Source organism: Scyliorhinus canicula, chromosome 19, assembly GCF_902713615.1.
Source record: "Scyliorhinus canicula chromosome 19, sScyCan1.1, whole genome shotgun sequence".
Taxonomy (NCBI): Eukaryota; Metazoa; Chordata; class Chondrichthyes; order Carcharhiniformes; family Scyliorhinidae; genus Scyliorhinus; species Scyliorhinus canicula.
Genome location: NC_052164.1, coordinates 29,170,390 through 29,292,285, shown reverse-complemented (window position 1 = coordinate 29,292,285; position 121,896 = coordinate 29,170,390). Strand labels below are relative to the sequence as shown.

The following is a 121,896-nucleotide window of genomic DNA, read 5'->3' as shown; positions in this document are numbered from 1 at the left end:
GTAATTGACTTCTTGCTCTACGGACATTGATTACCTGCCAGTAACTGGAACCCCATGGCAATTACACATTTTTCAGCCTTGACAATTGATTCTCAACAGGCTATTTGATCACACTCAAACACAAGCCTATCCTCAGCCCAATATCGCCATACACCCACTGCAGTCCATGGCTAGCTACATGGTCAATTGCTCTCTTCCTAATGCAGCAGTGCTGAGGGCAATTTTACCATCCCTACCACCGGCTGTGATCAGCTGAATCAGCACATGGTTTGTTTCAATAATTTTTCCAGTTAGGTATGCTCAACCACTCGCTCAGATATGTTCATGCGACTATTAGAGAAGCACAGTTACTGCCACATCTTTAAGAGAATAGCAGTGGGAGGAATGTCAAGCCCTATTTTTGAATAATAGTGTAGATTTTCAATTGTAAGATGTTCTATTGCTTGTTCTTTTCACAAAATCCCACTGGTGCGGCGTTAAAAAGAGAACAGTACAAACCCTGGTTAACACTTTACAGATGCGTAGTTTATTGATCCATTAGAACAGACACATAACTAAATCATCAATTTAAATCAGACACAGAAAATAAATGTTCTGTTAATAATCTGGATAGTTGCTGCCCTTGCAGTTAAAAAATTTTGTTGGTCACACACCATAAAACTGTGGACAAGAAAAATGAATCAATGCATTATTTTCTCTTTTGTGTAACATAGCCAACTGAATGAAATAGCAAACGTTAAGTGCTTGGATCTTGTGATATGATTGATGCAGCATCCACTTTCATTTGATGTGTGGATTTTTAAAGTGATATTATTTTAAAACTGAATTTACATTTGCGCATTGAATTTTCACCCCCTCAGACTGCAGTGGTATTTGCAGCTGGCTATAGATAGCTGCATAAATATTGGCAAAGCACATGTCGAATTTAAATGAGGTCCTATTTTAGCACTTTAAGTTTTAAAATTAAATTGATACGAACCAAATGAATAAAATTAACAGTACACTTCATATCACAGATCCCCAATTCATTGCCAGCAATTATGACTTTCCAGGTTTTTTCGATGCACCAAATTTCCAATGTACATTTATCATCCAATGCTATTCTTGATTACATGGACATAGTACCTATGCGTCATCCGAGGCATTATAGATTACTGGCATTTTTAATCACTTTCCATTTGGATTTTCCTGTCATTGTGAACCTTAACTGAAAAGATTCTGCATGAAGAGATTAAAATACTGAACAGCTTTGACAAATTATACAAGATATTTTTTAAAGTGAGTGTCTCGCATCAGTGTTTATGGTTGGTCAATTCCAAGGAATTTTGATTTACTGGTTATTTAGCAAAAAAAAAAAATCTCCTTCCTAATGGAAGGGTGTAGGGGACATTCAGATGGTTTTGCTCTATTTATTTGCGCCTTCGACCGTAGTATTGGATTCTTTCCCATTCAGGTGGTGCCTCTGGAAAAAAAAAGGGTAAAAAATTCAATATATCTCCAGACTTTGCTGCATCTCATCCTTAATCAGAAATAAACAATTAACGTTTGTACTTTTTTCCAAAAATTATTTTCTTTTTCCTCTCCTCCAGCACATCATTGTAGCAGCTTACACCCATGCCATTTTCCATAGAATCCATAGAAACCGTACAGCGCGAAGGAGGTCATTTGGCCCATCGGGTCTTCACTGACCCTCTGAAAGAGCACCCTATCTGGACTCACTCCCCCATCCTATCCCTGTAACCCCACCTAACCTGCACATATTTGGATGCTAAGGGCAATTTAGAATGGCAAATCCACCTAACCTGCACATCTTTAGACTGTGGGAAGGAACCTGAGCACCCGGAGGAACCGTACGCAGACATGGGGAGAACGTGCAAACTCCACACAAGGTTTCAGAATTGAACCCGGGTCCCTGGTGCTGTGAGGCAGCAGTGCTAACCACAGTGCCACCATGCCACTCTTCCTTCAGCAAACAGATTGGGTCAAGGACCCTTAAAGATTCTGAAGTGAACTTTTCTTGTAAGTATTGGCAAAATGGAGGTGCCGTCAAATGAGATGGCCGCTTCATTGGTTTTCTCTGCAATACAATCGCTGCTGGAGAATTGGACAGCACAATGGATTAGCCATTGGCCTTTCATCTGTGTAATTTGGCCTCAAATCTGGACCGCAGATACTTCCACTATCTGAAATAAGTGGACAATCTGTTTCTAATTGGCAACAGCCTAAGTAACCATGAATAGCTCAGAGGCAGAATATTTAATGTGGTATTAGTGCAGAAGCAAGAGCTCCTCAGCTTGTGTTGGGGTACAGGATACTTATGCCCAGTGGAGGCATACCCTATTCATAACCTTAAACATGGATGGTATACAACATATAATTCTCTGTAACTTCTCTCTTATTTAAAGTGGTGACTAGCACGGTGGTTAAAATGGAAAGTTCACTATTGAATAAACATGGGTGGGGACCTCCCCCTTGAATGGGAATATCTAGGTGGAACCTAGTTGTGCAATTTAAACCTACTATTGTTTATGGTTTACCCAAAAGTCAAAAACATTGAAGTTCTCGACTTCACGTTTCCAAGTGTTGAATGTAACAAAGAAAGCCCCAGTGACCGTGCCACCCTAAAATCTATTCTCCATTCTTTTCCAAAAGTGCACCAAAACAGAAACTTGACTTCCTGGTAAAAATACAAAGGGAATCAATTCATGATTCAGGCAGAGAAATTTCACATTCCATGTAGAGACATGTGAGGTAATGCATTTTGGGAGAAGAAACATGGGGGACAATACAGGCTCAATGATACAACCTTGAAGGGAGTACAGGAGCAGAGGGATCTTGGAGTTCAAGTGCATAATTCTCTGAAGGTGGTCAGGCAAGTTGAAACAGTGTCAAGAAGGCTTATAGGACCTTTGGTTTATAAATGGAGGCCTAGAGTATCAAAGTAAGGAAGCGATTATACACCTCTACAAATCATTGGTCAGACCTAATTTGGAATGTTGTGTTCAGTTCTGGGCACCTTATTTAAGGAAGGACGTTAAAACCCTAGAGAGAGTGTAGAGGAGATTTACTAGAATATCAGGAATGAGGAATTACGGACACAAGGAAAAATTGAGAAACTGGGTTTGTTCATAGGATCCCTACAGTGCAGAAGGAAGCCATTTGGCCTATCAAGTCTGCACTGACCCAAGCCACCTCCCCACCTCCTATAACCCTTCAACATAGCCTGCACATCCATGGACACTAAGGGACAATTTAACATGGCCAATCCACCTAACATGCACATCTTTGGGTTGTGGGAGGAAACCGAAGCACCCAGAGGAAACCCACACAGACACAGAAAGTGCAAACTCCACACAGACAGTCACCCGAGGCCGGAATTGAACCCGGGTCCCTCACGCTGTGAGGCAGAAGTGCTAACCACTTCTGCTTAGAACAGAGAAGATTAAGAGGTGACCTTATTGAAGTGTTCAAAATTATGAATAACTTTGACAGGTAAAGAAGGATATTCTGCTTCCACTAGTTGGTAAGTCAGTGAGTAGGGCTAACAATTTCAAGATGGTCAGTAAGCAAGCTAGGAATGAGGTGAGGAGAAACGTCTTTACCCAAAGTGGGGAGTTGGAATGCATTGCCTGGGAGTGTGGTGGAGGCAGATTCCATAAGAGGTTTCAAAGAGAGAAGGATATATATTTGATTAATTTAAAGGGCTACAGAAATAGGGCTGGGGAATATGGTTACCTCGGTAGCTCTTTTGGGAGCTGGCACAGACACGGTGGGCTGAATGGCCTCCTGTGGTGTAAAATTCTATGAGTCTATGAAAAAGGTAATCTTTTCAAGAGAATCCAACAGCAATGCTGATAACGATGCCAGCTACTAAAACCACCTCGACTAACCTTTAGGAACAAACCACTTCCTTCAGCAGGCCCACAATAGCTGCTTCTCCCATAATGAGCTAAAGACATGAACTATGAACTACAACGCATAAAAGTGCATAGTCCTCTTGAACCATAACTTTCTTAAGTATGTGTGTGTTTGAGAGTGATTAATGTACCATTTAGACTCGCAGAGTGAGTGAATAAATAATCCTCTTTATTTAAACCCACCAAAGCTTGCTTCTGCTTATTTAAACTTGAACCCATACTCAGGGGTTGAGAAACACAAGAGGATAAGAAATAGGAACAGCAGTAGGCTATTCAGTCCCTCAGGCCTTCTCCACCATTCAATAGGATCATGGCTGATCCTGGCATTTCTCATGTCCACATTGCTGTCATTTCCCCATACCCTTGATTTCCTTACTGATCGAGAATCTATCTATATCCAATGTAAATGTGCACAAAGACTCTTCCCCCACAGCATTCTGTGGCAAGAAGTTCCAAAGACACTCAACCCCCTTAGAGAAAAAAAATCCTCATCTCAATCTTAAATTGGCACCCTTCTGTCTGAGACTCTGCCCCCTGGTCCTAGATTCACCCATGAGGGGAATATTCATTCAGCATTTACTCTGTTAAGCCCCTTAAGAATTCTAAATGTTTCAATGAGATCACCGCTCATTCATCTAAATTCCAATTAATAGAATCCCAACCTGTTTAACCTTTGCTCATAAGGTAATCCTTCCATACTGGGAATCATCCTATTAAACCTTCTCTGAACCACCTCCAATCTTTCCTTAAATAAGGGGACCAAAGCTGCTCACAGTACTCCAGATGTGATTTCACCAGGACCAGCACCTTGTACAGTTGTAGCAAGACTTCCCAACACTTAAACTCCAACCCCGTTGAAATGAGGGCCAACATTCCATTAGCCTTCCTGTTACCTGCTGCACCTATATGCTAGCACAAAGCCCCTTTGTGTTGCAACTTGCTGCAGTTTTTCACAATTTAAATAATATTCTGTTCTTTTGCGCTCCCTTCCAAAACATACTACTTCACATTTTCCCATATTATATTCCATTTGCCAACTTTTTGCCCACTTACGTAACCTATCAATATCACTTTGCCAAACTGTTTGCATCCCTCTCGTAGCTTGCCTTTTCACATGCAGTTGTCTGCAAATTTGGCTACAGTACATTTGCTTCTTTCCTCATTAATATATATTGTAAACAGTTACAGTCCCAGCACTGATACCTGTGGAACTCCACTGGTCGTCAACCTGAATAAGAATTCCTTATCCCCACTCGCAATTTCCTGTCCGTCAACCAATTCTCTATCCATGCCAATATACCACCCCCAACACTACGGGCTCTTATCTTATGAATTAATCTTTTGTGATGTATCTTGGCGAATGCCTTCTGAAGTCCAAATACAACACATCTACTGGTTCCCCTCTATCCGTCCTCAAAAAACTCTTGGATGCTAGGATGCAAGTCATCAGGAATTATCTGCTTTTAGCCCCATTAGTTTGTCTAATAGTATTTCTTTAGTAATGGTGATTGTATTTAATTCCTCCCCTGTATTTTTTAGTATTAATGTCATGTTCGAATTATCTTCCACTGTAAGACTGATGCAAAATATCCTTTTAACTCTGCTGCAATTTCCCTGTTCCCCATAACTATCTCCCCAGATTTGTTTTCTAAGGGGCCTATGTTCACTTTGACCTCTCTTCCTTTTTACATATTTTTAAAAGTTCTTATTGTCAGTTTCTATATTCCTTGCCCTCATTTAAGTTTTTTCTTTCTTTCAACTGAACACTCTCCTTAACTTCCTTGCTTAGCTATGCTTGGTTTATCCCTCTGTTAGAATCTTTCCTCCTTACTGGAATATATTTTTGCTGAGAGTCTCCCCCACCCTCACCCCCATCTTTCCAGCCACATGTTCATCCGATATATCCTGTTATTTCTACTCTGACTAGCACGTGGCATTGGTAGTAATCCTGAGATCACTACCTTTGAGGTCCTACTTTTCAACTTTCTTCGTCACTCCCCATATTCAGCTTTTAGGGCCTCATCCCTATTTTTTTTAAACCTATGCCATTGGTACCCATGTGTATCATGACCACTGGCTGTTCACCCTTCCCGTCAAGAATGTCCTGTTGCCGCTCAAAGACATTCTTGACCCGGCAACATACCATCCTGGAGTCTCATTTGCAGCCACAGGAATGCCTATCTATTTCCCTTATAATTGACTCCCCTACAACTTTTGCATTTCTGCAGTTTTTGCTCCTCCCCTGTGCCACCCCAACCATGGTGCAGTTAAATTGTCTGTCACTGCATTTTACTGAGAGGACATTCCCCTCAACAGTAACCAAAGTGTTACATCTGTTTTGCAGAGGAATAGCCACAGGAGATTTCTGCACTGCCTTCCTCGTCCTCTTGCTCTGCCTGGTGGCCACCCATTCCATTCCTGCCTGGGGCCACTTCGCCTGGGGTGTGACCACCTCCCAAACGTGCTGTACTTTATACAATACTCTCTGCTTCGCGGATTCTCCACAGTGTCCCAGCTACTGCTCCAGCTCCAAAACTATGGCTTCCAGGAACTGCAGCAGGTGACCTGCACACATGCTAGCTCAGGGGATTGGAAAAGTACCCAGCTTCTCTCAAAGAATAGGGGGAGTAAACCATGGCTTTGAGCTCTCCTACCATGACTTGCCCCTTTGGATTAAATCTTTAAAGGACTCTGAAAGTTGAATAGTATCAATTACTTTTGGGCCCTTCTTCCCTTCACCCTGTTAAAACAGAATATAGCCCTTCCAAAGTAGAAACCACAGAATAAAGACGTTACAAAATATAAGCGATGATAGGAGTATAAATACTCACCATCTGTACTCACCCATTCAATAGTTTCCACTTGCCCTGCATCACCTTTGAATCCCAGCATTACGTCAGGAGCTCCACCTCTGGATCGAGTGGAGAAACACTGGGCTGCTCCTTTTAATGTTTTCCTGCAGCTCTTCTCAGCTGCCCCTCCCCAGATTCACTCTTTCTCTGACCTCTGGTGTTCTGTACTGGAAAAGTTACTGAAAGTCTCTCTTTCCCCTTGTGCTCTAAATTCCTGAAGATTTTTTATTTTAAAGAGCAGAAGTACTCACAAATCCCTCTCACCAATCAGGGAAAAGAGACGGATCACCTGCTCCCTTTTTCACCTAACTCTGTGTTTCACCAAAGTCCAGCTGCACTCTAATGCAACATAGCTGCACCCAGTGCCAACCTTTATTTTCAAAGGCACACTGAATAGGGACTATAAGGGAACGGAGATAAGGTTTTCAGCTCTCTCCCATCCCTGTCTGTAACCGTCACAACTGGCTGTGCTATACTTGATCTTTGTGAAATATTTCTCTTCTATGTAACCAAGCATTTGAGTATGAAATTACCGAAATCAGTTTTTTCCTATTTATCTAATAAAAGGAAGCTACTTCAGGGACACATTCATTTTCTTTCACAATCCAAATGCAGTAGTGCACCAGCATCCTTTTGACAATTATCTTGTGTTTGACAGCTCTAAATGCTGCAAGTAAAATTAATTTGGATTGCCTCGATCCAGTTCATTGTTGGCGAGACTATGATAACACAGTCACATTGTGGTATGATTGATAATATCATTCATAGTGGTGAACAAAATGGAAAGAGACAACTGGTTGTGGGGAAGGAAAGCTGTGTTCTTTTCAGTTTAAGGCAGATGTGGGAAATGGACTAAAAAGGGCTATACTGTCCACCACATAGACTCCCGACAGTTTAAGGCGGGTTGGTTTAGCACAGTGGACTAAATAGCTGCCTTGTAAAGCAGACCAAGGCCAGCAGCGCGGGTTCAATTCCCGTACCATCCTCCCCGAACAGGTGCTGAAATGTGGCGACTAGGGGCTTTTCACAGTAACTTCATTTGAAGCCTACTTGTGACAATAAGCGATTTTCATTTTTTTCAGTGCCGAAGGAGGCAGTTTGATCCATCGAGTTTCCACCTTTGAATAAGCACTCTAACCATTTACACTTCACTGTCTACCCTGCCCTATCCCTGTAATCCAGAACCTAACCTACACATTCCTGGACATTAAGGGGCAATTTAACATGGCCAATCCACCTAACTTGCACATCTTTGGACGTTGGGAGGAAACCGGAGCACCCAGAGGAAACCCATGCAGACATAGGAAGAAGATACAAATTCCCCACAGACAGAGGTCAGAATTGAACCCAGGTCCCTGGCACTCTGAGGCAGCAGTGCTAACCAATGTACCAACATGCTGCCCCTCAGTTCTTTACCTGCATCTGGTGAGTGTGGCCTGGCAATCAATCATAGAACCCCTACAGTGAAGAAAGAGTCCCATCGAGTCTGCACCAACACTCGGAAGGAGCACCCCACCCTGGCACATGCCCCTGCCCTTTTCCATAACCCCACGTAACCTTTTTGGAAACTAATGGACAATTTAGCATAGCCAATCCACCTAACCTGCACATCTTTGGACTGTGGAAGGAAACCGGAGCACCCGGAGGAAACCCACGCAGACACAGGGAGAACGTGCAAACTCCACCCAGACAGTCGCCCAAGACCGGAATTGAACACTGGTACCTGACTGTGAGGCAGCAGTGTTAACCATTGTGCAATCCTGTCGTCCCTAATCTACTAAGTGGAAGCTTTCTCCCTGAATGATCAATTAAAATGAGCCAAAAATTATTAAAATACTTCAAAGAATGATAATGCAGATTTTAAAAAATTAATTCAAGGAATGTGGACTTCTCTGACTGGGTCAACATTTATTCCCTTTCTCTCAAACTAATTTATTGAAAAATGTTTGGAGCTGAAAAGCTGCACAAATAATTCATGTCGGAAAATAATAAATCCAAAGTTGATTTGATTGACTATGGCCTGCTACGTACCCACACTATTAAGAGTGGAGAAAGGAGGAACAGACCAAGATCAGAAATTGTGTGTCATACCAGCACTTGAAGACCGTCGTCCCATAAGGCCAACGAACATTTCTCCCTTTTGTCCTTTGCAAAAAAACGGAAAAGAAAATCATGAGTGTGAATTGAAGCCATGTCTACATATCTATGTTGCTGCTCTTCAAATATTATATGTCACTTTCTTTTCGGGTTGATCAAAGTTAGTGATGTTTCTGTGACAACAATGTTTCTTCATCCAATTTCAGAAATGCAGTCCCCCCCCCCCCCCCCTCCCACCATCCATTTTACCTTTTATGAATTTGCTGCCCCACTTTTTTATCCTGTGAAATATCCTGTGTAATGTTCGGTCCTGTTACATAACATGACAAAGTCTGCTTCACAACATTCATTAAAATTTACTCATTTCATTTTTGTTGTTGTCGGAACTCCCTCCAGACAATCACCAACCCCATAAGTTCCAGTTTATATGCCATAGTGAACCAATTAGAAAAGATCCCAAGATACCTATGATGGAATTCACTCTCTTTAAAGATTTCCTGATATGCATTTGCATTGCATTAACACTTGATTTTAAATTATAAATTTGTAATTTACAGGAATTTAGTATTGACTGAACTCCTTTCTAATAGGGATGCTTTTGTTGTTACTGGGACACACAAATGGTGCATACAATAGGACTGACAAGAACACCACTTATTTAATGACAGATTCATAATATGTTAATGTCAGATGGAGGCGCACATTCCCATTTCAAGCACACTGTGCCAGCATCAGGTTCTTCCAGGGCAAGCATATGTAAATGAGAAGAATAGGTCAGATTGCTCTTTCCTCACAATGCCTTTATTTCCATAAACCTTCTTCAAATGCAATTGGCAATTAATGCTAACTTTATTTTTTAGAACAAACAATACTTTTACTTTATTGCTTGCTGACTTTCAACGGTCTTTAAAATACTGCAAGGAACATTTAATATGTAATGGAAAATTCAGGCTTGTTATAACTTAAAAGCAAGGACTAATTTCACAGAAGTCCCTCATTTAATTCCTGAACACTGAAACATAATATTTTTGGAATAAAGATGGCAGTGATAAATGCTAACTTATGTGCTGTGGGCCTAAAGATGTGACATACAATTACACTACTTGAGCACAAATCAATTGGAATCCTGAAAGTTTACAGCAATAAGTAACCTTTATTCAATTGAATTGGGGATTGGGTTCAAACCCTCGTCTCACAGGTGAAAGGACAAAGTGACAACAGCTGGAATTATCCAGCCATCCGGATTCTCTTTTCCCATTGGCAGTGCACCCCTGCCCACGGGCATCACAGTGGTGTGGGGTGGTTTAAATGGGGATTCCACTGACAAGCGACAAGAGGATAGAATCCCGCTGCTAGCAGACGGCGTGCGGCCGAGAAACACGCCGGGGTGGGGGGGGGTGGAGAATCCCGCCCAACATCGTTCTCCCAATGTCGTTCGTCATTCAAATATCAAAAGGTTTTAGATCAAATTTGAATCACTGGTATTTCCTCTATTGAATATTAAGAACTCACCAAGTGGGAAACTATAACTGTGTACCCTTGTCTTGCTATTGCTATACAGCACATGACATCACAACTTCAATGTGTTGAGGCACAGTGCCATGTTCCAAAACAATATTTTCTTCAAATAAATACCCACACGTTGCTTAAATTATTGCAAAATGAGGAATCGTTCAGTCTACCATTTTCATTCCTTCCACGGGCAGTGGCAACTGACTCTTGCATGGACCTTATCAAATGTGCTTTTTCTCTTGCAGTGTATGTTAAACGGTTTGCTTCTATGTCAAATGCACATTTTAACATTTATTAATCATCTCTGTACGAAAAATGAACAATCTGTGTGTGCCTTTCATTTCTAATTCCTAGACCATTAATTTACCTTTAATTTGCTTATATGCAGGTTTTTCCCAATGGCTCACCTGAGCGAGTCTGCCACCTTTACCATGGGATCTCTAATAGCACTTTCTGTTTGGGAGTCACTGGCACTGACACCCCATTGACGCCTTTAATTAGCTTTAGTAAGAGCTAGTAAGTTCTTACTTAGAGAATCTCTACTGCGCAGAAGGAGGCCAATCGGCCCATCAAGTCTTCAGCAACCCCCTGAAAGAGCACACCATTCAGGCCCATTTCCCCCCACTCTATCCCCATAACTCCCATCTAACCTGTACATCCCTTGACACTAAGGGGCATTTTTTTTAAATCATGGCTAATTCACCTAACCTGCACACCTTTGGACTGTGAGAGGAAACCGAAGCAGCCGGAGGAAACCCAAGCAGACAGGGGGAGAATGTGCAAACTCTACACAGACAGTCCACCCGAGGTTGGAATTGAACGTGCGTCCATGGCGCTGTGAGGCAGCAATGCTAACCACACTGTCACCTTGCAACCCCAAATACTGGGCACAAATGGGAAAATTATTCAATTTTGCAATATTGTGCACTGAATGCCATCTATTCAAATTCAGAAGATTTGATTCAGAAGGAATGATAGCATTGTACATAGAATCCCGATAGTGCAGAAGGAGGCCATTCAACCATCGAGTCTGCACCGACCCTCCGAAAGAACACTTCACTCCTCTGTCCTATCCCCGTAACCCTGTGTATTGATCATGGACAATCCACCTAATCTGCACATCTTTGGACTGTGGGAGGAAACTGGAGCACCCGGAGGAAGCCTACATGTTGTGTAAAATCACACAACCATACTCAAGTTTCCTTTATATTGGATTAGTGAACGGTTCCTTCTCAGGTACAATTGTGTGTAGTTTTGGTGTTCTTATCTGAGGAAGGATGTTCTTGCTATCAAGAGAATGCGAATGTTTACCAGATTGATTCCTGGGATGGTGGTACTGCCTATGAAGAGAGACTAAGTTGGTTAGGATTAAATTCATTGGAGTTTAGAAGAGTGTGAGGGGATCTCTTAGTATAAAATTCTATCAGGATTAGACAGGGTAGATTCAGAAAGAATGTTCCTGATGGTGGGGGGAGTCCAGAAACTAGGGGTCATAGTTTGAGGATAAACGATAAACCTTTTAGAACTGAGGTGAGGCGAAATTTCTTCACCCAGAGAGTGGTGAATCTGTCGAATTCACTACCACAGAAAGTAATTGAGGCCAAAACATTGTGCAATTTCAAGAAGGAATTAGATGTAGCTCTTGAGGATAAAGGGATCAAGGGGTATGGGAGGAAGGTGGGATCAGCGTATTGAACTTGATGGTGGAGAAGGTTTGATGGGCTGAATGTCCTCCTTTTCTATTTTCTATGTATGGTTCTATGTATCTCCTGTTCTTTCATAACTGCCATGATCAACCCCACCTCATTCAAAATAAATATTAATTTTTCAAACTACCACTCAATCTCCAAACTCCCTTCCGCCTCGAAAGCCACGCATCAAATTCATACCTATCTTTCTGCAACACCCTATATTATTCCATCCAATTAAGTATACACCCTATCCACAGCTTGGCAATGGCTCTTATTAAAGTTCATTCTTACTGTAAATGTGGTGCATTATTCCACCTTGTGCTCTTGAACTTCGCTGAGACATTTGACATGATCAAGCACGTTCTTCTCTTTTAACATCATTCCTCGTTGTTCACCTTAGTGCGACTGCCTTTGTTTGATATCTCTAACTTATCTGATTGTAGCCAGAACATTTCTTTTTTTTTTTTGTGGCAATTGTTAACTTTTTTTTATAAATGTTTTTTATTCAGTTTTCATGTTTTATATTGAACAAATTACAAATTGTTAGAGAGAGAAAAAAACACGCAAAAATTAACATATATATTTACAGGTGAGCATCTTCGTAGTAATAACTGTGGCCTCCCCCTCTTTGTCGGCATACTTATTTTACATTCCCCAACATGTTTATTGGCGTTTATTTAGTTTGGTTTTGGGCCTTAGCTAGCCATCAAACCCCCGTAACGAGCCCGTAGCCCCCCGCCCCCCCCCCCCCCCCCTCCCCGCCGGCTACCTTCCCCCGACTATTCTTCCTCTTGTACGTTGGCCACAAACAGGTCCCGGAACAATTGCATGAATGGCTCCCACGTTCTGTGGAAGCCGTCGTCCGACCCTCGGATGGCGAATTTGATTTTCTCCATTTGGAGAGAATCCGAGAGGTCGGACAGCCAGTCTGCAGCTCTGGGCGGTGCTGCTGACCGCCAGCCAAACAGGATTCTACGGCGGGCGATCAGGGAGGCAAAGGCAAGGGCGTCCGCCCTCCTCCCCAGGAATAGATCTGGCTGGTCTGAAACCCCGAAGACCGCCACTATCGGGCATGGCTCCACCCTCACCCCCACCACTTTGGACATAGCCTCGAAGAAGGCTGTCCAGTACTCCACAAGTCTGGGGCAAGACCAGAACATGTGGGCATGGTTGGCCGGGCCTCTTTGGCACCGCTCACATCTGTCCTCCACCTCCGGGAAGAACCTACTCATACGGTTTCTCGTTAAGTGGGCTCTATGTACCACTTTTAGTTGAGTCAGGCTGAGCCTTGCGCACGTGGAGGTGGAGTTGACCCTATGCAGTGCTTCGCTCCAGAGTCCCCACCCTATCTCCATCCCCAGGTCGTCCTCCCATTTCCTTCTTGTTGCGTCCAGTACGGTGTCGTCCCTATCTACCAGTCGGCCATACATGTCACTACAGTTCCCTTTCTCTAGGATACTTGCGTCCAGTAGGTCTTCCAGTAGTGAGCCAGAACATTTCTAACCATGGTTTATCTTCCTGTTATCAAAAGAATTACTTCCGAAGTTGCTCAAGCTCCTTCTTCCTACTTAAGAGCTGTCCCTTGACAAATCACCTACAAGATATGGGATCTGCTCCTTTTCCTATGCCATTGACACCCAGCTATTCCTCTTTTGGTCCTCTCCTGAACCTCTGTTGTTAGAATGCTTGTCGGATATCTAGTCTTCCACAACGCACAATTTCCTATTAGACCTGGAGCTTAGCTACCATATCCATATTTGTAATGCAGAACAAGGCCAGCAGCGCGGGTTCAATTCCTGTACTGTCCTCCCCGAACAGGCGCCGGAATGTGGCCACTAGGGGCTTTTCACAGTAACCTCATTGAAGCTTACATGTGACAATAAGCAACTATTATTATTATTATAACCATCACACACATTTCCCACCTGCCATTTAAACCTACATTCATGCTTATGTTCACTCCCAAATGAACACTTCTAATCGTTTCAAATCCTTAACATTCGTAAACTATAAATCAGCCAAAATCCTGCTCCCCTTATCCAATCTTGCACCATGTGCCACTTGTCTATCACCCCTGACTTCACAGATGTACATTGATTCCAAAGCCCCAATGCCTCAAATCTAAACTTCTCATGATCATGTTTACTTCCCATTGTGTTTTTTGCCCTTTTCCCTTTTCCCCCCCTGCAATCTCCTCCAAATCTCCAAACCATTATTCAAAAATGCATTTCTAAAATGCTGTAGAGTAAACCTAATGATCATAGGAATGGAAGCTGGTATTAAGAAACGACAAGTATTTTGTTGAGGAATATATTGGTACTCGTGGATTTCAAAAAAAGTATGGTAGCACAAGTACAAACAGCAGACAGCATCTATACAACACATACTGGGCACTTATTCCTGTATCCAATCTGAAATGATTTGTATTAAATTATGCAGAGCTGCTCCAAACTGGAAATGTTTGATATTTAATTAATGATCTGAATTGAGATTTGAAATTCCAATGCGGCATTTTCTATTTCCTACTAACGGACCTTAAATGAAAGAGCAAACACATAGACACATGAATGTGATCATTCAGATAGACTTACTTTTACGACCAATGATACCTGCTTGTGTTGGACCTGGAAAATGATAAAAAGAAAATCCAAATGAATACCAATCTTAATTGCTTATGTTCTGTGTTTTTTCATTCCTTGCCTGTCCTTTCTTAAGGGTAATAACATTTACATGATAGATTCATGGGTGCAGGTGGCTTCCTGGTAACTCATCCAACTGTTTATTCCTCAGGTATGAGCTTGGACAGTAAGTGGCAGTGGGATGTTCAGCAATGATGATAATCAAAGCTAAGACTCATCTAATTCTAGCCATTCATCCACAAGAAAAGTTTACATTGACGTGTTTGAACAGTTTACAATCACGGATGAGGAATTGAACCTAAGACCTTTCTGGACCAAATGTATCAGGTACTCTCACAGGAATCATTAGAAACAACATAGAACAGAGAACATACAGTGCTGAAGGAGGCCATTTGGCCCATTAAGTCTGCACCGACCCAGTTAAGCCCTCACTTCCACCCTATCCCCGTAACCCAATAACCCCTCCAAACCTTTTTGGACACTCAGGGCAATTTATCATGGCCAATCAACCTAACCTGCACGTCTTTGGACTGTGGGAGGAAACCAGAGCACCCGGAGGAAACCCATGCAGACAGGAGGAAAACGTGCAGACTCCCCACAGACAGTGTCCCAGCGGGGAATCGAACCTGGGACCCTGGCAATGTGAAGCCACAATGCTAGCTACTTATGCTACCGTGCTGCCCATGTTACTCTATTTGTTTCCATTCACTTTCCTATTAATCTCTTAATCAGTGCAAATAAAAATAGATATATATTTTTTCTTTTACTTAAAATTTTATTTTTTGAGTGGAAAGAGCACTGATAAGCTTTCACTTCAATTTTGTTTAAATGAAATCCTTTTATTCCAATTTAAAATTCCTAATAATGTATCAGAGAATCAGTATTGAGATGAGCTTATGTATTACCATTGTTAATGCATTTAACTGGACAAAGTCTCCAACATGATAGTTTCTTAAAATGAATGTTCAAATTTCTTTGAAAAACATTTATAAAAATAGCAAGAAGTTCAAAACAGCGTCGAGTTAATGCATCTTTGAAAAGAAAACAATTTGACGATAGAAAAAATGAGCACTGCATGCTAATGAATTAAAACTAGTTTTACAATTTTCTGTCGACAAAATATATAATGTATCAGCAATACATTAATATTATAGATATCATATATTAGATTAATGTATTGTTAGATGTTGTTGATAACACAACATATTGAACAATTACCACTTGGCATATTGTTCATCAGAACCTTATGCCAAATTCTCCATTTACTAACTAGAATACATTTTCAGACTTTGCACTACATAGCAACATTGTAGAAGATTTGATTTAGTGTGAAATAAATCTAAAACACATATACTGAATTCTATCATCTGTATATCCAAATAGGCTAGAAGGGAAAAGAGAAATATTAAAAATAACACTTCAGATAGAGATTAAATCTGCAATAACTTTTTAAAAATACATTTAGAGCACCCAATTATTTGTTTCCAATTAAGGGGCAATTTAGCGTGGCCAATCCACCTAACCTGCACATCTTTGGATTGTGGGGGTGAAACCCACACAGGCACAGGGAGAATGTGCAAGTACACACGGACAGTGACCCGGGGCCGAACCTGGGTCCTCAATGCTGTAGGCAGCAGTGCCAACCACAGCTCCACCGTGCCGCCCTATATCTGCACTAAAAACTAATGGAAAACAATTGAGAAAGACAGTAAATTAATTGCTGTCAGTACATGATATTATAAATGAACAGGCTCAGGGAGATTCATGTCCAAATGTGAAGGTAGGTTTGAAATCAATTTTGGTCTGGTGGGGCATATATTATAGTGTAAACAAAAGATAGAAATAATAAATGTTCAGACATAATCATTGACTGCGGTGATTATGCAGAGCCCAAACCAGAATACGTATTGGACGTATTGGCCAAATGGCGATTAATTTCTTAATCTAAATGTCGAAGACCTGAGAGAAATCAATCACATTTCCCAAGGAATGAATATATTAATGCTGTGATTAGGAACACAGGAATTACGAGCAGAAGGAGGCAATTTAGCCCTTCTAGCCTGCTCTGCCATTTAATCAGATCATGGCTGATCTCTTCCTGGTCTCAAATCCATCTCCCACCTGTTCCCCCTATCCTGTTAACCCGTTGTTTAATCAGTCAAACAAATCATGAGCAAGCTTAACTACGTATTGGAATAGATATATGGAATAATTTGTCAGTCAAAATAAGTTGCATCAAAAGAATTAAAGTGTGAGGGAAAATCTGCGTATAAGGGGTAGCACAGCGGCACAGTGGTTAGCACTGTTGCCTCACAATGCCAGGGACCCGGCTTCAATTCCGGCTTCGGGTGACTGACTGCATGGCGTTTGTACTTTCTCCTCGTGCCTGCTTGAGTTTCCTCCCGGTGCTCCAGTTTCCTCCTACAGTCCAAAGATGTGCAGATTAGGTGAATTGGCCATGCTAAATTGTCCCTCAGTATCCAAAAGGTTAGGTGTGGTTACTCTGTTATGGGGCTAGGGTGGGTGCGTGAGCCGAGATAGGGTGCTGTTTCCAAGGGGCAGTGCAGACTCGATGGGCCGAATGGCCTCCTTCTGCACGAGGGATTCTATGCAATCCAGTCAAGCAAGCATTAACAAAAAATGTTTGGTTTTAGACAGTGGTGTAAGTTATAAACACAGACTTTTCACAATCTTACATTCTAAAAGCTGGGGTAAATAGAACAGATATTATGAAGATTGCATTCAATTTGAAAAACAGATTGTATTGCCGCTTCGTAGAGGACAAAACTATGCAAGGTTCAACAAATCTCTGACAAAATGATGGAGATAACGTTTAAGGGACATTATCACGTCAATGGGTGACTGCAAGAACAGGTAGACACATGACAGAAGGTGCAGTCACCAATCAAACAGGACACACAGTATCTATGATAAATGAAACCCCTTACAAAAGGGCAAGGACATACATTATGATAGGTACAATCTCTTACCAGATGCACGTTTACCCATTAAACCATAGAACTTATCAAATTTTGCTCTTTTTACAAGGCGGGCAAACTGCTGCATGATTTTGTTGTCTTCAGGCAAATCATCCTAAAGATAGAGAAAGAAAGGTAAATGCTGTTTCTTTTCTCAATATTTTAAATAAAGAAGAGCTTTCTTGACAGATCTCATTTGGATGAGCGTTTGAGTGCAGTGGAGGAGTAAGTGGTTCGAAGTGTACGATGGAAGCAAAAAAAAACTTGATGGATTGACAATTGAATATCTGGTGAATCAGGAATGTGAGAAAAGCAAATAAATTATATTATATATATATATATATAGCAGTTTAATCGTTTCACATGATTTTAATAGAGAATAGTTGGTTAAAATACAATTTAGTAAATCACTGCTACATATTGTAGCTTTATGTATTAAATAGACTGTCACCTAATCCTAGAGTAGTAAAAGGGAGCCCGCCCATTGAAATCATGTTTAGATTCCTGACAAAACTGGGAGAGACATGGGCTTGAGGGGGAGGAAATACATGCTGAGTGGCTTCAGAAACCAAAGAGGAGATGTTGGAAAATCTCAGCAGGTCTGGCAGCATCTGGAGGGAGAGAAAAGAGCTAACGTTTGGAGTCCGGTGACTCTTTGTCGAAGCTGAGTGGCTTCAGCCTGGGCTCAGACTGAATGCCACTGTCATTGGCATCGGAGGTGAGGCTAAAGGCGAGGTGACAGCGTTTATGAAGATTATAGATAGATAGCCTTTGTGTTTTGGTCTAACGTCTCTTCCCTCTTCCAAAGTCAATCACGACAGGCGCCTTCCTACCCAAACTGTTGGGTTTGCCCGTTTAATTCACTGAATCGGGTGATATCAACAGCCTCAAGGGTCATTCTATTTCCTTTTCAAACACTACTCTTCGAGGAAGCTGAAAATTAAGGCGACGCCGGATTTTACTTACCAACGTGTCACCTCGGTTCACTGTGAAATGTTATTTTGGAGCGAGTGAGGTGGAAGTGGATCAAAGGGGGAAAGTATCACACACAGGGCGACCTGGCAGCATCCACAGGCGGATATTAACTGGGATGTCTTCACACGAGGCTTGTAACACTCCAGATAAATGTCCGGGATGGGAGCTGCTGAGGTTGGAAGGTGGGAATTCGGCTGGTTTGAAATTGGGACGTCGATTCTCTCCCCCAATCCACACTGTTTTCGTGTATTCTTAACATTATTGTAATCCCTTGCCCAGCTTCAACCTGCTTCTCACTTGATCTCACTCCATCCGTGTCCCCCTGCTAATCTCACCTTCCCTTTCACCACTGCAACATGCACAGGCTTTCCTGACATCCTCCTTTTTCCAACTATCTTTTCCCTCTCCCTCTCTCTCTTTACCTTGATGGGGGTTTGGCAAGTTCCAGACGCAGGCTGCCGGAAGGAAAGATTTCCAAACAAAACCCAAAGCTGTTGAGAATATTGGACCGAGTTAAAAGGTCTTTTTACCTGCCAGTTCTCGCTGTCCATGTTCCAGGAGCCTCCCTCTAGAGCTGGCGACGGCTCCTCCGCACAGCAAACATGTACAAGCACTAGGCTGAGCAGGAGGACCACTTTAAGGCTTTCCATTGTAGAGAGGCGAGCGGACAACTTCGGAGTTCCGATTTCCTATTGGCAGTGGAGGGGAAGAAGTGTGACACAGGAGCAATCGCGGAATCTATGGTATTAATTCGTCTTGTAAAATTAACAGACAGGCTTAACTCAACGGAAACGACAGAGAGAGACAGAGAGAGAGAGAGAGAGAAACAGAGCAGATCCCTTATCCCATAGAACAGAACTCAAAAAGTTACTCCCACAACCTTTCAGTCAGTTTCACTCGGCTCTTTGGATTCCTTCTGACGTCTCTGAACGCCCGGGACTCATTTATACCCAATCCCAACGTGATCTGCCGGGCTAAAGCCCTCCTTCTGCCTCCATCAGAAGCGAATGAATCACCCGCCTGTCCTTTGCAAATCCCACTGATTCGGTGTGGGAGATGTCTCCGGGCGTGTGTTATTTAATGAGGAGCGGACCCTGTGCACACCCTCCCTCCGAACAGGCTCAATGGGATGGATGGAGCCCTGACGGCAAGAGGGGCACAAAGGAAAAGGATAAGAGAATAGAGGGAAAGAATGGCAGAAATCACAGACCCCCCCCCTCTCCAGGGTCACAACACAGACCATTAAAGACTCGCTCCTTCCCCGCTCTTCATCCCATTTCAGGACAAGCTATAAGCCTTTTGGGAAACCACTTGTATGTTTCAAGTCCCCCTATTTAAGGGGTGAAAGTAACTAACTTCTCTTTGTAAAATACCCCCCCCCCCCCCCCCCACACACACACTCCCTATCGAGATTGTAGAGTATTGGCTGCGGGGAGTCAATAAGGACTAGATTAGGGGACAAGTATTTTTCTTCAGAGATTCCAATATTTGGATATTTGCCTCAGATGTACTGATTCATTTAATCAATTTCCAAAACTACAAAGGCAACGATATTGTTGCTTTATTATTGGGGCGGAGGGTGGGGTGGGGGGAGCAACATGTTCCTTTTCCTCCTCATCTTCATAGCACGCACACATATCGTTGTTTTTTTTCCACCTGTTAAAATCGAATGTGGAATTCACCGACTGGTGGAAACAGGACTTCGGGATTTCGGACCGAGTTTGCTCCCAATTATTCAGAGTGGAGTGGATCAAATCCGAATAACCACTTGTATAATCTCACTGGAATAGTACTGTGTCAGGTTCTGGATATCTCCTGATTAAAATGTACATCACGAATATTACAGGTGGCACTAAAGTTAACCGATGTGTCGGAGACAGTAGTGTATCGGGCATGTTGAAGGAACCCTAGCCCCGATTTGGATATAGGAGAAAGTTTAAGGAGCTGTAATCCAGATTTCGTTGTAGGAGGAGCGAGTTTAAGGAATTCCAGTCCAGATTTGGATATCGGGATTAGTTAAAGGAGCTTTAGTCCAGATTTGGACTTGGGGGTGAGTTGAAATAGGTCTTGTACAGATTTGGATATCGAAGTGGGCTGAATGAACTCTAGTCCAAATTTGGGCTTGGGGTGAGTCGCCCAGATATGGGGTGCTTCGAATGAACTCCAGATTTAGATACGGGGTGAGTTGAATGACGTCTAGTCCAGATTTGTACTTGGACTGAGTTGAAGGAACTGTAGCCCTGATTTCGATATAGGAGTGAGTTGGTGAGGTTCTAGTCTAGATTTCTGTTATGTATCAGAGAATAGGAGCAACATCTCTTAATAGACCTCTCCTCGTGTTTTACAAGAACCCAGAGTGTGGGCACCACCATATCCTTTTTCTTTGCAGCAACAAAGAAATATAACAGAGGAGAACACTGGCGATGAGGACTGAGGCAGAAAAATCACTGGAATAAATTAGTGGACTATATCGTGGAGATGGCATCGGGTGCAATGAAAGATTCTTGGCTCCGGACTCACACATGCACACACAGACGGTGGGTGAAGCACTGCCGTTGCTGAAGGTTTTTTTTTAAATGACTGCAACTGCATGTAACAAGACTGACAGGGAAAACCTTCTTGCATTGAAAACTGAATGGGCTGCACAGGAGACGGGGATTTTGAAGTCTGCCAACTCTACATTGGGCACTACTCAATGGGGGGGGGGGGGGGGGGGATGTCAAATTACGGGCATGCAAAACAGAGAATAATTTCAAGTTGCTTGCAAAAGAGTATTGTTTTTGTGATACCTTCCATAAAAATTGGATCGGAAGAAATTAGTTGAAGTGTAAGCCCTAGGAGCTGGGATCCAAAAATGGTGGGAAAAACAGGCACCATAGACGGATTTGATGTGGATTGTTATGCTTGAATCTCATGTAAGGAACAATTTTAATTATTTCTTTGAGAAAATCAGATGCTGACGTACCTAAAGGTCACAACATTTCTCATCTCAGTATGGTGTAAAACGTTTATGCTGCTACAGAATTTAGTTCACTGAGCAAAACCAAGAGATATGTCCTGCATTGAATTAATGAAAATCTTAGATGGCTATTTCTTTCCTAGACTGTTACTGATTGCAAAATGATTTCTGTTTCACTGGCATTGTTAGGAAGAAGGGGAAAGCATTTTGCTGTTCATAGCAACTTTAAGAAGATTAGCTAAATATTGTACATTTGGTGCAACACTTGATGATACTCTGTGAGAGAGTTGGTTTCTGGGTCTGCAGTGAATCTATTCTGTTGAAGCTGCTTACTTGCAAGAGATTTAACTCTTAAAGCTGTTGCGGAAGTTCCACATCCATGGAGCTAGCAACAAGAGAAGATTCACAGATAGGGACTTGAACAAAGATCCACAAAATGGATATCTCAAGGAACAAGGTTGCGAAGGTGCATCATGTCACCGTTGGACGCAGGTTGGACACTCAATGCGGGAATGCTGGAGTGAAATGAATACATGCAAGAACTATTGGAAGAGGGCCACATTACCATGGCATGTTGGGCTCAGAAAACCTCTACACCAAGGAGGTGCAAAAAAGAAAAATACAGTGAAACAATGTATTTGTGTTTGTCAATTAGTGGCTGTAGCTCAAGATCACTCAAAAGCCAATAGGCGGGATTCTCCATCCCGCCAAACTTGTTTTCTGGCATGGTGTGCCCCCGCTGGCAGCGAGATCCTTTGTCCTGGCAACCGGCCAATGGGGCATTGTGGCCACCCCATTGCTGTTGGGAAATCCGTGGGCGTGAGTGCACTGCAGGCAAAGCGGAGGATCCCACCAATGGAGAATCCCGCCCAGCGCAACTAAGTTACTGCAGGAGTTAAAGCTAGGGGTTTTGTGAATGCCAGGTAATTAACAACATATTTGGGCATTTCCTAAACTTGAAGGTCACGAATTTGAAATGGGAGTGAATACGGGTGCAGCAGTATCATTGATATAGAACATAGAACATAGAACAGTACAGCACAGAACAGGCCCTTCGGCCCTCGATGTTGTGCGGAGCAATGATCACCCTACTCAAACCCACGTATCCACCCTATACCCGCAACCCAACAACACCCCCCTTAACCTTACTTTTTAGAACACTACGGCAAATTTAGCATGGCCAATCCACCTAACCCGCACATCTTTGGACTGTGGGAGGAAACCGGAGCACCCGGAGGAAACCCACGCACACACGGGGAGGACGTGCAGACTCCGCACAGACAGTGACCCAGCCGGGAATCGAACCTGGGACCCTGGAGCTGTGAAGCATTCATGCTAACCACCATGCTACCGTGCTGCCCCTTATCTGAGACAATTCATCATCAAAAGCTGAAGTATCTGCCTTTGAAACCATCAAATGCGAACCTAAGGATGTACATTAAAAAGGTTCTACCCTTAAAAGAATGCATCGTTGTGACAGTAGGAGCAAATGGATAGGCAGCAAAGTTGCATTTTCATGTTGTCTGTGGAAATGTCTCTGCTCTATTTGGCAAAGCATGGTTGACTAAAATTAGGCTTAACTGGGAAGCAGTTAATCAACTGGTGGATTCAAAGAGCAACTTGCAACACCTTCGGAACAAAGATGAGAAGGTATTCAAAGAGTCACTGGGCTCTATAGCTGGAGTTGAGATATACCTAAAAATAAAGCCAGACAGCACAATCAAATGTCTCAAAGCTAGAACTGTACCATACTCCATCAGGCGAAAAGTTGAAGAAGAACTAGACAGACTAGTACAAACGGGAGTTATTGAACCTGTTGCCACAAGTGATTGGGCATGACCAATAGTTTCTGTATTAAAATGCAATGGCTCAGTTTGAATTTGCGGAGATTATAAAACCACTATTAACACAGTATTGTGCGCAGATCATTATCCGCTGCTGATGATTGAAGACTTGTTTGCTGGACTTTCTAGAGGGCAGAAATTCAGTAAAATTGATCTTTCACAGGCATATCTGTAGTTGAATAAGGCTGCCAAATCAGTCACGACTTACCACTGTGATGCACAAATCATAGAATAGATTACCTACAGGCAGAAGAAGGCCATTCAGCCCATCGAGTCTGCACCGACCATCTGAAAGAGCATCCTAACCTAGGCTCACTCACCCGCCCCCATCCTTGTAGCTCCACCTAACCTTTGGAAACTAAGGGGCAATTTAGCATGGCCAATCCACCTAACCTGCACATCTTTGGACTGTGGGAGGAAACCGGAGCACCTGAAGGAAACCCACGCAGACACAGGGAGAACGTGCAGACTCCACATAGACAGTCACCCAAGGCCAGAAGTGAACCCTTGTCTCTGGTGCTGTGAGGCAGTAGTGCTAGCCACTGTGCCACAAAGGTGTGTTTCATTTCGGAAGATTTGCTTTTAGAATAACATCTGCACTTGCTCTTTTTCAAAGATCAATGGGTCAAATTCTCAGTGGGTTGAATTCTCATCACTGGTTCAAGTGAACAGGAACACTTGGAGAATTTGGAACTTACCCCAAAGTGTTTAAAGAGTTAAAAAGGAAGGAGTTAAAAAGGAAAAGTGTAACTTTTATAAGTCATCTATACATTACCTTGGTCATATCATCGACAAAGATAGTTTACACAAAATGTGACACATTTAAGGTTGTTTTTAAGATCGATCACTTATTATGGTTAATTTGTGCTGAATTTAAGAACACGAATGAAGTCTTTGCATGTTTCGCTATGTGTCAAACAATCATGGCACTGTCAGAAGAATGTGAAAATGCATACAATGAAGAGAAAGAAGCTTTACAGAAGTCCGAGCTGTTGGTTCATTTTAACCGAAAGCAATTTGCTTGCTCTGCCTCAGCCAATGGGGTTGGTGCAGTTGTCTCACACATTATGTCTTCAGGAAAAGAACAACAGCATTTCCTTCACAAACTCTTACTGGCACAGAAATGAATTAAACTCTGCTAGAAAAAGCAATTTTGAGCATCATTTCAGTGTAAGAAGGTTCCACCATTACCTTTATGAGTGTAATTTAGGGCAGCACGGTGGCCTAGTGGTTAGCACAACCGCCTCACGGCGCTAAGGTCCCAGGTTCGATCCCGGCTCTGGGTCACTGTCTGTGTGGAGTTTGCACATTCTCCCCGTGTCTGCATGGGTTTTGCCCCCACAACCCAAAAACAAATGTGCAGAGTAGGTGGATTGGCCACGCTAAATTACCCCTTAATTGGAAAATATAATTGGGTAATCTAAATTTATAAAAAAAAATGAGTGTAATTTTACTCTTTTGACAGATTATCAACCCTTGACAACATCTTTGGGCTGTAAAAAGGTATACTTTCTTTGGCAGCTAGTACTTTGCAAAAAGGGTCATTGATAATATTGGCACACACTTTGGATATCCAATATCGCAGGTCAGGGCAGCAGGCAAATGCTGACGCTTTGTCACGATTGCTGTTACAAGCCAAGCATGACCCTGAAGGAGATTTCGTCAATATATTTGTATTTCTCTCTCATGGATAATGTATCTCTGACTTCATCTCAAGTTCAAAGATATACAAGAATCGATCCAGTTATGAGGAAGGTGATGCATTTGGACCAAAAAGAAAAGCTGTCAGTCATCCATAGGAGAAATGTAGATCTTAAATCTTACATCACGTGAAGACTAGAGGACAGATTGTGTTTCTGAGGACTTTTCAATGCCTACAGTGACAGACACTGGAATAATTATTCAAGAAGTTCCTTCTATAGAAATGAATGAGGACAATTTCGAGGTCTCAAGAGACAAGAGACAGAATGCCAAATTCTACCAAAATGGAATAGATATCTACCACAGATACTATCTGATTGAATTGTATCTATGTATAGAAATAATTCATAAGTTGATCTGTTGTGTAGATGTTAATCATTGTTGTTACACTAATGAAGTAAAGCGGGAGAAGTATTGCTGCTGGTTATGCATCATGTGATGTGTAGTGATGTCAGCAGAGTTTGCACGGGCTTCGGGCAGTACACAATCTTTGATTGCATGAGCAACACCGTTAATAAACCTCCCATTATGTTTTACAAGAATCCAGAGTGTGGGCTCGTCCATACCATTTTACTTTGTGGCAGCAAAGAAATATAACATTTGAGATTCTCCTTGGCAGAATCCTCCGCTTCGCCGGCAGTGCACCCATGCCCGCGGTTTTCCGGCATGGGATGGCCACAATGGGAAACACCATTGGCCGGCTGCCGGAATGGAGGATCCCCCTGCCAGCGGGAGTGCACTGCGCCGGAAAACGGGGCTGGCGGGACGGAGAAACCTGCCCAACAATTTTGATATAGGGGTGAGTGTAATGAACTCTCATCCAGATTTGGACTTGGGGTGATTTGAAGGGACTCTAGTCCAGATTTCACAATAGGAGTGAGTTGGAGGAACTCTAGTCCAGATTTTGAAATAGGAGTGAGTTGAATGAAGTAGAATCATCGAATGAACTCTAGTCCAGATTTGGATTTGGGATTAGTTGAAGGAACTCCAGTCCAGAATTTGACATAGTGTGAGTTGAATGAATTCTAGTCTGGATTTGAATTTGTAGTGAGCTGAAGGAACTCTAGTCCAGATTTCGATCTGAGTTATGTTGAATTAACTCCTGTCTAAATTTGGACTTAGGATAATTGAAGGAACTCTCGTCTAAATTTAGATATTGGGTTGAATTGAAGGAACACTAATCCAGATTTAGATTATTTGACTGAAATTTAGAGTTAACAGATCTGACTTCAAACCAAGTAAGTGCAGGAGTTTTCCAGCTCGCAGTGCGGAATTGCCTACTTCTGCTCCTAATTCCTATCTATAATTCTTGAATTGAGATACTTGACATACAGGAAACGAAAAATCAGTTGAAGATCAGGAACTGATGGACAGAATTTCAGTCTGGTGTAGAAGTAGTTTATCATGTTACAGGTTTCACAACATGATTTCATGGAAGACTAAAGGACCACCTGATTAAACATTTTTAAATGTGCTAAACATATCTATAGAAAATGCTTCTTGCGTGTCCCTGGATAATTCTCCAGCTCCAGTCACTCCTGCACAATACATTGAAAGGGTGAATCCTGCCAACAAAATTATAAATTATTTAAAGATTTTTTCTGCCAATGATACCTCTAGGAGACTTTCCAGTACTGCATTAAGTAACAGGCACCAGTATCTATACCCCTATCTATTAATTAGATCTATAGTCATCTAAATTCACTTCAAATCCCATCACTAGAGCTCTATAAGCCACAAGTGCTGCCCTTTTGTCACTAACCGCAAAATCCGGGCCTTAAAATGTAGCATTGCTTTGGAAATAGTCCTTATGGAGGTTTACGTACTGTAACGTCTTTGCAATGAGCAAAGATATGGGTCACAGGAACGATTGTTACTAGATGTTTGCTGGTATCTGGACTTTACTTGCCAGAATCATCATGATGTTCATCCGTTTGTTATCTATCTGCAAAACCAAAATGTTATCATAATTCATACACCGTAAGGGTACAGGCCTGATATCATTAGCAACTGTTATCAACATCATTACCAGACTGTTTTACTTCTGAGCTAGAGCCAAACATCACCGACGTATTCAATTCACATTAAGATGTCATTCCTTTCCGTCTCGTTATCTTGTAATTGCTGCAGAGTGCAGGAGCTGCTTTGCCTGTACACTTACAGATAGATCTGAAAGATTGTTGTTTGCCAGGAGTTCAGAATTTAACACCCCTCCCAAAATGAAAGCATTATTTTCCATCTTTTTTTAAACAAAACTTTATTTGCTATTTATAAATTGATTAGAATATAAGTATGTATATTGTTCAGCTTTCAACTCCAAAAGGAAATAAGCAAAATTATCTAAAGTGAGTGCAATCTGGTACAAAGGTTCACTCAGGTGCATTGATTCATCTGGGACTGGTGCTCTTGCAATGTTCCATATTGGACATTCAATCTGTGTCAGTTCTGGTACCACATTGAAAAGGAAGTCTGGGTAATGGACACAAGGGGCATGGACAGTGTGGATAGTCAGAAGCTATTTCCCAGGGTGGAAGAGTAAATTACTAGGGGTATAGGTTTAAGGTGCGAGGAGCAAGGTTTAAAGGAGATGTACGAGGCAAGTGTTTTACACAGAGAGTGGTGGGAGCCTGGAATTTGCTGCCGGGGGAGGGAGTGAAAGCAGGTAAGATAGTGACTTTTAACGGGCATCTTGACAAATACATGAATAGGATTGGAATAGAGGGATATGGTCCTGGAGTATTAGTTAAGATGGCCAGCATGGTTGGCGCAGGCTTGGAGGGCCGAAGGGCCTGTCGCTGTGCTGTAATTTTCTTTGTTCTTTGTTCTAATCTACTTATTTTGAAACTCCCCCCACCCCAACTCCTTGTAGGTAGACCAATGTCAGTAAGGATTTACTTGGCTGTGCACATTAGCCAAATGATTTGATACATATATAAAGTAACAAGTAGCTTAGCCCTTCAGCCTGTTCTGCCGTTCAATTAGATTATGCACATCAACTTCATTTACCTGCCTTCCTTCACGCCATATTGTTCTGCACCTTCAGCTAACGAAAAATCAATTCCTTTCATCCTTAAAAGCCCTATTGTCACTGCATCCTAAGCATTTTCAGGCAGAAAGTTTCAGATTTCTACTCATCCATAAACCTCAGACTGGCTCTGAGCATGAAGAAGCACTTCAGCTGACAGAATATGCAGTGCTATGTCGAATCTCAGACAAAGTAGCAACATTGAGAATGTCTAAATTAGCAAATTTCAGTGAACTAGCATTGGCTCTATCATGGTACTATTATGTTTTAATTAATACCAGTGTCAGAATCCTACAAGACTGTTTCTCACCTTTCTTGAAACTGATCAGAAGTTGATGGCAGACAGGGCAGAAGATCAGTTTCAGTGAAGCGAGAAGACAAGAATTATGAATGAGAGCAAAATTAGTGAAACAATTAACGAGTGACAGGTACAAACAGGCACAAAACAGCCAGTAGATGGACAAAGCACAGGGAACGTTGCATTACAATATTATGATACATTCTCCCTGTGTCTGCATGCGTCTCACCCCCACAACCCAAAGATTTTTAGAACTTTAGAACAGTACAGCACAGAACAGGCCCTTCAGCCCTCGATGTTGTGCCGAGCAATGATCACCCTGCTCAAACTCACGTATCTACCCTATACCCGTAACCCAACAACTCCCCCTTAACCTTACTTTTTAGGACACTACGGGCAATTTAGCATGGCCAATCCACCTAACCCCGCACATCTTTGGACTGTGGGAGGAAACCGGAGCACCCGGAGGAAACCCACGCACACACGGGGAGGACGTGCAGACTCCACACAGACAGTGACCCAGCCGGGAATCAAACCTGGGACCCTGGAGCTGTGAAGCATTGATGCTAACCACTATGCTACCATGCTGCCCCACATGCAGGTATGCAGGATTGACCACGCTAAACTGCCCCTTGATTGCAAAACATTTAAAAAATATGCTCTGATGAAGCTGTGGCACAGGGGTTAGCACTGCTGCCTCACAGCACCAGAGACCCGGGTTCAATTCAGACTTTAGGTAGACTGTCTGTGTGGATGCTCTCCCGGTGTCTGCGTGGGTTTCCTCCGGGTGCTCCAGTTTCCACCCTCAGTCCAAAGATGTGCAGGTCAGATGGATTTGTCATTCTAAATTGCCCCTTAGCATCCAAAGGTTAGGTGGGGTTATGGGGTTACAGAGATAGGGGGAGTGGGCCTAGGTAGTGCGCTCTTTCAGATGGTGGGTGTAGACCCGGTGGGCCAAAAGGCTCCTTCTGCACTGTAGGGATTCTATGATTCTAATATCTCAGGGAGGTTTTAAACTAATGTGGCAGGGGGATGGGAACCAGATTAGGAAGTTAGAGGTCAGTAAAGAGGCAGCAACTAAAGCCAGTAAGGTACTAGATAATAAACTTAATGTGACTAAGGGGAAGAGTAGACAGGGAAGAGATGATGAACGCAAAGGGACAGATGGTCTGAGGTGCATTTTTTAAATGCGAGAAGTGTAGCAGGTAAGGCAGATGAATTTAGGGCTTGGATTAGTATCTGGGAATATGATGTTATTGGTATTACTGAGACTTGGTTGAGGGAAGGGCAAGACTGGCAACTAAATATCCCCGGGTATAGATAGAACATAGAACATAGAACATAGAACAGTACAGCACAGAACAGGCCCTTCGGCCCTCGATGTTGTGCCGAGCAATGATCACCCTACTCAAGTCAACGTATCCACCCTATACCAGTAACCCAACAACCTCCCCCCCCCATTAACCTTATTTTTTAGGACACTAAGGGCAATTTAGCATAGCCAATCCACCTAACCCGCACATCTTTGGACTGTGGGAAGAAACCGGAGCACCCGGAGGAAACCCACGCACACACGGGGAGGACGTGCAGACTCCGCACAGACAGTGACCCAGCCGGGAATCGAACCTGGGACCCTGGAGCTGTCAAGCATTTATAATAACCACCATGCTACCGTGCTGCCCCTGATGCTTCAGGAGGGATAGAGAGGGAGGCAAAAGGGGTGGAGGAGTTGGATTACTGGTCAGAGATGATATCACAACTGTGATTAAGGAGGGCACGATGGAGGATTCGAGCACTGAGGCAATATGGGTAGAGTTAAGAAATAGGAAGGGTGCAGTAACATTGTTGCGACTTTACTACAGACCTCCCAAAAGCGAGCGTGAAGTAGAGGTACAAATATGTAGACAGATTATAGAAAAATGTAGGAGCAATAGGGTGGTCGTGATGGGAGATTTTAACTTCCCCAACATTGAATGGGACTCATGTAGTGTTGGAGGCGTAGATGGAGCAGAATTTGTAAGGAGCATCCAGGAGAGATTTTTAGAGCAGTATGTAAATAGTCCAACTCGGGAAGGGGCCATACTGGACCTGGTATTAGGGAATGATCCTGGCCAGGTGGTTGAAGTTTCAGTCGGTGATTACTTTGCGAATAGCGATCACAATTCCGTAAGTTTTAGAATATTCATGGACAAAGACGAGAGTGGTCCGAAAGGAAGAGTGCGAAATTGGAGAAAGGCCACGTATAACAAAATTCGGCAGGAGCTAGGGAATGTGGATTGGGAGCAGCTGTTTAAGGGTAAATCCACATTTGAAATGTGGGAGTCTTTTAAGGAAAGGTTAATTAGAGTGCAGGACAGACATGTCCCTGTGAAAATGAGGGATAGAAATGGCAAGATTAGGGAACCATGGATGACGGGTTGAATTGTGAGACTAGTTAAGATGAAAAAGGAAGCATACATAAGATCTAGGCGACTTAAAACTGATGAAGCTTTGGAGGAATATCGGGAAAGTAGGACAAATCTCAAATGCGCAATAAAGAGGGCTAAAAGGGGTCATGAAATATCTTTGGCTAACAGGGTTAAGGAAAATCCCAAAACCTTTTATTCGTATATAAGGAGCAATTGGGTAACTAGAGAAAGAATTGGCCCACTCAAAGACAAAAGAGGGAATTTATGCGTGGAGTCAGAGGAAATGGATGAGATTCTTAATGAGTACTTTGCATCGGTATTCACCAAGGAGAGGGACATGACGGATGTTGAGGTTTGGGATGGATGTTTAAATACTCTAGGTCAAGTCGGCATAAGGAAGGGGGAAGTTGTGGGTATTCTAAAAGGCATTAAGGTGGACAAGTCCCCAGGTCCGGATGGGATCTATCCCAGGTTACTGAGAGAAGCGAGGGACGAAATAGCTGGGGCCCTAACAGATATCTTTGCAGCATCCTTGAGCACGGGTGAGGTCCCGGAGGACTGGAGAATTGCTAATGTTGTCCCTTTGTTTAAGAAGGGTAGCAGGGATAATCCAGGGAATCATAGACCTGTGAGCTTGACGTCAGTGGTAGGCAAACTGTTGGTGAAGATACTGAGGGAAAGGATCTATTCACATTTGGAAGAAAATAGACTTATCAGTGATAGGCAGCGTGGTTTTGTGCAGGGAAGGTCATGTCTTACAAACCTAATAGAATTCTTTGAGGAAGTGACAAAGTTAATTGATGAGGGAAGGGCTGTAGATGTCATATACATGGACTTCAGTAAGGCGTTTGATAAAGTTTCCCATGGCAGGTTGATGGAAAAAGTGAAGTCGTATGGGGTTCAGGGTGTACTAGCTAGATGGATAAAGAACTGGCTTGGCAACAGGAAGAAGTCTTACAACACTAGGTTAAAGTCCAACAGGTTTGTTTCAAACACGAGCTTTCGGAGCACTGCTCCTTCCTCAGGTGAATGGAGAGGTATGTTCCAGAAACATTTATATAGACAAAGTCAGAGATGCCAGACAATGCTTGGAATGCGAGCATTTACAGGATATTTGCAGGTCCAACGCCGGCATCTCCACATCTTGGCAACAGGAGACAGAGAGTAGTGGTGGAAGGGAGTGTCTCAAAATGGAGAAAGGTGACTAGTGGTGTTCCACAGGGATCCGTGCTCGGACCACTGTTATTTGTGATATACATAAATGAACTGGATGAAGGTATAGGTGGTCTGATTAGCAAGTTTTCAGATGATACTAAGATTGGTGGAGGAGGAGGACTGACAGAGAATACAGCAAAATATAGATAGATTGGAGAGTTGGGCAGAGAAATGGCAGATGGAGTTCAATCCAGGCAAATGTGAGGTGATGCATTTTGGAAGATCAAATTCAAGAGCAGATAATATGGTCAATGGAATAGTCCTGAGGAAAATGACGTACAGAGAGATCTGGGAGTTCAGGTCCATTGTACCCGAAAGTGGCAACGCAGGTCGATAGAGTGGTCAAGAAGGCATACAGCATGCTTGCCTTCATTGGACGGGGTATTGAGTACAAGAGCCGGCAGGTCATGTTACAGTTGTATAGGACTTTGGTTAGGCCACATTTGGAATACTGCGTGCAGTTCTGGTCGTCACATTACCAGAAGGATGTGGATGCTTTTTAGAGGGTGCAGGGCAGGTTCACCAGCATGTTGCCTGGTATGGAGGGTGCTGGCTATGAAGAAAGGTTGAGTAGATTAGGATTGTTTTAATTGGAAAGACGGAGGTTGAGGGGGGACTTGATTGATGTCTACAAAAGTATGAGAGGTATGGACAGGGTGGATAGCAACAAGCTTTTTCCAAGAGTGGGGGTGTCAATTACAAGGGGTCATGATTTCAAGGCGAGAGGGGGAAGTTTAAGGGAGATGTGCGTGGGAGGTTTTTTACACAGAGGGTGGTGGGTGCCTGGAACGCTGTGCCAGCGGAGGTGGTAGAGGCGGGCACGATAGCATCATTTAAGATGCATCTAGACAGATATATGAATGGGCGGGGAACAGAGGGAAGTAGATCCTTGGAAAATAGGCGACAGGTTTAGATAAAGGATCTGGATCGGCGCAGGCTGGGAGGGCCGAAGGGCCTGTTCCTGTGCTGTAATTTTCTTTGTTCCTTGTTCTTTGGTTTGGTATGATATAGTGTTGATCTTTTTTTAGATTAGCCTCATGCTAGTCTGAAAATTATCATGCCTTTGGTGTGCCATGATTACCAGATAATGGAAGACTTCCGGTGGCGGCGATGACATAAGAAGCCGCACATTTGGGAGCTCCCATTTTAAACGGACTTTTCGGCTCTTTTTAGAGCCCAAAACGGAAATTTTTCGACGTCTCCCGGTGGGAGAAGGTGTGCTGGTCGACTTTCCCCGCAGTCCATGACTCGAACTCGGAGTTTAAAGGGGGAAAAAACGGCAGCAGCTCCCCAGAAAAAACGGGGGAAGGAATCCAAGATGGCGGCCGGCGGAGCTCCAGAGGAGTGGAAGCAGTGGGCCCTGGAGCAACAAGCTGCTCTCCTGCGCTGTTTTTCAGACTTCAAGGCTGAGGTACTGAGCTCTCTGCAGGAAACAAACAGAAGGCTCTCGGAGATTCAGATGACCCAGGGTGCTGCCATCAAGGAGTTGCAGACGCAGGCCACTGAATGAGAGGAGGAGGCCAGGATCCTCGTGAGTAAGGTGGAGGGACACGAGGCACTCCACAAGAAGTGGCAGGAACGCTTCGAGGAGCTTGATCACCGCATGAGGCGGAAAAATCTGCGGATCTTGGGCCTTGCGGAGGGGCTGGAGGGGTCGGACCTGACAACCTACGTGGCTATGATGCTGAATTCGCTAGTGGGGGCCGGGTCATTCCATCTGCCCTTGGAGCTGGAGGGAGCACACAGAGTACTGGCCAGGAGGCCTAAGGAGAATGAACCCCCGCGTGCGGTGCTGGTGAGGTTCCACCGGTTCAGTGATCGGGAGTATGTGCTGCGCTGGGCCAAGAAGGTGAAGAGCAGCAATTGAGAGAATGGGGTAGTACGGATCTACCAGGATTGGAGTGCGGAGGTGGCTAAGCGGCGGTCCGGGTTTAATCGGACGAAAGAGGTGCTTTACAAGAAAAAGATAAAGTTCGGAATGTTGCAGCCTGCGCGCCTGTGGGTAACTTATTCGGACCGGCATTATTATTTCGATTCCCCGGAGGAGGCGTGGGCCTTCGTGCGGACGGAGAAACTGGACTTGAACTAGGGGTTGGGGGTTGCGGGGTCGGTTGTAATACTTTATTGCTGGATTCTGCTGTTGCTGTGTTCTCTTTTTTTTGTACTTTTGCAATTTTGATATGGTTATTTATGGGGGAGTTCTGTTATGTTTTTGTTGCTGTGGGGCATTGTTTGAGTTTTGTATCTTGCGGGGAGGGTTGGGGGGGTTTGTTGTATTCTATGTCGGGTTGGGGGTATGGAGTATGGCTGGTATTTGGGCGCTGCGTCAGAAGGGTGTGGTGGGGCAGTGCGAAAGCGTGGGCTTTCCTCTGGTTTCCCGCGCTGCGGGGCTGGGAGGTGGAGACGATGACGGGGGGAGGCGGGGCCTTAACTGGTTCTTCCCCGCGCTGGAGCGGTGCCTGGAGGAGGGATAGATTGGGGGATGATCCCACTTTGGGAGGGGTCGGGTTATTGGCGGGAGTTTCCAGGGTCAGCAGAAGTTAGCTGACCCACGGAAGTACAATGGAGGACGATTCGCGGCTAGGAGGGTTCCTAGCCTGGGGGGGAAGGGAGCGGGGGAAGGGGAATACCGGGTTGCTGCTGGTAGGGTCAGGAAGGAGCTGGTGGAGGCTGGGGGGACAGAGGTGAGGTGTTGTCACTGTGGGGACTGGGTCGGGCAGGGGGTGCTGGCCTGGGGCGGGCAGTCGACGGGCTATGACGGGCCCGTTGTGGCAGTTGCATGTGGGGTTGTTGGCGGAGGAGGAGGTGTGTAGGAGGGTCCGGGCAAGTATTGAGGGGTACCTCGAGGTGAATGATATGGGGGAGGTTCAGGTGGGGGTGGTCTGGGAAGCCCTAAAGGCAGTGATTCGTGGGGAGCTGATATCCATCCGGGCACACAGGGAGAGGAGCGAGAGGAGTGAGAGGGATAGACTGGTGGGAAAGATGCTGGAGGTGGACAGGAGGTACGCAGATGCACCAGCGGAGGGACTGTTGGGGGAGAAGCGCAGCCTTCAGGCTAAATTTGATTTGCTGACCACTAGAAAGGCGGAGGTACAGTGGAGGAAGGCACAAGGGGCAGTGTACGAACATGGTGAAAAGGCGAGTAGGATGCTGGCTCATCAGCTCCGCAAGCGGGATGTGGCTAAGGAAATTGCTGGAGTGAGAGACAAGAGTGGGAATGTGGTGCGGAAAGGGATAGAGGTGAATGAGGTCTTCAAGGACTTTTACGGGGAACTGTACCGGTCGGAGCCAACGGGGGAGAGGAGGGGAATGGAGAGGTTCCTCGACGGGCTTTCTTTCCCGAAGGTGTAGGAGGAGCAGGTGGAGGGGTTGGGTGCGCCGATTGAGCTGGAGGAGCTAGTTAAGGGGATCGGGCAGATGCAGTCAGGGAAGGCACAGGGGCCGGATGGGTTCCCGGTGGAATTTTATAAAAAGTTTGTGGACCTAGTGGGCCCCTTGCTGGTGCGGACACTTAATGAAGCGGGAAGGGGGGACTTTGCCCCCGACGATGTCGCGGGCGCTGATCTCATTAATTTTAAAGAGGGACAAGGACCCCCAGCAGTGTGGTTCATGCAGGCCCATATCTCTCCTCAACGTAGATGCCAAGGTGCTGGCAAAAATCCTGGCCACCAGGATAGAGGACTGTGTGCCAGGGGTTGTACATGAGGACCAGACAGGTTTTGTGAAGGGAAGGCAGCTGAACACGAATGTGCGGAGATTGTTGAATGTCATCATGATGCCGGCGATTGAGGGGGAGGCAGAGATAGTGGTGGCGCTGGATGCGGAGAAGGCCTTCGATAGAGTGGAGTGGGGGTACGTATGGGAGGTGTTGGGGAGGTTTGGATTTGGTGAAGGGTTTATTAGATGGGTAAGGCTGCCATATGAGGCCCCGATGGTGTGCGTGGCCACGAATGGGAGGAGATCGGAGTACTTCCGGCTTTACTGAGGGACCAGGCAGGGTTGCCCCCTGTCCCCCTTGTTGTTTGCACTGGCAATCGAGCCGCTGGCGATGGCGTTGAGGGATTCAGAGAAGTGGAGAGGTTTGGTGCGAGGTGGGGAGGAACATAGGGTGTCATTGTATGCCGATGACCTGTTACTGTATATGGCGGACCCGGTGGGAGGGATGCCGGGGGTGATGGAGCTGCTAGCTGAGTTTGGGACCTTTTCAAGTTATAAACTAAATTTAGGCAAGAGTGAGGTGTTTGTGGTGCACCCTGGAGACCAGGAGGAAGGAATTGGTAGGCTCCCGCTTAGGCGGGCAGGGGAGAGCTTTAGGTACCTGGGGGTGCAGGTGGCCAGGGACTGGGGGACTCTCCACAAACATAATTTAACCAGACTTGTAGATCAGATGGAGGAGGAGTTCAAGAGGTGGGACATGCTGCTATTGTCGTTGGCGGGGAGGGTACAGTCCGTCAAAATTACGGTGCTTCCGAGGTTCTTGTTTCTCTTTCAGTGCCTGCCCATCTTTATCCCCAGGGTCTTCTTTAGGAGAGTGACTAGTAGTATTCTGAGCTTTGTGTGGGCACATGGGACTCCGAGAGTGAAGAGGGTGTTCCTGGAGCGAGGGAGGGATAGAGGCGGGCTGGCGCTGCCCAACCTTTTGGGGTACTATTGGGCGGCTAATGTGTCAATGGTGCGTAAATGGGTGATGGAGGGGGGAGGGGCGGCGTGGAAAAGAATGGAGATGGCGTCATGTAGAGGTACGAGCCTGGGTGCCATGGCAACGGCGCCGTTGCCGCTCTCCCCTAAGAGGTTTACCACGAACCCGGTGGTGGCGGTGACCCTAAGAATCTGGGGACAGTGGAGACGGCATAGGGGGGAAACAGGGGGCTCGATGGAGACTCCATTGGGTGGCAATCATCGGTTCATCCCAGGGAACAGGGATGGGGGATTTAGGGGGTGGCAAAGGATGGGCATCAGTAAATTGAGGGACCTGTTTATTGGCAGGAGGTTTGCGGGCCTGGGGGAACTGGAAGATAAATTTGGGCTTCCCCAAGGGAACATGTTCAGATACTTGCAGGTAAAGGCGTTTGCTAGGCGACAGGTAGAGGGATTCCCTTTGCTGCCCTCGCGGGGGGTCGATAGACAGAGTGCATTCGGGGGTGTGGGTCGGAGAGGGGAAGGTGTCTGACATCTATAAGGTAATGCAGGAGGTGGAGGAGTCGTCAGTGGAAGAGCTGAATGCTAAATGGGAGGAGGAACTCGGGGAGCAGATAGAGGACGGGACTTGGGCGGATGCCTTGGAGAGTCAATTCTTCCTCCTCCTGTGCGAGGCTTAGTCTCATCCAATTTAAGGTTCTGCACCGGGCCCACATGTCCGGGACTAGGATGAGTAGGTTCTTTGGGGGTGAGGACAGGTGCACCAGATGTTCGGGGAGTCCAGCGAACCACGCCCATATGTTCTGGGAATGCCCAGCACTGGAAGAATTCTGGAAGGGGGTGGCGGGGACGGTGTCGAGGGTGGTTGGATCCAGGGTCAAACCAGGGTGGGGACTCGCGATTTTTGGAGTTGCGGTAGAGCCGGGAGTGCAGGAGGCGAAAGAGGCCGGTGTGCTGGCCTTTGCGTCCCTAGTAATCCGACGAAGGATCTTGCTGCAGTGGAAGGATGCGAGGCCCCCAAGTGTGGAGACCTGGATCAGTGACATGGCGGGATTTATAAAATTGGAAAGGGTCAAATTTGCCCTGAGTGGATCAATACAAGGGTTCTATAAACGATGGCAGCCTTTTCTGGACTTCCTGGCTCAAAGATAGGTATCTTGGTCAATAGCAGCAGCAACCCGGGGAGGGGGGGGGCGGGGGGGATAAAGGGGGGTGTTCCTTATTGTAGTTTCTATGATGTAACTTAATATTGTGTTAATTTGCGTTGTTGTTAAAATGCTGTGTTGTTCATGGAGGTGGGGCGAATGTTTATGATTGCTAATATTATTGTTATTTTTGGAATTTTATCATGGTTCGTTGTTGTTGTATAAATTTAAAATTTTCCAATAAAAATTATTTTAAAAAAAAATGATTAACAGATAATGCTAGAAGAATCTAGTATTACTATTGGGTTTAAACCCTTTTGTACCACATTATATTCACTCCTACATCATTCGTTATCGCCAATTTAGTATATGCCAAGATCCTCTACCATTTTATCTAACTGTAGCACACCATTCTGTGATGTTCCTTCAAAGTTATTATTATCATCCAATGCAATTGATGACAATTAACTATTTGATCCACCCAATTTGCTGTGATCCCGACTGTCGAGAGCCTGCCCTGCTGTACCAGTACAACTTTTAATAACTGCAAATCATTCTTGCTAAGGTTTCTTTGAATGTGGTGAGCATTTTAGTACCAACATATGTTACGTTATAAGCAGTTCTGCAGTGCCAGCTAAGTCTAACATAAGTTGAGTCCATTAAAACTGAAAAACTGAAGAAATTGGACGGCAGAGTGACACAGTGGTTAGCACTGCTGCCTCCCAGCGCCAGGGACTGGGGTCTAATTCCGGCCTTGGAAGACTTTGCAATTTGCACGTTCTCCCCGTGTCACATGGGTTTCTTCCGGGTACTCCGGTTTTCTCCCACAGTCTAAAGATGTGTAGGTTACATGGAATGGCCATGCTAAATTGCCACTTTGTGTCCAAAGGGGTTAAGGGGTTATGAGGATAGGGTGAGATAGTGTGCCTAGGTATGGTGCTCTTTCAGAGGGCTGGTTCAGACATGATGGGCCAAATGGCCTCCTTCTACACTGTAGGGATTCTATGATTCAATGATTTTAATACCCATAGGCTAGATTCAACCCAAGATTTTAGAGGTAAAAGGTTAATGTATTAATCTTTATGGTGCACTTCATTTTCAAATACTATTCACTCATAAATTTATTTTAATGATCATAGTTACAATATTTTGAATTTTAGCTTATCATAAATTAAACCTCACTTTGATGTATATTTAATGTCCAGTTATATTTGAGAATAAGAGATGCTGATTGCTGTGACTAGAAGGTGTTGAATCCTGCAGACTCTCTTGTAGAAATGCTTCCTTTTGCGCAAGACGAACCAGTGCGGAAATTAATCAAGAAAGCTAATGGAATGTTGGCCTTTACATCTCGAGTACCGGAATATAAGGATGTAGAATTTAAGCTGCAGCTTTACAAAACCCTGATTCTTATTTTTTCCAATTTAAGGGGCAATTTAGCATGGCCAATCCACCTACCCTGCACATCTTTGGGTTGTGAGCGTGAGACCAATGCAGATAAAACCCTGGTTAGACCCCACTTGGAGTACTGTGAGCAGATCTGGGCACCAAACCTTAGGGAGGATATTTTGCCTTTGGAGGGAGTGCAATGTAGGTTTACATCAAGAATGATACCCGGAGGTTACATTATGAGGAGAGATTATACAAATTGGGCCTGTTTTCTCTAGAAATTAGATGGTGAGGGGGTGATTTGATTGAAGTCTTCCAGATACTAACAGAAAAAGACAGAGTAGATAAAGATAAACTGTTTCCACCCATCCTAGAACTAGAGGGTATAGTTTAAATAATAGGGCTAGGGGACTTCCGGTGTGCAGTATGAAGTGAGTGAGCACACAGTGGCAGCTCCTGCCCAAGGTTACAGAAAAGAGCTCTTTTTTGGGCGGCACGGGTTGGAATTTCGATGAAAAGCCATTGGTGAATGTTCAAGGAGTACTTTCCCCCAGGAATAGTATGTTTCTGGGTTATCAGACCCTCAGAAACAGTGCAAGATCGGGCGGAAGCAGCAGCAAACAAGAGCCTCTACAAGCAGGCAGGCGGGGGAAGGGCCAGCTCAGATTTCTCAAGCTGACTTGAGGGCCTTTATGAAAGCTGAATTCTAGCAGCAGTCGACGCTGTCCCGACGAATCCCAGTGGGGGAAGGTGTCTTGAGGAGCATTCCCCATAATTTATGGTGCTCACCCGGAGTGGGGCAAAGGAAAAAGCTGCAGCAGCTCCCCAAGAAAAGCAGGGGAAGAAAGACAAAATGGCGGCCGGCGGAACACCCGAGGACTGGTGGAAGTGGGTGCAGGAGCAGCAGGCCTCTCTTCTGCGCTGTTTTGCGGAGCTGAAAGCTGAGTTGCTGGACTCCCTGAATGCAACTACAAACAAGCTGCTTGGGACCCAGGCGGCACAGGAGGTGTCGATTCGGGAGTTGCAGCAGCAGGCCGCTGAGCGGGAGGAGGAGGCCGTGGTCCTCGTGGGGAAAGTGGAGTTGCACGAGGCACTTCACAAAAAGTGGCAAGACCGCTTGGAGGAGCTGGACGTTCGCACGAGGCGAAAGAATTTGAGGATCCTGGGCCTGGCGGAGAGGCTGGAGGGGTCGGATCTCTCGGCGTATGTGACCACAATGTTGAGCTCGTTGATGGGAGCGGGGTCCTTCCATTTGCCCCTGGAGCTTGAGGGAGCTCATTGAGTGATGGCCAGGAGGCCTAAGGCAAATGAACCCCCGCGGGCGGTGCTGGTGCGGTTCCATCAGTTTAGTGACCGGGAGTGTGTGCTGCGCTGGGCCAAGAAAGAGAGGAGCAGCAAGTGGGAGAATTCGGTGGTGCGAATCTACCAGGACTGGGGTGCGGAGGTGGCAAAGCGGCGGGCCGGGTTCAACCGGACGAAGGCGGTGCTGCATGCCAAGCAGGTCAGATTTGGAATGCTGCAGCCTGCGCGTCTGTGGGTGACATATAAGGACCAGCACCACTACTTCGAGTCCCCGGAGGAGGCGTGGGCCTTTGTACAGGCGGAGAAGCTGGACTCAAGCTAGGGTCTGGGGACACACTATGGCCGTTGCTGTTTTTGCTGTTGCTGTTCTTCAATTTTGACAGGTGTTATTCTTATGCTGGTTTTCTTTTTGCTCTGTTTCCGGGTGGGTTTGTCTGTTGGGTATGGGTGTGGGGTATGTGGGGAACGTTGGGGGTTTGTGTTTTATATGTTCTCTTCTGTACGGGGCTGGGGGTTGGGGTGAAACTGGATTTTGAGGAGCTGTGTCAGAAGGGTGGGGTGTGGCAGTGTGAAAGCGCGGGCTTTCCTCTGGATGTCCGCGCTGCGGGGCGGGGGGGGCGGAGCTGGAGGTGGGGGCGTGGCCTTCACTGGTTTTCTTTCCCCCGCTGAAGTGGTGCCAAGGAGGTGTGGCAAGAGGGGGATGACCCCATGCCGGGAGGAGATGGGTTTTGGCGGGAGCTGCCGGGTCAGCAGAAGTCAGCTGACTCACGGAAGTACCATGGAGGGTGCGTCGCGGCTAGGAGGGGTCATAGCCTGGGGGGGGGTGGGGGGGGTGGGGGGGGATACCGGGTTGCTGCTGGAATGGCCAGGAAGGAGCTGGTGTGGGCTGGGGGGGTAGAGGAGAGGCGTTATCGCCATGGGGAACGGGTCAGGCGGGGCGAGCTGGCCTGGGGCGAGCAGTCGATAAGCTATGGCTAGCCGGCAGGGGAGAGGGGCAGGTTGCCCTCTGATCCGGCTGATTACCTGGAACGTGAGGGGACTGAATGGGCCGGTTAAGAGAACTAGGGTATTTTCTCATCTGAAGGGGCTGAAGGTGGACGTGGCTATGCTCCAGGAGACCCACTTGAAGGTGGCGGACCAGGTTCGTCTGAGGAAGGGGTGGGTGGGGCAGGTTTTTCACTCAGGATTGGATGCGAAGAACCGGGGGGTGGTGATTCTGGTGGGGAAGAGGGTGGCGTTCGAGGCGGCTGAGGTGGGCAGATATATTATGGTGAAGGGTAGGCTGCAAGGAGAGAAGGTGGTGCTGGTAAATGTATATGCCCCTAATTGGGATGATGCCGGCTTCATGAGGCGCTTGTTGGGCCGCATTCCGGACCTGGAGGCGGGGGGCCTGATCATGGGGGGAGACTTTAACACAGTGCTGGATCCCACACTGGACCGGTCCAGTTCAAGGACGGGTAGGAGACCGGCGGCGGCCAAAGTGCTGAGGGGGTTTATGAACCAGATGGGAGGGGTGGATCCCTGGAGGTTTGGGAGGCCGAGAGCGCAGGAGTATTCCTTTTTCTCCCATGTCCATAGGGTTTATTCCCGAATAGATTTTTTCGTCCTGAGCAGGGGATTGATCCCGAAGGTGCAGGATGCAGAGTATTCGGCCATAGCGATTTCAGACCATGCTCCGCACTGGGTTGATCTGGAGATGGGGGAGGCGCGGGACCAGCGCCCGCTCTGGCGCCTGGATGTGGGGATGCTGGCTGATGAGGAGGTGTGTAGGAGGGTCCGGGGAAGTATCCGGGTGGGGATGGTCTGGGAGGCTCTGAAAGCAGTGATCCGGGGGGAGCTGATCTCCATCCGGGCCCATAGGGAAAGGAGGGAGAGGAAGGAGAGGGAGAGACTGGTGAGGGAGCTCCTGGATGTGGACAGGAGATACGCGGAGGCACCGGAGGAGGGGTTGCTGGTGGAACGGCGTAGTTTGCAGGCCAAATTTGACTTGTTGACAACCAGAAAGGCGGAGGCACAGTGGAGGAGGTCACAGGGCGTGATATATGAGTATGGGGAGAAGGCGAGCAGGATGTTGGCGCATCAGCTCCGCAGGCGAGATGCGGCTAGGGAAATTGGTGGAGTGACGGATAGGGGTGGGAATGTAGTGCAGAAGGGGACAGAAGTAAATGGGGTCTTTAGGGACTTCTACGAGGAACTGTACCGGTCAGAACCTCCGATGGGGAGAGGGGGGATGGAGAGCTTCATGAACAGGCTATGTTTCCCAAGGGTTCAAGAGGAGCTGGTAGAGGGGCTGGGGGCGCCGATAGAGTTGGAGGAGCTAGTCAGGGGGATTGGACAAATGCAGTCAGGTAAGGCGCCGGGGCCGGATGGGTTCCCGGTGGAATTTTATAAAATGTATGCGGATCTGATGGGCCCCGTGTTGGTGTGAGCCTTCAATGAGGCATGGGAGGGGGGGGCTTTGCCCCCGACGATGTCGCGGGCACTGATCTATCTGATCCTAAAGCGGGATAAGGACCCCTTGCAGTGTGGATCATACAGGCCTATCTCGCTCCTCAATGTTGACGCTAAGTTGCTGGCGAAGATCCTGGCCACCAGGATAGAGGACTGTGTGCCAGGGGTGATACACGAGGATCAGACAGGATTTGTCAAGGGACGGCAGCTCAACACGAATGTGCGGAGACTGCTAAACGTTATTATGATGCCGGCAGTGGAGGGGGAGGCGGAGATAGTGGTGGCGCTGGATGCAGAGAAAGCGTTTGATAGAGTTGAGTGGGGGTACCTGTGGGAGGTGCTGGAGCGGTTTGGATTTGGGGAGGGATTCATCAAATGGGTAAGGCTGCTCTACGCGGCTCCGATGGCAAGTGTAGTTACCAATGGAAGGAGATCGGAGTACTTTAGGCTCTACCGTGGGACCAGGCAGGGGTGCCCCCTGTCCCCCTTGCTCTTTGCACTGGCGATTGAACCTTTGGCTATGGCGTTGAGGGAGTCAGGGAGATGGAGGGGTCTGGTGCGGGGTGGGGAGGAACATCGTGTATCACTGTATGCGGACGACCTGCTGTTGTATGTGGCGGATCCAGAAGGGGGAATGCCGGGGGTGATGGAGCTGTTAGCGGAATTTGGGGGCTTCTCGGGCTATAAGTTAAATTTAGGCAAGAGTGAGGTATTTGTAGTACACCCGGGTGATCAGGAGGAGGGAATTGGGAGACTCCCATTTAAGAGGGCAGTGAAGAGTTTCAGATACCTGGGGGTGCAGGTGGCCAGGAGTTGGGGGACTCTCCATAGGCTTAATTTTACCAGGCTGGTGGAGCAGATGGAGGAGGAATTTAAAAGGTGGGACATGGTACCGCTATCGTTGGCGGGTAGAGTGCAGTGCGTCAAAATGACGGTTCTCCCGAGGTTCTTGTTCCTTTTTCAGTGTTTGCCCATCTTTATTCCTAGGGCCTTTTTTAGAAGGGTGACTAGCAGCATCATGAGCTTTGTTTGGGCGCATGGGACCCCGAGGGTGAAGAGGGTCTTCTTGGAGCGGGGTAGAGATGGGGGGGGGGGGGCTGGCATTACCCAATCTCTCGGGGTATTATTGGGCGACCAATGTGTCGATGGTGCGCAAGTGGATAATGGAGGGGGAGGGGGCAGCATGGAAACGGATGGAGAGGGCGTCCTGTGGAGATACAAGCCTGGGGGCCCTGGTAACGGCGCCGTGGCCGCTCCCTCCTACGAGGTATACCATGAGTCCGGTGGTGGCGGCTACCCTCAAGATTTGGGGGCAGTGGAGGCGACATAGGGGAGAAGTGGGGGGCTCGATGGAGGCTCCGTTAAGGGGGAACCATAGGTTCGTCCCGGGGAACATTGATGGGGGATTTCAGAGTTGGCACAGAGCGGGCATCAGACAGCTGAGGGACCTGTTTATTGATGGGAGGTTTGCGAGCCTGGGGGAGTTGGAGGAGAAATTTGGGCTCCCCCCGGGGAACATGTTCAGGTATCTGCAGGTAAAGGCATTTGCTAGGCGGCAGGTGGAGGGATTCCCTTCGCTTCCTGCGAGGGGGGTGAGCGACAGGGTGCTTTCGGGGGTCTGGGTCGGAGAGGGGAAGATATCTGATATCTACAAGGTTATGCAGGAGGCGGAGGAGGCATCAGTAGAGGAGCTGAAAGCTAAGTGGGAGGGGGAACTGGGGGAACAGATCGAAGATGGGACATGGGCTGATGCTCTGGAGAGGGTTAATTCTTCCTCCTCGTGTGCGCGGCTTAGCCTCATCCAATTCAAGGTGCTGCACCGGGCCCACATGACTGGGACGAGGATGAGTAGGTTCTTTGGGGGTGAAGACAGGTGTGTCAGTTGCTCGGGGAGTCCAGCGAACCATGCCCATATGTTCTGGGCATGCCCGGCACTGGAGGAGTTCTGGAAGGGGGTGGCGAGGACGGTGTCGAGGGTGGTGGGATCCAGGGTCAAGCCAGGATGGGGACTCGCGATTTTTGGGGTTGGGGTGGAGCCGGGAGTGCAGGAGGCGAAAGAGGCCGGTGTGCTGGCCTTTGCGTCCCTAGTAGCCCGGCGAAGGATCTTGCTACAATGGAAGGGTGTGAGGCCCCCAAGAGTGGAGACCTGGATCAATGACATGGCGGGTTTCATTAAGCTCGAGAAGGTCAAATTCGCCCTGAGAGGGTCGGTACAAGGGTTCTTTAGGCGGTGGCAACCTTTTCTCGACTTTCTGGCTCAACGATAGGGTACAGGGACAGTAGCAGCAGCAACCCGGGGGGGAGCGGGGGAAGGGGGAGGGAAAAGGGGTGGGGGGGAGGGAAAAGGGGTGGGGGGGCGGACAATGACTATGTTTGTTTATTTAATTTTAATTTATTTTTAAGTTCTTTTGTTGTTCATTGGGGTTGGGGGGTGGGGGGATGGGATACATATGGTCTGGGGGTGTTACAGTTATTATGGGTTATTTTGTTGCATTTCATTGTTTGTCGTTATGTTTTATATTTTCTGTAAAAAATTTCAATAAAAATTATATTTAAAAAAAAAAATAGGGCTAGAGCATTCAGGAGAGACGTTAGGAAGTGATTTGGAACTCTCTTCCATGAATGGCAAATGATGCTCGATCAGTTGTTAATTTTAAATCTGAGATAGATCATTTTTTTGTTAGGCGAAGGTATCAAGGGATAAGGGCCAAATGCCCATATGGAGTTAGGTGACGTGATCTTATTGAATGGGTCCACACAAAAAGGGTCCCTGGATTTGAGGGGTGTGAGGCAGGCTGCCAAACAAGAAAATATATTTGTCAGTGAGTCAGGGTAAAGTGTTGATTTGACAAGCAATCCTGATACGAGCATTCTTCTCTTCATTGTGTTAGTATTAATCCATGTATAGCTCCTAGTGTTTATTTTTGATAAGATAATAAGGTAAGTAATAGGTTGTTATCTGAATAATTTGGTTGGCCAATGTTGCTCACCTGGAATCTTTTTCTTGATGGGGTATTGAAGGATTTTTCATTACAGCATCTATTATGGCCATCAGCCTGGCAATGTTTCTCACTGGATAATCATTAATATTGTATGCAAGATTTGGGTTCCGGCCAATGGAGCCGAGTTCATTGCTAAATTAGAAATATTAAAACCCAACAGTTGAAAAGAGACAAACAAGTGAAAGGGGAAAATCAAACGAGATGTGATTAGAAAACAGATAATACGGTTTCCATAGCACCTAAGAATAGAAATTTGACTGAAAGAAGCCTAGTTTTGACATGAAATTATATTTTGAATTTGGTGAAAGTGGAAGATTCGCTTTTTGGATCTATGGTTTTGAAGCCAAATGCTGTGGAAAGTTATGCAATAAAACTGAGACTACATGCATTCAAGCCATACCAGGGCAAGGGAATATTCACCAAAATCCAAGCAGCATTATAGCTCTGGAGTAGGCTCCAAACCTAGAGTTCTGCACAATCCATTGTGTAGAATAACTTGTTTGTCAGTAAATATTGAAAAATGCCCTGGGATGTATCGAACTCCATTTTGGACAGACTTATGCTGACCTTTCAATTGAACTTTGCTTATAATTTTAGAATTCAGGGAAGAAAATACTTTTTATCTTTATCACTCTGTGGCCCTTGGTGTTGCACATGGGCAAAATGATCACTAAGCTATCGTGCCGCCCGTGACCTTGTCCTTCTAGATGGGGTAGAGGTTACAGGTTTAGTAGATGCTATCAAACGTGTCTTTGCAAATTGATGCAGTGCACTTTGTAGATGGGACACACTGCTGCCACTGCACACTGGTGTTTGAGGAAGTGACAGGGGGTGGTGGATAGGGTGCTGATCAAGTGGATTATGTGAAGAAATTACTCCTGATTTGAACCCTAAATGGCCTGGTCCTTCATTTTAAGAAAATGCCTTTTTGTTCCAGATTTTCCCAATAGAGAATCCCCTTAGATCCATTCGATTACCCCATAATCCTCTAAATGCAAAACGATACAAGGCAGGTTTATGCAAACTATCCTCCTACTTTTATCCTCTAAACACTGGTATCTTTCTGATAAATCTGCTCTGTAATCCCTCCAAGACTAATGCAACTTCCTGAGGTGTGATGTCCAAAACTATATACAATAATCCAGTTGGAAGTTCACACATTCTTGAAGAATCTTGAAGTATCACTTTCTCACTTTCTGAATTTCAACCCAATGATAAAAAGACCAAATTCCATTAACCTTTTTGATTACCTTTTGTACCAATGCATTAGCTTTTAGTGATTTATATACATGGGCACCTAAAGCCCTTTGCCTCTCCACAGTTTTTAAATTCTCAGCACGGAGGACATTGTCTGATTTGTCTTTCTGGAATCCAAAGTGGATGACCTCGCACCTCTCCACATTGAACTCCATTTGCCATCATTTTGCCATTTCAGTTAGTATGTCCATGTCCTTTTGTAACTTCCTAATCTGGTCTTCATAACTTATTGTGCCTCCTCTGGGGCAATTTAGCATGCCCAATCCATCTACCCTGCACATATTTGGGTTGTGGGTGTGAGACCCACGCAGACATGGGAAGAATGTGTGAACTCCACATGGACAGTGACCCGGGGCTGGGATTGAACCCGGATCCTTGCCGCCGTGAGACAACTGTGCTAACCACTGCACCACCATGCTGCCTCTCCACAATTACAATCATCCAAAAGCCTGCATATATAACTTAATACTCCTTCATCCAAGTCATTATTATATATAGTGAAGCTGAGGCTTATGTACAAATCTCTAGGGAACATCACTGACATCGAAAATAGATGGAATCCCTCAGGCCCACTCCCCCGCCCTCTCCCGTAACCCAGAGCATGGCCAATCCAGCTACCTGCACATCTTTGAACTGTGAGATGATTCTCCAACGACCCGGCCGGGGGGGGGGGGATGGGGGAGGGGGGGGGGGGGGGGGGGGGAGGGGGGGGGGGGGTTGGAGAATCCCGCCCTAAGTATTTCTTTTTTAAATCTAAAAAATGGCATTTAGGTTATTGAAAACCTTTTTTCCTATTCCTATTGTTCTCTTTGAATTAGTTACTTGACTGAGATAAAATATGCCTTTAAAGACCCTGCTAGGTTATCGCATTATTATTATATTAAACTAGCATCAAGTTTCCCATCATTATATTTTGCATACGCCACTCAATTCTTAATTCTCCCTGCACTGCCTATAGATAGTTCACTCTCTGACTGTTGTGATTAATGCAAACCTATAACCCTTACTGTACTCTACGCAAGTTGTTGCCTTGCACTGGGGTATAGTTCCACGGACATTGGGCAGATCTTTGAGTCTATGTTTAGTCAGTTTTTTTTTTTTTTTTTTTTTTTTAAATTTAGATTAGCCAATTATTTTTTCCAATTAAGGGGCAATTTAGCGCGGCCAATCCACCTACTCTGCACATTTTTGGGTTGTGGGGGCGAAACCCACGCAGACACGGGGAGAACGTGCAAACTCCACACGGACAGTGACCCAGAGCCGGGATCGAACCTGGGACCTCAGCGCCGTGAGGCGGTTATGCTAACCACTAGGCCACCGTGCTGCCCTTATGTTTAGTCAGTTAATGTTAACAGGGTATTTGGTCATAGAATACATCATTGGCAAGTCTTAACGTCATTGACTGCCCACTTGTGAGTTTTCCAGAACATGGTGGTGAAATATAAATAGCAATTATGAGCAGGAACCAGATGGGTTTTTAATGTTCCTATTTCTGTGGGAGCGAGATCAATGTTGTTCATGCAGCCATCCTGGCCAAAGCTAGGGTGCTGAAACCTTTAATACTGTATTGCCTTGTCCCACAACAGATTGTGCTTTGATCAACTAGAAACCCCTCCCCACTCCAAAATGTTTTTCATTGTTTGGACACCATATTCCCCTTAAGAAAGTTTGTTCTGTTTGAATAAGAACATTTTAGTTAAATTGGTCTGAAACTGAAACTGTCTGCCTACTGGAGTGTAAGTCTCACTTTGTTTTTGTTTCATGAAGTAGTATTTGGAATCAAATGTTGCAAAATAGAACATAGAACAGTACAGCACAGAACAGGCCCTTCGGCCCTCAATGTTGTGCCGAGCCATGATCACCCCTACTCAAACCCACGTATCCACCCTATACCCATAACCCAACAACCCCCCCCCCCTTAACCTTACTTTTATTAGGACACTACGGGCAATTTAGCATGGCCAATCCACCTAACCCGCACATCTTTGGACTGTGGGAGGAAACCGGAGCACCCGGAGGAAACCCACGCACACAGGGGGAGGATGTGCAGACTCCACACAGACAGTGACCCAGCCGGGAATCGAACCTGGGACCCTGGAGCTGTGAAGCATTTATGCTAACCACCATGCTACCCTGCTGCCCTTAAAAGATTCAGAATTATGGAAGGCTCTGATAAGTGTAAATAAGGAGAAACTGTTTCCATTGTCCAATAGGTTGGTGACCAAAGACAGAGATTTACAATAATTGTCCAAAAAAGCAGAGGGCCCATGAGTTTTTAACACATTAATTTATCATCTGCAATGATCTGCCTAAAGGGGTGATGGGAAAAGATTCAAATGATAATTGGATATATATACATGTAAAGGAAATAAATGGGAGGACTATGGGGGCAGAACAGAGCAGTAGGATTAATTGTATGGCTCTCTCAATGGTCTAGCACAAATGCCGTGGGCCAAATAGCCTCTTTCCGTGTTGTAAGATTCTGTGAGGGTAGGGTCCCATCATTCTCCTCACCTACCTGCTGGATAATCAAAATTGTTTGATGTTAGAGAGTGTCCAGATTTCAGTGTTCCTCAGATACAGAAATGACGACAAGCAAATTTAAAATCTCTTTGTAACCAGCTGCGGGAAACACATGCAAAGAGGTTGATTAATGTCAGGCAGTGGGAGTTTGACCAGCCCATTAACACAAGCAAGGCAGCACCTTGTGTATGGCTTTGTCCTGCAAAAGGCCTAGTTAAACATTGTGAAAAGACAATAATTGAAGTCCTATTATACGTAGATAATGACATCAACTGAGACATAATATCTGACAACAGAATAGACTGAATAAATAATTTAGGCATCTCTACACCTAGGGAAATAGTTTTCACTCACCAGTGTTAATGTTTCATTTGAGTTGTTTCGGGAGGAGCAATGATGAGAGAATATAATTTTAATGCGTTTGTGTTGGAACTCTTTTGCAGGTGATAAACAGCGTTCCCGATGTTTCGTTAGTTAGGTATAAGATTTTGTAAATTTTAAATTTTTCTGTAAATGCTAAAGATTAAAAGCAGATGTATAAATAGAGGAACACAATTACATGCAAAATATAAAAGGTCATTATTTGCCTGAACAGGATATCGTTTATATTTCACAATAATTTATGGGACCCTAATTACTGGTTCAATATTTGATCTAATCTGATACTTAATTTTGGCAAGTATTAATAGAAAATATCAAAAAATCACATTGGAACAGACAGTTCAATTTTGCATTGCACTTTTTATGGTAAATTTATAGTCAGAGAAAGTGATTAACACTTGATCTGTGCAGATTATTTTTGCCCGTCATGCCAATATGAAGACCCACTGCAGAAACATGCACATGTAATCCAGATTGGCACCGCTATGCAGTACTGAGAAAGCGCTGCATTGCCAGAGATATTGCCAGTCAGTTGAAAAGCTAAACTGAGGTCCTATCTGTCATAGAACATATAGTGCAGAAGGAGGCCATTCGGCCCATCGAGTCTGCACCGACCCATTGAAGCCCTCACCTCCACTCTATCCCCGTGACCCAATAACTCCTCCAAACCTTTTTGGACACTAAGGGCAATTTAGCATGGCCAATCCACCTAAACTGCACGTCTTTGGACTGTGGGAGGAAACCGGAACACCCAGAGGAAACCCACGCAGGCACGGGGAGAACGTGCAGTCTCCACACAGACAGTGACCCAGCGGGGAATCGAACCTGGGACCCTGGCACTGTGAAGCCGCAGTGCTAGCCACTGTGCTACCGTGCTGCTCCCAATCTTTGATGGATGCAAAACAAACACTGCTGTACTTGAAGGAAAGTAGGGCGTTTATCCTGATGTCCTCGACATTAATTTCTAAATCAGCACCCAACATTATTAAAACAGTTAATCTGGATATTATCATGTTGCTGATTTTGGGACCACATTGCACGCAACACAGCTCTGCGTTTCCTAGAGCAGTGACAACGCTTCAAAAAAACTTGACTAACTGTAAAGTGCTTTGAGATGTCCTTTGGCCATCGCATGCTGCATAAATGCAAGTTCTCTGTCTCTCCCTAACATACAACCATACCCTGCATTGCACCTTCATGTATTAGCCTCCCGTAACAGCCTCCCCGAACAGGCGCTGGAATGTGGCGACTAGGGGCTTTTCACAGTAACTTCATTTGAAGGCTACTTGTGACAATAAGCGATTTTCATTTTTCATTTTCATATTAGGAAGCTAAACTCATTTTTATATTGAAAAGCCAAAATGCATTTGTTTTATTAATTTCACCTATTTCTACTTGACTCCTTTCCCTGCTATTGTTGCGCCTTCCTTGACCCACTCTTTCCTACCTGTCTAACCCTGTGTCAAAAGACTATTTTCTCCATGGAGCCTTCCTCAGCTGAGAAGTTGACTGACAGGAATTCTGTATAAATACAATGTTAATGGCATTTTCTTTGCCTGTTTGATTGGCAGAGATGATGCACATCACGAAAGTAATCACTGAGCATTTATGTTGCTTATTGAAAGTGACGATGGAACCTACATAATAGATTGCTTCAGCAGAATGTGCACCACTGTGGCCCTCTCACATTTCACTCTCTGCCAACTAGTAAACAATAACATGACACATTGTGATAATGATGGACTACCTTCCAGTTACGTAGTTTTGAAACCTAAGGGAAGAATCCGTCTTTGTTTTGGTTAACATGCATCTGTTCAGTCTTATTGAAGTTGCTTGAACCTTAAAATTACAAAACTGTTGCATTTTGATCCCTATATATCCACATCATAGAGCTTGTTTGTAGTATTGTCTCTAAATACATACCCACTCAAAGCACTTTTTGATAAGGATCTTCCTTTTGGGGGATGGAGGTTGGAAAGAGAGAATCCCTGCACACTAATTTGGGAAGGATGGGGAGGGAAATGGAGAAAAGGTATTCTCCAACACGGTGTGGCAATTATGGCTAGATTGGATTCTCTGCATTGATTTTATGCTTGGGAGTGATTAATTTGCCACTAATGTTCTGCCACAAGTCATTGCAAGTCGCATGGGATTCCATTAAGTGATTCAAAACCTTCCTCCATGTGATGTTAGAATGATGAGATCAGCATTGCTTACTCCATAGCAGCAGGAGTAGGCCATTCAGCCCGTCAAGCCTGTTTCACCATTTAATACATCATGGCCAATTGGATACATCAATGCCTTTTACACCCACTATCCCCATAACACATTACATTATAGTTTATCATAAATCTATCAATCTCTACCTTAAAAATAGTTAATGACTGAGCTTCCACAGCACTCGGGCAGAGAACTCCAAAGATTCACCACCCTCTACGTAAAGAAATTTCTCCTCATCTCGGTCCTAAGTAGCATCCCCTTTATTATTAAATGGTCCCCCCAGTTCAAGACTCCCCATCTACCCAGTCTATTCCTTTATGTCTTTTGTAGGTTTCAATGAGATCACCTCTCATCCTTTTAAACTCTAGAGAATATAGGCCCAGTTTGGCAATCTCTCTTTATAAGACAGTCCCGCCATGAACAGAACACGTCTGATCAACCTTCGTTGCACTCCCCCTATGGCAATAATATCCTTTTCTGAGGGAAGGGGAGCAAAACTTCACACAGTACTCCAGGTGCGGTCTATCCAAGTTTCTATACAATTGAAGCAAGAAGAAAGAACAATACAGCACAGGAACAGGCCCTTCGGCCCTCCAACCCTGTACTGGTCATGATACAAACCTTTGCCAAAACCTCAGCACTTCAAAGAGCAAGGCCTCACTACTCCTGTACTCAAATCTTCTTGCAATAAATGTTAACATTCCATTAGCCTTCCTAATAGCTTGCTGCATCTGCATGCTAGCCTTCAGCGACTTATGGACAAGGACACCCAAGTCCCTTTGTGCAGCTACACTTTCTAATTTCTTACCATTCTACCTGCTCATATCTGTTCATTCTACCAAAGAAGATTACCTCACATTTCTCCACATTATGTTCCATCTGCTATGTTCTTGCCCACTCAGTAAGTCTGTCCAAATCCTTCTGTAGTTGAGTTACATTTTCCTCACAACACACATTCCCGTCTAGCTTTGTATCATCAGCAAACTTGGAAATATTACATTGATTCCCACATCTGAATTATTGATATATATATTGTGAACAGCTGGGGTTCAAGTACTGATCCTTGCAGTGCTCCACGAGCCACAGGCTGCCAGCTCTAGAATTACCCGTTTATTCCTACTCTCTGTTTTCTGCCTGTCAGCCAATCCTCAATCCATGACAGTATGTTGCCTCCTATCCCATGTCCTTTTATTTTGCAAATTGACCTCCAGTGAGGGACTTTATCAAAAGCTTTCTGGAAACATACAACAACCACCGATTTTCCTTTATCAATTTTGTTGATGCCATCCTCAAAAGATTCCAAAATGTTCGTCAACCATGATTTCCCATTTGCAAATCAATGCTGACTATGCCCAATCAGATCATGATTGTCCAAGTATCTGTTTATCACATCCTTCATAACACACTCCAGCATTTACCCTACCACTGAGGCTCAGCTAATAGGTCTGTATTTTGCTGTATTCTCTCTCCCTCCCTTCCAAAATAGTGGGGTGGCATTTGCTCCCTCCCAACCTTCAAGAACCATTCAAGAATCTGTTGAATTTTGAAGATAATCATCAATGCATTCACTATCTCTATAGCAGCCTCTTTTACTACTCTGAGATGCATAATAATAATAATTGCTCATTGTTACAAGTAGGCTTCAATGTAGTTACTACATTCCGGCACCTGTTCGGGGAAGCCGGTACGGGAATTGAACCTTTGCTGCTGCCTTGTTCTGCATTACAAACCAGCTGTTTAGCCCACTGTACTAAACCAGACCCATATTGGGTCCCATTAAGTTCTCTATTACAGTCTTCTTATTTATACTAACTTCCTTCAACTCCACAATCTCCCAAGTCCCTTGGATCTCTACATCTGGGAGATTTGCTATACATCCCTTATTTAAAACAGACACAAAAGGCGGGATTCTCCGACCCCCTGCAAGGTCGGAGAATCACCGAGGGGCGGCGTGAACCCTGCACAGCTGCTTTCTCGCCAGCTGCCGAATTCCCTGGCCCTGTTTTTTTGGCGGGGGCGGGGATCGCGCCGCGCCGGTTGTCTGGTCCCCGATGAACCGAGCGGCCAGTCCCGCCGGCATGAATTACACACGGTCTGTATCTGCTGGACCTGGCTCTGAGTGAGGTCTGCGGAGTCCTCGGGAGGGGGGGGGGGGGGGGGGGGGCTCTGCGGGAGCCGATCCCGGGTGGGGGGGGAGCCATGGTGGCCTGGCCCGCAATCGGAGTCCACCGATCTGCGGGCGGGCCTGTGCCGTGGGGGCACTCTTTCCCTCCAGGCCGGCCTGTGTAAAGCATGGCCAGCGCAGAGACAAAACCCCCTGCGCATGCGCAGGAATCACGCCAGTGGTTCTGGGAACATGCTGGCATGCACCAACTTGCACCGGCAGGCGGAGGCCCTTCGGCATCGGTTGGCGCGGCGCCAATCACTCCAGAGGCGGCCAAGCACCCGAAGGTGCGGAGGATTCCCCACCTTCAAGGCAGCCCGATGCCGGAGTGGTTCACGCCACTCTTTGGCGCTGGTACGGCCCGCCCACCAGATACCGGAGAATCCTGCCCAAAGTAATCATTTAGCTATTCTGCCATTTCTTTCTTCCCCATGTGACGAATGGAGGATTTTAGGGAAATGTGATTAAAAATGTATTGAGCAATTTCAGGATTAAAATCCTGGGGCCAAAGTGTGATTGAATGCAGTGGTCCTATTTTTTTTTTTAAAAAAGGATTCTGTAGTGCAGGTCCTTGGAGCTTTTAGCAGCCAGAAGGTGAAATTGCAGAGGAATGTATTTTTCAGTCTGGCCAAGGCACTATGGTTTGGCTGAGGACAGTCCCTGGGGAGTTAATATGATTTCAGTCTGTGGAAAGCTTGGGGAGATGCTGTCAGTGCTGGGTGGAGCTAAGGGAGAGAGAAATTGTTTGAGAAAGCTTTTGAAGAGGTCACATCTGGCTACCAGAGTCCACAAGTAAAGACAGTTTACTTTCTCAGTAAGGTGGTTTAAAAAAAAGAGGAAGAATATTTTTTAAAGCAGAGCAGTCTTATCTGAAGACAAGGAAGAGGCTGAAATAACATAATTGAAACAACTATTTGAAGATATTCAGGCAGAGTGTGCAGGGGTTCTAACAGGGGCCGAAATCAGTCCTGCAGAACAAGTATTAATCTACGCCTTAGTGATTTGAAGATGGATTGAGAGTTGTTTGTGCCTTTTCTTGTTGTTTAATGGGTAATTGAGTGCGAGTATTAAGGGATAATTGTAAGTTGTACTTTTTGGGGTGTGATGTTTCACATTGTAATAGTTTAATATTGTATTCATAATAAAGTTAAAATACCAAAGCCCTATTTTTGCAGGCAATTGCTCATAGAGTGGATCATTCTATCCTCACAGTCTTACAAAATAAGTTAAAATATTGGGGTATTGATCCAATATCCTAGCTACTGTTGGGGTCTATCTGGGACCGTACTAGCCATTATGAATTCTCCTGACTCTGCTTGCAATGGACCCACATTTGTCTTAGCCAAACACTTCATTTTTGTACATTGTAAGGGACCTTCCTGTTTATTCCCTTATTTCCCCTTTCTTTTATTTTGCTGTTATCACTTTTTTGAGCCACGGATGATTAATGGACATGTATCCTTACATCAAGCAGCGGAGAGAATGAGGAATTACGAGCTTACAGGAGAGAACATTCTGCTCTGCTAGTTTGAACATGTGCTGCACCTTTTCAGCACCAGTGAGAGCGATGGTGTGGGACTCGATTTGATTAATTGGCTGGTGGCCAATGAAGTGGCCCAAAAGGCTGTACTCTGTCTGGTAACAGGTGGTGATTGGATCCTATCGAAGTGGAATGATTTTCAAGAGTCCCAAGAAGCTCACCTTGATTCCTGGAGGCACAGGGAGAAGGGCCTACATTCACTCCTCTGTGTTTTCTCCAGAAAGGCTGAGTGCTGTATCCCTGTAGCTGCAGAGAATTTGAATAAATGAATCTACAAGAAAATCATTACATGCTGCAAACAAAGACAAGAGCCTTTTCCCCTTTTCTCTGGAAAGACTGTGGGCGGAATTCTTCGCAAGGCCCGACGCCGTCGTGAAACCCGGAGAGGTTCACAATGGCGTCGGAGGCCTCTCCTGGCACCCTATTCCCCCCCCCGGGGGGCTAGGAGGGCCGTGCCGTGAATCTCGGCCACGGGGCCTTGTCGCTGGTGTCAAGGCCCGGTGCACCGAGAATGACACGGCCAGTATGTCTAATGACGTCAGCCGCGCATGCGCAGGTTGGCTGGCTCCAACCCGCGCATGCGCGGCAGACGTCATGATGGCTGATGGCTCAAACCCGTGCATGCGCGGTTGCTGTCTTCCCCTCCACTGCCCCACAAGACGTGGCGGCTTGATCTTGCCGGGCGGTGGAGGGGAAAGAGTGCGTCCCGTTGAGATGGTGGCCCGACGATCGGTGGGTACCAATCGCGGGCCAATCCCCTCCCGAGCACGGTCATGGTGCTCACTCCCCTCTCCGTCCCCCACAAGCCACAAAACAGCTGCTGGAACCATGTTCACGCCGGCAGCGACCAGGTGTGGTTGCCGCCTGCGTGAACCGGTCGGGAACGGCCGGCCGCTCGGCCCATCCGGGTCAGAGAATCGCGGGTCGCCATGAAAAACGGCAGCCCGTGATTCTCCGAGCGGCGTGTCGCAAAATGCGACACGCCATTTTGGGGGGGCTGGGAGAATTGTGGGGGTTGCCAGAGCGGCCCTCCCGCGATTCTCCCACCCGCGTTGCAGCGGAGAATCGCGCCCTGTGAGTGCTGTAATTCTGAAACTACAGAGACCTGAATGAATCTACAGTAAAAACCCTCAAAACTAAAGCAAAGTTTAAGGAGGAGCTAGAAACCACCAACAGAAACAAATACTTGTTTTGCCTTTTACTTATGATTTATTTTACCCCTCTCCTTCCCTCTAAGTTTGTCTGTCTTGTGTTTGTGTGTGTGTGTCGAGGATGATGACAAATTAAAGAGGGGAATTAGGAATTAGATGGTAGTAACTGGTTGTATTTGCTGCATATTTCACTACAGTTATTGTTATTAATAAAAATAAACACTGTTTACATTTACCTGGTGACTGCAATCATTGGGCAGCTAACGGCCAAAGACTTTGATTATTTTTCGAAGAATTATTGGTTAATTGACTTGTGTTGTGACTGCAGGTCAGGTGGGACTGGAATTGAACATGCACTAACCCAGGATGTCGTGACAATACATATAATACATATTTCCAGTCTGTTTTGATGTCATTTGCTACATTGAAGTCACATTCTCTTCTCCCTTTCCTAAACGTTTCTTGGCGTTCCTTTGCTGCATTTTAAAATGCAGCAAAATGCCCTGCCCTTATGACATGGAGTGCAGGGGTGCCCTGCCCTTATGACATGGAGTGCGGGGGTGGCCTGCCCTTATGACATGGAGTGCGGGGGTGGCCTGCCCTTATGACATGGAGTGCGGGGGGCCTGCCCTTATGACATGGAGTGCGCGGGTGGCCTGAGGACTTCCCAACAAGTAAGTTGGGGCAATGTTGGGGTGGGGGAAGGGGGGCGCGGTGGTCTGGAGGTCGCGCTGGAGGTTCGAGAGATAATGGTGCCCTGATCTCTTCCTGCAATGGTGAGCTGAGCTCGTTAGTGCAGGAAATTAGTCTAAGTGCAGCCTCGATGGGGTGTTTCCCTGAGACCCAGAAAAGAAGCAGAGTGCCATTTAATAGTGGGGTCATTCTCTGCGCTGCAAGTGCCAGGAAACACCCCGCTAAACTCGCCCAAAACGGGATTCTGCTTCTTTTCCATGAAATCGCGCTCATTATTAGTGGAGCAAAATTGGAATACCACCAGTTTCATTGCTTTCGTTAGTCATTAGGCAAAGTGCCACTGGGAGCATCAAACCAGGGACCTTTATGGCAGTCCCTCCATACCCTCTGATGGGTTTTTAATGACAGTCATTTCATCATTAGATTTAAATTTTTATTGCATTTAAATTCCGCCATCAGCCCTGATGGGATCTGAACCCAGATCCCCAGAGCATTATCTTGAGTCTCTGCATTACTAGTTCAGTTACAGTACCACTGTGCTCTGCCTCTCTACAGTGCATACTAGGTGAATGGGTATGGAGGATGTAGGGGAAAGCATGGAAGGGATTTGGGGTCATGGAAATGCCATGGGCACATGGAAGCACAGAGGTGGCATGGGAAGTAGGTGGGTGGTGAGAGGTGTGAGGCGATGAGGGCAAGAGAGCCTAACAACCTTAAATATAATGGCTGCATCTGAACTGCTTCTGGAGTTGGCAGGCCTGACCTGATTCTGCCCTGCCTCCCCAGAATGAAAATAATGCATGTGGGAACCATTTATATGGATTTTCTATATTATATAGTTGATATAATTTTACATAATTATTTATACATTAAAGGAAAGGAAGAAAGACAACTCTACATACATCTATATCTGATACAGATATATACTATATTACAAATGTTAACCCTTAATTAGTCTGTTCCCCTACCAGTTCACGCATCACCAAGTTTCTGAATAACCTTATAATGGGTGGTCATAACACTCAGTAGTTTCCAATGGTTGACCATTCTGACTGCAGCACCAAATCCTGGAAGCACGTCCCTTTATGCCAAAAATTCTGTCTCCATTCTAGCCTTTTTGAGGATTTCTCAAAACAAAAGTTTGGTAAACATACATCGTTATCAATTCGCCTCACAGGCACTGCAAAGGTTTGCAGACTTCACATCCAAGTTGTTTTCACATCTTTTGTCGGTGTCTTCCCAACAGCTATCAATCAAACTCCACCTCCTGATGACCATGTCATAGTTGACCACCCTACAAAAGACCATTCATTTTTCTGGCTTGTAGTCCAAGGGTCATAAAGTGGAGTATGGAAAAGGACTTTTGAATAAAAAAACAACTCTTACTTTAGTAGTCCAGCTTAGAAAGGGAAAACAGAGATGGTATCAAACATATGATGGAAAACAAAGTTTTTGGGAGAACACACCAGTGCTGATTTAAAAAAAAATTTAGAGTACCCAATTCAATTTTCCCAATTTTGGGGAAACTTAGCGTGGCCAATCCACCTAGCCTGCACATCTTTTGGGTTGTGGGGGCGAAACCCATGCAAACACGGGGAGAATATGCAAACTCCACACGGACAGTGACCCAGAGCTGGGATAAAAAAGAAAGAATCCCTGCAATGCAGAAGGAGGCCTTTTGGCCCATCGAGTCTGCACTGACCCTCTGAAAGAGCACCCTACCTATGCCAAATGCCCCACGCTAGCTCCATAATACCACCTAACCTTTGGATATTCAGGGGCAATTTAGAATGGCAAATCTGTCTAATCTACACATTTTGGGACTTTGGGAGGAAATCAGTGTAGCCACAGGAAACGCACACAGACGCGGAAAGTGTAAACTTCATACAGGCAGTCACTTGAGGTTAAAATCAAACCTGGGTCCCTGGCCCTGTGAGGAAGCAGTGCTAACGACTGTGCCTACGTGCCCGCCCCCTCCCACCCCCCCTCCTTGTGCCGCTGTGCCGTGAAGAAGAGTCACATGGATTATCCGGCCTCCCAGCCATGTGTTTCTCGGTGGCCCAACGTTCGCTGGCGATGGGATTCTCTGCTCCTGCCGTGGTCAATGGGATTTCCCATTGATGCCATTCCACACCATTGGGAAATCGGCGGGCAAGGCTGCGCTGCCAACGGGACCAGAAAATCCCGCCGGCAGCGGACGACCGGAGAATTCTGGACTCTCTTATTCCTCCACAGATGCTGCCAGACCTGCTGCATTTTCCAGCATTTTCTGTTTTTATTTTCTATTATATGCCATCCATTGAGCCTTGCTTGGTGGCACTTTACAATCTCAGACAATCCCTTCACAGGCCCAAAGACATTCTTTGATATATAATGGACAATATACTCTTCCATTTTGTTGAGATCTTAAGATAGAGAAGTGTATTTTCAAATGAGAACAGCCTTTTTAAAAATGTGAAGTACTAAAGGCAATGCTTTTTTTGAATCAAAAATATTTGATTAAAATAGTATTTCCAGATCAGCACAATGATGCTTGGGCATTTAATAAGGCTGCTCCATTATGTCTGTTTTAAGCATTAATTTTGCCAGCATTAAAGCTGGGCTGTGTGCATTCCATTGTAGGTTTTTAGAACCATAACAATTTGCTGTTAGTTTAAGTTTATGTAATAATAATAATGATAATCACATGTAGGCTTACATTAGCACTGTTAATCACAATTAACAATGAAGTACTGTGAAAATCCCCTAATCGCCACACTCCGGCACCTGTTTGCATACACTGAGGGAGAATTCAGAATGTCCAATTCATCTAACAAGCACATCTTTGGGACTTGTGGGAGGAAACCGGAGCACACGAAGGAAACCCACGCAGACACAACGGGAATGTGCAGATTCCGCACAGTGACCCAAGCCGGGAATCGAACCTGGGACCCTGACGCTGTGAAGCAACAGTGCTAACTACTGTACTACTGTGCTGCCCAGTACAATATAAAGTTCAGTGTGCCTCTCATTGCCCAGTTTGGTTGCTTTATGTATGGAAAGCAATTACTTAAAAGTAATTTACACAGTAATCATCAGTGCCATTATTAAGAATTAATGTCAGAACTGTAGCACAGTGGTATTCATTAATCACCCTTCAATTGTTGCACAGGTTGTAAGTCCCGTCGTGTTTCCGTTCAATGACAAATATATGTCCTTAATGTAAATGTTGTCTTTCTTGCCAACTGAGATAATTTATAAATGAGTGTTTCTAATGAGCTACTATCTGTTCTCCTAAAGTCAGCTACTTGGATTGATCAGCTCATCAGTTGCTAGATTTGATGCTCTGTTTAACAATTCGTGAGAACATTGCAGCTGGCTAATTAGTGATCTTTGAAGTCCAGTTCAATTCTGTGTCCCGATTTCAAGTGAATTGCCTGAATTTTCCACAAAAGATTTGCTATTATTGCATTTCTCGTGCAAGGTTAGGCCCAGGACCTCGACGGTGGTATTTAAGGATTTATTGGCTACTCGTCTCTTCATGGTCCGCTCCTGGCCTGATTGAGTCGGGTATTAAGAAGCCCATGCTGGATTCGGCCAATGGGGATGTTTGCCCCAGCTGCCTGCCTCACGTCAGCAACTATGTCTGCACCCAGGTGACCCTGGAGAGGGAGCACACAGTATCTGTCAATATGACTGAGCCTTTCCAATAAGTGATGGCTCTGGAGTGCTTTGAAGGCACCAGGAAGGACAACATTCTTTTCATTTAATTTTCCTTTATATTTATTGTTTGTGATCTCGGTTAAACAGGAGGTGACTTTGATTTGTGCCATGTGGGTCAACTTCACTGACTGTTACAACCCGCATGAGACCTACGGGGGTGAACCATTTGGCCTCCCCGTGAGACTCGCAGAATATGAGCTGCCCCGCCAGGGGCGCGGGCCCATCAGCGGACTAATGGACTCTAGCATAAAACCCAGATGGGAACTGAGCATGGCTAGTCCCGGCTGGGGCCTGGAGTGTATTGTGTAAATGGTTTACGTTGTAAATAAATACGTTTCTGAACACTCCTTGGTTTGGATTCCTCTGTGGCCACGAAACTGACCAATTAGAAAAACATAATATGATAACTGAGGTGTTTCTCTCATCCAAATTAATGTTAATGATATTCCACTCCGAGCTCCATGAGACCATAAGACTTGTTTTGTAGAAATGATGAGGCTGTCAAGCCAGACACTAACGCTACAAATGACTTTACAGTAACTCTAGCCTGATTGTTCTTAAACGAAGTAATGAGCAATGGTCCAAATGTAAAGTATGAAGATTTTAAATGTCATGCTTTCAAATTCTAGAATTAGCAAGTTGAAATCTGTAATATCCCACACGGGACTTTGGGTGGGAATGATTATCTTTCCCGTGGTTCTCGCGGAGTACGAGCTGAGGGGCGAGGGAATTCCATTGAACTATGTATAAAAGGTCAGCCAGCAAGGCATCGATCGAGGAGGGACCCGGTAGGGATCTGGGGGGGAGTGTATATAATGTAACTGTGTTTAGGGGGGAGTGTATATAATGTAACTGTGTTTATTTTATTGGTGTGGACTCCCCGTGTCCTCATTAAAAAATCATTGCCTGGATCAACTTGCTGTGTCGGTTCAGGATTAATTTCCTTGCCTTAGAGCCTTTTAGTCAGAAGGTTTAAGCCCAATTCCAGAGATTTATAATCAATGTGAATCTAAGATGACACTTCAGCATCGGGTGAGTGCTGCACCACCAGTGGTGCCATCTTTTAGATGAGGTGTTAATCTGAAACTCTATGAACCCTCTTAGGTGAACGTAAAATATTCCGCGGCACCAACTGAAGTGAAGTCAACGGGAGCCAGAGTTCAAAAGATATGTATGTGCACGATTTAATCACTGCATTATACCTGGTGCGGAACTGGACAGGCTAGGTAAATTGCGGGAAAGGTCAAAATCTAGATTTGCACCGGGTGTGAACCAGCTTGCAATTAACCCGGTCGAGGAGGGACCCGGTAGGGATCCGGGGGGAAGTGTATATGGCGAGTTCCAGATCTCGCCCAAAGATGGCAAGAATATCATTAACCCTCATTTGCATTCATTTCAATCTCACTTGCAAAATTGAGTAAAATGCAGCAGCCTCCTGGGAATTACCCAACTTCCCAGCGAGAAACCATGCAAGCATTGTTGAGTACTCCTTTTCAAAAAGGTGATCCTGATGCAATAGCTACCGAGGGGAAGCTGCCCCAATGCTTTGAGGGTGGGTGGGAGACCCCCTCCACTTGGTCAGGGAGCTGAGGTGTTCCAGGTCGTGGGTCGCCCCTTGACCAGGAGGGTGAGGGGTTTTGCGTCTGTGAGGCCTTCAAGCCATCTTTAAATATTTTGGAGACTCATAACAGGGGTAACCACAGCTGTTGCCTGTCTGTCCTGCCAAACTCTTCCAGGACAGAGATCTGCTGCTGCTTCTATCCTGAAATTCAAAGTCACTCCCTTTGACAAGGAGCAGCCTCTAGCTTCACAGCTGAAGACTATTTTAACTGAGGAATTAGCCTTGTTAGTTGTGTTAGTACTTTACCCTCGTCAACTCTTAAGTACCTCCTCGAGGGCACACATGCCATGTCTCAGAGGATGATTAATCCACTGCATGTCAAGCAAACATTGATGCCTGAATGTTGTGCATGAACTCAAGGAGCATCAGCGCCATAGAGGCAGCTGCCAACAATCAAACAATAAAGAGTAGGCCTTCAGCACTGGGGGTCCTTTCACAACCAAAGGTTGCGTGTGTGGATGGGCGGTGAGCAGCTGAGCATGATCTGCTTAATGTTCCCAGCAGAGGTCTGGGTTTAGGGGCTCCTGATGTGGCTGACGATGAATGTGCAGAGCAAGGTTTGCCAACACAATTGGCTCACTGGATGGCACTCTGAGAGAGGGCAGGACACGTAATGGTGGGGAAGCGTGGGACATTTAAGGTCCTGGGATGAAAGCCCTAACTAATCATCGATCTATCTCCTTGTCCAATTCCTTACAGATACCAAAATGGTTGCTGGTGTTTTCCTGCAGAGGCTGCCCTCACATTGCTGGTGGTAGCCGAGGTGGCCAGACACGAGAGAAGGCAGTAGGGATGACGCAGGCTGGAGGTGGTGTCCCATGTGCAGGGGGCCGCTGTGCACCCTGAAGACCCAGCTGCCCATCAGGCTGAGGAAGGACGCAGAAGGGGAGGCCAGCGACGGCCCAAGGTGTGCGGGCGTCGTTGGCCATTCAATGAGATGGCAGACATGTGCCGCAGAAGACTCCGTCTTCGGAGAGACAGTGCGGCACCTGTGCCACATCCTCACGAACATGGCACCCCATGAAGGAAGGCACATCCCGCTCTCGGTGGCCATAAATGTCATTGCTGCCCTCAGCTTTAATGCCGCAGGTTCATTCCAGGCCTCGAGTGGGGACCTGGGAGGCATTTCTCAATGCATCTGAGAGGTCACGGATGCCCTGTATGTCCGGGCATCAGACTTTATCACCTTTGAGCTGGAACAGGCCTACCAAAGTTCCTGGACTGTAGGATTTGTTGCCATCGCCTGGATACCCCTTATCCGGGGGCAAATGATGGCACGTGTGTTGCCCTGTGTGGAAATCAGGGAGTGCCCTTTGTTAACAGGAAGCGATTCACTCCCTGAATGTTCAGGATGGGCGCGATCACCACCTCCATATCAATCACCTGCCTGCCCGCTACCACGTAACGTGCATAACAGTTACATCCAGGGGCACTCCGAAATTTCCAAAAGGAGTCTCTGAAGACCACCCCAGGATGACGGGTTGGTCTGGGGGAAATGGATAACCGTTGAGGACATGGCTAATGACACCAGTGCCGAGGCATGAGGCAGAGACAGAGGCCCAATACAATGAGTACTAGGTTGCCACCTGTGCTGTTGACTGGTGCATTGGGCTTGAAAATGCGGTTCCAATGCCTGGATTGCTCTGGTGGTGCCCTACAGTACACTCCCCAAATGGTCTCCCACTTTATAGTGGTCTGCTGTGCCTTCCACAACCTGACATAGCAGCAGGGAAATATCCTGGAGGAGGAGGGACATGCAGCCTTGTCTGAGGATAAGGCAGTCCATGAGGGGCTAGAGGATGAGCCCGAGGAGGAGCTGGACGATGGAGGACAGGCAGCAACAAGGGTCCAGCATGTCTGGAGGTCCAGGTGCCCCCCATCATCACCAGAGTCCCATAGGGCAAGTCTGCAACCTCCCCAGCCCTCCATTTGCCTCCTTCCTCCAAAACCCCTCCCGCATTTCCCTCCCTCCATTTACCTCCTTCCCCCAATCGCCCTCAAAGCCCCTCCTCCCATTCCCCGCCCACCCTTCACATCGCCTCCCCAACCACCATGTTTCACCCACCAAGGGTCAGTGTAACACCAGTCCAGGGTGATGGGCCAGTTTTGGCACTGGCAGATGGTCAACATCTACAGCAGCAGAGTGATGATAACCCACTGTGAGGAAAGCTCTGGTGCTCCTCAGTTTCTGCAAAAGTCTGACTCCTGTCTTTCTGCTGACAGCGTGCTCACACCTAAATTCTGAACTGGATCTCCACCAGGGCTTTTGATCATGGACAACTGTGCTGGGGTGGGGGGGGGGGGGGGGTGGGGGGGGGGGGGGGGGGTTGGGGGATGAGGGAGGGTGGGGGTGGAGGGCATCAGGGGTTGGGGGTGCAGGCAGGTCCGCTGTGAAGATTAACTTGACAGAGGTTTCATATGTATCAGGTGTTACATGTTTTAATAGTGAACGTTTCCATTCCCCCTAGCTACTGATTGTGAAATTCCAGTGCCCACTCAGTGCTCTTCACACTTCTTGCTCTTCACTCTTCATGATCTTTTGAGGTCTAGTCTTACATCTAGGAGTGTCCACATGATGCACATCAGAGTTGGAGGCAGCCTGCTGCTTGCTACGCCATGTGGCCTGTGATGCCCTTGGCAGATGTCTTCTGGAAGGCCTGGAGCCGGAGGGCCCCGGCTGACTTACCGGTATCGCTAGTGTAACTGTGCCACCCTATTCTTTCCGCTGCCCTTGAGATGCGCCAGTATCAGGAGAGGGAAATTCGGAAGAATTGGAGCCTGCCATCATCTCCGGGGTGATTGGCCCAAAGTCGGCCTTCAGCGCTCTGTCATCCTCGATGATGCCCGAGGGCCTTGGGGGATTCCATGGGATAGAGGAGCAGCTGGAGTGAACTCCAGAGGCCTGTGAGTCAACTGGCTCTGCCGGTCCTGGCGATTCCCCATTGTCTGCACCATGGTGTTGACGCTCTCAGCAATGGTCCTCCGTGACTGGGCCATGCTCTAGAGTGCCTTGGCAATGTCCATCTGCATCTGGGACATGTCCTTCTGCAGCTGGGACATGATGTCGAGGCCCTCAGCTATGGTTGTCACAGACTGAGCCATGCCCTGAACACCACCACTTAAGACGTGGACGACATGCTCCAGGCTTTCCACTGCGGTCAACGCCCCAGCAGTGTTGGCCTTGGTGTCACGTATTTTCAGCATCCATCTCCTGTATCCGTAGTCTTTGGAACTCCTGCAGTCGCTGGAATGTCGCTGACATCCCCTCCTGAATCTCGCAGCTCTGGCCTATCAGCTACGTCAACTCTGGGAAAACCTTGTCACGAGGCTTAGCATCTGACTGGGACGCAGCTGATTCCTGGATCCAGCAGCCCACCGACAGCTGTCTCTTTTGGATGTACCTGCCTCCACCTGATGCCCGTAAGCAATAGTATGGTGCTCACCAGATAGCGCCCCAGAAGCCTGTCAACTAATGTCACACACTGAGGTGTATGTCTCTGCACTGGTGGAAGGTGGGGGCGATAGCTATGATGTCTCGATGGTGGTCTCCTCGGAGTTCTCCCCTGAGGTGGTCTCTTGGATGGTGAAGGGGGGCGGGGGACAGCTCTGGATGGCCTGACCCGGAAGATGGTGATCCTGCGAGTCAGTAGACATGTGGTCAGAGAGGGAAGGATCATTTTCTCTGACATGAACAACTCACTTGAGACAGTTGAATCTCAGGCACCTCCCCCACCCCCCTCATCTTGGCATTTTCCCACTTATTATGAGCCATCTTCTCCTGCAGGAACAGAGAAAAGGTATTGTCAGCCGCCTGCTTGATGGATCTCTAGCAGTTGGCGTGTGTGGGCACCGCACCTGTTCATGAAGGCGTTGTGCTGGTTGGTGGCAGGGGGTTCTGAGGATCAAGCATGAAGATCAGATATGGGAGGGTGCGAGGTGTCAGCCAGGTTGAACTGACGCCAGGAGAGATGTGTTAACTTACCCTTGCAGCTCGGTGGATGTCGTTGGTCTTCTTCTGACATTGGACCCCAGTCCTCCTGGCCATGCTGCCCGCACTGGCAGCCATTGCCACTGCCGCCCAGGAGGCATTGCTGAACATGTTGCTGGTCCTCTGACCCCCTCAGGGGAACAGGGTGGCTTGTCTCACATCGACCTCGAGAAGCCTTACGCAGTTTGCATCCCCAAAGCGAGACTCAGGTCTATATGCTACGATGCTTGTGTGTTGACTGGGAGTGAGTGCTGACGGAATGTTTAAAAGCATTCGTCTTGTTAGCAGTGAGAAGCTGAGGGGCGACTCTGGCGAATCAGACGACGAGGGAGCCAGTAATGGCGGAAATCTCATGGGGGTTTATTTTTGGCACTAAGTGCCTTTGAATACAGGCCACAATCTCGCCAATCTGGCCATCGAGAAACTACCCTACCAATTTAACTAAGATGACACTCAGAAATTTTTTTTTGGAATCATTCCCTATATAATGGGAACTGACCAGAGGTTAAAGGAGGAGTAGAATAATTGAGCAAAATTCTGGGAATAAAGCACATTTAATGAAATTTGAAAAAAAATTAATTCATGCGATGTGGTTATCACAGGCTATGCCAGCAATTATTGCCCATCCCTAACTGCCCTTGAGAAGGTGGTGATGAGCTGATGTCTTGAACTGCTGCAGTCCATGTGTGTAAGTACATTCACAGTCCTGTTAGGGATGGCGTCCGAGGATTTTGACACAGCGACATTAAAGAAACGATTGTACATTTCCAAGTCAGGAGGGTGAGTGCTTGGAGGGGACCTTCCAGGTGGTTGTGTTCCTGTGTATGTCCAGTCATGTGGGACAGGACGTACCCAGGAATGGCCCTGGAGACATCTGGGGCATTGTCTGTTATATATGATTCCGTGTGTATGACTGTCAGGCTTTTACTTAATTAGTCTGTGAGACAGCTCTCCCAATTTTGGCACAATGCCCTAGTTGTTAGTAAGGAGGATTTTGTAGGGTCTACAGGGCTGAGTTTGTTGTTTCTTGGAAGAGGTAATGAAAGATTCCGGAGAGTAGTCAGTCATCCTGGTCCATATGAAAACCAACAATATTGGAATGGAAAGGCCTCAAATCCCTCAAAAAGAATTTAAGGCTAGGAGCAAGACCTCAAGTGAAATTGATTTGGACATTCATCCTCGAGGCGGGTGGTGGGGGAGGATTTATTTTTCTGCAGATCGGGATTCCCTTTGAAGATGGCGCCCTCACCTCTGTGGAGCCACTTTGCTGGCTCTATCCGACCCTTTCCCACCAGAGTGACGGCGAAAACCACACTCCCAGATTTTCTGTGTACTGAGTGCCAGACATGTGGAGTGAAAACCCAGCTGTGCACAGTGGTTTTCAGCCTGAACCAAACACTGAGGTACATTTGGGGAAAATTCCGCCCACTGTTTCAGAACATGCAATTGCATTTTGATTTCCCATCTCAGATACATTTGAAATGTCTCAGGTTGTTTGAGGCCAACAGGGGGTGGGGTCTTTCATGCTCCCCAAGGGGTCGGTTGTATTCATCCCACATGGTGGAATGGAAAATTGTGTGTACCACAGCAATCTGGGCAGTTTCCCTATTGATGTCCCATTGTTTTAAAATTCAGCCATAAGATGAAAAATTTGAAATTGTATTTTCAAAAAGCACATCCTCAACATTTTTTTTGAAGGTCCCCTCATGCTGACTGGGGTTCACAGCTCCTCTGAGGGGGCGTGACCCATGACTCTTTAAAAACCTGGCCCTAGTCCAGCAATATCGCAGCAGAGTAGACCTGTAACCCCACAATGTAACAGCCAAGGTCAAGAGTTCCGGTTGTGATCTTTTGGCAGGAATCAACCCACACCCTTTGGAGACACTCCCAAAAATCAGGCAGCTCAGGAATGGGATTGGGAATCCTAGAATCGGGACCCAGGACCCACCATTTTCAAAGGGCTCCTGAGTCATCCCGACCCGGTGTAAATACAAGCCATTATCTCCGGATTGTTCCCCAAATTTGCACAAGAATACAAAGGAAAGGAAGATTAGTGAAGTCACTACATTGATAAGGAGGTGGGTTTCCACTTTATGGGGCATTGGTACCAGTTGTCAGGAAGCTGCGAGCTATTTTGCAAAAACGGGTTTATGAAGTTAACGAATTGGAAAACTTGGAAAAGTTGAGAAGTCCTTTCAAATTTGACTGCCAATGAGAGCGAGCAGAGAAAATTAAAAAAAACAAGCAGACCAAGAACAGGATATGGAAGTAGCTGAGATTAATTCATAAAAATTAGAAGAATTTAACAAGAAGGATATTATTTATTAATAGTGAATTTTTAAGGGAAAATGGTTGTTCATGGGGAGTTGACCAATACTTCTGATGAGACCATCAATTCATGAGACACCTGCTTTAAGATATGAACAGTGGTTTTAATCTACTTACAACAGAGCCAGCCTGTAACACGATGAACCCTGGATGAACTGGTCGGCTGGCTCTGTGCATCGATCTTTATACAGCAGTCCAGGGGGAGGAGCCGTGGGCGGAGCCAAGGGTGGTGCCCTGTACAAACTCCTATGCATTTCCAGTGCTACTCCCCCTAGTGGTCGGGCAACGCAACTGCGCTTACAATAATATGGTATCATATATATTACAGTGTGAATTACATTCACCACAACTTCATTTAGTGTTTTAACAAAGATGGATACAGAGGTCAGTCCTGAATTGGTTAGAAGTGAGATGAAAGATATTGGCCGCGATTCTCTGACCCGGTGCCGGGTCGGAAAATCCCTAGGGGGGGGCGCGAGAATCGCGCCCCGCTGCCCCGACGCCCCGATGCTGGCTTCCCCATTCTCCGCTGCTGATTCTCAGATGCCCGCGGGATTCCCGCCGCGCTGGTCGGGAGCCGTTAACAGAGCCCCACCCCCACCCAGCGATTCCCTGGGCCCCGATGGGCGGAGTGGCTGACGGGTTTGGCTGAGTCCCGCCGGCATGGGTTACTCAGATCCCTAAGGTGAGTCTGCGGGCGCCATCCTCGAAGAGGGGGGGGGGGAGGATCCGACCCCGGGAGGGAGGCCTACCGATCGGCGGGTGGACTGCTCCTATTTTACTCCATGCTGGGCCCCTGTAGGGCTCCGCCATATTACCCTGGGGCCGGTGCGGAGAAGGGAACCCCTGTACATGCACAGAAATACGCCGGCCGTAGCGCGCATGCGCGAAAATAACACGGCGGCCGTTCCACGCATGCGTGAACTCGCGCCGGCCATTCTGCGCTGGCTGGAGCTGTGGGGACCACTCCGGCACCAACCTCGCCCCCTCGGAAGGGGAGCATTCCCCATTATCGTGGACTGTTGATGCCAGAGTGGTTGGTATCGCTTTTCACGCCGGCGTGGGGACATAGCCCCATTATTGGAGAATCCCGCCTGGGATATCAATAAAAGTATCTCAATTAAGTGTCTAGACCTGACAGAACACATCTCAGATCACTGCAAATGGGAAAAGCAAGGGATCTAAAAATAACATAGAACATAGAACAGTACAGCACAGAACAGGCCCTTCGGCCCTCGATGTTGTGCCGAGCAATGATCACCCCACTCAAACCCACGTATCCACCCTATACCCGTAACCCAACAACTCCCCCCCCTTAACCTTACTATTAGGACACTACGGGCAATTTAGCATGGCCAATCCACCTAACCCGCACATCTTTGGACTGTGGGAGGAAACCGGAGCACCCGGAGGAAACCCACGCACACACGGGGAGGACGTGCAGACTCCACACAGACAGTGACCCAGCCGGGAATCGAACCTGGGAACGAGCCTGTGCTGGAGACATTTCCAAAATGTTTCAGAATTGGAGATGGCAGTTAACTGGATAATTACAGGCTAGTTAATTTGACAACTATGGTAATAAATTTTAATGAGATTAAATTGCTTTTTATATCTTGTTGAGGAGAAAAGAATTAGAAGCAGCAATATGGGTTGTAGGATAGAATTTAAAGCTTGACAAAACTTTTTGAGGTGATAGATTCAGTGAATGGGGTATAGTTGGATTGTTATAAAGCTTGGGCAAAGAGCTGCACAAAGGATAACGGAAAAGATTTGAGGGCTACGGAATAAAAGGGAGAAGGCAGTGATATAATGGTACTGTCACTGGACTAGTAATCCAGAGACTCAGGATAATGCTCTGGGGACATGGATTTGAATCACACGAAGGCAGATGGTGGAATTTCAATTAAATTTAAAAATTTGGAATTAAAAATCTAATGATGACCATGAAACCATTGTCGATTGTTGTAAAAACCCATCTGGTTCACTAATGTCCTTCAGAGAAGGAAATCTTCCATCCTTACCCGGTCTGGCCTACATGTGACTCAAGGCCCACAGCAATGTGGTTGACTCTTGAATGCCCTCAGGGATGGGCAACAAATGCTGGCCCAGCCAGCGACGCCCCCATCCCATGAATGAATAAAAGAAATTTAAAAACTGACTGGAAGAGAGGAAACAGCGGGAGTTGAGGACAATTTCTCCGTGGTTTGAATGGATAGCACCGTCTGATTGAGCTCTCTTCTGTTGAGTTCTTCGGTTCACTGTTCACAATGTTGATTTAGGCCCAGGGTTCGAGGTGGTGATGTCAAGTCTGTTGCTGTTACCAATATAGGATGCAGAATAATTCTAGGCACTAACAAAGCTTCAAGGGATATTGATGAGACAATTTTCAGTGTTGATAAATGTAAGATGGTATTTGTTACTTTTTGTTTAATGAAAATAAATAATTATAGATTGTAGAGAAGCAGATGGATCTGAGGGATCAGCCTCAAAATACATTAAAAAGCAGATGCAAATAGATGAGGCCATAAAAGCAAGCTAATGGCCTCCTGGTTTTATGGCAACAAATAAAATATAAAAGTCACAAGGCAATAGTGAATCTGTGTATAACTTTAATACGGCTAAAGTTGAAGTATTGTATGTCATTTTGGACTCTACACTAGAGGTAGAATTTTTATTTTATTCATTCATGGGATGTGAGTGTTGTTGGCAAACCCAGCCTGTATTGTCCAACATTAATTGTCCTTTGAGAAAGTAGTGAGCCACCCTAGTTTCTTTATCGGCCATTTCATATGGCGGTAAAGACACAGATATGGGCCTGGAGTTATATATCGGTTGAATTCCTTCCCCAAAGGGTGTTACTGAACTAGTTCAGTTTTTATATAGAACAAGAATTTGATAGGTTGAAGGGTGATACCAAATGCTTGGCCTGAAACGGGACTTGAACATGGAGCTTCTGATTCAGACAGGGATACTACCCACTGACCTATGTTAATTCACAGTGCTGCAATGCCATAAATTTAAAATTCTAATTATTATATTGAATATCCTCACTATATCTCTTCCTCTAGCTGACCTTAATATCTTAATACTCTTAACCGCATGCATTCTTTCCCCCAACCTTTGTTCAACCTTTGGTTGCACCATTTTCTTATTCTTTCCTGGGATTTGGGTATTGCCGGAATGGCTAACATCATTACCTATCCCTAATTGCCCTTGAGAAAATGTTGGTGAGCCATTGTCTTGAACTGCTCCATGAAGTACATGTACACCCGCAGTCACGTAAGGAAGAGAGTTTCAGGCTTTTGACCCAGCGATAGCGATGTTGTTCCGAGTCGGGAGGGAAACTTGCAGGTGGCGTTGTTCTCATGTGGCTCTTGTACCTCTGGGGGTAGATGTTGCTTTGGGTGCCTCTCGGCACCGCTCTCTGGAATCCCCTTCATTAAACACTTCTTTCTTAACTCACCTCACTGCCCCCAACATCTCTTCCTTTGTTTTTTTCATGGGATGTGTGTGGTGCTGGCAAGGACACAACATTTGTTACCCATTCCTAATTGCCCTTGGAACTGAGTGTCTTGCTTGGCAATTTCAGAGGGAAGCTATTTGCTAACCCCTTTTTTCTGGATCTGGAGTCACATGTAGGCCAGGGCGGATTAAAAATGGCAGGGGTCTTCCTTAAAATAGGTCAGATGACTGGAAGGACGTATTTCTCTGTGAGGCACCTTGGCATTCTTTTCTTTCTGAAAACTGCAAGTCATTGTCATTTGACTGGAAAAAACATGATAGTTAAACCTAACCTGAACTGAGAATCCTGAGACCAAAACTTTGCCCTACAGCTATGATCAGTTAGCTACACAGATTGAGGATTGCATTTCATTGGTTGGCGTTGTAAGATAGTCATCTGGACAGTGCAGGCAAGGGCTCATATCCCAAACCTTCCATTGAGACAATGACAGCTATTAGCGCTGCATAAATAGCCATATCCTGACAATTTGCTACTCCGAAGAATAACGCCTTCATGCCATGAGGCATATGTTACAAATACCTGGGGTGGGATTCTCCCTACCCGGCGGGGCGGGGGGTCCCGGCGGGATGGAGTGGAGTGAACCACTCCGGCGTTGGGCCGCCCCAGAAGGTGCGGAATCCTCCGCACCTTCAGGGGCTAGGTCCGCCCCGGAGTGGTTTGCGCCCCACCGGCCGGCGGGAATGGGGCTTGGCGCCACACCAACCGGCGCTGAAGGGTCTCCGCCAGTTGGCGTCGTGCTGGCGCCATCCCCGCGCATGCGCAGAGGGCTTCGTTTCCGCACCAGGAATGGTGGACCGGTAAAGCCTCCGGTGCGGAAGGATAGAGTGCCCCCACGGCACATGCCCGCCCGTGTATTGGTGTGCCCCAATCACGGGCCAGACCATCTTGGGCCACCTCCCGGGGCCAGATTCCCCCGCGTCCCCACAAGAACCCCGGAGCCCGCCCGTGCCGCCAGGTCCCACCGGTAAGGGACTTACTCCAATGTATGATGGTAGGACCTGCAAACGATGGGCGGGACTTAGGCCCATCGTGGGTCAGAGAATTCGGGCAGCCCCGGCGCCCATTCAGTCGTGCCGGACCCTGCCATTCTCCGAGGTGGGCGGCGCGACTTACGACGGGCCGATTTTTGGGGGGCCGGAGAAATAGGAGGACGGTGGGGGCAAGATTCATGCCTACCCGGCGATTCTCCGACGCGGCGGGAGGGTCGGAGAATCCCGCCCCCTGATAATAAAATGGATTTCCCAACACATGGATTGCACCTGGAGCCTATTTCAACATGTTCAGCATTGTAGTTAGGCATAACATGAAATGAAATGAAAATCGCTTATTGTCACAAGCAGACTTCAAATGAAGTTACTGTGAAAAGCCCTTAGTTGCCACATTCCAGCGCCTGTTCGGGTAATCTCCTACAATCCTCTGTGATCTCTGCTGTCCTTCAATACTGGCCTTTTATGCATCACCAACTTTCACTGCTCTACATTCTGGAATTCCCTCGTTCCACCTCTCTGTCTCTTTGCCTCTCTTTCTCCCTTTAAGTCATTCCTTCAAGCCTTTAGTATTGACCAAGCTTCAGGTCATCTGTTCTAATACCCCTTGTGTTATGGTGCCAAATATTGTCTGACAGTGCTGCTGTGAAATGCATTGGATTGTTTCTCCTGTGGTTCATAGCTGTACTCTATTAAATTTACTTTAAATTTGTGCTGTGACCTGTGTTCATGCAAAAACCATAATTTGCTGCTGGCCTCAATCTCTTTATACTTTTTCTTATTTTTGTTTATTTCAAGAAAACAATCTTGTTCTGAGATTTTCGGGACACGTTGGGCATGTTTCAGAGACCCCGTTGCATCCGGTGTTGATCTGGGCGCAACGGAGCCCCAAATCGGGCTTTGCGCCGGGCACGAGTCACCCAACTCACACTGCCCGATGCGATCTGGATTCTGCCCTCGCTGGTGCCTGGGAGCCAAGGGTGAGAGGGTGTTCAGGGCCCCAGAAATGGTTGTGGGGGGGATGAAAGGCAGGGGTCCTGAAAGCCACTGGGAGAGGGGGGGGGGGGGGGGGGGGGGGGGGTGAAAGGGAGATATAGAGTTGGAGCCACCTTCTGAAATGGCCGTCTGATATAGGAGGAGATATCCTGCTGCCAAGATCAGCTCGCCAGTGAAGGACATCTGCTGAAGTGCGGCCTCGATAGAGAGCAACTCTCCGAGGACAAACAAAACGAGAGTGCCGTTGAATATCGGGGCGATTTGCACCGCTGCAGTTGCCGAGAAACACACCGGCCGATCTTGCCCGAAACCGGACTTTACGTTTTTTCCATGGAATCGAGCCCCCCTTGATCCACGAAAACACCATGTGCATTTGAAGTAGCTAACTTCACAGCTCATTAGAAGCAATTCTACAATTCCTGGCATCACAAGTCAAAAACATTGTTCCAGGAAGTGAACTTGGTTAGGATAATGGAATAAACCACAAATGCTTGAACCGAGAGTAGTGTTTGAATACCATTTTAATTTTAATTTTCTCAAAGGCTTTTCGTCCTCCCCAAACCATGATTTTGCTTTTAGTTTTCCACTGTTTCTTTCCCCTTTCACTTCCCCCAGCTTCTCCCTTACCAGGGTCCAGTAGTCCTCTGGCAGGTGATGCAAAGATATGAAGAGGGAGCGGTAGTATTGAGTCCCTTTGTGCTTCTGATTTCCTAAGCCTTTTCCTATTTAGCAAATTGTCTATGCCTCCATTCTTACTAAGTTGGCAACCCCACACGTTTCCACATTGTATTCCATCTGCCACTTCTTTGCCCATTCTCCTAGCCTGTTCAAGTCCCTCTTCAGCTCCCCTGCTTCCTCCATACCACCTGTCCCTCTGCATATCTTTGCATCATCTGCAAACTTAGCAACAGTGCCCTCCGTTCCTTCTTCCAGATCATTAATGTATATTGTAAAAAGTTGTGGGCGCACCACTAATCACTGGCTGCCAACCTGAAAAAGACCCCTTTATCCCCACTCTCTGCCTTCTGCCAGTCAGCCAATCCTCTATCCATGCCAGTACCTTACCCTTAACACCATCAGCTCTTAACTTGTTTCGCAGCTTCCTATACGGCACCTTGTCAAAGGCCTTCTGGATATCTAATTAGACCATGCCCATTGGTTCTCCTTTGTCTAACTTCCTTGTTACCTCCACAAAGAATTCTAACAGATTTGTCAGTCATGACCGCCCCTTGATGAAGCCGTGCTGACTCAGTCCTACTTTATCATGCCCTTCCAAGTACTCCGCAATCTTATCTTTAAGAATGGACTTTAAAATCGTACTAATGACCAAAGTCAGGCTAACCGGCCTATAATTTCCCGTCTTCTGCCTCCCTCCCTTCTTAAAGAGGGGTGATACATTAGCCATTTTCCAATCCTCTTGGACCCTCCCTGCCTCCAGTGATTCCTGAAAGATCACCACAAATGCCTCCACAATCTCCTCAGCTATCTCCTTTAGAACCTGGGTGTAGTTCATCTGGCCCAGGTGATTTATCCACCTTTAGACCTTTCAGTTCCCCCAGAACCTTCTCCTTAGTGATGGCCACTACATTCACCTCTGCCCCCAGATTCTCCTGGAGTTCTGGTATCCCACTGGTGTCTTGCAACGTGAAGACTGATGCAAAATATCTATTCAGTTCCTCTGTCATTTTGTTGTTTCTCATTTTCCAGTGGTCCAATGATTATTCTTGCCTCTCTCTTACCTTTTATATATATATTTTAAAAAACTCTTTCAATCTTCTTCTATCTTACTAGTTAGCTTACACTCATATTTCATCTTCTCCCTCCTTATTGCTTTTTTAGTTATCTTCTGCTCACTTTTAAAGGCTTCCCAATCCTCTGGCTTCCCACTAATCTTCACCACTTTGTATGCTTTTTCTTTAGCCTTTATGCTGATCTTGACTTCCCTCATCAACCATGGATGACTCGTCCTCCCCTTGTCATGTTTTCTCCTCCTTGGGATGAATTTCTGTTATGCTTCCTGAATAACCCCCCAAAACTCTTGACATTACTGGTCCATTGTCTTCCCTGCTAAGCTCCCCTCCCAATCAATTCTGGCCAGCTCCTCCCTCATGTCTTTGTAGTTACCTTTATTTAATTGTAATACCGTTACATATGATTCTAACTTCTCCCTCTCAAACTGCAGGGTAAGTTCTATCATATTATGGTCACTGCCCCTTAAGAGTTCATAGAATCCCTACAATGCAGAAGTAGGCCATTTGCTCCATCAAATCTGCACCGGCCTTCGAAAGAACCCTCCCCCAACTCTCCGTCCTATCCTCATAAACTAACCTGCACATCCGTGGACACTAAAGGCCAATCCACCTAATCTGCACATCTTTGGACTGTGGGAGGAAACCAGAGCACCCGGAGGAAATCAACACAGACAAGGGGAGAACATACAAACTCCACACAGACGGTGACCCAAGGCTGGAATTCACCCTGGGTTCCTGGCCCTGTGAGGCATCAGCACTAACCATTGTGCCACTGTGCTGCCCTTCACTTTAAGGCTTCTTTTACCTTAAATTTCCTAATCTAGATTGCCTCATTACACATCACCAAATCCAGAATTGCCTGTTCCCTAGTGGGGTCTGTCACAAGCTGCTCCAAAAAATCATCTCTTAGTCATTTCACAAATTCTATTTCTTGGGATTTGCCAGTTCACCTGCATATTGAAGTCCCCCATGATTATTGTAATATTACCTTTCTTATATGCCTTTTCCATCTCTTGATTGATTTTCTGCCCCACATCCTGACCATTGCTAGGGGGCTTGTACATAATTCCCATCAGGGTCTTTTTACCTTTGCGATTCCTCAACTTTACCCACACTGATTCTATGCATTTTGATCCTATATTGCTATTCACTATCGAGTTCATTTAATTTCTTACTAACAATGCAACCCCGTCCCCTTTGCCCATTTGCCTGTCCTTTCAATAGGACACATACTTGTATATTTAGATCCCAGTCCTGTCCCCCTTCTTTCAGCCACATCCCTGTGATGCCCACAACATTGTACCGGCCAATTTCAATATGCGCAACAAGCTCATTTACCTTGTTCCAAACACTGCGTGCATTTACATACAACATCCTTAGTCCTACATTGGCCACTTCCCTTCTCATATTTGCCATCTCTTTTGCTCTACCTGAAGTTAGATTCCTGCCGCCTTCTATACTCTCTGTTCTATTACGTGTTCTGGAAACTTTACTAACCTCTCCTGAGCCCTCAGCTCCTTTAACTAGTTTAAAGTCCTGATCATTAACCTGCACTTCTACCATCTCCTTTGACTTGGATTTTCTAATTTTCCATACAACTGAACCCTGCCCCCACCACCACCCCTTGTGCCAGCCGCCCCAACCAATTATTTAGTTTTAAGCCCTATCTACAGTCCCAGCATGATTCAGATGAAGGCTGTCCTATCGGATTATGTCTCCTCTTCAGCAGTACTGGTGCCAGGGCTCCAATTCAAAGTACATAAAAGTGGCTCCAATTCAAATGTATTTCATTCGTTGTACTTCCTGGGGTTGTGAAAGTCACTATATAAATATAGGTCTTTCTTTATGTAAGCTGATATTGAATGTTTAAATTATACTTTGGTTTAATGTAGGAAACAATTTAATGATATCCTTGTACTTTTTTCCTATTTCCAAACAACCCAGTTTCACGGTGCACAAATATCATTTGGCTTCAGTTGTCAATTGATTCGTCTGAATTTAATGTATAATTTTCTTTTTTTAAATAAATTTAGATTACCCAATTATTTTTTCCAATTAAGGGGCAATTTAGCGTGGCCAATCCACCTACTCTGCACATTTTTGGGTTGAGGGGGCGAAACCCACGCAGACACGGGGAGAATGTGCAAACTCCACACGGACAGTGACCCAGAGCCGGGATCGAACCTGGGACCTCAGCGCCGTGAGGCGGTTGTGCTAACCACTAGGCCACCGTGCTGCCCTATGTATAATTTTCTTAAAATATTTTCTAATTTAATAATGGTGACAGTAAGATTTATGCATGAATGGATTTTACATGTGCAGTTCTCATAAAATTTGCAATAGATCACTTTACAAAAGCTGTAATATATTTGCGCCTAATGTTGATGGCTGCCAGTTATTCCTCCATGGGACATATCTAATCCATGCTGACCTGCAGTTGGAACAATTATGTTTTCGGATTGCATTGCAAATACTTTGTCCAATGTTAATGCTGATATAATGGGCAGGGCTTTACTCCATATTCTTCGGGACCACGATGTCATGACCAAATGGGAGTCCTGAGCCCAGACTTGTAAAGACCCAAACTGGCATTGTGATATTCCTGGGGATAATCGCCTAATAGGCTGTACTCCTGATGCAGTCAGCCTAATCAGCCAACCACCAGTTCTATATCCTTGGCAGCCCCAGAATCTGAGGCAGGTAGGAGACCCTGAGGGTGCCTTTGGAATTGTGAACTATATATTCAGAAGGGCCAAGACTTTTGGAAAAGAGGTGATTTCCCTCCAAAGGTAGCATTTGAACCACAGGGCTGTCAACAGCCTATTGGCATGCTCCCCTATCCTGCCCCACCCAGCTGGTGGCCTTCCCAATTCTCTTAATTTGAGCCTCACATCTGATAGATGTGAGATTTTGAAGTTTTGCTTTCTGATTTCATTCATCTCTCTTTAAGTAAAAAGAGTTGAAGTAGGTTCTTCGGAAATCAATTGTGTTTAAAACTGTAATCTGTAAAGATGTAGGGTCACTGAAAGACTTTGGTTAGTCAGCTGATTACTATTTTCATTGCTGTTCTTTAATAATAATAATAAAATTAGCATTCATGGGTATTTTCACAACTGTGGAAGAATATTCCTGAGTACTGTCGCAGATAAATATCTCTTGGGAACCAAAGATGTGCAGGTTAGGTGGATTGGCCATGATAAATTTCCCCTTAGCGTCTGGAGATGTGCAGATTCGGTTATGGCGATAAGGCGGGAAGAGACATGGGTAGAGTGCCTTTTTAGAGGGTCGGTGCAGACTCGATGGGCCAAATGGCCTCCTTCTGCACTGCTGGGATTCTATGATTTATATGTACGGTGAGTAATCAATAACAAGTTTATTTCTCATGCTGCATTTTAATAATAAATGAGAAATGGAAAGTGGTGAAAAGGAATGCATTCTTGTAATAAGGGCTTTTTCCTGTGCATGCATTTATCTGTGTACACTGATATTAAGAAATCCAAGTCTAATGCTGTGGCAATGTGTTAATGTAAAATTGCTACACTTATTTGTGGACATGAAGAGTACCCGTGACAAGATAACTTTATCTCCAGGATTCCTAAGGACTGACTGGTCCAGAAGACATGCAGAATGGAAAGTTTTTAGGCTACTTTTGATTATCTTCATTATTTCTTCTGCTGGCATTTGGACCTTTGGTGCTCGAACTGATTATCCGAGAATTCATGTCATGCTTTCTGTATTCCTGCACTTGGAAGCTTGTATTGCTTCTGGTTGAAGACATTTATAAGGTCAAAATGTAATAACTTGTAAGAACACCACGTGGTCTATTTGCTGGGAGGAACAAAGATGGGTCAGCTACTGTTGCAACCCCTGGCCTTGTCGTCCATAAGAGTGGGCGTGGAGTCCGCACTTCAATTCATACTGCGGAAAATTCAATTCCTCAATGTGGGGCATCCAATCAAGGCAATCAAATTGCTGCCAATGGCTGCAGTAGCAGTCCTGTGATTGGAGCACAACACTAAAGCAAACTCAATTTTTGAAGATGGGATTTTAAAGGAAATACCATTCAGACAAAATCAAAGACTTGACTCTGGGTGAACTTAGTTTAATGTGGATGGCAAGTGATGTTACCTGGAACAAGGCATTCACTCTCTGATGGAAGATTGGTACATTAATATCTGTGTCTTAAATTATGGTTTATATTCTGCAAATTAATAAGTCAATTGGAAAAACAAATTTTTACAGTTCTGCTTTTGGCTTTGTAGCTGAATTTTATATTCAGTATTTTATTTCAAACTCAAAGGGTGCTCTGAACATAATATTTCACAGCAACTTTGCTAACGTTTTGGCTTGACTAGAGAATAACTTCGTCTATGTCAAGACGATGGGCGGGATTCACCGTTCCTCGACGCCAATTTCGTAATCGGTGATCGGGCAGAGAATCCCTTCTGATGCCAAAATCGGGGACGGTGCCTGTTTGATGCAGGTTTTGTATCCTCCGCCCTCTCTGAAATGGCGTCATTGCTGTCGCGCATGGCATCACGCGGTGGGGTGGTTGGTAAATCTTGCCCCCGATGCCATTGAGACAACATTAGTGCATCACCTGAAGGTCCTCCCCCGATGGGCCGAGTTCCTGACTGCGCGGTTAACGTGTGGTCTCAGCGGTCGGGAACCCATGCGTGACGGCTGCCGACTGAGTCCAGCGCCGTCACAGTCAGGCGGGAACCGTGCTGCTGGTGGGGGGAGCTTCCGCGACGGCTGGGGGGACTAGTGGGGGGTGGCCAGGGGTCATTATCTGGTGGGTCGAGGCCACGCACGGCTAGTGCCATGTTATACAGCGCGGCCGCTGCAGGTTGTCAGCGTGTGCATGCGCGGCCACAGACCCAGCCATTCTGCAGCCGTTTTTATTGCAGGAGTAGGGAGTTTTACTTGGTGCGGCTGCTAGGCCCTCACTGGTCGCGGGATCGGTGAGGGGTCGGTGCCGATTGTTTTGATGTAAGATGCCACAGTTCCTCTGCACGTAGTCTCAAAACTGGTGAAACCAACCCGATTTATATTGCTTCCTGTTCCATTGATGAAATTAATATCCCCACTAGATTTGTTATTCTATACTGGATGAGAGTTTGGGTCGGTCTGATCTGTTGCATGCCTGAACGAGATTTACCCGTTGTTCGCATCGGTGGGAAATCCCAGTCCCGCCGACCCCGAGGGGTGCTGTCAATGGGAAATCCAGCTAATACAGGTGTCAAGATGGCCTTAGCATCTTTGGATAAGGAAAGAGAAAGGGGAATATTGACTGGTAGTAAACAGTGAGGATGACAAATGTTGTTTAAGATAGTGAACCCCTAAAATGAATGGTTGCAATTCTTTAGGTAACTTCTGCCACATGGGACAATACTTTATGTAGAGAAATTAGGAGCTGGGTCAATTGTACAAGCAACTATTATTGTACTTAGCCATGCCCTCATGTCGGCAGGTCTGCATAGGAGGAGTCAATGAACTTTTGGCTGGCCCATCGCAAGCCCCCGTGCAGGTTCTACCACGACAAGGCCGAAAAATGTGGGCCTTAACTGAAACCTGATTTGGGGCAATTTGTGCACAGGCAGAAATGCATCCAACGTGCAATTAGAACAGCAGAATAACCCCAGAGATAGTGAAAAAGCCCAGTCTTCCAGAGGAGCCACACACTGGATTTCCCGACAACAAAGAAGCAACTGATTGAAAATTAATTCCACATTTTGGTGTGCAGTGAATTTTCAATCAATGTAAGGATTCCGTGATCAATGGGTGACCTTTGACGATAACTAAATACTTTGTGGTGAAAATAATTAGATGCAAGTAATCAAGCCGAAGAAAACTGGTAGAAAGCCAGTCGCACATGTTTGAAGAGATTTCTGAGAACATTTGATTGAGATTCCACACTAACATCATTTGGAATAAGTGTCTGCATTGGTATTAAGAGGCATTTTGTGTAGTCTTTAGTATTGTGAACAATGTTTTGAAATAGTTCCTAATTTAAGGCCCGTAATCTTCGAGCTCCAGGGCATCGTAACTGATGCCACCACCTTCCCCCACCGCCCACCCCGCCAGCTGCCGGGTGTCCCCAGGTAAGGATTGTGTGGAAATTGTCCATAAATTTCAACCTTCCGATGGCTAATTGCCCTCAATGGGAACAATCTGAATGTGCAACACAGATTGTAATGTTGGGATGGTTCCAATTCTCTTACCGTAATAGTTATCTATAAAAAGCGAAAAAAATTAAAACCACTTTTAACTTCCCTGCTACCAAACCACCACACCCCTCGACTGCCCCCACCAATCCCCCACAGGACTTCCTCCACTCTCTGGATCCCACACAGGACTGCCTGACACCCCGTCCCTCCTCCCAACTGCCCACCCAACCTTCTGAGTACCCTCGCCAACCCCAACTGACCATTCCCCCACTGACTACCTGACCACCCCCTCCAAGTCCCAACATCCGCCCCCCCCCCCCCCCCCAAAATCCTACTGATTTACTTCGCAAACTTACCTTCTCCCTGGCCTCCGAACGTAGCTGGATCTTTAAACTGACCTGCCTCATGGCAGTTGATGGTGTAAAAAAGGGGGCGTGGCTTCCTCACCCCTGACTCAACTGCTCTCGGCACAAGGCCTCAAGAATCCGCTGCACCACACTATCCTCACCCGGCCCCGCATCGATGCTCTGCCCACTAGGGGCTAGCAGCTGTGCTACCTAAAGCCCCCAGTGTTTCCGATAGAAACGGCCAGAGAATTGGCAGGTCCGTGGCCGCGCATGCGCACGGCGATGACCTGCAGCGGTCGCGCCTTAGAACATGGCGCCGGCCACACTTGAACCCAGCCTGCCAGATAGTGCCCCCCCCATAAACTCCCTCGCCACCCCCCACCAGTCCCCCTCAGCCCCTGCCAAAGTCCCCTGGCCAGCTGCTCCCTCCCCCCCCCCCCCCCACCAACACCCCCCCACCCCCCGACTGAGGCTGCGTTGAACACAGTCCACAGCCACCACGCGAGGTTGACGAAAACTCCTCCTGGGGAGAAGGTCTAAGGCTCCTTTGCACCTCCTCCTCCGCTTGTTGGGCGGCTGGCTCTCGTCCTCACCGGCTGCCTCCTGTCCCTCTGAGACAGGCACCACTGCTGCAGGGTCCTCCCTGAGCAGCTACTGCTCAGACAGCTTCAGTGCAGTCCCCAGGCCACAGTGGCATGGATGATGGCAACCATTCCTGGCGGGTTCCAAAATTCATTGTCTGCAAGACATTTTAGCATGGTGCCCAACCAGGCCCAACAGGCTACATAATGGCCCCTGCCTGCATGCCCCCGCCCTTTCATATCCCCACACCCATCCGGAACAGTAGCACAGTGGTTAGCACTATTGCTTCAAAGTGCCAGGGACCTGGATTTGATTCCCTGCTTGGGTCAATATCTGTGCGGAGTCTGCACATTCTATCCATATCTGCTTGGTTTCCTCCGGTTTCCTCCCACAGTCCAGAGATGTGCAGGTTAGGTAGATTGGCTAAATTGCCCTGAGTGTCTAAAATGGTTAGATGGGGATAGGGTGGAGGTGTGGGGTTAAGTGGGTGCTCTTTCCAAGGGCTGATGCAGACTCGATGGGCTTCCATCTGCGCAATAAATTCTATGATCACCACAACTTTTACCACACTTTCCAACAGCACAGATTTGGTGGGCAACATGAGTGGACAGGCTTCTGGGGCACAATCTGGTGAGCAACACACAGTAGCTGATGCACATCAGGTGGAGGCAGGAACATCCAAGGGAGTCAGAGGTCGGCTGGATCCCAGGACTCAGCTGGGTCCCAGTCAGATGCCGAGCCTCTGGACAATGTTCTCCCAAAGCTGATGGGGATTGTAGGTCACAGCCGTGAGATTCAGGAGGAGATGTTAATGACATTCCAATGAGTGCATAGCCAATTGGAGCAGTCCCAAAGGCTACGGGCACAGGAGATGATGCCAACAATACGTGGCACTGAGGTCAATTATGCTAGGGTGGCAACCGCAGTGGAAAACCTGGAGCACGACATTGGCGTCATGGTTGGTGCAATGGCGCAGTCTATGACGACTATGGCTGAGGGCATCGACATCATGTCCCAGCCGCTGAGCAACGTGTCTCAGATGCAGGTGGACATTGCCGAGGCACTGCCGAGCCTGTCCCAATCACTGAGGAACATCGCTGGGGGCATCAACACCATGGTGCAGTCAATGGGGAGCTGGCAGGACTGGCAGAGCCAGATGACCCAGACTTCTCTGGAGCTGGCCCTGCACACCAGGATCTCCAGAGGACATCCCGTCAAGGGCATCAAATGCCACCGGATGTGTGGAGGGGGATGTGTAGGGGGGGCGCGGTGGGGAGGGAGGGTGGAGGTGGAGTGCCACTATCTGTAGCTAGGGGGAATGGAGATGTCAAATGTTAAAAATTAAAACATGTGACACTTGATCCATTTGAAGCCTCTGTCATGTTAATCTTCACAGTGGACCTGTCTGCACCCCCTTGTCCAGTGCCCTCTGCTCCCCCGACCGCCGGGCACAGTGCTCCAAGATCAAATGTCCCCGATGCAGACCCGCTGCAGAGGATGGGTGTAAGTGCGCTGTTAGCAGAAAGACAGGTCAGACTTTGGTATAAACTGTGGAGCACCAGAGCTTTCCTCACAGCGAGTTGTCATCACTCTGCTGCCTTGTACATTGACCCACTGACAATGCCGACACAGGCCCGAGGGTGATGTTTCAAAGACCCTTTGAGGGTGGAACAGGGTATTCTGCAGGAGTGGGGGATGGGGAGTGGGGGGGGGGGGGGGGTGGTGTGGGAAGGTCGGGAATTAGGGAGGAGGAAGGAGGGGAATGGGTGGGAAGAACGGGAATTGGGGAGAGTAGAGTGATTGGGGGAAGGAGGAAATGTGGGGGAATGAAGGGATTTGGGATGGAGGAGTGTGCGGGATTGGGGAGAAGGAGGGATTGGGGAGGGGAATTGGGTGGGAAGGAGGTGAATGTGGTGGGGGAATTGGGAGGAGGATGAATGGGTGTGCGGGACAGGGTGAGCTGACGGACAAAGCCTCGCCCTATGAGAAGCGGTGGTCTGCCAGACCAAGTCGGTCGCTCCTGTCCCGCGCAGCGACCGCGGATCGCCCCCCCCCGGCCCCCCCAGGGCCCCCCGTCGTGTACCAACCTCTCCGGCCCACCTCCCGGCTCCCGCAACGACCCCACGGTCCTCCCGACCCACGCTCCCAGCTGCCCCGACCGGCCCGCAGATGCCGCTGACTCTGCCCCCAGCCGCCACGAGGCTCCCACGGGAGCCGCCATCTTGGGCCCCGGACGCCATGTGCGGGCCATGGGTGCCGCCATCTTGGGGCCCCGACTCCACGTGCGGGTCCTGGGCGCCGCCATCTTGGGCCAACACGGAAGGCCCTGCAAGCGATTACTCTGACACTGAGGAGGATCTGGAACTCTCACCATGACTTGCTTCCATCAAACTCGACCAGTCGCAACCACGCTCGCTCGCCAAGACTATGACAACGATCCAGCTCAACGGACACAAAACGAGGTGCCTGCTGGACTCTGGGAGCACGGAAAGTTTCGTCCACCCCGACACGGTAAAACGCTGCGCGCTCCCCATCCATCCAGTTAAACATAAAATTGAATTGGCCTCAAGTTCGCACTCTGTCCAAATCACCGGATGCTGCATAGTGGACCTCACGGTCCAGGGGAGGGTTTTCAAAAACTTCAAACTCCTCATTCTCCCCCGTCTCTGCGCTCCAGCACTCTTGGGCCTGGATTTCCAGTGCAACCTGCAGAGCTTAACCTTCCAATTCAGCGGCCCTATTCCCCCCCTTACTGTCTGCAGCCTCGCGTCCCTCAAAGTGGACCCCCCTTCCTTGTTTGCTTATCTCACCCCAGATTGTAAACCTGTCGCCACTCGGAGCAGACGATACAGTGCCCAGGACCGGACCTTCATCGGGTCCGAAGTCCAGAGGCTCCTTAAGGAAGGAGTTATCGAGGACAGCAACAGTCCCTGGCGAGCCCAAGTGCTGGTAGTTCGGACTGGGGAGAAAGACCGGATGGTCATTGATTACAGTCAGACCATCAACAGGTTTACGCAGTTGGACGCGTATCCTCTCCCCCGTATTTCCGACCTGGTTAACAGGATTGTGAAGTACAAAGTCTTTTCCACGGTGGTCCTTAAGTCCGCCTACCACCAGCTCCCCATCCGCGCGAGTGACCCATCTTTGAGGCAGATGGGCGCCTCTACCACTTCCTGAGGGTTCCATTCGGTGTCACAAATGGAGTCTCGGGCTTCCAACGGGAGATGGACCGAATGGTCGACAAGCACGGTTTACGAGCCACCTTCCCGTATCTCGATAAAGTCACTATCTGCGGCCATGGCCAGCAGGACCACGACATCAACCTCCAAAAATTCCTCCGAACCGCAAAACTCCTTAATTTAACATACAGTAAGGATAAGTGCGTGTTTAGCACCGACCATCTAGCCATCCTAGGCTACGTAGTGCGTAACGGAGTGATAGGCCCCGATCCTGAACGCATGCGCCCCCTGATGGAGCTCCCCCTCCCCAACTCCCTCAAATCCCTCAAACACTGCCTGGGCTTCTTCTCCTATTACGCCCAGTGGGCCCCCAACTACGCCGACATAGCCCGTTCCCTCATCCAGTCCACCTCCTTTCCCCTGTTGATGGAGGCCCGCCAGGCATTTAGCCGCATCAAAGCGGATATCGCAAAGGCCACGATGCATGCTATCGACGAGTCCCTCCCATTCCAGGTTGAGAGAGAGGACCACCGTGGAAAAGACTTTGTACTTCACAATCCTGTTAACCAGGTCGGAAATACGGGGGAGAGGATACGCGTCCAGCTGCGTAAACCTGTTGATGGTCTGACTGTAATCAATGACCATCCGGTCTTTCTCCCCAGTCCGAACTACCAGCACTTGGGCTCGCCAGGGATTGTTGCTGTCCTCGGTAGCTCTGGCGGCCACCCTGAACCAAGCGGGCAGACCCGTGGCCTTTTTTTCACGAACCCTCCACGCTTCCGAAATCTGCCATTCCTCGGTGGAAAAGGAGGCACAGGCCATAGTCGAAGCTGTGCGATATTGGAGGCACTATTTGGCCGGCAGGAGGTTTACCCTCCTCACAGACCAACGGTCAGTAGCTTTCATGTTCGATAATGCACAGAGGGGCAAGATCAAGAACGACAAGATCTTGCGGTGGTGGATCGCGTTGTCCACGTACAACTACGATATCTTGTATCATCCTGGGAAGCTCAACGAGCTTTCCGATGCCCTATCCCGCGGTACCTGCGCCAGCGCGCAGATTGACCACCTCCGCTCCCTCCACACGGACCTCTGCCATCCAGGGGTCACCCGTTTTTACCATTTTATTAAGACCCGCAATCTGCCCTACTCCGTTGAGGAAGTCAGGACCGTCACCAGGGACTGCCACGTCTGCGCCGAGTGCAAACCGCACTTCTACCGCCCCGAACGAGCGCATCTGATCAAGGCATCCCGCCCCTTTGAACGTCTCAGTATAGACTTCAAGGGCCTCCTCCCCTCCACCAACCGTGACACTTATTTCTTGAGTGTTATCGACGAATACTCCCGCTTCCCTTTCGCCATTCCCTGTCCCGACATGACCAAGACAACCGTCATAAAGGCCCTCCTATCCATCTTCTCCCTGTTCGGTTACCCCGAGTACATACACAGCGATCGGGGGTCCTCCTTTATGAGCGACGAACTGCGTCAATTCCTGCTCAGCAGGGGCATAGCCTCTAGCAGGACGACCAGTTATAACCCCCGGTGTAACGGTCAGGTCGAGCGGGAGAATGGCACCATTTGGAAGACCATCCTGCTGGCCCTACGGTCCAGAGATCTCCCTATCCCCCGTTGGCAAGAGGTCATCCCCGACGCTCTGCATTCAATCCGGTCTCTCCTCTGCACTACCACCAATCAAACACCTCATGAACGTCTTCTCGTTTTCCCCAGGAAGTCGTCCTCAGGATCCCCTCTCCCGACCTGGCTGGCCACCACCGGGCCCATCTTGCTCTGGAAGCATGTGCGGGTGCACAAGTCCGCCCCTTTGGTTGAGCGTGTCCAGTTACTCCATGCCAACCCGCAGTATGCGTACGTGGTGTATCCCGACGGTCGGCAGGGTACGGTCTCGCTTCGGGACCTGGCACCCGCCGGCGTGCGGCCTTCTCCCCCTACAGCAACACCTCCCCCCCAACCCCAATTCCCCCCAGCGCCCCCAGCGCCCCCCGCGCCCCCACGACCCAGCGCACATGCCCCCTCTTCCCCGATTACAGCGTCTCCACCACCGGCCCAGGGTACAGAGACACATCTACGACCAAATCTCCCGGAGGCAAGGACGACCATCGGCCCGACGTCACCGGCTCCACTGCGACGGTCCTCCAGAACACCACAGGCACCCGACAGGCTGATCGTGACCATCTGATGCAGCCATGGGACTTTTGTTTTGGACATTTTGTGTTATTCTGTTGTTAGTAGTAGTAGTATTAGAACATAGAACATAGAACATAGAACGATACAGCGCAGTACAGGCCCTTCGGCCCTCGATGTTGCACCGACATGGAAAAAAAAACTAAAGGCCATCTAACCTACACTATGCCCTTATCATCCATATGCTTATCCAATAAATTTTTAAATGCCCTCAATGTTGGCGAGTTCACTACTGTTGCAGGTAGGGCATTCCACGGCCTCACCACTCTTTGCGTAAAAAACCCACCTCTGACCTCTGTCCTATATCTATTACCCCTCAATTTAAGGCTATGTCCCCTCGTGCTAGCCACCTCCATCCGCGGGAGAAGGCTCTCGCTGTCCACCCTATCTAACCCTCTGATCATTTTGTATGCCTCTATTAAGTCACCTCTTAACCTTCTTCTCTCTAACGAAAACAACCTCAAGTCCATCAGCCTTTCCTCATAAGATTTTCCCTCCATACCAGGCAACATCCTGGTAAATCTCCTCTGCACCCGTTCCAAAGCTTCCACGTCCTTCCTATAATGAGGCGACCAGAACTGTACGCAATACTCCAAATGCGGCCGTACCAGAGTTTGGTACAGCTGCATCATGACCTCATGGCTCCGGAACTCAATCCCTCTACCAATAAAGGCCAACACACCATAGGCCTTCTTCACAACCCTATCAACCTGGGTGGCAACTTTCAGGGATCTATGTACATGGACACCGAGATCCCTCTGCTCATCCACACTACCAAGAATTTTACCATTAGCCAAATATTCCGCATTCCTGTTATTCTTTCCAAAGTGAATCACCTCACACTTCTCCACATTAAACTCCATTTGCCACCTCTCAGCCCAGCTCTGCAGCTTATCTATGTCCCTCTGTAACCTGCAACATCCTTCCGCACTGTCTACAACTCCACCGACTTTAGTGTCGTCTGCAAATTTACTCACCCATCCTTCTGCGCCCTCCTCTAGGTCATTTATAAAAATGACAAACAGCAACGGCCCCAGAACAGATCCTTGTGGTACGCCACTCGTAACTGAACTCCATTCTGAACATTTCCCATCAACTACCACTCTCTGTCTTCTTTCAACTAGCCAATTTCTGATCCACATCTCTAAATCACCCTCAATCCCCAGCCTCCGTATTTTCTGCAATAGCCGACCGTGGGGAACCTTATCAAACGCTTTACTGAAATCCATATACACCACATCAACTGCTCTACCCTCGTCTACCTGTTCAGTCACCTTCTCAAAGAACTCGATAAGGTTTGTGAGGCATGACCTACCCTTCACAAAACCATGCTGACTATCCCTAATCATATTATTCCTATCTAGATGATTATAAATCGTATCTTTTATAATCCTCTCCAAGACTTTACCCACCACAGACGTTAGGCTCACCGGCCTATAGTTACCGGGGTTATCTCTACTCCCCTTCTTGAACAAAGGGACCACATTTGCTATCCTCCAGTCCTCTGGCACTATTCCTGTAGCCAATGATGACCTAAAAATCAAAGCCAAAGGCTCAGCAATCTCTTCCCTGGCTTCCCAGAGAATCCTAGGATAAATCCCATCCGGCCCCGGGGACTTATCTATTTTCACCTTGTCCAGAATTGCCAACACTTCTTCCCTACACACCTCAATGCCATCTATTCTAATAGCCTGGGTCTCAGCATTCTCCTCCTCAATATTATCTTTTTCTTGAGTGAATACTGACGAAAAGTATTCATTTAGTATCTCGCTTATCTCCTCAGCCTCCACACACAACTTCCCACCACTGTCCTTGACTGGCCCTACTCTTACCCTAGTCATTCTTTTATTCCTGACATACCTATAGAAAGCTTTTGGGTTTTCCTTGATCCTACCTGCCAAAGACTTCTCATGTCCCCTCCTTGCTCGTCTCAGCTCTCTCTTTAGATCCTTCCTCGCTTCCTTGTAACTATCAAGCGCCCCAACTGAAACTTCACGCCTCATCTTCACATAGGCCTCCTTCTTCCTCTTAACAAGAGATTCCACTTCTTTGGTAAACCACGGTTCCCTCGCTCGACCCCTTCCTCCCTGCCTGACTGGTACGTACTTATCAAGAACATGCAATAGCTGTTCCTTGAACAAGCTCCACATATCCAGTGTGCCCAACCCTTGCAGCCTACTTCTCCAACCAACACATCCTAAGTCATGTCTAATGGCATCATAATTGCCCTTCCCCCAGCTATAACTCTTGCTCTGCGGGGTATACTTATCCCTTTCCATCACTAACGTAAAGGTCACCGAATTGTGGTCACTGTCTCCAAAGTGTTCACCTACCTCCAGATCTAACACCTGGCCTGGTTCATTACCCAAAACCAAATCCAAAGTGGCCTCACCTCTTGTTGGCCTGTCAACATATTGTGTCAGAAAACCCTCCTGCACACATTGTACAAAGAACGACCCATCCAATGTACTCGAACTATATCTTTTCCAGTCAATATTAGGAAAGTTAAAGTCTCCCATAACAACTACCCTGTTACTTTCGCTCTTTTCCAGAATCATCTTCGCCATCCTTTCCTCTACATCTCTAGAACTATTAGGTGGCCTATAGAAAACTCCCAACAGGGTGACCTCTCCTTTCCTGTTTCTAACCTCAGCCCATACTACCTCGGAAGAAGAGTCCCCATCTTGCATCCTTTCTACCACCGTAATACTGTCCTTGACTAGCAGCGCCACACCTCCCCCTCTTTTGCCCCCTTCTCTGACCTTACTAAAGCACCTAAACCCCGGAACCTGCAACAACCATTCCTGTCCCTGCTCTATCCATGTCTCTGAAATGGCCACAACATCGAAGTCCCAGGTACCAACCCATGCTGCCAGTTCCCCTACCTTATTTCGTATACTCCTGGCATTGAAATAGACACACTTCAAACCACAGACCTGAACACTGCCGCCCTCCTGCGAAGTCAAAACTGTGCTCCTGACCTCTCTACTCTCAATCTCTCGCACCCCAAAACTACAATCCAGGTTCCCATGCCCCTGCTGAATTAGTTTAAACCCCCCCAAAGAGTACTAACAAATCTCCCCCCCAGGATATTGGTGCCCCTCAGGTTCAGATGTAGACCATCCTGTCTATAGAGGTCCCACCTTCCCCAGAAAGAGCCCCAGTTATCCAGAAATCTGAATCCCTCCCGCCTGCACCATCCCTGTAGCCACGTGTTTAATTGCTCTCTCTCCCTATTCCTCATCTCACTATCACGTGGCACGGGCAACAACCCAGAGATAACAACTCTGTTTGTTCTCGCTCTGAGCTTCCATCCTAGCTCCCTAAAGGCCTGCCTGACATCCTTGTCCCCTTTCCTACCTATGTCGTTAGTGCCAATGTGGACTACGACTTGGGGCTGCTCCCCCTCCCCCTTAAGGACCCGGAAAACACGATCCGAGACATCACGTACCCTTGCACCTGGGAGGCAACATACCAAACGTGAGTCTCTCTCGCTCCCACAAAATCTCCTATCTGTGCCCCTGACTATTGAGTCCCCAATTACTAATGTTCTACTCCTTTCCCCCCTTCCCTTCTGAGCAACAGGGACAGACTCCGTGCCAGAGGCCCGTACCCCATGGCTTACCCCTGGTAAGTCGTCCCCCCCACAAGTATCCAAAACGGTATACTTGTTACTCAGGGGAACGACCGCAGGGGGTCCCTGCACTGAATGCTTCTTCCCAGTCCCTCTTACAGTTACCCATCTATCTCCAGTCTTTGGTGTAACTACTTCCCTGAAGCTCCTATCTATGACTCCCTCTGCCTCCCGAATGATCCGAAGTTCATCCAGCTCAAGCTCCAGGTCCCTAACACGGTTTTTGAGGAGCTGGAGTTGGGTGCACTTCCCACAGATGAAATCAGCAGGGACACTGACGGCGTCCCTCACCTCAAACATTCTGCAGGAGGAGCATTGTACTGCCTTCCCTGACATCCCCTCTAGATTAAAAAAAAAACAAGAAAAAGAAAAAGAAAGGAAGAGCTTACCTGATATTACCTCAAACCCTGATCCCGCTGAAAGGTAAGCAAATTTAAAGGCACTCACTCACCTTCACGACAGGCCCCTGCTCCCGCTTCCCAACCACCGTGGGGTGGGGGGGTTGGTTAGAGGAGGAGGTAGGGTGGGAAACACTCACGAAGTGTTTCGGGTTTAACTGTCACTTGCCGACAGCCCCTCCACAAACCACCTTCAACTTAGGCTGACCGCACTGCACGTATGCAAATTTCCCCAGAACAGCTGATCAGTAGCTCTGCTCTGCTGCCCTCTGCTGGTTGCTTGCCTTTACTCAAACTCCTTGGGTCTTCTTCGCAGGTTCACCTTCAACTTAGGCTGACCGCACTGCACGTATGCAAATTTCCCCAGAACAGCTGATCAGTAGCTCTGCTCTGCTGCCCTCTGCTGGTTGCTTGCCTTTACTCAAACTCCTTGGGTCTTCTTCGCAGGTTCACCTTCAACTTAGGCTGACCGCACTGCACGTATGCAAATTTCCCCAGAACAGCTGATCAGTAGCTCTGCTCTGCTGCCCTCTGCTGGTTGCTTGCCTTTACTCAAACTCCTTGGGTCTTCTTCGCAGGTTCACCTTCAACTTAGGCTGACCGCACTGCACGTATGCAAATTTCCCCAGAACAGCTGATCAGTAGCTCTGCTCTGCTGCCCTCTGCTGGTTGCTTGCCTTTACTCAAACTCCTTGGGTCTTCTTCGCAGGTTCACCTTCAACTTAGGCTGACCGCACTGCACGTATGCAAATTTCCCCAGAACAGCTGATCAGTAGCTCTGCTCTGCTGCCCTCTGCTGGTTGCTTGCCTTTACTCAAACTCCTTGGGTCTTCTTCGCAGGTTCACCTTCAACTTAGGCTGACCGCACTGCACGTATGCAAATTTCCCCAGAACAGCTGATCAGTAGCTCTGCTCTGCTGCCCTCTGCTGGTTGCTTGCCTTTACTCAAACTCCTTGGGTCTTCTTCGCAGGTTCACCTTCAACTTAGGCTGACCGCACTGCACGTATGCAAATTTCCCCAGAACAGCTGTTTTGTTTTGCCACGAGCCAGTGGGCAGCCCATCTTTATCGATTTTCGCTGCTCATACCACAAATCCTCGGACCCCCCCACCTCTCTCTCTCCCACTTACACCCCCCCCTTCTTTCTCCACAAGGGGTGAATGTGGTGGTATGGATATGAGCACTGCCATTGGTGCAGAGCACTGGCTTCCTATTGACTCTGGCTGGTCATGTGCCTCTCGTCCGATTGGGTGGGACTAGTCATGTGACTGCTCTCCAATTGGTCGAGAGGCAAGTAGGCCCCGCCTCCGAGGCGGGGTATAAGTACCCAGAGTACCCGGCGGTCGGCCATTCTCTGTAGTCGACCACCGGGTTAAACAACTAGCTGATTAAAGCCACAGTTCGGATCCTAAATGTGTCTTGAGTCGAATTGATGGTACATCACCGAAAAGGTTCCAAACTCTTTCAGGGTCTGCAGTATTGCCTTCAGTCCCTCCTGTGGCATTGGGCCTACAGGAGCAGGTCATCTGCATAGAGTGAAACACTGTGCCCTCTGTCTTCTCTCCGGATGCCCTTCCAGCTTTTTGCATCCCACAGGACCAGGGGTTCGATCGCTAGCACAAACAAGAGTGGGGACAGGGGGCAGCCCTGACTTGTTCTGCTCTGTAGCTGGATGTATTCAGAGCTGGTGGTGTTAGTTCAGACGCTCGCTTTGGGAGCGTTGTACAGGAGCCTCACCCAGGCGGTGAACCCCGCTCCTAGCCCAAACCGTTCCAGTACCACAAGGAGGTATTTCCATTCGACTCTGTCGAAGACCTTTCTGTGTCTAGGGAGACAATCACCTCTGGTGTTCTGGGGGGGGGGGGGGTCATTATTATGTTCAACAGCCGCCAAATGTTCGCTGTGAGCTGCCTACCCTTGACAAAACCTGTTTGGTCCTGTGCGCCTACCTCCGATATGCAGCCCTCCAGCCTTTTGGCCAGGACCTTTGCAAGTATTTTCACGTCCACATTCAGAAGTGTAATGGGTTTATATGATCCACATTCCGTCGGATCTTTATCTTTTTTGGGTATCAGTGAAATTGCGGCCTGTGCTAGCGTGGGGGGGGGGGGGGGGGGGGGGCAGAGTGCCCCTTGCCAGTGAGTCCGCGAACATGTCTCTTTGGTGTGGCACCAGGACTGGTGCAAATATTTTGTAGAAGACCGCCGGGAACCCGTTGGATCCCGGTGCCTCACCTAAGTATTCTAATCCCATTTTCCAGCACTTGGCCCATAGCCTTGTCTGCCTTGGCATCGCAGATGCACACCTCAATACATCTTAAATATTATGAGGGTCTCTGCCTCCACCACCCTTTCAGCAGTGACGTCCAGACTCCCACCACCCTCTGGGTGAAAATGTTTTCCTCTCATCCCTTAAGAACAAAGAAGAACAAAGAAGAGTACAGCACAGGAACAGGCCCTTCAGCCCTCTAGGCCTGCGCCGACCATGCTCCCCGTCTAAACTAAAATCTTCTACACTTCCGGGGTTCGTATCCCTCTACTCTCATCCTATTCATGTATTTGTCAAGATGTCCCTTAAAGAAGATCAAGGAGAAATGGGAAGCGGAGTTGGGAATGGAGATCAATTGGGGAGTATGGGGTGAGGCACTGCGAAGGGTAAACAAGACCTCCTCTTGTGCAAGGATGAGCCTGATACAGTTTAAGGTGGTGCATAGGGTGTATATGACTTGGGCGAGAATGAGTGGGTTCTTTCAGGGGGTAGCAGATGAGTGTGAGAGGTGTGGGCGGGGGCCAGCGAATCACGCACCCATGTTTTGGGGTTGCGAAAAATTGGGAAGGTTCTGGGCGGGAGTGTTCGCGGTCTTAGCCAGGGTAGAGGAGGAGGAGGTGGACCCGGACCCTTTGGTGGCTATATTTGGGGTTTCAGAGAAGCCGGAGCTCATGGAGAGGAGGAAGGCCAATGTTGTCGTCTTTGCCTCTCTGATTGCACAGCAACGAATTTTGCTGGAGTGGCGGTCTGAACCTCCTGCCCCTTAACTTAAATCTACATTCCAATTGATCCCTCAACCAAGGGGAAAAGTTTCTTCCTGTCTTCTCTATCCATGCCCCTCATACTTTTATACATCTCAATCAGGTCTCACCTCAGTCACCTCTGCTCCAAGGAAAACAACCCCAGCCTATCCAATCTCTCTTCATAGCTAAAACTGTCCAACACAGGCAACATCCTGGTGGATCTCCTCTGCACCCTTTCCAGTGCTATCACACTCCTCCTATAATGTGGATTCCAGAACTGCACAGATATATATCTACAATGTATATAGATATAATTTGTTTGTTGGCTTTCAATTCTGTGCATGATGAATAAAGGGCCTATTATTGGTTGTCCTGTAATGTTTTAAAACTTATTGCTAAACTCAATGAATAAGCATGAGGCTATTCTCAAATTAGATTGCTAAAAGCTTTCATGTTGATTTAAAACTCAGCGTAGAAAGTAAATGGCCTTAATGTTGAAGTAATTGTTTTGTAAGTGACTCATTTTACTGTTATTACCATGATTACCACCTTTTAAAACACAGCGGTTCTCAATTTACAGTAATGTAACGCAATAGACAGGCACTTGTCAGCCTGCATTCATAATACTTCCACTGTAAATGTTAGGGCCACTCCATCCTTAGAATTTGAACGCTTTTTTAAACAGGCAACTTGTTATTGCCATTAATATACTTGGATACCTATCACTGCTGCCTCACAGTGCCGAGAACCCGGGTTCGACCCCGGCCTCGGGTCACTGTCCGTGTGGAGTTTGCACATCCTCCACTTTCTGCGTGGGTCTCACTCAATCCAAAAAGATGTGTAGGGTAGGTGAATTGGCCACGCTAAATTGCCCCTTAATTGGGAAAAAATAATTGGGTACTCTGAATTTATTTAAAAAATTAAATAAATAATATACTTAGACGCAGCAGAATTAATGGACGCGTGCTTCCTTTGATCCTAGAGTCATGCACTTGCCAGAGAATTACCAGACAAGTGGAAATTGACTAGAAGGAAATAAATGATGTGTCAGGCAGGTTGGTTTGATGTGGACTGCACTTGATGCAGTGAAGGTAGAAACAGACCTCTAACACTGGAGAAGATCCAACACGGTTTTATTCAACTATAGAACTGCTATACATATTCAGCTGTGGGTCGACACTATACTGATCTGACCGGTGACCTTGTAGTAACCTGACCAGACTTACTAACTACCGCATGGTGTTTGCACTGGCTAGCTCCTAGACTCTGACTGTCTCAGTGGCTGGGTCCAGAGAGAGCGGGAAACCTAGTGCCCTCTGGCTTTATAGTGACAGTGTCCTGTCTGGTGATTGGCTGCACTGTGCTGTGTGCTTACTGGTCATCCTGTGTGTCAATCACTGCCTGTCTGCACTTCATTATATACATGGGTGGATATTATGACAATAAATTTGGAGAGAGAGCCAAAGCGAGGCGCTTTAGGATATTTTTGCTAGCAATGATAAGGAAGCAGAGATTTATGGAGGGAGTTTCAAAACAACATTCATAGAGGGGCTCATTAGTCACTGAAAATGGGCGTGGGGAATGATGGGTGATGCTACCCCTTCAGTGGTGGGAGCAATGTCTACATTGGAGACTAATGGGCTTTTATTTGCATTCTGTGGGGACTTATGATATTTCCTCCAGAATCAGTTTGCCTCAGTGGTAATGTGGACATAATCTGTGGCTTACTGTTCAGTACATTTGGTGCTGCATTATTGGGGATGCTGCGTTTCGGATGAAATGTTTAAATTAAGGTTGTGGCTGGAAATCTCCGGCCGTTGGGATTCTCTGTTCCCACTGGCAGTGCACCCCTGCCAGTGGGTTTCCGGGCAGACTGGGATGGCTTTAATAGGAAATCCCATTGACAAGTGGCAGGAGTGGAGAATCCTGCTGCCAGCGAATAGCGCGGCGCCAAGAAACACGCGGCTGGGGTGCCAGAGAATCTAGTCTCCTTATTAAGTTGCCTGAAAAGGTTCTTTTGACAATATTCAAAGAAGATCATGGAATTCTTTGGTGCCATGATTGATTATCCTTCAACCAACACCACTAAAAGCAGACTGGCCATGTATTAATAATAGAATCATAGAATTTACAGTGCAGAAGGAGACTGTTCAGCCCATCGAGTCTGCACCAGCCCTTGAAAGTACATCCTACTTAAGCCCATGCCTCCAGCCTATCCCCGTAACCCAGTAACCCCACCTAAACTTTTTGGACACTAAGGGGTAATTTAGCGTGGCTAATCCACCTAACCTACACATCTTTGGACTGGGGGAGGAAACCGGAGCACCTGAAGGATATCCACGCAGACTTGGGGAGAATGTACAAACTCCACAGTCACCCGATGCCGGAATTGAACCCGGGTCCCTGGAGCTATGAGGCAGCAATGCTAACCACTGTCCCCCTGCTGCCCTATTTGTGGAATCTTTCTATTTTTGTTATGGGCCAGGGTTTCGAAAACACTAAAGTATATTATGGGGTTCACCTGACCTAAAACTGTTTGTTGAATTTGGCTAGGATGAGCAGAAGAGCCTGCCTTTCAGGTCTTATTCACCAGAGTTCTTAGGCGCTTTTAATCAAAAAACAAGCTTTATTCTACGAATTTAGTTAACATTTGCATAAACACACACAGTAAGAATTTTTATCAACTACAAACATAAAGACTCCACACAGCTACAGTAATCTATATATATGCCTTAATGAATTCTCCCTTAACTGTTCCAATTCAATAATAAAATCCAAGTAAAACCAGAAACCCCTTTTCAAAGATGTGGCCCAACACATGATATAAGACTTTTATTGATAATCTCTTCCCCTTTTCAAACAGCAGGTTTGAATTCCTTCCAGAAAGGAATTATCTCTTTTAAGGTATCAAGCAGTCCGGAAACAGCTTTAAGTTTAAGATAGAGAGACACTTCTTTTAACATGTGCAGTTCAAAACCAGACCAAACTCAAAGCGAAAGTAAAACTCACAGAGCTACAGCCCAGGTCCAGCCAAATAATGACATCACTGAAGCCATGTGAGAAGACAAAAACATTTCTTAAAGGGACACTCACATGAAATTATGTGCAAATTGGTTGTCAGGTTTGTCTACATAATAGTGATACTACTTCTTCAAATGGAATTAATTAGCACCAGGGTGCTTTGGGGTGTCTTGTGGACACAGAGATGTTCTTTATTTGATTTCCACTCCTTGCGTTTGCTGCCATTTTTTAAAGTAATCTAATTTAGATGGTTCTGTCCTTTCCCCATTGTCATTGCTGTCTGATACATTTTTGATTCCATATTTCAGCCTTGTACAATGAGTGGTTTGGTTATGTAGGCTAACATATAATGGATTCCGTTGAATGTCACCTTGTTCAAAACCTCTTTATATTTCTGTCCCTCTAACAAAAACAGTTTATAAAAAAAGGGCCATGTATTCATCGAAATGCCTTGACAAACCCATTGTGCAAGATGACGTGTGTGAATTTCAAGGTCATATATTTGTGATGTTTACTTGTGCTTTTATACACTTAAAAGTCAACTTGTATAGTATTCATTGCATGTTGAAATCTACGCTACTTCTGAAGAGGCAAAAACCCCTTCCTCCCTTCCAGTGTTCACTGGTATGGGTGCTAACTCTGGATATGGACTGTATTTACTGTCAGTGTATCAGCGATTGCGTGCTTTGGCTCATACATTGTTCCGCAAATTTTGCTCCAGTGATGCTCATAGGCTCAATCTCCAAGAAAGCACAAATGGAATCACCTGGAACAGTTGAGATTGGGGGAAACCATAAAATACTTTGTATCTTTACTGAGCTGCATGAAAAATAAACTTGCTGGTGGTAAAAGACAACCTGCTGCATTATTACTCCAGCATATACTATTATTGATCTCAACACCTACACCATTAATGAGTTAGGGTAAAGGGAAGTCACCTTGAACTGATGTTGTGACTGTTGTGTGCAAATCTTATGTAGAAACTGTCACTCCTTGTCACAGGAAAGTGATAAAATTGAAAATTGACAAACGTAGAATGCTTCTGAACATTGGATTCTGATCCATCTGTAATGCAAAGGTTGGCAGAAAATCATATTTAATTTTTCATGAACATGTGAGAGGCATTTCCTTAAAGTGGTCTGTGAGCTAAGAGCTTGTGTCTGTGTATGTGGCCTCATTTTATGATTGGTTCCATTTTGTAAATAACCTGGAACATCAACATTGAAGTTTAAATCAGTCTCTGTGATTTCAATGCAGGCCCATTGCTTGAATTATGTACGTTGTCCAGTTGCCCAATTGTTGTTTCTGGAAATCTTGCTTGATCACTCCTTGATGAGAGGCAGTCACTATTTCTCGGTGTTTCTCTTATGATAGAATCATAGAATCCCTCCAGTACAGAAGGAGGCCGTTCAGCCCATCGAGTTGGCACTGATCCTCTGAAAGAGCATCCCACCTAGACCCACTCCACCGCCCCATTTCCATAATTCCATCTAACCTTTTGATACTAAGGGGAAATTTAGCATGGCCAATCCACCTAACCTGCAGATCTTTGGACTGTGGGAGGAAATCGGAGCACCTGGAGAAAATCCACACAGACACGGGGAGAATGTGCAAACTCCACACAGTCACCCAAGGCCGGAATTGAACCCAGGTCCCTGGCACTGTGAGGCAGCAGTGCTAACCACTGTCCCACCATGCCGCCCTGTTCAAGATGGTGATCTCTTTCGGCAACTTCCAGCCTTTTCTTATTTTATGATAATGTGGTGAACCACGTATTGCTACTATATATATATATATTTACCGTTATTCGTCCTACTGTTATCCACCACTGTATATATGTTCACTGTTGTTTTTATTCACTGTTACTTACTGTTGTTGTGTTGATGCTTATGTTGGCTCCGTCTGTGGCTCCGCCCCTCGGGGGAGGTATATAATTGGCAGACCTGTGGCCAGCCCTCATTGCGGGAGCAGCAGCAGGCGGGCATATTTCTTAGCTTATTAAAACCACTGTTCTCTTCTACAACTCGACTCATGTGAATTGATGGTCCATCAGACACCAAATATGGTTGCTTCCAAACTGATTAACATTTTTCCAAATTAGGTATTGGCTACTCAAAAAGTCTTTTTCCCATCTGGGGTTCTTTTTAGCTTTTCATTCCCTTATTGGTTAATTGTCTTTGTTCTGAAAAAGCACCAGCAAGCAGAAGGATCACATTTACATTTGTGGAACACTCATTGACTTTTAAAATATCATTAGTGATTCTGCTTGAAAGATAAGGGCCGGGATTCTCCCCTACCCGGCGGTGGGTCCCGGCGGGACGGAGTGACGTGAACCACTCCGGCATCGGGCCTCCCCAAAGGTGCGGAATTCTCCGTACCTTTAGGGGCTAGGCCTGCACCGGAGTGGCTCCCGCTCCACCGGCCGGCGTGAACGGCCTTTGGCGCCCCGCCAGCCGGGGCCAAAAGGCCTTTGCCGGCCGGCGGAAGTCCGCGCTTGCGGAAGTCCGCGGTGTGTCAGCGGCTGCTGACATCATACCGGCGCATGTGCAGGGGAGAGGGTCTCTTCCACCCCCGCCATGGTGAAGGCCATGGCGGGCGGAAGAAAAAGAGTGCCCCCACACGCAGGCCCGCCCGCCGATCGGTGGACCCCGGTCGTGGGCCAGGCCACCGTGGGGGCACCCCCCGGGGCCAGATCGCCCCGCACCCCACCCAGGACCCCGGCGTCCACCCGCGCCGCCAATCCCGCCAGCACCAGACGTGCTTTGATTCCCGCCGGCGGGAAAGGCCTGTCAGCGGCGGGACTTCGGCCCATCGCGGGCTGGAGAATCGCCGCGGGGGGCCCGCCCCCAGGGAGGTCGGAGAAATCCGCCCAAGGTCCTGAACAAACACAAAGGTGGCAGATTGTCAATTCGTCCCTTTTCTGAACAAAGGCTTTTTTTTTATAGCAAACATGTACTTTTCAACAGTTGTCCTTAAAATCTGAAATCTGTAAGACCATAATTACAAGGTTGTGACAAATCTATTAATTTTCAAGATGTTTTTCCCTGTAGCTTTGGAAATGGGACAGAGAAATCACTAGTAAAATCCCTTTGATTATTATCTGCCTTATGGCACACTACAGTCTTTGCATCAATGCATAAAACTAACCAAAACATTGATGTAATGAAGAACACCGTCCCCTGTATTTAAATATATTGAACTGAAATAGATAAGCTCCTGGTTTTTGTCACAGAAATTGAGATAAGAACAGAACTGCCTTGTATTTTAGAAAATAATTCTATGTAACATCATCGTTGCCAAATACTGCCTTAAGATTTGCTTATTAAGTCAAAACGTTATTTCAATAAACACCAAGCAATTGTTTCAAATTACAATCATTGCTTTTCTTTGAGTGAGGGTGTGTATCTCTGCCAGCTTTCAATATTTCTGACCGGCACTGTTCTACCTCTCAGGAGGTTGAAAAGATTGACTGGGAGAAAAGCATAACCAGGAATCGATACTCAAGTGGGTTAATATGCCTCAGTTGTCAAAACTCATAATGAAACAACAAATAAGATGAATTTTGAGAAAACATGATCAAACAAGGTGAAGATAATGGTCCACAATTAAATGAGAGGACAATGATCACATAGCATCTTGTTGAGATCAAACATATAGATATGTGACCTGAAGTCTTTCTTGTACATATCCCAGAATTAAAGTCAAGGATATTAAATGATAATGTGTGAGGTGTTTGGATCTTTTGAGACTTCAGCCAGTCCAGTGACAATATTGAGTTGAAGTTGACTTGCTCAAGAGTGGAGCAAATAGACTGCACGAATTTCATTCCACTCCAGAGTGGAAAAAGTGGAGAGACTGATAACATGGCTCCTTGGGTTTGAAGGGCTTTCAATTTACGAAATGGAAGTGTGGAACACAGCTTGACAACTTTAGTGTCTGGGAATAAGTATTTCTGTTGACCTGTTCGATTTGCTGCTGTCATGGCAAAATGTGGGGGATTCGTGACCTCCTGAGATGTGCAAAAGGAACTGAAGCAAGGTATGTTTGAAAAACAAACATAGGAACAGTAAAGACTGAATTGAAACAATGGGGTGCGAGCGGTGGGATGTTACATTCTAAATTAAATTTTAAAATTAAATTTAAAAGTTATGTTTTAACCTTGTGCTGGGTGTATTGGAATATCTTCCCAAAAGAATTCTGCTGAAGCAAAGAAAAAATGAATAGGAGTAAACTGACCAGATATTAAGATTTGTCAAATGAATCTTATGTTTTTTTTTAATGAACATTTTATTGAGGTATTTTTTGGTATTATAACAACACAATAAACAATGTACATGAAACTATAAACATTGTGCAAAAGCCGTCTCCCTCCCTTACTGCTCCCACTTTTATTAACCCCCTACTCTCAGCTGAACTAACCCTCCTCCCCCCTCTGCTGACGATTAATTTTCCGCGAAGAAGTCGACGAACGGTTGCCACCTCCGGGTGAACCCTAACAGTGACCCTCTCAAGGCGAACTTGATTTTCTACAAACAGAGAAAGCTCGCCATGTCCGATAGCCAGGTCTCCGACTTCAGGGGCTTCAAGTCCCTCCATGCTAATAGTATCCATCTCCGGGCTACCAGGGAAGCAAAGGCCAGAACGTCTGCCTCTCTCCTCCTGGATTCCCGGGTCTTCCGACACCCCGAAAATCACCACCTCTGGACTCAGCGCCACCCTTGTTTTTAACACAATGGACATGACATCTGCAAACCCCTGCCTAAGCTTCGGACATGCCCAGAACATGTGGACATGGTTCACTGGTCCTCCCGCACATTTTACACACCTGTCGTCCACCCCTAAGAACCTGCTCATCCGGGCCACTGTCATGTGAGCCCGTTGAACGACCTTAAATTGTATCAGACTGAGCCTGGCACATGTTGCGGACACGTTGACTCTACTCAACACGTCCGCCCATCGACCATCCTCTATCTCTCCTCCCAGCTCCTCCTCCCACTAACGCTTCAGCTCCTCGGTCCGCGTCTCCTCTGACCCCAGAAGTTCCTTATAGATGTCTGAGACGCTTCCTTCTCCTACCCATCCTCTGGAAACTACCCTGTCCTGAATGCCCCTTAGCGGTAGGAGCGGGAAGACTGACACCTGTTTCCGTAAGAAGTTCCGCACTTGCGGATACCTGAATTTGTTTCCCCTCGCCAACCCAAACTTCTCCTCCAGTGCCCTCATACTCAGAAAGCTCCCCTCTATAAACATATCCCCCATCCTCTCAATCCAGGGGGATTGAGAAATCAAGGGGCTGATTTAGCTCATTGGGCTAAATCGCTGGCTTTTAAAGCAGACCAAGCAGGCCAGCAGCACGGTTCGATTCCCGTATCAGCCTCCCCGGACAGGCGCCGGAATGTGGCGACTAGGGGCTTTTCACAGTATCTTCATTGAAGCCTACTCGTGACAATAAGCGATTTTCATTTCATTTTCATCCCTGCTCTCCGCCATATCCGGAACCCCCCATCCATACTTCCCGGGGCAAACCGGTGATTATTACAGATTGGGGACCAGACCGATGCTCTCTCTGCTCTCAGATGTCTCCTCCATTGCCCCCAGACTCTCAGGGCCGCCGCCACCACGGGGCTGGCGTTGGTATCTGTGCCAGCGGGAATGGTAGAGGTGCAGTTACCAACGCCCCCAAACTGGTGCCCTTGCATGAACCCGCCTCCATACGCTCCCATGCCGACCCCTCCCCCACCACCCACTTCCCGATCGTGGCTATATTCGCCGCCCAGTAATAGTTACGAAAATTTGGCAGCACCAGCCCACCCTCTTCCAACCCGATCGGGGCCCCCAGCCCTTCTACCAGCTCCCCGTCCACCTTTGGGAAATTCAGCCCCCCCAAGAAGTGCCTCATCCCCTCCCACCCCGTAGGGGGTTCTGACCTATACCGCCCCGACTGTAGAAATCCCTAAACGCCTTATTCACCCCTGCTGAATCTCCAACCAGGTTCCCATCGCTGTCATTTACTTTCCCTATCTCCCTGGCTGCCTCTCTCTTTTTAAGCTGCTGTGCAAGCATTCTGCTGGCCTTCTCTCCATACTCATAGATCACTCCCCTCACCTTCCTCAGCTGCTCTGCCGTCCTCCCTGAACTCCACCTGTAGCCTCCGCTATTCCCTTAAAAGCCCTGCTTCTGGGGTCTCTGCATACCTCCCATCGATCTGCAGTATCTCCTAACCAGTAGGTCCGTCTCTGCCCTGTCCACCTTCTCCCTACAGGCCCGTATCCAGATCAGCTTCCCTCTGACCACCGCCTTCAGTGCTTCCCAGACCATCGCCGCTGGAATTTCGTCCATGTCGTTGACCTGCAGGTAGTTCTGAATACATTTCCTCAGCCACTCGCACACCCCTTCATCGGCCAAAAGTCCCACATCTAACCTCTATTGCGGGCGCTGGTTACTGTCTTTACTAACCTGCAGGTCAACCCAGTGTGGAGCATGGTCTGAGATTGTGATCGCCGAGTACCCCGTGTCCACCACCCCTTCCAGTAAGGCCCTGCTCAAAATGAAGAAATCGATCCGGGAGTACACTTTATGCACGTGTGAGTAGAAGGAGAACTCCTTCACCCTCGGCTGCCCAAATCTCCATGGATCCACCCCCCATCTACTCCATGAATCCTTTTAGTTCCTTTGCCATTGCTGGCACCCTGCCCGTTTTCGAGCTTGACCGGTCCAAGCCAGGGTCAATAACTGTGTTGACGTCCCCTCCCATGACCAACCTGTGTGAGTCCAGGTCCGGTATCTTCCCCAGCATCCTCTTTATAAACTCCACATCATCCCAATTTGGAGCATACACATTTACTAATACCACCTGCAACCCCCTCCAGTTTCCCACTGACCATAATGCACCGACCACCCACATCCAAAACTATTCTACCCGCCTCAAACACCACCAACTTATTGATCAGGATCGTGACCCCTCTAGTATTTGAATCCAGTCCCGAGTGAAAGACCTGACTGACCCAGCCTTTCCTCAATCTAATCTGGTCAGTTACTCTGAGGTGCGTCTCCTGCAATATTACCACGTCCACCTTCAGTCCCCTAAGATGCGCGAACAGACGTGCCCTCTTGACCGGCCCATTTAACCCTCGAACATTCCGGTGATCAGCCTAGTTGCGGGGCTCATTGCTCCCCCCTTCGCCGATCAGCCATCCCCTTTTTTGGGCCCGCCTCCAGCCCATGCTCCATGCCTCCACCGCCCCGCCCCCAGGTAGCCACCACCCCCAACCTCCTCTCTGTCCCTTGGCCCAAATCCCTCCCTCGTCAGCAGAAAATTTCCACCCCCCCCCCAGTAACAACACTCTGTAACCCAACCTCCTTGATAAACCGAACATATGCACACCCCCCACTGCACTTCCGTGAGCTAGCCCACCCAGCTAGCTTGGTGGCCCCCATTCCTGGCACCGGATAGTCTCCCACCTATTGTTCCCTCCCCACCCTCCCCCCGCTCATACAAATAAACTCCAGCATCAAACAATCCCCATACAATTGCTCAACAGAAAAACACCAAAATCTAAACAAGCACACCTCCATCCCCCAACAGTGCAAATGAAAACCTTAACTCACCCAGCTCCAAATTAATACAGAAGGCATTACAAACAGCTTCCACAAAACGAAAAATGAGAAACTTTGTTTTTAAAGAACCGAGAAACAAAAAGAAAAAAAGACATGAACGTTGCAGCAAAGTTCTAAAGTTCTCAGTCCACCACCAGTCCTTTCCTTTTCACGAAGTCCAGCGCATCCTCAGGCGACTCAAAAAAAAGGTGCTGTTCCTCGTACATGACCCAGAGATGGGCCGGATACAACAATCCGAACTTTACCTTTTTCTTAAAAAGGATCGACCTAATCTAGTTGAAGCCTGCTCTTCTCCTGGCCGCCTCCACACTCAGGTTTTGGTGGACCCCAGGATACTATTGTCCCACTTACAGCTCCGTGCCTGCTTGGCCCACTGTAGAATGCGCTCCTTATACAAGTATCTGTGGAATCTCACCACTATTGCCCTTGGGGGGGGATCTCCCATTTGCGGCTTCCTCGCGGGTGCTCTGTGAGTCCTCTCCACCTCCAAGCGTCGGGAGAATGCCCTATCCCCCAGCAGCTTCTCAAACATATCTGCAATGTATGCCCCAGCATCCGCTCCTTCGGACCCCTCCGGGAGACCAATGATTCTCAAGTTCTGCCAGCGGGACCTATTCCCGAGGTCCTCCACCCTCTCCAGAAGCTTCTTCTGTTGGTCTCTCAGCATCCCCACCACCAACTCCACACAGTTTGATGTTCCTCCTGCTCAGCCAGCGCCTTCTCCACCTTCTGGATCGCCCGACCTTGGGCGTCCAATCTAAGCTCCAGCCGCTCAATCGACTCTTTTATCGGGTCCAAGCAGTCCCATTTCTGCTTAGCAAAGCCTTCCTCAATAACTTGCATCAGCTGCTCCGTTGTCCGCTGGGTCGACAGACCAGAGGTCCGGTCCTCCACCATGCTCTCTCCCGCTGCAGCTTCAGCCCAAGCCTTCTCTGTCTTCCTGTTTATGCCTTTACGAGCACTTCTAGTCCTCCTCTCCATGCACCGATGTGGGAATTCAGTGCACAATTGCCTCTGTCATCAGTTTTACAGTTCAAGTCCGGTAGAAAATTGGGGGAAAAGGTCCAAAAGTCTGACTCGAGCGTGAAGCAACAAATGTGCGACATACTCCTTCATAGCCGCCACCGGAAGTCGAAATGAATCTTACGTTAAACAGCAGGATTGTGTCTGTGAATAACTGCGGTGAGTAACCGGATAAAAAGCAAATTTAATGCGGTGAGGAGCATTGGTATGTGAATTTGATGGCAATGCGGTTCTATAAATTTTTTAAATGTAGAATTTACAGTGCAGAAGGAGGCCATTCGGCCCATCGAGTCTACACCGACCCTTGAAAGAGCACCCTAATTAAGATCATGCCTCCACTGTAATCCAGTAACCCCACCGATCCTTTTTGGACACTAAGGGGCAATTTAGCATAGCCAATCCACCTACACTGTACATCTTTGGATAGTGAGATGAAATCGGAGCACCCGGAGGAAACCCACGCAGACACGTGGGGAAAGTGCAAACTCCACACAGACAGCCATCCAAGGCCGGAATTGAACCCGAATCCCTGGCACTGTGAGGCAGCAGTGCTAACCACTGTGCTGCAGAAAGAGCTGGTATGTCTTAATCTCTCATGCACCCTGAAGCGAACATTTTGCTCTTCCCCATAAAACAAAGTTATGAATGGGCACAAAAAGGCGTGCAGTCCAGTCAGCCTGGAACAAGAAGTCCTAACACTACCAAGAATGCTGAAGTCTAGTGTTCCCTCCCACTGCCATCAATGGAAATAAAAATCGAGAGATTTTGTCTGCCAACTCACTATGCCCTGTTTTGCACTACCGCACTCTACCCCCTGATGTTACAATAAAGTGCAGCCCGAGTACAGGAGGTTAAATAGACCTTCCTTCAACTGAATGGCCACAGTTCAGATGTTAGTCTTTTTTTCTAGCCATTTATTCTTGCACAAAATAATAATGATGATTAAATAGACACTGACCAATTTGATTCAATTCCAAAATGAACACAAACCAAAATCATACTGTCTGATTTTTCACAGGGTTTTGATTCTGCTTTGTGAAGCGTCTTGGAATGTTTAACAGCATGTTAAAGATGCTATGCAAATGAAAGTTGTTTGTAAACTTATCACAAACTCAATAACCATTCTTATGATCTGGAGGGAGACCTTTTAACTTTTAAAAATAAATTTGAACCCCCAGTCTTTAACTGAAAGAATTATGCCTCAGGATTTTACTGGTCTCAACGAAAGCTTCCACCGTACAATAATTAAACCATGCACTGCTGACTCAGCCCTAATCAGGCCCTTATTGTATAAACCTGAAAGTTTTACCAGACCACTTCCCATTCTGCTTTTTAAAATTCTACTCAATAATTCCACCATAATTTCTAGAATCCTGAGGGTTCTTTCACTCCTCCTGGGATCAGACTCTGCCGCAGCTCTGAGGAGTTTCATTTAATTCTCCTCAGAGTTCTTGCTATTCGCTGAGATATGACGTTCCTTGGAGTCCTTCCACGAGCATTCAGCCAGAGGACTTTAACTCTTTTTAAGCACCTCATGATTGTGGACACATTAACTTAAACATGTCCTTCACTGCCTTTGTGCTTAGTGGTTTACAGTTCCTGTTCTTTTTTTAATATTTAGAGTACCCAATTATTTGTTTTTCCAATTTAGCGTGGCCAATCCACCTAACCTGCACATCTTTGGGTTGTGGGGGTGAAACCCACACAAACACGGGGAGAATGTGCAAACTCCACACGGACAGTGACCCAGGGCTGGGATTCGAACCCGGGTCCTCAGCGCCATAGTCCCAATGCTAACGTTGCACCACATTCCTGTTCTGGCTATTGGCTGAAACACCATTGTTTTTTTTTTACAGCCTTCCAAAGCTGACCCATGCCAGATTTCTCTCTCTCTCTCTTATGTGGCTATGAGAGAAACACAAAAGAACACCCCCTGTATTGTGTACCTGCATAGAAATATCACACACTCAGGATGCTGCCACCAGTAATTTAAATTAACGATCTTCTTACCTTTAAAAAAACCCTTTGATTCTGGGATCCACGAATAATTTGTAACTGTAATAAGATAATGGCTAGAATTCTCCGGTCATCGGGATTCACTTTTCCTGCTGGCAGCGCACACCCGGCAGTGTGGGCTGGTTTCAATGGGAACTCCCATTGGCATGTTGTGGAAGGATAGAATCCAGCTGCCAGCGAACGGCACGTGGCCAAGTAATGCGCTGCTGGCGGACCAGAGAATACCGCCCTAATGTCATTTTTATTAGACTTACTGGTTCCAGCAAGGAAACCAATGGTTACAATTTGTTTCAGCTTCTTTGATCTAGGGAATCTATGTGACGAATTGAAACTTCCCCAGTTTGCACTCCAGATTTAATGCATTTTCTAAAATGCCTTGAGACAAAATTGACTCATTCAGGGAGCTCCAAAGTAGCCATTAAAATCCTAGCTGTGAACACCTCTTACTCACCATCCCATCAGCACAATAAACCTTCCCCTTTGAACTGTAATTACCTCAATTTGGTTTGAAGTGCGTTTATTTCAGGAATGGTACCAGTTTCTCAATCAGGGACTGGATTCTCCAAAAATGGGGCTATGTCCCCACGCCAGCGTCAAAACGCTAGTGTTTCACTCTGGACTTTCCTTAAGAAAGTCTGGACTTTCCAAAGAACTTGGTGGCCCGTGACTTCTGTGGCATGGCAATCAGGGTTGGATTCAGAATCCCAGAATCTTTAGAGCAGAAGGAGATCATTTGGCCTATCGTGTCAGCACTGGCTCCCTGAAAGAGAATTCCACCTAATCCCTCTTCCCTGCCTTATTCCCGTAACCTTGCACTTTCTTTTCAGATCGCAATCCAATTCCCTTTTGAATACCTCGATCGAATCTTTCTCCACCGGCCTCTCAGGAAATTCGGCCCACACGCCAAACACTCTCCTGGTGAAAACCAAAGTGAGTTGCCACATTGCTCCTACTTATAAATGATCATTTATGCTCCTTTTTAAAAAACAAAGCCTTGCAACTGCATTGTATCGGTTGTCACAAATCTCATGCATTGCTTATGTGTTTGGAATGGGTAGAGACGTGGCGAGTCTGATTGTCTAAACAGAATAGTCTCTTAATACAGAGGGTATTAATGGTATTAATGGGTGGCGCGGTAGCACATTGCTTAGCACTGTTGCTTCACAGCGCCAGGGTCCCGGGTTCGACTCCCGCTTGGGTTCGTCTCTCCCTGTGTCTGCGTGGGTTTCCTCCGGATGCTCCGGTTTCCTCCCACAAGTCCTGAAAGACGTGCTTGTTAGGTGAACTGGACATTCTGAATTCTCCCTTTGTGTAGCCGAACAGGCGTCCGAGTGTGGCGACTAGGGGATTTTCACAGTAACGTCATTGCAGTGTTAATGTAAGCCTACTTGTGACAATAATAAGAAAGGTTATTTAAGAAGAAGATTATTTAGGGGAGATACTTTCACTTTTTAAGCAAGTATTATCAAAATGAAAACTCTGTGTATCTTTGCTTAACTTTAATCAAGAAGCCACATTGGAAGAGTTTGCTTATGACATTATAAATTAATGCACAAAGCTAAAGAAAGGGCAATAATTTATTTGAGCAATTATTAAATGTTATGCTATTGGTCTTGAAATTACAACTGGCAGCTCGACTGTAGTGATTGTTGATGGAATAAATTTCACAGTGCCCTTTTAGTCATCTCCAACATGTTGCAGAACAGGACTGCAATAACCAACTTCAGCCTTTCATCAAATAAGGCAATCTATTTTGCAGCTGCCAATATCTTCGAAAGACCACATGAAAGGAGAGTCCCGCAGGATTATTCCTCCTATTGTTGTGCTGATAGGAAAGATGAGATGTTTATCTGCCTCTTTTCACAGGCCCTTAAGTCATTTTCTTTGGATATTGCATTGCCATGATGGATAATAGCTCAGTTAAATATTCTAATCATTAGCAGAACCTCAAATGCTGCCCCCAATTATTCTCAAATCCATTATACAAGTGTGAAAAACTAATTTTGTCTTTGAGGGAATTATCTGATGAATTGCTTTGTGCCCTTTGGACTGTTGAAATCTTGTGGGAAATCACAAAGGGAAGAGATGGCGCAAACATCAATTGTGGATTGCAATAGGGCTGGAATATTGTGAAACACTTTCATCATTGTGTACATGGGCCCTCTTTGGCATTGTGCAAAATCAGATGGTTAGAGAGACTAATATTCACAGCGATATCCTTCTATGGCCTACATTATTAAAAATTGTTTTCCTCAACCAATTATTGCTTTAATGATGAAAGGTCAATATTAAATGCTGTTACCCCATGTAATGAACTGTCCTTTGGGTCGCCTGTGTCATCATGTGTGAAGCTTATGAAAGATGCATAAATTGTTTGATACATATTGGTCTTAAAATGTTAGCTCTGGTTAATGTGAACAAATGCTGCCAGAATTGCAGAGATTTTCCTGTACTTTCTGCTTTTATTTCTGATCTCCAGAATCCACAGAATTTTGTTTTTATTTTGGTGTGTAAAGTGTGCTTCCTTTTTAATACAGTTCATATTGATTTTGAGTTGTGGCCAATGGCTACTACATAAAAGTACAGGAATACTCCATCACTATTGATATCATGAGAATTGCAGCATCAGTAATAGTTCCAATTGGTACTGTTTCTGTCACGCCCAGTACAGACTTGAAGATATTACAACTTTAAAGTTATATTGTTATGACCACGGCAGATGTTAACTGCTGAGCAAACCAAATCCCAAAGGGAAACTTGATTTACAGACCATAACCCATTTATGTGTTCTGAAAATGAGACGAAACCTATTGATCTCAGAATCATAGACTTCTACTATCATTGTGGGATTAAAAAAAATTAAAAGTAAAAGATTTATCAACAAGAAGAAAAGAAAACATAAGCATGCAAGATGACAGTTACACAGTTAAAAATAGTCTCTCAAACACGTTCCCTAAAAAGCCCTACTAGGTCAGACCCTCAGTAAGCATCTTCCATGTAACACTCGCTAACTGTATAAACCCAGTAATATTACCCAAGGCAAAATTGCTTTTGCTTCAGTTAGCTTATACGACATACATTCTTAAATTTGCTCCCACTCTATTGTGCAAATTCAGGAAACTTCAGAGAAAGACTGCTTTCTGCAGCCCAAGACTTTTCTGGCTTGGCTGGATGCCTGATTCAAACTTCACGCATTCTCCCAGTACAAATGTTTCAAAGATGTCTTCCACCACACAACTAACACACTCAGCTCATTGTCTTTTCTTAAGTATTCTTTTTCCCTTTCATTTAATTTTGATTGTCCTCAGCACACTTTGAACTTAACTTTTTCCAAAATATATAAATCTTTCATGTCTTTTCCATTGCCCCTCCTTTGGGTTAAATGAAACTTAATAATCTTTCCCTGTTTTCTTATGAAACAATTTCAAGCTTTAAAATACTTTTGCTCCCCTTTGCAATTTAATAGCTGAATAAAATCAAGTCCTTCGCTATCTCACAATGCAAATTTTGAAAATTTACTTATTTATTTATAAAACCACGTGACCGTAGATTAATTACAAATGCTTGCGTTTAGCCCTCCACTGCTTTTAATCTTGTCTGGAAAATAATGGTGACAGGGAAATATCAGGGAAATCCAAGAAATTAGAATATTTTCTTCTGGTTAGATATTTTAACCTGAGGCTGTTTAGCACAGGGCTAAATCGCTGGCTTTGAAAGCAGACCAACGCAGGCCAGCAGCACGGTTCAATTCCCATAACAGCCTCCCCGAACGGTTGCCGGAATGTGGCGACATGGGGCTTTTCACAGTAACTTCATTTGAAGCCTACTTGTGACAATAAGCAATTTTGATTTTATTTCAGGGGCTGGTTTAGCACACTGGGCTAAATCGCTGGCTTTTAAAGCAGACTGAGGCAGGCCAGCAGCACGGTTCAATTCCCGTACCAGCCTCCCCAAACAGGCACCGGAATGTGGCGACTAGGTGCTTTTCACAGTAACTTCATTGAAGTGTACTCGTGACAATAAGCGATTTTCATTTCATTTTTTCATTCACTAAAAACTATTGGAAAACGTAGACAGTTTAAAATAGGGACAGTGTGGTTGTGCTAAGAGAACTAGTGCCTTTGAGATGTTATTGAGTTCAGCAACACTGCAAATAAAAATCTACCGAGGGCAAGTTGGTAAAAATGGGGAACGCATAAAAGAATTTGAACATGGTGTTAAAAATTCAAAGAAAGGGATAATGTGTGAAGAAATAGTCATACAATTAGTAGACTTGCATTTATACTCTAAAAGTTAGAATTAAAAAATGTAGGTCATAAAGTCTGACTGTTGAAGAGGTTAGGTCTGATAAGGTAAGATCAAAGGGGAAAACGTTATATAATGATATGATTAAACCTGTGCAGGGAAACTGTTTACGAGACCTCAGTAAAGCAACCCAAAATGGATATAATTGCCTGGTGTATTAACTGTTACTGGATTTTTTACGTTTTAAAAATCTACAAGGTGCTGTGGAACATTTAGGGAAAATCAGAGATTATTTGGATAAAAAAAGTACTGTGGATGCTGGAATCTGAAACAAAAACAGAAAATGCTGGAGAATCGCAGCAGGTCTGACAGCAGCTGTGGAGAGAGGAGGGAGCTAACATTCCGAGTCTAGATGGCTCTTTGTCAAAGATTATTCGGAATTGTGCAAAATTAGTGATACCATGTACGGTCATTGTCTCAATTAAGTGTACTTCTAATTTACTTTATTGTTGTTTATTTTATTGCTTAATAAACATTTTATTTAAAATCATCACAAAACGTTCAGGACACCATTTTCTGGATTTCAAACTTTTCCTCACACTACACCAAATTGCAGAAAGACAGTTGGGGGCAGTTGTTTCAAGTTTCTCTTCTGGGATTTGGAATAACTCGGCATTTACCATCAGCCCTTCCTTAACAATCTCTCAAATTTCGACAAGCTTACCTTCCCCCAGCTTACGTAAACCATTTACACACACACAGACTTATTTACAGAATAACATAATATTCCCGCAAAAACATTAAAAAATCCATTCTGTCAATATTTTTCAAAAGTCAACACAGAAGCAGTTAAAATGGCTGCAGCACACCATGTACCTTTTGACATTTGATGTATGTGGCCATTGTCTGATTAATTTCATTGTTTAAGGGTGGACCAAAGGCTACTAACGAAGGAGTTTCAGACAACTTGTCTCCACATTGCTTACAAGAGACAGCCATATTTGTTGCCTATTTTTAAAATAACATCAATAATCAACTCTGTTGAGACATGAGAGACCATCAGAAGGCCATCCAAATAATATCTGACAAAGAGTCATCTAGACTCGGAATGTTAGCTCCCTGCTCTCGCCACAGACCTGCTGCGATTCTCCAGTATTTTCTGTTTTTGTTTCAGATTCCAGCATCCACAGTACTTTTTTTTATCCAAATAATCTTTAATTTTCCCTTAGTTGCAGTCAACTAAGCAGCCAAGGTAATAAATAGCAATACCATGAAAGTAGGAAAGTAGGAAGTACCATGGCCGGCACTGTAGCACAGTGGGTAGCACTGTTGCTTCACAGCTTTAGGGTCCCAGGTTCGATTCCCGGCTTGGGTCACTGTCAGTGCAGAGTCTGCAAGTTCTCCCAGTGTCAACGTCGGTGTCCTCCGGGTGCTCCGGTTTCTTCCCACAAGTCCCGAAAGACATGCTGTTAGGTAACTTGGACATTCTGAGTTCTCTCTCAGTGTTCCCGAACTGGTGCCAGAATGTGGTGACTAGGGGCTTTTCACAGTAACTTCATTGCAGTGTTAATGTCTGCCTACTTGTGACACTAATAAAAATTTAAAAAAAGATAAAAGAAAGGCTCTCTCCAGCCTGTTCCACCTTCAAATTCACATGATAACCAACCTCTTGGTAATTCAACTACAAGACGCCTTGTAGCTTATTGCAAATCCTCTGCGTTTTAAGACCTTCACTCTAGCCAGAACATCCACTCATCTAAGAAACTACAGTCATGCTACAAAAGAGACTGAAATAATTCCAACTTGTTTTTGCTTTTTCTTTTTATCTATTGTTTCAAATGTTTGTGTGTAATTTAAGTGAGGGAGGCATTTTGTTTAAACGTCCGGGGCAAGTGTGGGAAAATATATGACCTTTTTTATTTTAAACTTACGGAATATACTTGCTGCTGGGATTATTTAAATTGCTCTGATGGTAACAATACACATGCTCACCATACAAAATATATTAATCACGGATAATAAGAAAACGCACAAATGCTATCCATGACCCTTCCAACTCTAGTTCTTGGGTTTACTTTCATTCAGCTTTACTCCAGCAGTTTTACTCTGGAGGTTAAGGTATTTTATTAAAATATGCGGTTTTAAAAATACCAGGAGAATGGATTATAGCCATTCAGTGCCAGTATGCCATAGCTTCTGTGAAGAGTTCCTGCTACATCCTGCATTTGATCACAGGTAACACATATAGTAGACTTATAATAGGGAAGGGTTCAATTTCAGGAGTCTTGCTCAAATAAATTTCTTCCCAAAATTCTGAACACCAGATCTGGGGATGGAAATCTAATGATGTGAAACTTGGAATGAAGAAAGTAGTTTGGCCCATAAAGCCATTTCCTTCCTCATTTGTATACAACCTATCCTACCATGGGCACCATCCCACTAATATATGCTCCCGAGGGAAAACTGTAATTACACCTGCCCAACTGAGTCAAATTGCTGAAAATTATATAATGTCATGGTCCAGGATTTAGAGAACCCCAAAGTGTATAATGGAGTTCATCTGACCCACAACTTTAAATAGATTTTGGTTATGGGGAACACAAGGGCCCACTTTACAGGTGTGATGTAACACAGAACTAAGAGTATTTTTAAACAAAGACAATGTTTATTCTATGAACCCAGTTAAAATTTTATAAACATACAGTGAACATCTTAGCACCCATCAATTCAAATACACCCTCCAAAGAATACAGTACTCTATAAGTAACCCTTAAATATTTCCTTTTAATATCCTTCAGACAAAAACCCTTTTTACAGAAGGACAGCAGGTTTAAATTCTTTACTAAGAGCAGTTACCAGTTTGAAATCACCAAATGAACATTCTTTACCTTGCAGAGATTCATATACATCTTGCTGTGACTGCAGCTTCTCCAAATCTAAAACAAAACTAAACAGAGCCACAAAGCAGCTTTTCAGCTCAAAATAAAAGTTAAAGACAGAAAGTCAGCCCAGCTCCACCCACACTCTGACATCACTGCTGCCATTTGAGAAATACACATTTCCTAAAGGGACTCTTACATGACAATAATCATTTTCACTTTCTTTCCAAACTTGTCCCCTACCATTTTCCAATTTTGCTGGTTCACCATGTGATGCGATACATAACTTTATATATCATTATGTTACCCAAATAACCAATAAAAATATTTCACCTCCACTGTTTAACTCTAGCATCTCTTAAGGATGAACCCCCTTCAAGGTTAACACCTGAGCCTCCAGCTTCAGTAGAACTGAAACATTTTGTGCTTTTTGAGATATTTGGTCTGGGCTGACATATTAATCCCTCAAGGAGATATAACCATGGTGGAATGAGCAGCCAAGTGGCAGATAGAATTTAATGAAAAGAAATATGAAATGATTCATTTTGATAGGAATAGTTAGTTCGGAGAGAAACTATCAAATAAAAGGCACAATTTTAAACAAACAGAGGAACCTGTGGGCATATGTGCAAAAATCACTGAAGGTGGCAGGGCAGGTTATGAAAATGGTTACTAAGCATACAGATCGGCATCATGGTCGGCACAGGCTTGGAGGGCTGTAGGGCCTTTTCCTGTGCTGTACTTTTCTTTGTTCTTTGTTCTTTAGATCCGCAGTTTATTCAAAGAGGCATCGAGCACAAATGTAAAGTGCACTTGTATGGTGCACTTGTTAGACCTCAACTGGAGTATTATGTGTGGGGAACCAGTGCAAATGCATATCAGTATTACAGATGGGGGAGTGCATTTCCTGAAGTTGGATGAATTTTCTTCTGCCCATTATTGAACCAAATTCCCAGCCAGAACAGACTGACATTGTGCCATCTGTTTCAAAAATCAATGTATCAGACATTGTTTATAGCCCAAGCGACTGCCATTCAGCCCATTGAGACCCTGCCAGTTCACTGCAAGAGTGACTCATTGATATCCATTCCCCGGCATTTTTGCTGTATCACTGCAGATCCTTTCTCCGTACATGAGGAGAATTCCCTTTTGTTATTATTATTATGTCCAATTCTGGACATACCGCACTTTAGGAAGGACGTGACGGCATTAGAGACGATGCAGAAACGATTCACAAGAAAGGTTCCCAGGATGAGGAACTTTAGTTACCTGGATAGATTGAAGATGTTATGGCGGTTCCCGTTGGAGATTAAAAGATTTAAGACAAGGTTTTATAGAGGTGGTCAAACTCATGAGGGCTCTGTACACAGTAGATAAGGATAAACTGCTCCAGATGATGTAACAATTGAAAACCAGGCGGTACCAATTGGCAAAAGAACAAACAATGACATTGGGTTCGTGCACTGAGTGGTCAGGACCTGGCGTAAACTATCAAGGAGTATGGTCAAGCAGGTTCAGTTTGGGATTTCAAAAGAGAATTCTCCTCATATACGGAGAAAGGATCTGCAATGATACAGCAAAAATGCTGTGGAATGGAAATAGATGAGTCACGCTTGCAACGGACTTGCAGGGTCTTGATGGGGATCTTGATTAATAAGGGGGTCAGGGCTTATGGGGAGAAGGCAGGAGAATGGGGATGAGAAAATATCAGCCATGATTGAATGGTGGAGCAGACTTGATGGGCCTTGTGGCCTAATTCTGCCCCTATGTATTATGGCCTTTTGGCTGAATGGTAGTCTCCTGATCTATAAACATTCTCTGATTCTTTGAGTTTTGAAAGAGATGACACAATGCCAGTCTGATTTAGCTGGAAATTTGGTTCAATAATACGGAGGAGAAAATTCATCCAACTTCAGGAAATACACTCCCCACCTGTAATACTGACATGTCTTCAGCTCTAGTTCCCCGCACATGTTGAGGCTTCTGGGCTGCAGATGCACACAATATTTGATAATCAGCTTCTGAATTACCTTGGCTGTGTGCAAGCTGTGCAGCAATCATGGACAAGACATATTTAAGTCCTCTTGCACAAGTGTATGGAAACCCTCTTCAAAAACCAAGCATCCAACCTTTTCCCCAAGGGCTATTCAGTATATTTGTATTGCAATCTCCTAATTGTTTTTAAAATGTAAAAATATATTTAAACGTGGATAATGGGCACGATCTAACCAAAAAAACCCAGAGTCCGTTCTGGGCGGGAATCAAAGGTACATTCCCAGCGGTACAAGTGCTATCTCACAGCACGCTGCTTTTGTTTTATTTTGGTGGTCCACCCGGGAACGTTCCACTCGCCAGAACTCCTCAGTGCATGAGGAGATCGGGACACCATTTTTAAAAGGCGTGCTGATCTCTCAACCCGCCAACGTGATCCACAGACTCGCCCCATGCCCCACCTATTCCTTGCGACCCCCGTATCCCACTGGCAGGGCACACCCGGGCACACTCCCTGACATGGGCAAAATGCCAGCCCAGGGGCTAACGACATTGGGGGCCTCCAATCCCCTGGGACCACTCCCCTAAGTGTCGTCCGGCCTGGTCCCGGTTTGTGGGTCCAACAATGGGTAGGATTCGGATTTCACCACCTCGCGAGATCCTGTTAGATCCCGAACGGGGGCACGTGCGGCCGGTACATCGCTCCCTTTATCTTTTTTCAAATAAGGAGGCTAATTGTGTACACGGTATTGCAGATGTGGTCTCAGGAGATGACGGAGCTGTGCTCCGGAAGCTAGTAACTCCAAACAAACCTATTGGATTTTAACCTGGTGTTGTAAGATTTCTTACTATAACCTCCTTATTAATGCATTTTTAGCAATTTCCCCATGACAGATGTTTAGCTAACTGGCCTGAGGTTTTCTACTTTCTGTCTCTCTTCCTTTTTGAATAAAGTTGTTACATTAGGTATTTTGCAATCCACTAGAACCCTTCCAGGATCTAAAAGATTTTGGAAGAATATAACCAATGCATTTACTATTTCCGCAGTCACTTATTTTAAGACTCTTGGAGGTGATCGGATCCTGTGGTCTTTCCAATAGTTTCATCCAGTAACGTTTCTCTGGTGATGTTTTAAGTGCCTCACTCCCATTCACCTCTTAATTTTCAAGTATCTGTGGGAAGTTTCCTAATCTTCTATCATGAAAATGTGCAAAAAATATCTGTTCGACTCCCCTGTCTTTCCCTTGGTTTCCACGATCAATTCTGCAGATTCACACTCTATGGACTTACACTAGCTTTAGTTATAAAAACAGAAAATACTGGATAAACTCAGCAGGTTTGGCAGCATTTGTGGAGAGAGAAACAGAGTTAATGAGCGTGATTTAACTAAACGGGAACAAAGTCCAAAGTGAGCACTGATTGTTTCCCAGCGCTCGCAGCGTCAAGAAATGCAATGCTAGAGAACATCAGTTGGGTTCGATAGGGGGCCTCAGTGGGAAATGCTCAGCCTAGATCGCACATAGCCCCCATTTTTTGCTCTGTCAGGGTGCCAGTGAGTTGGGGCTTGGGGGATGGGGGGGGGGGGGGGGGGGGTTGGAAGTTGCGTCAGGGGCTTCAGACATCGGGACGCCATTCAACTACACTGAGACGTTCCAGTGAATGGAGCTTCTCAATGCAGAAAACAGGGCTATATGCAACCTCGGCCGTGTGTTCACTGCTGAGGCCCCCATCTATCCCAACTGCCATTCAATAGCATTGTGTTTCTCGGCGCTGTGAGCAACAAGAAGCATGCAGCACATGCGCTCACTATGGGACTTTGTTCCCATTTAGCTATAGGTCAAATGATCTATTATGCACATCAGAATCTCCAAGAAGATTCTCTTTTGCTGTTTAACATTTGTATGATTAGGACAGAACTTAATGAATTCATTTATATCTATTTAATATTTTGATCAATTGTATACCTGCAACTTCTAAAACTATGCAATATAGACCTTCTCGATCATTAAAAAAAAATTCCCAAGTGGGTGTGTTATAACCCACATTCAGTGATGGTTGCATTCGCAATACTGCATCTAATTGACCAGATTTTCCTGAGAAATTAGAAGAACACTACCCTGCTGCAGTTGGATATGAGCAGGTATTTCTGACAGCTCAGGTAAACATTTAGTCAGTTTAAGCAGACATCATCCCTTCGTCGATTATTCATCAATACCAAGGAATGTATGACTTCTATTCCCATAAGACAAGCAGATAATGTCTCTGATAAGAGCTGTTTATTCTTCAGTTGTGTAATTGGTACACTTTCCCTGTATTTTAAATCTAAATATCTTTTGTTGTTTTGTCCCGATGTCTGGCAGTCTATTGCATTCATAGCATAAATGTGTGGACTATATGTATCTATGTGTCTCACAGGGTGGAAAGTGTAATCTAATTTAGAAGAAAATATATGTCCATCATTTGGTAATATTGTACATTTGAATTATTACATATGGTTTTAAGGTATTAGTAAATTAATTAGAACATAGAGAACATAGAACGATACAGCGCAGTACAGGCCCTTCGGCCCTCGATGTTGCACCGACATGGAAAAAACTAAAGGCCATCTAACCTACACTATGCCCTTATCATCCATATGCTTATCCAATAAACTTTTAAATGCCCTCAATGTTGGCGAGTTCACTACTGTTGCAGGTAGGGCATTCCACGGCCTCA

At 46.3% G+C, this 121,896-nt stretch overlaps 1 protein-coding gene across 4 annotated transcripts; it reads right to left on the bottom strand.

The window, feature by feature from the left end:
• Positions 1-503: 503 nt before the first annotated feature.
• Positions 504-83,556, bottom strand: LOC119954412. 4 transcript variants are annotated; one of them, XM_038779612.1, is made up of 8 exons: positions 50,173-50,326; positions 49,814-49,917; positions 26,992-27,110; positions 19,192-19,350; positions 17,699-17,801; positions 14,661-14,693; positions 8,861-8,914; positions 504-1,462 (listed from the first exon to the last, which is right to left on the bottom strand). In XM_038779612.1, the coding sequence occupies exons 4-8, from the start codon at positions 19,309-19,311 to the stop codon at positions 1,410-1,412; spliced, it is 363 nt and encodes a 120-aa protein (XP_038635540.1). In that variant the 5' UTR covers positions 19,312-19,350; positions 26,992-27,110; positions 49,814-49,917; positions 50,173-50,326; the 3' UTR covers positions 504-1,409. The 4 variants fall into 4 exon arrangements, with proteins under 4 accessions (XP_038635540.1, XP_038635541.1, XP_038635538.1 ...); XM_038779613.1 differs by lacking the exon at positions 49,814-49,917 and having other exon boundaries at positions 50,173-50,325; XM_038779610.1 differs by lacking the exons at positions 26,992-27,110; positions 49,814-49,917; positions 50,173-50,326 and adding an exon at positions 83,392-83,556.
• Positions 83,557-121,896: the final 38,340 nt, after the last annotated feature.

Excerpts from the sequence above, each read along its gene's own strand:
- LOC119954412 (XM_038779610.1), bottom strand. The coding sequence starts at position 83,442 with ATGAGGCAGGTCAGTTTAAAGATCCAGCTACGTTCGGAGGCCAGGGAG. Across the intron at positions 14,694-17,698 it reads AATGGGTAAACGTGCATCTG|GTCCAACACAAGCAGGTATC; the intron begins GTAAGAGATTGT and ends ATCATTTTCCAG. Across the intron at positions 1,463-8,860 it reads ACGACGGTCTTCAAGTGCTG|AGGCACCACCTGAATGGGAA; the intron begins GTATGACACACA and ends TTTTTTTTCCAG.